The 144,179-nt window shown below is 38.3% G+C and overlaps 8 protein-coding genes, 2 long non-coding RNA genes, 1 other non-coding gene and 2 pseudogenes across 35 annotated transcripts; 8 read left to right on the forward strand and 5 right to left on the reverse strand.

Annotated features, from left to right (window-relative positions):
• Positions 1-1,135: 1,135 nt before the first annotated feature.
• LOC133710079 (uncharacterized) lies at positions 1,136-1,826 on the reverse strand. Its single transcript, XR_009846513.1, has 2 exons — positions 1,689-1,826; positions 1,136-1,457 (listed from the first exon to the last, which is right to left on the reverse strand). It is a non-coding gene; the product is annotated as an uncharacterized LOC133710079 (long non-coding RNA).
• A 14,436-nt stretch (positions 1,827-16,262) lies between these two features.
• Positions 16,263-16,943, forward strand: LOC133711811 (uncharacterized). The gene has a single exon (XM_062137903.1). The coding sequence runs from the start codon at positions 16,263-16,265 to the stop codon at positions 16,941-16,943; it is 681 nt and encodes a 226-aa protein (XP_061993887.1).
• A 2,945-nt stretch (positions 16,944-19,888) lies between these two features.
• LOC133711812 (uncharacterized) lies at positions 19,889-25,604 on the forward strand (annotated as a pseudogene).
• A 32,348-nt stretch (positions 25,605-57,952) lies between these two features.
• On the forward strand, positions 57,953-64,267 carry LOC133707968 (casein kinase 1-like protein 10). 2 transcript variants are annotated; one of them, XM_062133423.1, is made up of 14 exons: positions 57,953-58,703; positions 58,834-58,874; positions 59,658-59,727; positions 59,815-59,963; positions 60,056-60,151; positions 60,771-60,841; positions 61,941-62,002; positions 62,089-62,152; positions 62,252-62,336; positions 62,693-62,819; positions 62,913-62,986; positions 63,096-63,159; positions 63,308-63,429; positions 63,650-64,267. In XM_062133423.1, exons 1-14 carry the CDS (start codon positions 58,628-58,630, stop codon positions 63,923-63,925), a joined length of 1,377 nt encoding a protein of 458 aa, XP_061989407.1. In that variant the 5' UTR covers positions 57,953-58,627; the 3' UTR covers positions 63,926-64,267. The 2 variants fall into 2 exon arrangements, with proteins under 2 accessions (XP_061989407.1, XP_061989408.1); XM_062133424.1 differs by having other exon boundaries at positions 57,954-58,703; positions 63,099-63,159.
• Positions 64,268-64,554: 287 nt separating this feature from the next.
• LOC133707967 (putative pentatricopeptide repeat-containing protein At3g23330) lies at positions 64,555-67,102 on the reverse strand. The gene has a single exon (XM_062133422.1). It carries the CDS (start codon positions 66,916-66,918, stop codon positions 64,726-64,728), a length of 2,193 nt encoding a protein of 730 aa, XP_061989406.1. The 5' UTR covers positions 66,919-67,102; the 3' UTR covers positions 64,555-64,725.
• Positions 67,103-69,873: 2,771 nt separating this feature from the next.
• LOC133708993 (uncharacterized) lies at positions 69,874-73,077 on the forward strand. Its single transcript, XM_062134589.1, has one exon. It carries the CDS (start codon positions 69,998-70,000, stop codon positions 72,854-72,856), a length of 2,859 nt encoding a protein of 952 aa, XP_061990573.1. The 5' UTR covers positions 69,874-69,997; the 3' UTR covers positions 72,857-73,077.
• A 4,465-nt stretch (positions 73,078-77,542) lies between these two features.
• On the reverse strand, positions 77,543-84,268 carry LOC133709726 (uncharacterized). Of its 5 annotated transcripts, none has more exons than XM_062135562.1 (14): positions 83,999-84,268; positions 82,664-83,048; positions 82,306-82,495; positions 81,514-81,597; positions 81,189-81,430; positions 80,884-81,103; positions 80,214-80,293; positions 80,044-80,128; positions 79,315-79,446; positions 79,108-79,221; positions 78,949-78,999; positions 78,363-78,447; positions 78,228-78,284; positions 77,543-77,998 (listed from the first exon to the last, which is right to left on the reverse strand). In XM_062135562.1, exons 2-14 carry the CDS (start codon positions 82,885-82,887, stop codon positions 77,901-77,903), a joined length of 1,662 nt encoding a protein of 553 aa, XP_061991546.1. In that variant the 5' UTR covers positions 82,888-83,048; positions 83,999-84,268; the 3' UTR covers positions 77,543-77,900. The 5 variants fall into 5 exon arrangements, with proteins under 5 accessions (XP_061991546.1, XP_061991549.1, XP_061991548.1 ...); XM_062135565.1 differs by having other exon boundaries at positions 82,306-82,480; positions 83,999-84,267; XM_062135564.1 differs by having other exon boundaries at positions 78,949-78,996; positions 83,999-84,267.
• A 10,059-nt stretch (positions 84,269-94,327) lies between these two features.
• On the forward strand, positions 94,328-95,420 carry LOC133708448 (uncharacterized). The gene is made up of 4 exons (XR_009845840.1): positions 94,328-94,643; positions 94,723-94,774; positions 94,876-94,978; positions 95,237-95,420. It is a non-coding gene; the product is annotated as an uncharacterized LOC133708448 (long non-coding RNA).
• Positions 95,421-95,608: 188 nt separating this feature from the next.
• LOC133710584 (uncharacterized) lies at positions 95,609-97,595 on the forward strand. 18 transcript variants are annotated; one of them, XR_009846757.1, is made up of 5 exons: positions 95,609-95,742; positions 95,822-95,872; positions 95,975-96,022; positions 96,631-96,682; positions 97,353-97,591. XR_009846757.1 is itself a non-coding variant. In XM_062136693.1 (4 exons), the coding sequence occupies exons 1-4, from the start codon at positions 95,664-95,666 to the stop codon at positions 96,821-96,823; spliced, it is 234 nt and encodes a 77-aa protein (XP_061992677.1). In that variant the 5' UTR covers positions 95,615-95,663; the 3' UTR covers positions 96,824-97,184. The 18 variants fall into 18 exon arrangements, 3 of the variants coding, with proteins under 3 accessions (XP_061992677.1, XP_061992674.1, XP_061992675.1); XR_009846751.1 differs by having other exon boundaries at positions 97,188-97,580; XR_009846756.1 differs by lacking the exon at positions 97,353-97,591 and adding an exon at positions 96,772-97,184.
• A 3,229-nt stretch (positions 97,596-100,824) lies between these two features.
• LOC133708415 (probable methyltransferase PMT3) lies at positions 100,825-106,426 on the reverse strand. 3 transcript variants are annotated; one of them, XM_062133874.1, is made up of 8 exons: positions 106,190-106,426; positions 104,874-105,308; positions 104,570-104,734; positions 104,273-104,455; positions 103,147-103,741; positions 101,974-102,086; positions 101,633-101,853; positions 100,825-101,353 (listed from the first exon to the last, which is right to left on the reverse strand). In XM_062133874.1, exons 2-8 carry the CDS (start codon positions 105,150-105,152, stop codon positions 101,032-101,034), a joined length of 1,878 nt encoding a protein of 625 aa, XP_061989858.1. In that variant the 5' UTR covers positions 105,153-105,308; positions 106,190-106,426; the 3' UTR covers positions 100,825-101,031. The 3 variants fall into 3 exon arrangements, with proteins under 3 accessions (XP_061989858.1, XP_061989859.1, XP_061989860.1); XM_062133875.1 differs by lacking the exon at positions 106,190-106,426 and adding an exon at positions 105,555-105,701; XM_062133876.1 differs by lacking the exon at positions 106,190-106,426 and adding an exon at positions 105,440-105,578.
• An 8,463-nt stretch (positions 106,427-114,889) lies between these two features.
• Positions 114,890-120,334, forward strand: LOC133711813 (uncharacterized; annotated as a pseudogene).
• A 13,867-nt stretch (positions 120,335-134,201) lies between these two features.
• LOC133711815 (uncharacterized) lies at positions 134,202-135,202 on the forward strand. Its single transcript, XM_062137904.1, has 2 exons — positions 134,202-135,108; positions 135,159-135,202. Exons 1-2 carry the CDS (start codon positions 134,202-134,204, stop codon positions 135,200-135,202), a joined length of 951 nt encoding a protein of 316 aa, XP_061993888.1.
• LOC133713251 (small nucleolar RNA R71) lies at positions 134,577-134,683 on the reverse strand. Its single transcript, XR_009847918.1, has one exon. It is a non-coding gene; the product is annotated as a small nucleolar RNA R71 (small nucleolar RNA).
• Positions 135,203-144,179: the final 8,977 nt, after the last annotated feature.

A 144,179-nucleotide genomic window follows, 5' to 3' on the forward strand; every position in this document is an offset into this window, starting at 1 on the left:
CTTTAAAATTTTAATGTATTCAATTAAGATTTAGAATTATCCATTCAAATCTGCAGATATTCAAAAGTATATGAATTTTTAAGGATTTCATTAAACGCTAGATTTTAGAAGATTTTATAGTGCTTTTTATACATATCAAAATTAAAAAACAATCCAATCACTTCCCAAGAGATTTTGATGGATTATTGGATTATTTCTCACTCAAAAAATGAAGAAGCTCTTCACCCAAAAAAAAAAAAAAAACAGCTCTCAATAGGCGACACTCATCAATTTTGTTTTAGACCTATCTTCCCACTATCCTCCTCTGCCTCTGCTTTCATCTAATAGTTTTTTTTTTATCACTATATCTGGAAGCCTTAATCCTTCTAGCTAATTAAGCTCACTTTCAATAGATATGAAATAAATTATGTCATTAGTTTACTACTTTATTTTTTGTGTAACATTTTGGCTGATTAGTTTTCTTTTATTATTCATATATCATTACACACAACATAAAGAATGGTAGAATGCTACACACACACACACACACTTTTTTGTCATTGATATAGCATTATAGTTGGATCCATACACCCATTGCTTTTAAAGAAGAAGAAAAATTAACCTACCAAAAATATCATAAGAACTTGTAAAATCAAAACAAATACCAGTAAATCAATCCATTTGAATCAATCAGAGTCCATATAGAATTTAAATAAGAGGTAATGACCATTAACTACAAATTCTCATATTTCTTTCCCGTGCGCAAAGGCTAGAGATCTGGTTCCCATGCGGTCACTGTTCATTTGCATTAAAGACATAAAGGATAGTTAAAGTTTTATGGAATTACGAAAATTGCCACGCACTATCACGATACATCAGCTCTCTCTCTCTCTCTCTCTCTCTCTCTCTCTCACGATACAACAAAATTTGTTTAAATCCGTTGTTTGTTAAACTTGTCAGACAACGGAGTTCTAGTGTTTTCTGTTGTGTGAGAGTCAATTAGAAAACTTATTTTTTGAACAAACCATTGTCTGATATATATGAGAGATCTGTTGTATGATCATTTAAACATCCATTTTACCTAATGAACAGTAGTGATCAAATGGAAATAAAATTTGATGCAAACAATCAAATGAACTAATAGTACTCCAACCCATATTTTAAACTTCAAAATACATTAGACCCACCAAGATACAATTCGTATTAGTCATTGTTCCACAAAATCATGAATCAGTGACAATTATTTGTTTAACATTGCATCAGGGGACAAAAACATTAGTGTGCTAGAATATGGGATGCTATGTTTAACATTGCATCAGAGCATATTCCTTAGCTTTCCATTCCAAGTGTCGATGCATTATTTCCTATGTTGTCATCAACAAATTTTGCTCCACCTCCAAGATCTGTATCATCTTCGAATTTGATGTCTCCAACGGTGGCTGCTCTCACACCACAGTTTATATGCAATGAGTACTAAACTGTTTGGTAACAGCAAATAAACAAAAAATCAGTTACGAGAAAATATAGGAGTAGATAAATGAAATCAAAATATAGTACTAGGCCATTTACTTTGAGGTTAGATGCAAATTTAAGTTATCAACTGAATTCTCTTTATAAAATTTTTACAAAGTTATATAAGTGAACAAGTTTGAAAACTAAAGCGTATATATGTAAATCATAGAAATGATTTCTAAGAGATACATAGTTACCTTCTGTACATGGAAATTTGTCCAGGCACGCTCTGGCTAATCTAGATTATGTGAAAATCAGCTTATTTATTAAGTGCATAAAGTGGAAAGAAAACAAATGACTACATCATTGAAGACTATTTAGTAGAAGCTTATGTGTTGTTTTTTTTTTTTGAATGAAGGCATAGCCATTAGAATATATAGTCGTCACAAGCCAGAATAGGCCGTTACATACCCTGTCGCTGCCATATACAGACAGACAAGAAGTTAGTGGTAGTACCCACAGTGGTACGTACATATAGTCCTACTCATTGTACAATCAAATACGTAGACATAGCAAATAACCTCCTTCGGTACTACTCCAGAGACGCTAAAGAGACATAGGGTGCACAAGAGTGCCTAGGTTCCTAAAACAAAGGAAATTATTGTAATTAGACACCTAATTAACATAGGGATGGGCCTAGGGCAAAAACCCTAGCCCAACTTATTCAGTTCAAGGCAGATCCAAAGAGGCCCATGCAAAAAGCCCTGCAAGCCTGACCGGGTCCAGGCCCAACCTTCATCTCCACACCCACCTGGCCATCGAAACAGTATCGGCGCCGCGCCTGCTCCGCCAAGATCCTGCTGCGACAAATCATCGCCACAACCCAGATCCCCCGGAAACACGCCGCCACACTTAGCATCACCACGACGCGCCCCAATCCAACCGCTTGCAATCCACGCCGCCACAGAAAGTGAACCCTTCCCGGTAGGTCGTTGATCCAGCAGCAAATCGAGGTCCTGATTCTGCCTACATAGCCACCGCATATAGAGATTTCAAGCCCAGCCCAAGCCAACCTGCAAAAAACCTCAAGCAAAACACCTCGAAAGGAGCTCCTCGAAACGATTCATGTCATCCCCGTCCGGCAGCAGACTGCGCGGCGTCGGCGAGGCCAAAGGCCGGCCAAGATGCCGGGGTCGCCACCGGACGAGAGCAATCTATTCGGACTAAGACTGCCGCCGCCCCTGGGGTTTTCTCTCTCGCTCCCGAAGAGAGAAAATTTTGTGAAATATTCGATAAACCATATCTTATGTGTTGTTTGGTATAGCAGAGCTTTTAAATACATCCCACTACATTAACAATTTAATCTAACATATAATTCTAATAGAATGATCTACTAAACACCACAAAATTACATATCTGGTACTCATTCCAGCAATTCATTACAGATGAATAAATTAATATTGTAAAAGAAATTTACTTTAACTGACAAATTCTTGATACATGTCTTCATGAGTGTAAAACAGTAAGTTGATATAGATTATAGAATGATATACTTCTGCAAGATTCAGTAAAAATAAAAACAAAAATCGAAACCAAATCTGATGAAGGATAGAAAACATACTAGCGGTTATCTCTGTTCTTAATCCATTCTAGAATAGAGCCATTGAGCAAGTTGCTTGTCAAATACCTATTCCGAAAGAAATCACAGCCATATTTTGTTGGTAATTATTACTTAACTAGTTAACTACAAAAGGTTGGTTACATGGGATAAAATTCCATGACAACAACAGAGAGAGAGAGAGAGAACAGGGGCATACCTCTATTGACACTACGACAAAGGTGGTTGTTCTCTTTTAGTGGATCAATTATAAGGAACAAACTCGTAAGTTTGTCTCACACCCCTTTGATGGTACACAGTTTCTAATAAACTCTTCACCTAGCAGTACATCATCCCCTCCATTATCTGGTACTTCAGCTTCAGAGAGAGAAGAAACTCAGAGACCAGGACAATACAAAAGAGCCATCCAACATTACAGGCACAAGAGATATCTCTTACCCACAATATCAGGTAGGGAGGATTTGTAAACTGGTCCATTTAAACTTACACAGTATTTCTCCCAATCAAATTTGCTGAAGTAATCCAAAAATCTGTAGAGGACCTACAAAACAGTGACACATATTAAGTAATGTGCTTAAACTAGGCGATCAAACTTAAATGCTTTACCATGAGAAAATGATCTGAATTCTCATAATGGAGAATAAAGCCCTTACCGGTACAATAGAACAATGAAAGTAGTCAGTTTCACTACTCACGGCAAGAGATAAACCAAATGTTTGCAATAGATCATTTATGGCGTATGTACTTCAGTGACTTGTCATGACACTCCAACTACAACACTTTTAACACTTTCAATTACATGACCCAATTTGATAATCTAAAACCCCTGCAAAAACATAAGGTAGGTTGACGAATGTCCTAATTAGTATAACTAGCAATGCAAAAACTATAAAACAATAAAATGATAGACATTAACCTCAAGCTGTGCAGCTAAAAAAGCCTTGACTCTCTAGGAAAGAATAAAATACTGCAAGTTGAGCATATAAAAAAGCCTCGATTCTCTGCAAAAGAAAAAAATGGGGGGAGTACCACCTTCAAAAGAAGGCAATTGCTTATCTACTCTTTGATTGGTTCCTCCACTAGTTGCAGCCAGCATAATGAACAAATTATTGCAACCACTGAACTCCAATATCCAAACGAGAAACATTTTATAATTGACAACCTGGGAAAACAAAGTTACTTTCAAGTTTGCCCTTATCTGCCCCACTTTAGATAATGCATATGCTGATGCTAGTGATATTCATGACATGGGGGTCAACAGAGTAAATTAGATAGCATGAAATATACAGAAGCATAGAATAATCAAACATGCATTAATCATTCCTAGATCTGCACACATACTTTTTTTTTTTTTTTTTTTGATCAGGTAGTTAGTTGTTAGTAACTCACACACCCATGCAGTAGTATCCCAGCGCCAGGACACCTGCACAGACATTGCGGCGAAAGGCAGGCAAAGCCAGACTACTACACCGCAGACGCACGAACCCAAAGGGTCCCTCAAATCTGCTGGCCACGGGATGGAGCTGGGATTCGAACGCTAGACCTGGGGGTTCCAGACTAGGCCGTTCGACCAACACACCACACCACGTGGTTATCTGCACACATACTTGAGCATTGATAAATGAGACTTGTGGAGAAATTCGAAGAAGCTACTGCTAGCTAGAAGAATAAAAAGAGAAAAGGTGGAATTCTTACATAGTCTTGAGATGAGAAATCGTTTAAGGCGGTGCGTGTGGGGCGTCCTGCGCAATCCAAAACTAGAAGTCAGAGAAGGGTGTTGAATCCACCGAATCGAAGCCCCAACAGCATCTGATGATCGATCGTTGTCGAAACCCCCAGTAGAGAGCATCGGATCCCGAATTCCTTGATCTTCTCCTTGAAGGCTAGATATAGATATAGAGGAGAAGATGAAGCGATCCAAGGTGAGCGAGGTTACAGAGGCAAAACATGGACAACGTCTCTGAGAAGATTCAGCCTTCAATCTCGTTTCAAGAGAGCTAGGTCATATTTTGGTAAAGTGATCCAGAGTGCGTATTGTGGATATGATTAATGTACCGGAGAGACCCCACCCCCCCTCCTCTTTCAAATCCCCAAATTGAAAACCCTGATTGACTTGGAGGATGGAGCTAATGAAAGCAATGCCGAAGTGAGCAAACGCGAGAAGGCCAGGCTAGTATACTACTAGGGGTCAGTATACTATTGGGGATCAGTACACTACTGAGGATCAGTATACTATTGGGGCTAGTATACTATTAGGGGTCAGTATACTACTGAGGGTCAATACTCCAGGCCTGCTGGAGAAACTTCTTCACCATGAGAAGAGGTGAAATTCAAAGCAACTTGTATGTGAAAGCAGCAAAGCCAGAGATAAATGATATATTGTTCAAGTTTCATATTGTAATATTTATGTACATACATGTACATTTGCAAGCATAATTAGCTCTAATGGGCTACGCTCATTCTACCACTAAAGGTACTAATTCCAACCAAAGGAATGGCATGCAGACACACCGCCAGGCGGGCTACAGCCCCAACGTCGGACCACCTCCAGATCGCCGCCAACGCGCCGCCACGCGCCGCGCCAAGATGGCATCAGAAGCTTCTGAAACTGGGAACTGAGGCATATCATTCCCACATCGAAAACAAAGAGAAGATCAACCTCTTCCTCACCCATAAAAGGTCCTCTCCTCTCTCCTCATTAATTACGCATTCAATACTTACCTACTGTTACTTTGTCAACATAAATACATTGACTAACTTAAGCATCGGAGAGTTGAAGACCGCCCAACGCGGTCTCCCTCTGACGCCCTTTGTATTTTACTTGACAGGTAGCGGAGGCTTTGAGAACGTCACAAGTATAGATCCGCCCACCGGATCAGCGTTAACAAAGGTTCAGTTACCGCCGAACTTTTAGACATTAACATTGGCGCCGTCTGTGGGAATCCTTGAACAAAAGGCCATCCCACCACAATTACCATGACTAACGGTAGCGGGGGAAACGCTGAAGAGCAGGCAGACCATCCCGCCGTCCCCCAACCTCCCGACCCAGCAGTAGGCGTTAACTATGCACTATTCACAACCCCGGCCAACCCCGGCGGTGAGGCAAATCCGAGCAGCAGCCGCCCGCCGGGCCAAGATCTCGTCACTATGTACGAGCTAGCACTGGCGGATCTTCACAAGGCAAACAAGGAACGTGAGGCGGAGCGCAAGGAAAAGGCTGAAGCCCAGCGGCAGGTGGCTACGCTCATGACACGTTTCGAGGAATTAAAGAAGACGCTGGAGACCACCGCCCGCCCAGCACAGAGCGAGCAGTCACATAGCACCAGGCGTAGCCGACCCGGCACCGGAACGTTGGGACCAGGGCCGGTCATACAGATGCAGGTACCGCTGAACCCACCCGAGTTATTGGGAATGGGACCACCGCCCATACCCCAACCAATGTTAGAACAAGAGGCGGAATCACTCCCGCACACTAACTGCTCGGAGGCTAGGGCACGGACCGAGAATAATCCGCCTGTGCCGGGGCGCAGGCTGTCCCAGCGGGTCGTTCAGGCTGATTCCACCAACGATGCAACCGCCCAGATATTGGAAAGGATGCACCAGCTGGAGCAGAGGTTGATCCGGGCAGAGTCGGGCGTCCCGGCGCCAACTCAGAATCCGCTCTTCGCTTCCAGACCCGGGCCTTTCACCGCTGCAATTCTGCAAGCTGTCAGACCGGCATATGCAAAAACCCCAAAGATGGCGCATTATGGCGGATTGTCTGATCCCTTCGTCCACATGGACACCTTCAAGAAGGTCACCAACAACAAGGGGTTCGACGACGCCACCTTGTGCCACTTGTTCAGCGAAACATTGGATGGCGAGGCAATGAACTGGTTCTTTGAGTGTCCGCCGGGGTCTGTCAGTTCATTCAATGCACTATCCCATGCTTTCCTTTCTCGGTTCATCTTATTATCCGCCGGTCATCACAACACAAGTCAACTGTTCAGCGTCAAGCAGGGAGAGGACGAGTCACTGAAGGCCTTCGTCACAAGGTGGCGGGCGGCAGCGTCTCAGTGCCGTGACCTTGACAAAACGATGGCATCAGCGGCCTTCAGGAAGGGACTGCTCAAGGGACCGTTCCTCTATCACCTCAACTACAATCATCCCAACGCGACGTATGACCACGTCATGAGTGAGGCGGTCATTCACGCCCAGGCGGAATTCATCACATATGAAGAAACCCCACCGCCACCACCAACACCAAAGTCAACACAGCCATCCTCCAGTCATCAGGAAACCGCTAACAAGACCCCCTCAGCACCATCAACTGACAAGAAAAGGGAGTGGCAACAGGGCCACCACCAGAATAAGCGGCAGAAGGACCAGCATTACCATAAGGGCAACCGCCCAACTCATGGGGATAACCGCAACAAGCAGGCGGAGTCCTCACAGCGGTATGCAGTTTTCACGGTCCTGACTGCCTCGTATGAAGACATTTACAATCAGTGCAAGGATCAGATCCCGCCGCCACCCCCTCCAAAATACCCAAAGACAGGCAAACCCAGGAACACCGGCAAGTGGTGCAAGCACCACGAGGACAGCGGCCACAATACCAACAGCTGCAATGCTCTCAAAATTGCCGTTGAGACCTTGTACCGTGACGGCAAGTTGGAGCAGTTCAAGGTGCGTCAACCACCACCAGTAATTGCCAACGTTGAGACCTTGGGCCGCATCAACACCATCGATGGCGGTGCTCCAATCACCAGCATGTCTCACAGGGCAAGAAAGCGCTATGCACGCGCTAATCACCCAAAGGAAGTCTGCAACATCCGCTATGAAAGATCCGCCAAACTCCCAAGATCAGGTTGGGAACCTATTACCTTTTCGGAGGAGGAAGAGCGCGGAGTGCATCTACCCTATGACGACCCATTTTTGGTCGATGCCATTCTTGGCAAATTCTCGGTGGGGAGAATTTTGGTGGATAGCGGGTCCGCTGTCAACGTCATCTTCAGTGGCTGCTACGACCATCTCAAGCGGAACAAAAAACTACTCCAGGATCACGAGCCACTGCTCAGCTTCTCCGGTGACGTCACACAACCGCTAGGGTCAGATTACATGCGGCTGGTTATTGGCACTAGCCCCTGCATGGCGGAGGTACATACAGAATTCATTATTGTCGACTGCTTCAGTTCGTACAACGCCATCATTGGTCGACCAGCGCTTAACAAGCTCAGGTACATCATTGTCGGGTACATGCTTCTCATGAAGTTCCCCACACCCAACGGCACGGGCTGTGTCAAGGGAAGCCAGCAGCTGGCACAAGAATGTTACTCAACGACTATAGCGCGGTCGACGCGCCGCCATTAAATTCTGACAGTGGGTAGTGAGGCACCGCCACCAAACATCTTTGAGGATCCTAGGGATGAGGAGGAGAAGTATGTAAGGAAGGAACCGGTCGACCCTGACACGTCGTTAAAGGTTGTCTGCCTCTCAGACGAACACCCCGAGTATTATTTCTTCATAATGCTACTAACATTCAGCAGTCTTAATTCACATTATCAAACCCACAAGGGCAGATTCGTAATTTACTTGCCAATAGAAATAATTCAAAAAGTGAAGAAATCTGACCGCATGGGCCTTGCACAGTACCACATGGGAATTCAAAAAAAACAGGCTTGCTAATGGTAATGTATGGGTTAAAAGTGTAAGTAGTAGTAATTTGCTATTTAAACAATCCGTGGATTAAGCAAATCCATAAATTATAAAAACTCAAACAAAATCTTTTAAAATCTGAATTGAATACACCCCCTAAGTGATTAGAAACTCAACCAAATGGACTGATGAAACTAAATTTGAAGTTTCTGAGTGGTCGAACGACGCAAAATGTATTCAATATCAACACCATTTCATCTTCTCGAATCAGCATCCAAGGAGCTTCACTAGACTTCAATGTTGAAGTTTCACAATATGTCTATGTCTCCCTATTCTTAAACCCATTGAATCATAGAATGTTTTAAGAGCCTTTTCACAGCCATCTAGTATGTACTAAAACATTCTACTATTCAATGGGTTTAAGAATAGGGAGACATAGACATATTGTGAAACTTCAACATTGAAGTCTAGTGAAGCTCCTTGGATGCTGATTCGAGAAGATGAAATGGTGTTGATATTGAATACATTTTGCGTCGTTCGACCACTCAGAAACTTCAAATTTAGTTTCATCAGTCCATTTGGTTGAGTTTCTAATCACTTAGGGGGTGTATTCAATTCAGATTTTAAAAGATTTTGTTTGAGTTTTTATAATTTATGGATTTGCTTAATCCACGGATTGTTTAAATAGCAAATTACTACTTCCTACACTTTTAACCCATAAATTACCCATTAAATAGAAACAGTGAGCGGGCGTTTTTGTCCCTGTATTCTTTCTTTGCCTGATTGCCCTTGACAGGCGTTGGGAATCTGTCGCGCCCAGTGGCTTTGATTTGGTCCTGCGTAGGCCTGGGCTCGGGTCGGGTCGGGCCCAAAATTTGGTGAGACCGAGACTGAGCCCGAAACAATCGGTCCGGGCCGGTTCGGGCTTTTTCAAAAATGGAAACCGACAGAAACCGACCCCAAACGGGCCGGTTCGGTCTTCGGGCTTTTCAGGCCCAAATCCAGTTTCCCAGCTTTATGCAAAATACACACAAAATTGGGTGAGAGGCGGGGTTTAAACCCCTGACCTCCTACACGAAAGTCTTGCTCCCAACCACTGGAGCACGAGACGCTCTTAGCATAATTTGTCCAAAGTTTATATTTATTTGATCCTAAGCGGGAGAAATGAAACAAAACAAAACCTAGAAGTGCAGAACCCTCTTTCACTTTCTTCTCTCTCTCTTTTCTAGCCGTATTCTTCTTCTTCTTCGTTTTTTTTTTGTCCCCCTTTTTTTCTTCCTCCCCAATCCCCATTAATCCATTATGCAGTTCTCTCTTTACCATATCTTCTTCTTCTTCTTCTTCTTCTTCTTCTTCTTTTTTTTTTTTTTTTTCTCTTTTCTTCCTCCCCAATCCCCATTATGCAGTTCTCTATTTACCATATCTTCTTCTTCTTCTTCTTCTTCTTCTTCTTCTTCTTCTTCTTCTTCTTCGGCGACTTCGATCTACTCTGCTCCGAGCTTCAAGCTCAGGAGGCCATCAAGAAAAGAGTTTTTGCAGGTGAAGGAGTTTCTCGGCTTCACTGGTTCCCAAGGTAAGATTACTCAAAGCAACAACTTTCTCTGTGTTCCCATGTCCTATGCTCAAATTTTAATAGTTTGTTTCATATAGCTAGGTTCTGGGTTCTTCTGAAATTCTGTACATTTGAGTATGGAGAAGGAGGAGGAGGAGCTGGCTTGGGAGGAGAATCTCGAGAGGCTGAGATGGAGGAGAAATCAGTTCGGGTCGGTCTTTCGGTCCCGAAAAATATCAAGCCCGACACCGACCCAATAAACTGTAATTCGGGTCGGGCTTTGCACCGAATCGACATTTTTCAACACAAAACCGAACCAAATCGGGCTTTTTTGCTCGGTTCGGGTCGGGTTCTCGGGTCCAGACGCCCAGCCCTAGTCTTGCGTGTTTGCTCCGGAGAAGGACAACGAGGGTGGATATAAACGCGGAGCTTGATTCACAGTCGTTGCATGCAGCTACCCAATTTCCGAAATCCTAGGCCCGCTTAACCCAATCAAATCAAAACCCTTCTCTTTCTGACTCTCCTCTACTCGTAAAGGTATCCTACAAATCAATGCTTTGCAGTGGCTCAAAAGAGCCAACCACTTTTGCACTGGTAATTCACAATTAAGGGTACTTCACTTGCCATATGAATTTTCAAATGTTTCAGGAGATTCTTTGAGTTACGAAAGAATTTCAATGTGTGCAACCTAAAATTCTTAAAATTTGATATACCACTGATGACATTAACTGCTACTACCACAATTCAAAATCGAAGCATGAAAGTTTCGGATACCCAAAACTTTTGAGATAAATTCTAACTTCTATTTTTGTTTATTTGTTGTTATATATTCTGTTTGTATTCAATATATATATATTGTTTATATTCGTGTGTGTGTGTGTGTGTATATATATATATATATTGTTTGTATTCGTATATATTGATTAGTTCTAACAATATTATGCTGTGTAATTTAGTTCTTGAGGTAAAGCTCAATTTGAGGAAGCTATAGATCTAATTTGTTTAACAAGTTTTGATTGTTTGACATCGATTTGAAATTCGTAGTTTCAAGAATTTTGAGTTTTGATTAGGGTCGATTCGACCGTTGGATATCGTGATTTTTCATTAGGGTGTTAGAAATATCAATTTTACAAAACCCTTGAAGTTTGAGCAAATTTCGATGCGAGATCGGATTTTCGGGATTTATGACGAATTTATTTAATGGGCTTTCAGAGCTTCGTCTTGAATTCGAATTTACGATTTATAGTTTATTTCCGACGGGAGTGTCGAACTTGAGCATTATTTATGATTTGAGATATAAGTATACTTTTTGGCGAGTATTTAAATTGAATTCCAACCTAACTTGCGAATTTGATTTCCATTATGAATTACGGTTTTTGATAAATATACTGAAATTGAGTTCTGAGAAATACTAAACATTTGATGTAGATTATAATCATATTTCTCCCCTTGAGACGTAAGAGATTAGTTTTGGGGAGTCGATAATTCAGGCTTATGGGTGAATGTAATTAAGGAGGTTAATTATATTATTAAGTGCATGCATGCCTTACATGGTCGACAGTACCCTTCAGACATTATTTTGGTCAGCAATAGCCTCCAGAATATATCCGGTCGGTAGTACCCTCTGATACGTCATCTAGTCAGCAATACCTCCAGATGGTATGAGATGGTTAGTCTGCAGTAACCTCTATCCATTGCCTCATAGTATTCCGAGCGGCAGTAACTTCCTATGCGTCATCTGGTCTGCAGTACTCTCCATATGGCATGAGATGGCGGTTAGTCGGCAGTACCATCTGATACGTCATTTGGTCAGCAGTGTTCTCCATATGGCATGAGATGACTAGTTTGCAGTACCCTATAGTCATCACCCATTTGTATGTGTTGATGAGCAGTAGTATTCAGGTACTCAAGCCAGAGTGAGAAGAGTATTATGGTCGACAATACCCTCCGATGCGTCATCTGATTGACAATACCCTCCAGATGGCATGAGATGTCAGTCAGCAGTAAATTATAGATATTCTAGCTAAAGTGACTAGTTGTATAGTATAATCAGTCCTGTCGGCATCTTCCATTTAGTAGCCGCCTAGTGAGTACTACTGGCGAATTGATCTTAGTTGCAGCTTAATGAGTGCTACTGGTGACATGATCCTAATGACCGTCTAATGAGTGCTACTGGTGACATGATCCTAGTGACCATCTAATGAGTGCTATTAGTGACATGATCCTAGCCACTTGGTGACAGCTACTGGTGTAGTGATAGATATTTATTTCGTATTATCTATTTTTGGTTGAAAATAGATTACTTAACCAGTATTACTTGTTTCATGTCAAAATTTGATCAATGATCGAGATTTAAAGGCAGTGACCCATATGTATTTTGGTTGGAGTTGGTAGTTATTATGGGAACAGGTAGGCTCCAGGAGTTAGAGCTTGGATTTTTATAATAGCAGTGTTGAGTTTGTTTTACAAGTTTGGGTAGTCCATTTTTAGGGAAGTTCTGCCAAATTGTTGGTAGAATTTCTCCTAAGGTGGGCCCCGCATGACCATTTTGGATTTCAGGGTGAAATTTAGAACGAGACATGTCAACAACAATTTTTAGTACTTTCAAAAGTGAGATTAAACAGGTAGCAACAGTTGTAGAAATCATAATGCATAGAATATATAGCTCTTCTCTCCAATGATTGTTTCCCTAGTTGGATGTGTTTTTTTTTTAAAGAAGAGAATTCATTGAATTAGCGATAGAAATCGCTCAAGAGGGCATCCCATATGAGATTGGGAGCATATAAAAGCCAAATTCGGCTTGACCATATAGCTAAATGAGAACAAATCAGAAGGTGTACTCCACCAACAATTTGTCCTTTTACAACAAAACATTGCTCTGAAGCACTAATAGAGAACTTAGCAAAAACTGAATATAAAATCCCAGCCTCCTCAAGATAATTACCAACAATAGCACCATTGTCATGACCTTGAGATTTGTAGAGCAAATCATCAGTATCTGCAATTTGGGTATGCAAGGAATTGGTAGACCAATCAAAACTACATTCATCCCAGCCTAAAACACACTGCTCGCTAAGGCACTCAATTGTGGTACTCACAATGTGATTGTACTGAGACTCTTCATAGAATGTAGCAATGATCAATTTACCCAAGAGTAAACGCAGCACACCCAACATATTACAAGTAGTAAAGCTGAACCAGCAACCAGATAGAAGGTCTCCTGGGTCCCAAATCCAGACCCATGGAGAGGTCTGGCCCAACAGAAAGTTGAACTGGGCCTAGAGGCAGCCCAAATTCATGGAAGCTCGATCTGATCTGGATACCCAAGATCGGGCACCCTTCATCTGTGCCCCAGCCGACCACCACTTCAGGCACCCTCTACCTCCCTACAACACCACCGTCAACATCACAAACCGGAGTTCGAACGGCGAAACCTAGATTTCGATCAACCAAAGGCAGATTCTCCAGACGCTGCTACGTAAGATCACCGCCAACCTAGGCCATACCAGCTTCTCTGACATCGACCGCATCAAAGCCACCCACCAGAGAAGAACCCAGCCGCCGCTCAACAACGTCGCCATCCATCTCGACCGGTCTATCCAAGATCCACCACATCGAAACCGAAGGCCACCCTTCAGCCGCCCTCTCTGTGGCCGCTCTCGCCATGCAAAAGAAAGGCAAAGGAGATCTGTCATGGCAGACCCGTACCCATCAGGAATCCAACAGAGAGGAGAGGTCAAGACACGTGATCGTTTTGGGTGATCGTGTGAGGTAGGAGTGCGACTGAGATCGTGCGCACCATGCTCGACACAGGAGACGGCGTCGCTAGGGTTCGTGAGACCGAGAGCAAGAGGCATTCTCGGCTCCCTAAGAATTAAAACTATGCTTAAGCACAAAAATTTCTTTCATCATACATGTTGAATGCCCTAGTTGGATGTGTTATGTTTGAAAGAGTTAGATCAATGACCAAAATATCGAGTTTCAAGGAAATATCGATGGTCTCGAAAATGGAAATTTCGACGGAAATATCACGGATATATCGATTTCAGTAAATAATCAAGAAAAATGATGGAAATTTGAAGAAAAATATGGAAATTTTAAGTAAAAACTTTTGGATATGTTTGTTTTATCAATTATCTACTATATAGGAAAAGAAAACTTTGAATAAACATTTTTGTATAGTGAGTTGTAATAATTTAAGATGAAACAGTAGTAAATGCTGAATCGTCATAACTTTTAAAAATTTTGAAAAAAACATCTAATTTTTTTTTTTAAGGCTGTAAACCCAATGGAAGGCTAGACCATCACGCCTTATATACATTCTTTGTACATATCATACATTGCACGTCTACTTCCGCCATTAGCCATTGTATTTTCTTATCAAAATTCATGCACGTAAATTAAGTAAAGTTAAACCCTAAATCCAAAATCCTAAAAACTATATTATTATAAATATAAAAATACCCTACATTTATTCATAAGTCGATCCTAAATTTGCGTTTGGAGATACCAGATCTGCAGAGACTTGGATTAACTTATTTTTGTTAATATCTCAATACTTTACTAATGTCCTATATAATGTAGGAGTGTATTGAGATAATGTAGGAGTGTATTAAGACACCAAATATTAAAAATAGTAAATGTCATAAATTAGAACAATAAAATAAACAATAAGAAACAAATGGTTAATAATATTAACTTATTACTTACCAAAATTTTAGAGTGAAGAAATAGTAGGAGAAAGAAGTGAAGAAAGAAACTTGTAGTTTCCTTTGTGCAATGAATGAATGAAATTTTGAACTATTTATAGAAGTTAAAATTTAAAATGTTGTTGTAAACATTTGGAACATTGGTAAACATAATTCAAAATGTAATTGATTGTTCTAAGTTAGTTATTGATTGGATATGTACCCAAGTTTTCAGATTCGTAGGCAAATGACATATACTAGAACGTCGCAATTATAACACAAATGAAGGTGCAGCGGAGTTAGCTAAATATTTCAAAAAGCAATGAAGTGACCAAGGTTCAAGCCTTGGTGACTTTGTTGGCTTTTTTATTGGAATTTTAAGCTTGTCAGCCACGTGGTGGCCACAATGTTTGACTTTGCACGTAAGAAAATGCGGTTGCCTTCAGAAGGTTCCGGAAAATTCGCGATATCTACTCAAAATCTTGATAAATTCTGAAATTATCTCCAAAATCTCGATATTTGCCGAAATTTCAGAAAATTCTTAAAATCTCGGCCAAAACTCATTTGGAAGGCCACGATAAAATCAACCCTTAAAAAAATGATTTTTTAGTCATTGAGATAGATACATCATGTGATTGGTTGATCAGGTCGCTATCACAATTTGACTATTATTGTAAGCTTTCAGTTGAAATTATATTTTGGAACATCATTATTTTTTTGGTAATGCAAAATTAAAGCTTCAAAATCAGCAAAATTCTTAAACCAAAACCAAGTAAATAAAAGACCAAAAAAATATAGTAAATATATTTGATAATGTATGTCAACAATAAATATATTTGATAATATAGTAAATATATTTGATAATTTTATTAACACACTACTTCAACAAAGTGCCTATTGGCAGATTGGGAATGGCGTCAATGTTAACATCTGGTCGGATTCTTGGATACCTAATTTACAAAATGGTAAGCTAGATATCAATGAAGCGACTTTGGAAGAGGTCTCAAGGGTCTGTGATCTTTTTTCGAGTCCAGGAACTTGGAATGTACCTCTTATTAACCTACTCTTTTCTATCGAAGAAGTTGCAGCGGTTTTGAGTATTCCACTAATCTCAAGAGATTTGGCAGACAGATTAGTTTGGAAGTTGGAAAAGAATGGTAAGTATTCTGTTAAAAGTGCATACCGTTTTTCTTTTTCTCATTCTCATGCCAGTAGTCCATTTGGGTTGTCTGTGAATAATGATTTTTGGAAGAAAATATGGAAGGTGATGGTACCTAGTTCAGCGAAGATTCATATATGGAGAGTATGTCATAATATTTTACCTTCAAGAGAGAGACTAATGTCTAGAAGAGTGCCATTAGAAACACAGGACTGTGTACTTTGTGCGAATGCAGTTGAGACTACCATTCATCTATGCAGAGATTGCCCTTTTACAAAGTTGGTATTACAGAATAATGGGGTGGTGGCTCAAACTTGCTTTAGCCCTGAAGCTTTGGGTAGTGACTTAGTAGGATGGTTGAAGATCTGTGTTCAGAGTTTGTCGCAGACTAATCTGGGGGAGTTGTTTTACTTGTTGTGGGGAGTTTGGAAAGAACGCAATAGCAGGGTTTGGGATGAGAAAAGTTGTCAGCTTTGGGATGTGTTTCTCAAGACTTCTACAAGGTTGCGGGACTTTCATTTTCACAATCAACCTTCTGTGAAACTAAATAGCAGATCACGATTAGAGCGATGGAAAGCCCCAGCTTTTGGGTTGTATAAGATTAATGTGGATGGTAGTTTTAACCATGTCACAAGAAAGGGTAGTTGTGGTTTTTTGGTAAGGGATAGCATTGGTACAATGATTGCAGCAGGAGGGAAGCCTTTGTTTGGGTTGCTATCGGCAGAACATGCTGAAGCAATGGCTTGTGGATTTGCTTTTGGTGTTGCGTTGGAACAAAATTTGGTGCCAGCAATAGTGGAAACTGATTCTCTTCTTGTACAGCAACAACTATGCAGGAGTGAAGATAGTAACTGGTGGTAGTAGCTGGGACGACTATATGAGGATTTGAGTGCTACTTTGAGTACTCATTCGACTTTGAAGGTTATTCATACTAGAAGAAGTGTAAATAGGGCAGCACATTTGATGACTGCTTTTGCTAGTTCTATGACTCAGGAATTTTTTTATTTCTCTCCTCCTCCTTTCCTGCTAGCTGTGATTACAGCTGAGCAATGTCATGTGTAATTTGATCATTGATTAATAAAGTTTGACCTATTTGATTCAAAAAAATCCTTCTTAATACACATCCATCAATTTTTTTTTGGACATTTTCCCCTCATTATGCCTCTTTTACCCTTTTTCTCTTTCTCTCTTTCCCTACCTGCAACTTTTCTTTCTTCTCCGGCCCCCTTTGCATATCATGTTCTATATAAATCTGGCATAAATGTATAATACATCAATTCAGTGGAATGTAAAATTATAGACTTTGAAACATATTCTTTTTCATTGCAGTGATTAACTTAAAACTTATAGCATCTCTACACTTTCATCAAACAATTATTATAAATCAAGATGATCATTGAGGTTTGATTAATTCATCTGCCCATAAAGATAAGATTGTTCTTTCAAAGAAAAAAGATCAGATTGATTGTTCAATTTGATAGACATTAAATTGAAGAATCATTCAAGGACGAATGAGGTTTTGAGCTCTACGGTGCAACCCAACACACCCCCCCCCACTCCCACCCCACACACACCCTATATAACTATGCAAGTCTGGCCACCTTCTCCATTCTACAACTGCTGGCCTTCGGTGACTTACTTTTATTTTCCTAAAGTTGGGGTAAAACAGGATTTTTAATTTTTACAAAAAAGTGGAGTGTGTATCTAACAAACAAAGATGTGTGAATAAAATTACCCATAAATATATTTGATAATGTATGTCAACTATAGGAATATAGAACAATTGAAATAAGGAAAGAAAAAAACTTTCAAAAGAGAAAGCAAAGAAAATTAACAAAAAGATTTATATACAAAACATGAGAGACTAAACATCAACTTAAAAAAACCCAGTATCATTTGGTCTAGTGACATGCTTCCATTCGTAAGTGGGAGGTTGTGAGTTCTATTCACAAAACACTAGATGTAGCATTTGAGTTATTTATCTGATAAAAAAAAAACATCAACTTAAAAAAAGGCCACTAAATGCCCATTTAGTTGAATTTGAATACTATAAAGACAAAGGTAACCAATTAAAGAGATATGAGCCACTTACCATTCCGAATAAAAACATCATGGCAAGAGCTGCTACTACAGATAATCATGCACCTGATAATGATGCTTCCATCAGATTTCTTGGAATTTTCCTGCACATAGGGCAAGCTGTAGCATAAATATATGATACATATTTTTTAAATTATCAATAATAAGTCATATTTTATAGACAAAAATTTATCCAAGGTTTATTTATAAATCTAGTTTTTTCTTCTCCTTTCACCTCAAGCAAAACTATGAGCAGCTATCACAGGAAACAGTAGACCACTTTAACATTGACCACTTATAATTGCATTGTACAAAAATTTATTGATGAATAAACTTAATGAAGTTAATAAAAGAGCTACTGAAAAAGCATATCTTAGAAATAAGATGATACTCACTTCATCTAGTAACTTATAACTCATCGTATGCGATTGCGGCGATTCATCCATTGAAAGAAAAAGACATCACTGCACTAAGTTCTTTATGAACAAATCTCATAACTGAGACAATAAGCTTATAAAATGTTCAGCCAAAGTTGCTATACTGCCAAAAAAAAAAACAATAATATCAAGACATGAAACTAACCTCATAAGCACAATGAAATTCCAATACTACTAAATCCTCCAAAAATTATTCTTCAAAATTTAAATTTGTTCTTTCTACCATGAATTGTTTCAATAGCAATTACCGTTCCAACTGTCAGAAAGATAAAACTTTATGATTCCCAACTCGAAGTGCATCAATGCATGTTGTACAACTCACAATTTACCGTTGAATGAATCCTATTAAGCCAACTCCCAAATCTCCAATTCTACATAGTCAACTTTTCATTTTGCAACTCATTGTCTCTTTCAGCTTCAAGGATTTGGGTTTGTAAGTGGGTTTAGGCAAAACGACATGCAACCACAAATAACCACAAATCCTGTAAAGCAAGCAATACCCAAATGAGAAAAGGCACAGCGCAAGAAGAAGCAATATCTTTCTTGGCCTTGATGACCTTCTCATTTCATCCTCTCTAATTTCTCATTTCTCTCCCCTCTCTTTCCCTGAGCAGGGCCGGACCTGACGCAAGGCCCAAGAGTCTGCTGACTCAGGCCCAGAAATCCAAGAGGCCCAATTTTTTTTTTTTATAGTCTTTTATTATGTAGTGCCGTATGTGTCTGTGATCTAAAGACATTAAGACAATAGCAGTTGTGTGTCAGTGTGTGTGAACATATTAATTGAGTGCAGTCATTTCCTCAATTAAAGGGAAAAAAACATAAGTTTAAGGGGCCCATGGACAGATTTATATATAATGCTTGACATATATTATTTTTTTGAGAAAGCTTGACATATATAATATAATATTTAATGTTAAAGTCTATATACACCCAGACGTAAAAGAAACAAAATGGGGTACACCCATTAATTAATGCTGGAAAGTTGTACAAAAAAAGAAGAAGAAAGGTTTTAATTCAAGAAAAAAAAACACACACGGGGTAGAAGCCTAACTGGCTAAGTAAGAGATTTATTGTATAAATGGGATTCATAATGTAAATAGGATTACTAGAATATTTATTAGAAATAGGATTACTACAACATCAAGGTTTGGTAATCCTATTTCTATAATAAGTCTTTTGGTGATCCTATATAGAGAGAATTACATAAGAGAAATTCACTATTCTCAATAATCAATTTCTAGTCTTGTGTCTTGGGTTGCATTCAACTTTGTTATCATGCCTCCTAAATATATGTCTGGAGCTCAAAAAAGAAAGAAGAAACAAAGAGAAGAAGCATTAATTCAAAGTCAAGCTGGAGATATTGATAAGTACTTTACTAGCAATAAAAAAGCAAAGAGGGAAGATAATCAGAATGACCATGCCAATGAACAACATGATCAATCTATGAATGAGAATGAGAATGAAGAAGTGGTTCAACCTGCCAATGTGAATGAATTAAATGATACTGAGGTTGAAGACCCGAAGCAGCCTGAGAATGAGGAAGATGATGTCAATATGATTGAAGATGTTCAACATGAAGATTTATATCAAGAGAGCTACTTTCCTTCGAATATTGATGATCCAGGAAATTGGGATAAAATTGATCAAAATATTAGGGACTTCTTAGTTGAAAGGGGTCCAAAAAGAGATCATGGTGTCGAGTTGTTTCCCAAAGATAGTTCCGGTAGACATTTTGATTCATCGCATTATAAGCGGTTGTTGCCAAATGGAGAGAAAAGTGATAGAAGATGGCTAGTATATTCTATTTCTTTAGACAAGATTTTTTGCTTTTGTTGCAAATTGTTCAAGACGCAAAGAACTATGACTCTAATTGGCCAATTGGCTAATGAAGGATACAAAGATTGGCATAATTTGTCTAGGAGTCTTAGAAATCATGAAGCTAGTAAGGAGCACATAAGTTGTATGACAAGTTGGATTGAATTGGAAAGAAGGCTGCAAAAAAATAAGACAATTGATGAAAGCTTGCAAGTAGAAATCAACAAAGAAAGAGAACATTGGAGACAAGTGTTAAAGAGGATAATTGCTGTGGTGCAAAGACTAGCCAAAAATAACTTGGCATTTCGAGGAGATTGTGAGAAGCTTTATGTTGAAAACAATGGTCACTTTTTGCAAATGATTGAAATGATTGCTGAGTTTGATCCAATAATGGAAGAGCACATTCGGCGTAGACAAGCACGTCAGATTCATTATACATATCTTGGTCCCAAAATTCAAAATGAATTGATACAGATGTTGGCAAATGACGTGAGAAGTTCAATTGTTACAAAAGTTAAACAAGCAAAATATTTTTCAGTTATACTAGATTGTACTCCAGATGCGAGTCACGAGGAGCAAATGTCTCTTGTGATAAGATGTGTAGATGATTCAGCAAACTCTGCAGTGGTAGAAGAATATTAGATACAATTTTTGAAGGTAGATGACACATCAGGGCATAGACTTTTTACCGAGCTTAAAAATGTGTTAAGCAATCTTGAACTTGATATTGATGATATAAGAGGTCAAGGGTATGACAACGGATCTAATATGAGAGGGAGACATAAAGGTGTACAGAGCAGGTTACTTGAAATAAATCCTAGAGCTTTTTATACTCCATGTGGTTGTCATAGTCTTAATCTGGCATTATGTGATATGGCGAATTGTTGTCCTAAAGCTATGTCATTTTTTGGAGTGATACAACTCATCTATACATTGTTCTCTTCTTCTACCAAGCGTTGGAAGATTTTCAAAGATCATGTGGAAGGTTTGACAGTTAAGCCATTGTCACAAACATGCTGGGAAAGTCATGTCGAAAGTGTCAAACCTATAAAAGAGATCACTACTAGAATTTTGGCCTTAGACATCGGCCAGAAACCGATGTTAAAAAAAAATGTACCGATGTCTTAGTGGGTGATGTTAAAGATCACGAAATCCCAGACATCGGTTTTTAGCCGATGTTAAAACTGACTCTGGACATCAGTTTCTTGTAAGGTCCTGATGTATAAAATAGCTGTAGACATCGTTTGATTTATAAAAAACTGATTTCGTATCCTACTATGACATCATTTTACATAAGAAATTGATTTATATATCAGTATTAGACAAATGTTCTATAGATAGAACTGATGTCCTGAGTCTTTTATAACATCAGTTTGTTATTTCAAATTGTTGTGTCTTCATTCTTTTTGCTTCAATTTCTAGTTTAGAAGTGATTACTAAATCAGTCTCTTCACTAGAAAAGTATCACAATGCGAATACCAGTGGTAAGCAAAAGAAAATTCTCATTAATATTATTGATAAAAACAGTACAAAGAGTAGGGAGAATGGGACATATGGCCTAAACTTCTCCATATACAATAGCAAAAGAAAAGAACAAGATTGGAGTCTCCTAAATAAACCATATGAAGACAAAAACGGTTTGTAGATACAGTAAAAAGAAAAAGAGGAAAAAAATAGCAGTTTGTTATAAGATAAAAATACTTGTAACTTGAATTTCCAGTCCTTGGTGTAGCTGCGAATGAACCTAGCAAAAACATGTGCCAATGAGTTAAGAACTAGTTTCACAAATATCCACTTAAATTGCAACTTCAAATCACAAAAAGTAGTTAAAGTAGTGGGCAATGACTTAACAGTATCATTGATCTATAGCTAAAATATAAAGTACACAAGGAAAGAGCAAAATGAATATGAAATCGATTCCATCCTCACAATACCAAAGCAGCTAAGACATCAGACCTATTTCAATTAATAGTTTAAGTAGAGCTAGAAATCTCAATTCATACCCACACAACAACATAAAGCTACGAATGACAAGTACCTTGAAGATCATCTGTGAGATTCCCTGGATATATATCTTTAAGAGGTGGCAAAATTGCAGATGTAAATGTCTGAAAAAGAAAATGAAAAGATTGGTAACTAAATCAGGAAGGCAGGAACATATGCTACATTGAATCATATTTTTTGCTAGTTCAGGTAAGTAAGAACATGTCATTAATTGAAACAACTCAAGAAGATCAAACGCATAACAAAATGCTTGGAAAATGGTAGGATTCAGCCTGGCATGAACATGACACCACAGAAAGCCCAGAAAGTTGCACAAAACAAAATGAAAACGACATTATAACTCTGGTAACAGAATGAAATATGACAGTTCATAACTATAGCATACAATTGGAAAGCCCAAAAAGGTTACAGATTCACAGAAACTATGATTACTCTACTTCTGGCAAACCATGTCCTTATTGATTATCTTAGATGTCATGAAAATGATGCCGAACAGTCAAAGTACTTTCTCATCAACACCATATGACCAGAAGTAAGAATTGAAATCACCTGAAAGTGGAAGACCACAAGCAAAGTGAGGGCGTATGAGTTGAAAGACCCGAGTCTTGGATTATTCATATTTTGTGCTTTTGCCCATTCCTTTACCTACAACAGCAAGAGTATTATATCATATATGAACTTTTTTTTTAATGAAAAGTAAATTCTAACCTGCAATAATACTGTCATACCAGTAAAACCATATCTCGGAAGCGCCCATCAATCTCACCAATGCAAAACAAGAGTTTGGATTTCATTTGTCCCTTCAGATTATTGATTGATATATCGCAAGAGATGTTTTGGAGATAACTTTCGACCTTTAATATGGGAACCATATCTGTCAAATACAATGAGCTTAACTAGTATAATAAGTTCATACCTAGAATAAAAGCTATGCAGGGCATCAGAAACATTCAAATTCAAATCCAAGTTTTAAAGTTGCAACCCTAATTATACACCAGTTCAATGAGGAATATTCAATCTTGCTTATAACATAAAAACTGCAACACCATACATCATATATGTTATCAAATAGTCTTCCAAGTAATCCTAATCCTCACCCACAATAAATGGATCAGAAACATTCCAATATAATCTCAAAGTTCTGAACTTGCAACACTAATTAGACACTAGCTAGTTCAATGAAAAAGATTGAATCTTGCTTATTAATTCACCCATGAGAATGTCAATGACCCTTTTCACCTCAGCTTTTGATCTGCCCTTAAGAGCCTTCCTCACATCTTTCTCATCAACTCCACCCAACAACAATACTTTTCATCAAACACCAATAGCAGTACTTTTCTGAGTACCATTTTTGGCGATAGTTCAATTTTCTGTTCCATCCCCAATCAAAACAAAACTAGAGGATCTATATCTTCATATGAGTATCATGCCAGTAATCCAATCCGTTCAATAAATTAAAGAAGGAATCACACAAAAGTGAAGAAACTTAAGAAACCCACTCACAAATACTTCAGAGACACAGAACCAAATCCATAAACTGAAAAGATTCAAATTACCTCGGAAACCCGTAGTGCACTTCTTTCGGAGTTGCTCCAATTCGTCTCCGAAACGGGTCCTTGAACTCTGGAACATCCACCATCTTTGAGCCCTAACCCCTCGCACCCGACCTCTCTCTCTCTTCGTTCTTAGCCGGGTGCTGGTCAGAGGCGGAGAAGGGTTGGGTTCTGGTCGGAGGCGGATAACGAAGAAGAGGACGGTTCGGTGCCGTTCAGAGATGGAGGAGGAGGTTGGGTGCTGAACAGAAAGGAAACAAGAACTCAAATTCGTGGAGGAGAGAGAAAGTGGATCTGGAGGACTCTCTCCTCCGATGAGTCAACGCTAGGCTGCACCTCCGAGATGAGAGAGAGAGAGAGAGAGAGAGAGAGAGAGAGGAGGAGGAGGAGGAAAGTGATAGGGTTTCGGGGAAGGGCGAGAGAGAGTGAGTGGGAAGGGCGAGAGAGAGAAAGTGAGTGAAGTAAAGTGCGAAAATTTTGTTCCCCGCGTGTATGAAATTTTTTAACTTAGTCTTTCCGCGTTTTCAAAAATTTTGAAATCAAAATATAGACATCAGTCAACAGTAAAAAATGATGTCAGTTATATGCATACAAATCGGAATTTGAGGAATCGATGTTAATGACATTTTTTTACATCGCGTGAATTCCTCACAGATGTAATTGTCGTGATGTCTAAGACCAAAATTCTAGTAGTGGATGCTTTAGTTGACTTGGCAAATACTAGTGAAGATCCGAAAACAAAGAGTGAAGCTGAGTCCTTAGTTACACATGAACTTGAGAACTTTGAATTCTTGCTTGGCATGGTAATTTGGTATCAATTGCTATATGCGATCAACACTGTGAGTAAATTTCTTCAAGCTGAAAACATGGATATTGATGCTGCTCTTAAAGAATTAAAAGGACTTATTTTGTTTCTTGAAGAGTATAGAGAATCCGGGCTTGATATGGCCATGGATGAAGCTAAACAAATGGCAAGTGAATTGGGAATTGAAGCTGTATTCCGAGAAAAACACATCATTCGAAGAAAGAAGCAGTTTGATGACAATGGCAGTGATGAGGTAATGCAATCATCTGAAGAATCTTTTAGAGTTAATTACTTCCTCTTTATAATTGATCAAGCCCGTTCTTCACTTCAAACTCGGTTCGAACAATTTCAAAAATACGAAGAAATCTTTGGGTTTTTGTTTAGTTTGGAGAGGTTAAAGTCTGCTGATGATCATAGCTTGATGATGTCCTGTGACAATCTTGAAAATTCCTTGACACATAATAGCCATTCAGATATTGATGGATATGATTTATTTTTGGAGTTAAAAATCTTGAAGTGCTCTTTACCAAGAGACACAAGAAGAGCAATTGATGTGCTGAATTATTTGAAGAAGATGGATGGTTGTTTTCCGAATGCTTATGTTGCTTACAGAATCTTGCTGACTATACCAGTTACAGTTGCATCTGCAGAAAGAAGCTTCTCCAAGTTGAAGTTGATCAAGACTTATCTTCGATCAACTATGTCACAAGAAAGATTGAACGGATTGGCTATGTTATCAATTGAGAAAAAAGTGGTTGAAAAACTTGATTATGCAAACATAATTACTACGTTTGCCTCCAAAACTGCAAGGCGAGTGGTATTTAAGTAATCATTTGATGTCTTCAAGAGAGCGTGTGATGTATGATGATCTCCAAAGATAGCTTCTTGTCGACCTTTTTAGCTTTAATTTTATTTTGTTTAGTTCATCTTTAGTTTATTTCTTGTAGTTTTAATTTGGAATATTTATAGCTTAATCTTTTACATATTGTTTTAAAACATCTTCGGATTTATTATTCACTTATAATCTAAATACTTTTGGATATTCCATGTTGTTTGTTGTTTAATTTATTATTAGATTTTGAGTTTATAGCTTTAGTTCCGTTTTTTTTTTTTAATGCACACTACGATTTAAGGGCCCAACTCCTACAGTTCGCCTCAGGTCTGAAAATCTCAGGTCCGGGCCTGTCCCTGAGCAAAGAAGCAGGCCCTCACTCTCTCTATCTCTCTCTCTACCACTCGCAACGGCACGTCAAAACCATCGCAGAAGCTAGATGTCGCCTCCTATCTTTTGCACACTCTCTATATTTTACAATGCTAACCATCCTTGCCATCTCCCACATCAGTCAAACCATGGGTAGTTTCAAAAGTCTGAAAAAGATACCATAAATGATCAGTAAACAACGCCTCGCTTTATTAATAGAGATGTTATGCGATTTCAAAGTATAATATATCATATATAAGCCTTTTCTAGATGCGAAGTATGCAATAATCACTCAATAGTTTTCAATAGTTTGAACCGTTGATTTTTTAAATTTCTCTTTGATAAGTAAGTTGGTAAATTTCTCTTCATTGGATTTCTCAAATGCACTTTCTTTCTTCACACATTTATAGAGAGGGTAATTGATAGGAGCATTTTAATGCGACGTTTTAACTGCATTTCCCTACATTTTTCTGCGTTATTTCCTTAATAAAACTCTGTTTAGGAAAGTTTCCATTCTTCGATTGGGAAAGTTCCTATTTGTAGAAAGTTTCTATTTTGTAGTTTCTATTTTTCATTTTCGGAAAGTTTCCATTTTCAGTTTAGGAAAGTTGCCATTTTTCATTTTAGGAAAGTTTCTATTTTTCATTAACGGTTTCTATTTTCAGGACCTCAGAGCTAAAAAGTGGAAATGAACTCACGAATAGAAGGAGGAGCTTGCAAACGTTAAGGGGAGCAAAAATGAGACACAATGGGTCACAGAAATGAGCAGAAATGAAGAAAAGAAGCTTTCCTGTTTCAACCAGGAAACTCCACTCAGAAGAGGAAACCCTGCCAAAACAAGACTCTTGAGCCAACCAAGAAAGGAAATCGGCAAAATGATGTGTCATGGCATGAGAGAAGCTTCTTGAAGACATTTGATGATGACATGGCATGAAGGTGGCGCATGGAGGCCCAAGAACTCTCAAGAATGACTTGGATTTTCGGCAAATGGATAAAATCCCAAGGGATTAGGGTTTTGTGATGCATGTGAGATATTTTTGGAGACCTAAGCCATGTTGCCGTGAAAACCTAAGAGGTAGAGAGGAAGTTGGCGTCAAAATCAATCAAGATAAAGGTGATTGACGCCATACAAGGAAGGATATGTCTTGGAGATATTCTTGGAGGATTTAATTGGGAAATTGCCGTGTAAATGGAGAGAGAAAAAGGGGAATCAACGTGAAAATCAAAGAAACCCTAAGAAGATGACGCCAAGAGAGATTCAAGGGAGAAATAAAAGGAAAGAGAAAAAGGTGGAGACCAAGAAAAGCTAAAAAGGTGTCTAGGTTCATTCCTACATTCCCTAAAGGAAGTTTGGCCGAAATAAAAGAGAAAAATTAGAATATTTACAAGGAATTTCGGCAACCATATATTAGGGAATTAATTTGGAATTTTGTGATTGGTTGAACAACAAAGAAGGGCTTACTTGGCATCATACCATTGGTTGAAGTGATGTGGAATTTTCTGATTGCTTTGTGAACCCTAGCCGTGCTCCTATATATACATCTCATTCTAGACGTTGGGGGGTTCCTCTCCATACAATTTACAATTTAGAAAATCAGAAAATCTCTTTGTTGCCGTGAGCATCTCTCTCCTCTCTCCATCCTCTAGAGCAAACCACGAAGTTCAAGCAAGGCCAAGGAAGAGAAGAAGGAGCCGTGATCTATTCCTCCACCATCCACCTTTGAAGCTTGCTTTCGAGATTCAAGGATCCCTACGTTATTCATCCATCATCATTCTCCATCCACGGTGTAATTCGACCTCTACCTTGTAACCTTTGCTTTGTATTTTGTTGGTTTTGCCTTAGTTGACATATATGTTTGAACAAATATTAATTTCTGGAATTTTATAATTGAATGAGAAATTTTCAGATTCTATTATTGTGATTCTTGGTTGCTTATGTGAGTTTGTTTAATTAAATTTGCTTTATAGATATCCTTTGTGTATTAATCTTGTGTGGTTCGAAACATATAGGGTTTATACATAATTGTTGCTAGGTTTAAGAACATAATTCAACTTTTTGTTTTGTGTAAACTTGAATCAAAGTAGTAAATGTTTTGGACAAAGATCGAATTTAATTAAAGAGAATTGCAATTAGGTGGACTTTTCCATAACTAAGTTGTACACTTGAGTTGATAGCCTTTCTCTATGTGTAATGCGTTAAACATGTTATGATTAACTAGCTTTCTAGTGCTTGAATGCATGTTTGATAGGATTGATCTAGGTGCTTTCGCTTAGGTTAATTAGCATTGAAAAGTAAAATATGGGAAATCATTTGCTTTCGAATATTTCACATGATCAACTCCTTTCTCATGACTTAGATGAACAATGTTAGAATTGAATCGAATTTGATTATAAGTTTCGGTTTTGATCTTTGTTTCTCTCATTCCATCTTTATATTTATGTTTTTGCATTTTAATTGTTTTATTTACTTAGTTTATTTTCGAAAATCAAAATCCAAAATCCCCCCTTTTTCGTAAATATGTTTATACTTGTGAATATCTTTGTGAATATTATACTTTGTTTTAATTTTAATTGTTTAATTGTTTGACAATGTCAGGTGTACCCTCAATCCCCGGAATAGAACGATCCCTATTTGCTTATACTACTAACGATATTTTCAGGGTTAAATTATGCGCTTGCTCAAAGCGTATCAGTAATCAAGTTGCTGATGCTTTAGCTAATTTTGGTGATTCATTGTCTGATATGATTTGGTGGGATTCGATTCCACAATTTGCAATTTCTTTTTGTACTTGAGACTGTTTAGGTCTTCCTAATTTTCGTTTTAGCTAGTTTGTAGTTCTTTAGTTGTTCTTGAAGCTAGAGGCATGTCTCTTCAATCTTTCGAGGGGTAAGGTTGTACGTTATCTTCCCATTGCTTGTCTTGATGTACTCGTTTTTCTTTTTCTTTCAATAAATTTCCCTCGTTCTGTCGTGGTTTGCCAAAAAAAAAAATAATAAGTCGGTAAATTTCAACACTGGAAACTATATGGTCATCCAAAATGGTGAAATATTACAAACATTACAAAACGTTAGAATATAATTGATATGATAAACAACAATTTCCAATTTGACTCAAATTTTGTAGGAATCATATTTGAATTGGATTTATCATAGCTGGCTCTGAGGGTTATGAAGTGAGGCAGCTGCCTCAGGCCACCGTCCTTTGGAGGCCTCCGAGGAGGACATGATGTTTGTCTGTATATGTTTTTCATTTTTCTAATATATACAGTTTTTGTGCAATTTAGTAATAAGTTGCTCTCCACACTAGCGGTACAGTAGCGCTCTTTTTTTGTCATCCACAAAGGATTGATTGCTGATGGCTTTACTTAAGTCCTAATTTTTTTTTTCTCTTTTATTCTGGAAGTTTTTATTTTTTATTTTTAATCAAACCCATAGGGGTGGCAATATATTTATCTCAAGTCAGAATGGCTATTACATACCCTTCCGCTGCCATCTATAGACAGACATGAATATGTGTTAGTACCCACAGTGGTACATAGAACTAGGTCCACCCATTAGTCATTAGATACATTGAAAAGCGGGTCTTTTCCTTTGGTACTACTCCAGAAGATCTGCTAAAAGCAAATAAAAGTGCATAGCTCTCTAAAACAATAGAAAATTATTAAAAATAGACTAAGATACTAACATGGAGTTCCTTAAAAAGGAGAATTATTAGAAAGAAAACAATCTATCTAATTTGAAGCCCAAAAGGCCCAATGAAAGTCAAAAACCCTGGGCCCAACAACCGACCTTGCCTAGTTTTCCTTCACTACCCATGAGCAGAAAAACGCCACCCCACCTTGAGCCTGTATGCCGTCGCCGATTCGCAATTGAAAGTCGTCGCCTGCTCAAGTGAATCCGAAGCCACAAGAGATTGTTGCCAACACGAAGCCCCGTGAAGATGCCACCAACAAGCCAGAGTCGACCACAAACGAACTCAAATCCCCTCGTGCCAAGCCGCCGACAAAACTCAATGCTATTCGTGCCACCCAGCGCAGTTAGCACGTCTCTTAAATCGAAATCGATGGTCGTCCCACCATAGGGTATGATCCGGAAAAACAACACCAAAACCAACCTGTTAACATAAAGAGGCCAAACAATCCACCGGTCAATGGGCTCAATTGCATCACCCGTTTAGTAGCAGCCCCTTATCAGCGAAGGCTACCTAACACCAACCTCGAGCGCCGCCGGACGAGAAAATTTCTTCAAACCCTAAAACTCAAGCAGTTTGAGTTTTAGAGAGGTTTGAGGCAGACAGGCTAGAGAGAATATTTTGGAAGTTTTTGCTTGCCTCATTCCATCTTTATCAGTCATTTATTTCACTTTTTACTAATTTCATTTTTCTTTTTTTAAATATTAGATGCAACCCTACAAATACAACTATATAGGAACTAGTTTACAATTCTAAAAAAAAAAAAGAAAAAAAAAAGTCAAGAGAATAAGAATACGCTATAAACATATCTTTCATGGAAATTTGCATCGTTATTACAAAAAAAATTGGTCACAATTTCATGTGAAGCCACATTTTGATTATTTTCCTTAGGCCTCTAAGATCTCAAAGCCCAGCCTAGGATTTATAAGATGGGTGGTATTATCAAGGCTTAATATATAAGTGAGGGTGTCCGACTGTCCGCACTTTTAAAGCGAGAAGCCCTTAGCAGAAAAGCCAAGTATGAATATATATTGAAAGAGTCATGTTCACCTATTCATTTAATATTTTACTCAGTTGTGCTAAATTGTTATTGGATTTAAGTCCGACAGTAGAGTTTGATTAAGCCAGTTGAAATTAATTTAGTTGCCTCATTATTTTTACACCGTTAGATTTAAATCCAATGACAGTTTAGCACAAATGTGTTACTGAACAGTATTGTATATTAAAAAAAAAAAAAAACCCTCCCCATTTGTGATGGGGCTCAAACACATGACCTCTCAAATAGACGTCATTGTCTTACCACCCCACCAAACACGAGCACTAAAACAATATTATATATTTGAAAATTGAAATGGTAAAAAAAAAAATTGAAATAAAAAATATTTAAGGAAAAAAAAAAGGACAAATCATGATCTAGATATGTTTTCTCCATCTATCTCTCTCATTTAAGAGAGAATTAATATTTTACCAAATGGACGTTGTAATCATTTATTATCTCACTCCTTTATATCTTATTGTTACAATTATACTGTTGAAAACTGTCTAGATGCAAAAAAGAAAGATAATAATAATAAAAAAAGGTTCAATTACTAGGCTCGGCCATATATGGCCTTTCGCTGCGAGAGATTAGTGATATGTCGATACTACGATATATAGATGCATGCATATACGGCTGTGAGATCTATAAGAGAGAAGTGCTTATTAGGTATGAAATTACAGCTTTTATATATGGAATATAATAAGATGATACACACCTCTGTGCCAGTACTGCTCAATGTTAGTTTCCTTTTGATATGGCCAAAGGCTAAGTTAGCTGATTGAAGGGTGTAGTCTAGTTTTCACTTTTCACTTATGAGAAAATTGAATTTGGATGGATTAAAACTTAAAACTTATAAGGGAGTCGTATCTGAAAATTATTTTACCTAATTAAATTCTCAAACGGTTAACAATTCTAAAACTCAATAAAACACCATATGTTCACACAAAACGAAGTGAATAGAGTGCAGGGTTGGTCGTTGTAACGGTTAGTAGTATTTACTTCTATGGCTCAAGTCCCGATTTAATTATTTGAATCTCATCTCTAATATTATTAATATCAAAGGCTAAGTTATTTTCCTTTTATATGGCCAAAGGCTAAGTTAGCTGATTGCAGGGTGTAGTCTAGTTTTCACTTTTCACTTGTGAGAAAATTGGATTTGGATGGGTTCAAACTCAAAATAGAGTCGTATCTGAAAATTATTCTACCTAATTAAATTCTCAAACAGCTAATAACACCCAGTAAAATGTCGTATGTTCACACTAAACGAAGTGAATAGAGTGCAGGGTTGGTCGTTGTAACGGTTAGTAACATTTACTTCAACCGCTAAGTCGCGATTTAATTAATTATTTGAATCTCATCTCTAATAATATTAGAGCATCTTTAGCAGACTCTCTATTTTGGCTCCTTAGCTATTTTGGAGAGCATCTTTAGCTTTTTATATATTTTAACAGCTGTACCAGACTCCTAAATGGCTCTCTATTATAACTTTTAGCTATGTCGCTCCTAAATATAGAGAGCGAGATGAGGCTCTCTATAATTTATAACATTCATTTTGAGTTATTTTATGTAAATTTTAAATACATTTAAACTATTTAACCTTCCTTTAAAAAATAATATGATTCAAAACTAGTTATAATAGAGAGCACTGATGTAGACGTATTTCTAAAGTGGCTAGCCAAAATGACTTTTTAGCTACTTTGGCTAAAATTTGACTAAAAATGACTAGCATTGCTAAAGATGCTCTTAGTACATCAAAAAAAAAAAAAAAAAAAACACCCCTATCTAATACATATTGCTTCTAAAAATTTAGAAGAAAAATCAATTCTCAATCCACACTCATAAAAGTGCACACAACGGAAAACACTATGAAAAAAACAACTACAATCTGAAACCCTACATATCTCTTGGTTGGTACTAATTCAACAACACGACTCCATTGATAATTTTTCATTTACGGTTCTAAAGTTTCAAGGTCAAATCCAACTCATCTGAGTTTCCGTTACAATTGATATTCATTTGCGGAATAGGATAATCCAAGAGACTCAGAAACGGCCTTAAATCACGAGAATCCTCCGTTGCCGCCATAAGCTGTGACGTTTGCTGGGAAGGTAACAAAGAGTGTGCCCCAAATCCAGATCCAAATCCGGCGTGCAAATCTCTTGCCGGTGGAGAATAAACCTGTGGATTAGGGTATGAATTTGGATTTGGATATGGGTTTGGATTTGGATTTGGTGGAACATCAAATGGGTTTCTCTGTAAATATGGCACTGGAGGCGCTTGAACTGGTGAGTAGAACTGCCTGCTGTGGTCGAAATATGGCTGGATTTGTGGTGAGGGGTGGAAAGGAAGAGCAGTAGTAGCTGGACCAGGTTGGATCGGAGGGTTTGAAAATAGATTAGAACTTTGAAAAGACATGAGGTGACTAATCTGAAGATGTTTCCTGATTCTTGCGGCATCTTCCTCATGCAGCAGGTGAGTATCTAAGTGGTTTATGAGGGCTTTGGTGCTCAGGAACACACTGTCACACACTCTACACGCAATATAGTTTTTTTCAGAGCTAGACATGGTTGACGGAAGAACAAATTAAGCAGATAGGGTTTTTGAGCGGTTTTGTACTCTAAAGGGCTTCGGGCATGAGCAATTTATAGGTAAAAGTGGATTAGAAGGATATTACTTGTCATTGTATGTAACATATTATTGCCTGAACAGAAATTTATTGCGTTCTTTCAACAGATTAATAAACTTCTTGACTCATTCATGCTAATCAATTTCTTTCCAAAACAGAACAAACTGCATGACTATTAGTGAATGAATTTTTTTTTTTTTTAATCAATAACTCTGGCGCCATTGGGTTGCTAGATACCGAATTATATGTATAATAATCGAAATTACCTGTCTGCACAAAAATTAGGCAAATTAACCATCAAATTCTAGAGCTGTCGTATTTAAGGATATTAATTATCCTCTTTGCCACTGGCAAAAAAATCTACTTTGTTTGCAAAAAATATCAAGAACCTTCCATATCTTATGCCACTAAATCTACAATTAAATCCTTTTAAGGTAAGTGAAATTAAATATAGCATGATCACGTATTTGCCTGTACGCTAATATAAATGTAATTTATTTTTGCATTCATGTATTAATGTTATTGTATCGGGGACATGGATCTCATTCCATGTAATAAGAAAACAAAGATGGGTTTCTCAAAATATTAAACATTTATTAAGGAGCTAAACTTCCAGGATGGTGGCTCATCAACATTAACTAGTAATGCTGGTTTAATTAGGCAATTAATTATATACAGATAATTATCATCATACTTAATTATAATGATTAGGATACCTAAGGCAAGGTAATCACAGCACCTAACAAAGTAAAAAGGCATGATAATGTAACTTTTTAGATCCCAACTGTTGATATGTTTTTACTAAAATTCGGTGGAATACATTTATTTCTAACATGTAAGCGGCTATAATTTCGTGGGGATAAGATCGAGTTGGTTAATTTGATTGCTTCCAAAAAGATGAACCTACGGTCAAGTGAATCTGTACGTGAATGTACGTGACCATCTCATTATGTTAGCAGCTACGTAAGGAAGATGCATAAATTGCAACTAAAATCTGAGGATGATCACAAAATGTGCGTTTTATCCTTTCAAAAACAAAAAAAAAATGTTCATTTTATATGTATGAGGAATTGATGTTTAATTTGGGGGAAAAACCACGTTTTCGTAGCGTGTTGATTCTTAATTAAAGTATAGCAAATTACCAATAGATACAACCTCAGCCCATTTATTACCACTAGCAGACCTGTTTTTTTTTAATTCCCTTGCGGTACTATAGTTGAACCCTGCGCAAGGTCCAGACCCATGCGGCCATTTTTTGAATTGATTCTGTTAACTAGTAAATTACCAAAATAACCTCTATAGACTTAATGTACTGAGCTTCAGTATCATTATGAGGCATTGCAGATTTAATGTACTGAGCTTCAGTATCATTCTGACATGCACGAATTACAGTTCTTTCCAGTTTCTAGAGGCAATTCTAAATGATTAATCCAGTTCCTATTGGATTGTTTGTATACACATAAGAGAAATCTCTCCACTATGGTTCTTCTCATGTTCTTCAATCGGTACATCTTCTTTGTCTATTGCAGCAGCCTTCCTCCTTGCCATTTGCGATTAATCTGTATATGATAAATGCAAATATATGAGTACTGACCCTCAGTAGTTTACTGACCCTCAATAGTGTATTGACCCTCAATTTGATTAAAAAACCATTATAGCTTATAAGAATGCAAAGGACCTAATCAAAAGATACTCACAGTTGCAGCAAATCAATGACCAGAATTTCAAGCAGAAAATAAAGACTAACAGCAATAATAAGATCAAGGGCTAAATACTGGTTACTACCCTGTGGTTTAGGTCCAAAATCAATTCAGTCTCTGGACTTCTAATTTTATCAAAAACACCCCTACAGTTTCAATTTTGATCTAATAGGTCCAATATGTTAGTCTTCAGATAATTGATTCATTTAACTTGTTGACGTGACTCATGTATGGCCTATGTTTTATGATGTGGTGTTGAGGTGACATGCATAGTCAATTTAGGAATGGGTCTCACTATTAGAAATCTATCAAATCAAAAGTTTTTCATCAAATAATCCAACTATAAGTTGAACCCATAGTAGAATATTAACGAATTGGACCTATTAGATCAAAATTGAAAGTATATGGGTGTTTTTGATGAAATTAGAAGTCCAGGGACTGAATTGATTTAGGACCTAAACCACAGGGTAGTAACCAGTATTTAGCCCTTTATATATCCACAGAGCCTAATAAAATCAGCTAAAGCTACTGACCCTTAGAAATAAACATAAAAATGAGCTTACAATAAACATAGGGTTAGTGAAATCATGAAGCTAAGGTTACTGACTCTTAGAAACTGAAGCTCGTACATTTTGTACTATTGTTGGTCACAGAACTCATCATTTTCCATCAGAACAAAGAAATCTCAGAAACTAAAGGTACTGACCCTCATAAACTAAAGCTAATGATCTTTAGAGGGTCCATATAATCATAGATTGCACATATTGCAGAATTTTAATGCTACTAACGCTCAATCATCATAGATTGCACATATTGCAGCATTTTAATGCTACTGACTGTCAATAAGCTCAGACAATTCATTTTGTACTATTATTAGCCACATAACATCAATTTTCATCGCCTAGCTACACATAAAAATGAGATTGCAATACACATAGATTTACTGACCCTCAATAGCCTAAATGTTAATTTCTTAATTTGTTAAAGCTACTAACCCTCAGAATTTCTCAACCATTGAGAATAATTAAAATTTCTCAACCAAAATCATTTACCTAAGGGAGAGACTATGACAACACGAGGCTGAAGGTATTGACCCTCAGAATTTCTCAACCAAAATTTCTCAGGTAAAGCTGCTAAACATAATCAAATTTCGACAGTGTTGAATGCATTGCACAAAAATCAGACCATAGCTATTGACCTTCAGTAACTACAAATTTCTCTACTAACCTTCAAGACTATAGCTACTGACCCACCGGTGTCTCGCCCTCACTTCGCCGCTGGGGTCGCGCCTTTGGTTCGCCGCCGGGGTTGCGTGCTTGGTTCGCCGTCTAGGTCGCGCCCTTGCTTCTCTGCCAGGTCGCGCGCTTGCTTCGCCGCTGGGTAGAGCGCTTGCTTCTCCGCCAAGGTTTCGAGCTTGCTTCGCCACCGGATCGGGTCCTTGCTTCGCCGCCGGATCGGGTCCTTACTTCGCCGCCGAGTCGCGCCCTTGCTTCGCCTCAGGGTCACACGCTTGGTTCGCCGCCCGGGTCGCACGCTTGCTTCACCTCTAGGGTCGCGCTAGCGCCCTTGCTTCGTCGCCTAGATTCACAAGAGCCCTAGATGTCGATTTAGTTCAGACGGTTTAGATTTTGGGATCGCTTTGATTTTGGGAGAAATGGTTTATATTAGTCAATGGCATGTTTCGTAATTTTTTTAATATTTGAGAGTTATTTCTTTAAGATGGGCTAATGGTTGTTGGCCGCACGGATTCCGTATTTTGGAGTCTGCTATTGATAATTAATAGTGTCATTTTGTAGTATATAAATATAAATACTATGAATCCTTCAATTAAAAAAAAAAAAAATTAATCTCCATGTCATATATGAACTAATACTTTAATGAGATAATGACCAATATATATATATATATATATATATACAGATCCTATCCAGAGCGAGGTTAGGGTTTAGGGTCACTTTTCGGTCGCATATCCACATCTCAACCGTTCAGTTTTTAGATACTAATGTATAGATCATCTCTGCAAAATTTCAACGAAATTGATGGTCTTTAAGGTATCTAACTCGCTTAAACCAATGGACGAACTGAACCTGTCTAACCTGAACCGTACTAGCTTTAAGGCAGTTATCAATGCCTTAACGACCATCAATTTGGCTGAAATTTTGCAGAGATGATCTATACATTAGTACGTAGAAACTAAACGGTTGAGATGTGGATATGCGACCGAAAAGTGACCCTAAACCCTAACCTCACTCCGAAATTTCAGAGTGAGGCCTCGCTCTGGATAGGATATGTATATATATATATATATATATATATATATATATATATATATATATATATATATATATATATATACAGCCCTTCTTGGCTGCGGACGTCCGCACTTTTTGCTTAGGTGCAGATTTCCTGTTTTGACCCACTTTCCGATCACATTTTCACATCTTAGCCGTTCAGTTTTCAGGTCCTAATATATAGATCACCTCTGCAAAATTCCAGCCAATTTGGTGATCATTAAGGTATTCAAAACTGCAAATTACAACAATATATACGAACGGTTCCGGTTCGACAGATTCGGTTCGTTCGTGTAAATTGCAGTTTTGGATGCCTTAACGATCACCAAATTGGCTGAAATTTTGCAGAGGTGATCTATACATTAGGTCCTAAAAACTGAACGGTTAAGATGTGAATGTGTGATCGAAAAGTGGGGAAAAACACAAAATCCGTACGTTTTTGCTTAGGTGGGGATTCCTTTTTTTGGTCTTTTCTAGGGATATGGCATTAGACCAACTTTTCAATCATATTTTAACATCTTAACCGTTCAAATTTTAGGCCCAAATGTGTAGATCACTTCTGCAAATTTTCAGCCAAATTGATTATTATTAAGGCATTCAAAACGGCGACTTAAGATTATAAATATGAACGGTTCACGTTTGACAGATTTGGTTCGTTCATTGATTTATTCTAGTTTGATACCTTAACGATCACCGATTTAGTTGAAAATTTGCAGAAGTGATCTACACATTAGGACCTAAAAATTGAACGGTTGAGATGCCAAAATGTGATCGAAAAATTGGTCTAATGCCCTATCCCTTTTAAAGGGATAGGGCCCTTCCACTCTATATATATATATATATATATATATATATATATATATGTTAATTACACATAAGTGCATCTTTGAATGTTTTTTTAGCCATAAGGCCACCAACTAGTTTTTTTCCCTCATAAGGCCACTAGATTAAAAATGGTGTTATATTTTGGATATAAAAACTAACATATTTACATAAATGCCACTAGAGTAAAAAGTCAACAATCATTCTCTCTCTCCTCTCCGTCGAGGTCTCTGGTCAACTCCGGTGGGTCTCTAACCGACCGCCGGCCAACTCCGGCCGACCTTCGGTGAACTTTCGGCGGGTCTCCGGCAAACTTCCGGTGGGTCTCTGACTGACTTCCGGCGACCACAAAAGCTACTCTGATGAGATTTCCGGCAACCTCTGGTGAGGTCACAAAATTTCCGGCAACCTCCGGTGAGGTCACAAAAGCTGCTGTCACCAGCAACAAAAGCTACTGTCACCAACAAAAACTACGTTCCCCAAAACCAAAAGCTACTATGCCCACCAACAAAAGTTATTGTCACCAATACCAAAATCTACTCTCACAAGCAACAAACGCTACTGCACAAATACCAGAAAGTTACTTTCATCAGTAACAAAAGCTACTCTCACTATTACCAAAAGTTACTCTCATCAATGCCAAAAGCAATAACTAAGTAGAAAAAAACTACTACCAAGCAGAACAAAAGCTACTCCCAGAGACTGAAAAAGATATTCTCATAGACTAACAAAGCTATGGAAATGTAAATGATACAACCAAAATAAATATGCTACTACAATCGAGAAAAGAAATCATATTCAATGATACAAAAAGTATCCACGGTTCAACAATGATATAACTATGTAAGAAGCTACTTCCATAGTTGTAAAAAGCTACTAATATAGTTGTGAAAATCTATTACAATAGTTGTATAAAGCAACTGTCAATGTTGTAATGCTATTGTGATTTTTCAATGGTGACGCCCTAATCCCATAGGCATAATTTTGCCACCTTTAGCACGAGACTTCATTTCCACATTTCTTGGTTAGCCAAATGATCTCTTGGCCAATGAAGACTTCAATATCCAAATTCACATGAGTTTCAAAATCTACCGCTACAAATGCAAAGGGGAAGAATTCTACTAGAACAAAGATACAACAAAATATTAGTATTTGAAATAAAAACTAAAAACAACAATGTATTGCTAAAGTCGCAAACGTGGCACTCTTTATCAACTTGATAATAAAAAATAAGCAATCTAAAAAGCTACTGACATAAGAACAGAAAGCTACTATAAGTCTATAACACACGTACAAAGCTATTGGACCAGTAATAAAAAGCTACTGACATACAGGTCGCACAAAACCTGCTGATTATCCATGTTGATAGTGTAACACAAATCTCAAACAAGAAATGTTAAGAGAAGCGAAATCATAACAAAAAGAAAATTGAATTTTATTCATAATTATGCTTTTCCAATTTGATAAGTTATTAACAAATGACCACATAGAATCAATCAAAATGAAAACAAAAAAGTTACTGACATCAGATTGAAAAGATACTAACATAGGGATAGAAAGCTACTATCACTGTATTGAAAACCCACTATAATAGTTATATAGTGCTACTGACTTCAATTAATCAAAATAAAAACAAAAAAAGCTACTGACATCAGTTTAAAATGATACTAATGTATGAATAGAAAGCTACTATCACTGTATTAAAAAGCCACTGTAACATTTATGGAGAGTTACAGATTTGAAATCAATCAAAATGAAAACCAAAAAGCTACCAGCTTGAAAAGATACTAAAATAGACGGAGAGCTACTATCAATGTATTGAAAAGTCACTATAACAATTATAGAGAGCTGACTTGAAATCAAATAAAATGAAAACAAAAAAACCTACTAACATCACGTCGAAAAGATATTAACATAGTAATAAAAAAGTACTATCACTGTGTTGAAAACCCACATAAAAAACCAAATCATTGGCGACACAGCAAAGAAAAATTATTGATGATTCACACTTCACCCTCCTATTTCTGTCACATTTACCTATCAATCAAACAAGATAATCAATATGTTTTGATAGTGGTTGACTGGTTGCACACCATCATAAGTGCTAGTACCCAAAAATAGCAAAACCTATCTTTCATAGATCACAATAGTTACCTGCAAATTCAATGCTCACTATCAAACGCTGGTAATTAACCATTCATTGAACTTTTTTTCTAGGGGTCTGGAAGACAACAGAACTTCCTGTGACATCCAACACAATGTATACCACATCAAACTAATAAATAAAGTGTAATTAATGAATTTACCTTTCTGGAGCAGTAGCAAATTAAGCACTAACACAACGGGGTTGCAGAGACTGTTTCTTAATCAAACAAAGGCAATGTTGGATGAAGAATTGCCTTTTGAGCATAATAGAATGCATCAGGAACCTAAACACAAGCAAATTGATGTTTAGTCTTCAAGTTCTTGCACAAAATCTGAATACAAAATCTAAAAGTAGCAGCAGAACACTCGATGCAAGTCTTAATTTCCCTATACCACTGCATGATTGGTGTCATCACCTGCTCCATGCTCATCGAATCATGCATGCTCGTCTCTCAAATCCAACTTGCATCCAACCAAAATTACTAGTACATTCACCTAAACCATTTCTAATCATATTACCTACGAACCTAACCACCAAATTAGGTATCACCTAAGCAAACCACTTGAATTTACAAAGCAATACCTCCAACCGACGAAGCTCAGGGAGCCAGAAGCTAGAGATACGAGTAAGCATCATTGGCTGATCATAGGCGTACATTAGCATCACTGCATCAGCTCGCTTAAGTTCTTCACTGCGCTTAATACTAGTCTCCATGATAATAATTCACACATCCACAAAATCAAAATCAAACGGAGCTCCGTTTACAGTTGCATAGGGATTTACATCAGAAATCGATAAGTACAACTAACATGGATGAGGTGTCGATGACGGTGGGAATACAATCGGAGGAGGTGATCAACGAGCACATGCCTATCTGATCTCCGAGCGACTCTGATTTGCGCCAAGTCGGCGACAGCAAAATCTCGCAAATCGAGTACAAAGCACAACTCAAACATTCTCCGATTCAGATGCCTTCCGGACATTGAGACTACGAAATATTGGAGTACGGCTCGAGGAGAGCGACTCGGCTTCGATTTTGAGCTCCTGGCCGCCGGGCTCGATGATCGGAAGCTCGAGGTTCTTTATCTTCTTGTGCGGCTGCCATTCATTTTCGTCGGAGCGATGATCGGAGCTTTGCGCCGTTTTAGCTGTGGCTAGCGTCGTCCAAGTTCTTCAGACCAGAATGGCGCCATTAGACAGAGGAGGTCGATTCCGTGTCTAGGTTTTGGAATTGAACTCTGTGTGTGTGTGTGTGTGTGAGAGAGAGAGAGAGAGAGAGTGATTGATCTGTAATTGGCTTCGGTGGTGCGGTTAGTTTTTTGAGGTAGAAGGGTAAAATCGTCAGGGAGGGAAAAATTTGAGTTCTCAAGTGGCCTTATGATGACAAAAAATGTTAGGTGACCTCATGACTAATTTAAGTTTCAAAATGACATTTGTGTGTAATTATATATATATATACCCTTCCACTAAGGGATCCATTTTTTGGTATTTTATAGGGATAGGACATTGGACCAACTTTTCGATCACATTTTGGCATCTCAACCGTTCAGTTTTTAGTTCTTAATGTGTAGATTACTTCTGCAAATTTTCAGCCAAATTGATTATCATCAAGGCATTCAAAATGACGATTTAAGATTATAAGTATGAACGGTTTAAGTTTGACAGATTTCGTTCGTCCATTGATTTAATTTAGTTTGATACCTTAACGATCACCGATTCAGCTGAAAATTTGCAAAAATAATCTAAACATTAGGGCCTAAAAACTGAACGGTTGAGATGCCGAAATGTGATCGAAAACTTGGTCTAATGCCCTATCCCTAAAAAAGACAAAAAAAAGGGATCTCTTAGTAGAAGGGCTCTCTCTCTCTCTCTCTCTCTCTCTCTATATATATATATATATATATATATATATATATATATATAGGGCCCTTCCACTAAGAGATCTCTTGTGGGACCCACTTTTCGATCGTATTTCGGTATCTCGAGAGTTCAGTTTGTCATAATGTATAGATCATTTCTGCAAATTTTCAGCCAAATTGATGATCGTTAAGGTATCAAACTAGTTTAAATCAATAGACGGACCGAATCTGTCCAACATGCACCGTTCATGTTTATAATTGTAAATCACCGTTATGAATGTCTTAACGATTATCAATTTGGTTGAAAATTTGCAGATGTGATCTACTCATATAGACCTAAAATTTAAACGGTGGAGATGTGGATATGTGATCGAAAAGTATGTCTAATAAGCTATCCCTTAAAATGGCCAAAAAAATGGGATCCTCACTAGAAGCTATCCTCACCTCTGCAAAATTTTCAGCCAAATTTACAATTATAAACATGAAATATTCAAGTTGAACATATTTGGTTCATCCGCAAAAGGCCCGGCCCTCATAAAAGCCCGCAAAAGGCCCAGCCCTGTGGGTAGAGGGCCGAACTTGGTTTAGGGGTTTGAAGCCCGGCCCGTCCCGCCAAAGGCCCGTAAAAGCCCGCCAAGCCCGGCCAGTAAATACCCAGCCCGTAAGCTCGCAAATTAAATACTATACTATGTGTAGTTAATTAAATATATACACACACACACACACACACACATATATGCGCATGTTCTTCACCGAAATTTAATACTGCAAGTTATACTTCAAGAACCCTAATTAACTTACTTAGGTAAAAAGTTAAATGTAGATTAAATTATTTATTATTTGAAACTAGAGAATATAGGCCTGGCCCAAAAAAACCTGCAAGACCTGGTTTATATAGACGGGCTTGACTCTTGAAATTTATAATGAAGCCCGGCTCGGCTCGACCTGTCATTATGTTAAAATATTATAAGGCCCGCCCTGTTCACGATCCCTACTCTAATCTTTCCAAACCCAAACAAATAGGGACATCCATTTGAGGAACACCATCCCCTCCACCAGTAGCACCTTCGTCTCCGCCAGTAGCACTGCCCTACCAAATTCGATGAGGCCCATGTTGCTAAATCCGTAACCATACCTAATCCATCGTAACCGAATCTATGACCATCGCCAAGCCGATATTAGAGCTTTACTCCATTCTAAAACAAAGCAAATCACTGAACCCTTATCATCAAAATTGACAATCGATCTGGACTTCACCATGGCAACCTTCAGATGCACAACAACCACCAACAAATGCATGAATCATCAGACGCCCTTCGCTCGGACGTAGTTTGAAATCTCAACCAAGGCTTGCCGCTGCTTGAAACAATATGGTTCTGAAACACCAGGCAATACCACCCATAAGCAAAAGGGAAATAAGATTGATCCACTACAACGTCTTGACCCACCAGAAGGGCAACGGAAGCAAATTAAGGACTCATTGACTATGGTCGACGTTGGGCTACAGATATGGTAGACATGTGACTTTGGAGCGTCTCTTATATTTATTGAAACCTAGTAAGCTGTATCTCAAGTTGGGCTCCAACTGTGAGTTCAAGGCTTATAGCCCATTTTTAACTTCCGCTTATGAAATCATGTTTTTGGGTCGCTTGAAGGATTTTCTTTATTCAATGTTTTACAAGTCAAGAACTTAAACCAAAAAGGCCTTGTGGTTTTGAGCTAATAGGTTATCCAGATGTCTATTGTGATGTGTCGGATTCTCGTTGGCTCGAACTTACGCCGCTGAGGGCCCCCTTTTCAGGATGCCACAGTATTACACGGTGTCAGGCATAGATCTTCATGAGCATGTGTCATTGACCATTGGTATCACAGTGTTATCTCTTGTGGAAAGCCGAGCCAGTTAATTGGTTATCTATTTGATTAAATCGGTAATGTATCCATTGCTCATCATCAGACTTTTGAGTATGATAAGATGTAGAGTTTGTGGTTTGCATTGCATTCTTTTGTGCATGGTGCTACAGGTTACACCACATCTACTCCAGCATGTGCGCCATTATTGTTTAATGCTTCTACAATTGATGGCTAAGCAGTGCTTCGACTTTCACTGGCGCCATCCAAACCTCGACTTCTATATATGTTCCACAATTTTCCTTTGCTTCGCTGATTAGATTTGCTCACGACCATGGGTATGTATTTCAAGGTTGAAGTCAGAGTGAAATGAGTTTTGCCTCACCTCATGCGGTTGCCTCCCTGTCACTGGTGGGCCCTAGCTCCTTTGGCACCCTCCAAAAGCCGGTTCTCCTTGAGTTATTTGGTTTTTATTATACTGAGGGTCTCTTGGACTTTAACTTAGAGAAACAACAATTATCTAACAAGGGGTTGTTCTATGGGAAGTGGGGTTGATTGAATGTTGATATTTTTGTCAAGCAGGAATGATGAGATTACTCCTTCCATTCTTGTGGTATTACTTGATCTGCAAGGAGTGATGACATGGTTGATTACTCTTGTTATTGAGCTCTTTGCCCTAATGCTGCTTCGACCTCTAAGAATGCTAGGGGCGAACCAATGGGTGCTAAGAATAAGCTAAAAGAGCCATCTATTGTAAAGTTTCTTCCGACTTCCTCAACACAAAGTTCAAAGGCTTCCCAAAAGAGTAGATGTCCTCTCCTAAGAAGAAGAAACTTTTAACACTGAAGTTTAAAGATATTAACACCTCAAGTTTGTTAATTACCCAGGGGTTGGCATAGTTTCAGTATTCACACAATTTTACTTCTTTTTTTTTTGGAAATCACACAAATTTACTTTGAGTGTAGGGGTTGTTCCGAGTCCTATTTCTTAGTATTCTTTCTTGGTGAGTGAAATTCACACTCCTCATTTTACAATCTACACTCATTCCTTCCTTTTTTAAGACTTAAATTTTTGTCTTTAATAATTTAGTTTTGTCTTTTAATAAGAATTATTTCAATCAAAAATAAAAAGGAGTGTGGACTTCACTCCCTTTGTTAAATTATTTAAGAGTGCTATATCTATTGTTCGGTCACCTATAATGTCTTATTTTGTTAAGTTACCGTATTTAATTTATGAAATATCATTTTGTTTTATTTTCTTCTATAACAAAAAAATAAAGGTACATGTACAACTAGCTAGTTTCTTACACTAGTGGAGTTGTGTCTTCTTGCTCAATTGGACTTGGGAAGCTAGCGGAGAGCTCAAAGAGGAGACTAGTTTGGACAAATAGACGAATACCCTCCTCATCAATCATCATCCTTAACATTTTCTCTTTTGAATTGTCTCACTGATTAAACATATATAATAAAGAAAAAAAATTTCAAAAATTAAAATTAACAAAATAATAAACCCAATAATAAAATATCCACCTTTTCCTTTAGATAATCGGTAGATTCGGTATTTATCAAAACTAAACCAATTTTTTTGGTAATTTTCAATTTTTGTTTTATTGATCTCGGTTACCAAAAAGTCAATTTATCAAACCTAAAACATCGGTTGGTATTCGATCGGTTTGGTAATTACCAAACCAAGTGGCAGCCATAGTCAAGACTCTCGGACCAGGCCAGCCCAAAGCACTAAGTAATGAATGAGGATGTCAAGGCACCCTCCAACCTCACCCAATTTTGAAATGAATAAGACTTACTCAAATGGGCCCAGAAGAAATTAAGCCTATATGGTCCAGGCCCAGGCCCAAAAGCCCAAACTCAGACAAAAATGCTGGCTAGAGCACCCACCCCTCTACCAGCCTGCCGCCGCCACCTAGTACGGGGGACGTCCAACCCAAGCAGCCATCCCTGCATCCATTCCTTCGAAGAAGCTACACCCCACTGTTTGGACCCAAAATGAGCATTTTGGCCTGACAAGGCACGTCTTGGAGAAATTGAACCAATGTCAGTGGCTCAAGCTATATATTGTCGACAAGTTCGAAATATATATATTTAGAGGCTAAATAAAGCCTACTATGGAAGCATGAAAAGTCAACTATAGCACATTTTCCTACTTCGGTTAGGAGAAACCGAGCTAAACAAGGAAGGAGGGGTGGCAGACTGACCAAATGAACTCTAAATGAGCTGAAACTCTGCAGATCCATTCTAGACATCCAAAGAATCATTTACTATGAAGAGTGCCAGAGCTAGCTTTGAGTGGAAGGCCTTCAAATAATCAGTCCAATTTTCTGCAGAAGCAAAACTGGAAAACTGGACCTGTAAGAGGTCCAGCAGCATTTCCGGCCCAACCACATGGAAATAAATTCTGAAATTTTACCACAACAATCTACATTCATGGTGGATCATTTCATATGAAGAAATCGAAGGTTGAATCTGAGTTCTTAGTGGAGATAAAAATGGAAGGATAAGGGAGCAGAAAATGACTTAAACCTAACAAATTCCATTAAGTGTTTAAGTATTCAAACCTAACATTCCATTAATGTTTAAGTGCTAAAACCTAACCCATTATGAGTTGTTTAAGGCCAAATAGTATTGCTTGGAAGCCTATATATAGAGGCTACAACAAGTATCATCTCACTCATTCATACATCAAAACATCTCTAAGATGATCTAAGTTCTCTCTAGAGCAAACCTCTCTAAGAGCAACTCCTTTCCTTCTCTTTCTCTTATAGGTGATCACACTCCTAGTCCTAGTCTTCTCAGAAGCCGACTTTCAGTGCCACCAAACCCTCTGTCAACGTGCTTCGGTCCTAGTCTCCTCGGGATCCGATGGTAGTGCCGTGACCACAACGGTTACAGAACCAGCCAAGCAAGGGTAACGCCCTAGCAACCCAGCCAAGCTAAAGTCACGCTTTAGCAAGTTCTCTCTACTTCCCAGTGGTTCTCGCTCTGCTCGATCTACAACATCGAGTATCGATTGTGATTTTCAAGAAGCTCAACAAAAGTCCTCGCCACGAGGCATAAAGAATCCCACGACGAGGGTGGTGCTCTCCTCGTCTACAATCGCTTGATAGAAGTCAGGTCAAGGGACACCCCCGACGACCGCACCCAAACGGTGCTGGCACGCCCGCGCAGAAAAGAGACTGTTGACCAGCTGCAGCAAAATTGGAGCCAAACATTTTGGCACGCCCAGTGGGACAACATCAGAAGAGTCTTTTCTCTTGAAGCACATTCAACCACCGGGCTTCAAAACAAACATTTTGGCATGCCCAGTGGGACCACATAAGAAGTTTTTTTTCTCTTGAAGACATTCAACCACCGGGCTTCAAAACAAACATTTTGGCACACCCGGTGGGACCTACATCAGAAGTTTTTCGCTTGAAGCACATTCAACCACCGGGCTTCAAAACAAACATTTTGGCACGCCCAGTGGGACTACACTAGAGTCTTTTTGCATTTGTTCGCCATCATTGAGATGCTAGGGGAAAATCTTTACCAAAAGAAATTCCTAAAGTAAATAGATGGTCAATGTTGCCACCACTGGCGATAGTGCCATTAATGATGAGTTTATGCCTATTCCCATCCCAGAGGGGGCAAGCGTTGAGGAACAGCTGGCGATCATCATGGCCAACGTCGAGAGGCATAAAGAAAAGCGAGCCAGGGACATGGCCAGTTTGATCGCAAAAACAAAGCAGAGGTTTCGCGATTGGGACCAACAAATTGAGCAGAACGCTCGAGAAGTTAGAGAACAATTCCGTAAGCCTTTCTTGAGCAGCGACAAACAGACCACTCAACATGCCGCGAACATCACATCTAAGTTCACGACCTTACGCGAGGAAGGTTCTACCTTGGCTAATTCGCATCAAGGCGAATTCGAACGTCAAAAACCTGCTCGCGAAGAGGTCATTTCTGAGACTAACTTGCCTATAGGTGGCAATCAACCTAATGGTCTCACTGGTGAGTCACAGCCTTACACAGAGGCTGTGCATGGAAAAGGTCATCAACAAGATTGTTCTTCTAACAATACAATTGTCTCTGAACAAATATTTGATTTCTCCACTGATCAAGCCAAATACGTGGCTACTGATCAGATGCATGGGGGGCAAGATATGACCCATGATCATCCCTTTGATCAAGAGAAGTTGGCAACAGTTGGCGACAAAGCCGATCTTGGGACATCGTCATCTCCCAAATTGCAATTAAAGATCATGCCTCGTCAACCAACAAAGATACTTCGGGGGCAAGATTACCCCTCTCACGAGCCAAATTCCTCCAAATTCTTCAACGAGAAGTATCTTTGTTCTTTTCCTACAAGCTCTCACAGGAGGGATTTTTACCCTACAAATTTTGATACATCGGAGCTTGGAATGAAGCATAGATGGCCTCCCCCGTGGTCTTCTAGAGGTTAGCCAAACATGGTGATGCTAACTTCTTTCTTTGTTTTTAATTTCCTGTCAATTTTCAGTTTTCACTTTTATTTTCGTCATTTGTGAATCATAACGGAATAGGTGAAGTCTCTTTTGTTAATATTGGCCTAAACTCCTTATTGGTGCCTAGTTCAGGTCCCTTAAGGTTAAGGGAGGCTTTTATTAACACTTGTTGAACTGTCTTCACACTTATGACATTTCTCATCTTAGTAAGTACAGCCTATGTGAAATGGTGTCTAGAAAGGGGACAACGTTCATGACAGGTTCTTAAATCCAGAAGTGCGTGCAAATGGGCCTAAACCACTATGTGGGAGTAGCTCTTGCCAAAATGGATTCTGCCTCTCTTGTTCGCCCTCCCCCACCTGACCATTTCAGTAAGGTTGCCCAAAGGATTTGAAAGAAAATTTGTGTCTAGGCGACTATACTTGGGCCACATGTCTAAACCTTGATTCACAATGACTTATTTTAAAAAAAAAATATATATATATATATATATATATATATATATATATATATATATATATATATATATATATATACAAAAAGAGTTTCAAATTTGTGCGTCGCGGAGGATGCAAAAATTGTGTTCTTACCTAAACAGTGGCTTGAACTTTTTGATATATTTAGAGGCCATTAGTTTTGGCCTGGGCACATATACAAGAGGCCTTTAATATGCCTAGTATGGTATCAGCAGTAATTTCAGTCAAGCTAATAAAAGTGGCTTTGGAGCAACGACATTGTAAGAGCAGTGCTGATTCAAGACCTCTTCAGTCAAGACGAAGACCTTTGACTTCGAGGTCTGGGGGGCAATGTTTGGACCCAAAATGAGCATTTTTGGCTTGACAAGGCACGTCTTGGAGAAATTGAGCCAATGTCAGTGGCTCAAGCTATATATTGTCGACAAGTTAGAAATATATATTTAGAGGCTAAATAAAGCCTACTATGGAAGCATGAAAAGTCAACTATAGCACATTTTCCTACTTCGGTTAGGAGAAACCGAGCTAAACAAGGAAGGAGGGGTGGCAGATTGACCAAATGAACTCGAAATGAGCTGAAACTCTGCAGATCCATTCTAGACAGCCCAAGAATCATTTCTTATGAAGAGTGCCAGAGCTAGATTTGAGTGGAAGGCCTTCAAATAATCAGTCCAATTTTCTGCAGAAGCAAAACTGGAAAACTGGACCTGTAAGAGGTCCAGCAGCATTTCCGGCCCAACCACATGGAAATAAATTCTGAAATTTTACCACAATAATCTACATTCATGGTGGATCATTTCATATGAAGAAATCGAAGGTTGAATCTGAGTCCTTAGTGGAGATAAAAATTGAAGGATAAGGGAGCAGAAAATGACTTAAACCTAACAAATTCCATTAAGTGTTTAAGTATTCAAACCTAACATTCCATTAATGTTTAGTGCTAAAACCTAACCCATTATGAGTTGTTTAAGGCCAAATAGTGTTGCTTGGAAGCCTATATATAGAGGCTACAACAAGTATCAACACACCAATTCATACATCAAAACATCTCTAAGATGATCTAAGTTCTCTCTAGAGCAAACCTCTCTAAGAGCAACTCCTTTCCTTCTCTTTCTCTTATCGGTGATCACACTCCTAGTTCTAGTCTTCTCAGAAGCCGACTTTCAGTGCCACCAAACCCTCTGTCAACGTGCTTCGGTCCTAGTCTCCTCGGGAGCCGACGGTAGTGCCGCGACCACAACGGTTACAGAACCAGCCAAGCAAGGGTAACGCCCTAGCAACCCAGCCAAGCTAAAGTCACGCTTTAGCAAGTACCAAACCCTCTGTCAACGTGCTTCGGTCCTAGTCTCCTCGGGAGCCGACGGTAGTGCCGCGACCACAACGGTTACAGAACCAGCCAAGCAAGGGTAACGCCCTCGCAAACCAGCTAAGCTAAAGTCACGCTTTAGCAAGTTCTCCCCACTTCCCGGTGATTTTCGCTCTGCTCGATCTACAACATCGAGTATCGATTGTGATCTTCAAGAAGCTCAACAGAAGTCCTCGCCACGAGGCACAAAGAATCCCGCGACGAGGTTGGTGCTCTCCTCGTCTACAATCGCTTGATAGAAGTCAGGTCCAGGGACACCCCCGGCGACCGCACCCGAACGGTGCTGGCACGCCCGCGCAGAAAAGAGACTGTTGACCAGCTCAAGAAAAACTGGAGCCAAACATTTTGGCACGCCCAGTGGGACATATTGTGAGCTGTAAATCACACCACTATTAAGAAGTTGAGGTTAGTAAGGGGTTGTGAATCATAACGGAATAGGTGAAGTCTCTTTTGTTAATATTAACCTAAACTCCTTATTGGTGCCTAGTTCAGGTCCCTTAAGGTTAAGGGCGGTTTTTATTAACACTTGTTGAACTGTCTTCATACTTATGATCTTTCTCATCTTAGTAAGTATAGCCTATGTGAAATGGTGTCTAGAAATGGGACAACGTTCATAACAGGTTATTGAATCCAGAAGTGCGTACAAATGGGCCTAAACCACTATGTGGGAGTAGTTCATGCCAAAATGGATTCTGCCTCTTTTGTTCGCCCTCCCCCACCTGGCCATTTCAGTAAGGTTGCCCAAAGGATTTGAAAGAAAGTTTGTGTCTAGGCGACTATACTTGGGCCGCACGTCTAAACCTTCATTCACAGTGTCTTATTGAATTCAGCTACTTTCAATTCAGACATCCAGAAGCCATTGGGAAGTCAAGCGCAAACCCTTATCAAAAGGTTTACGTTAATTGCCCGAAACACAAGACCTCCAGTTACAGACCGCACTCGCGTGCAGACTGTCGTGGTCTTTCGGAAGAACAAGTAATTCAAAGATTTTCTCTCCACACGCCATCAACAGAGATGACGACCGAACGAGGAGAAGGTCAACAGCCCACTACTGAGGGCGAGGCAGTTCTCACCGCCCAGCCTAATGAGGCTGGAAAAGCGTCTGATACCACCAGGGTGGCTGAGGACGAGGTGAGAGCGGATGTTTTTGTACCCATCCCTATCCCAGAAAACGCCAGCCTGGAAGCGCAACTTAACATCATGCGAAAAAACAATAGTACATTCTGGGCAAAGACGACTAAAAGATTCGAGGAGCAGCGACAGATGTCCAACAATCTGATAATGAAAGTCAGGCTGGAGATGGAGCGCAATACGGAGCTGTTGCAAGGGCATATAGACCACACGTCACGACAAGCGCAGGAGCAACATGAACAGCTCGTGACCTTGATAAATGCCCAAGCTACACAGACTAAGGTCGTTCTCACAGAAGTCGCGGCTATTCGCAGTGAGGGATCCAATCTCGCGACCCAAGTTGCCATGCAGCAAGGCGAATTGGGACATGCCAAGGAGGTTCTGAATAAAGCATTGGGAGATCCCAACGCCATCCTCGGTTCCCTTGACCAACTCTCTGCATCCGGTAAGTACATTCCGCCTAATGCCCGCGAGAAGGCTATCAGCAGTATTGCCACACCCTCTGCAGCTGCCACCTCAATGTCTACCAAAACCAAGGACAAAGCGTTGTTGATTGGTGGCAAAGACAAAGCAACACTATCGATTGGGCAAAAGAGCAAAACTCTGAAGTTCGGTGACGGTACCCTGGCTGATCCTGTTGTTTTTGCTCAGTATGATAGCGATGGGGCAGAGAATGTCTACCAAGAGCTCCCAGGGAATTACTATGGGATTGATCAGACGGACACTCCAATCAAAATCACTGCTTTGGCCAAGGATGTGTCCGCACCAGCGATTACTCTTCAACAACCCAGTATTCCTCGGGTCGTTCGCCTGGAAGATGGAACAGCAACTACTAGCCACGCGGTGCCTCCTGTGCAAACGGCCCATCAGACGGTGGCTGCACCTCCTCCTCCTGGCCCAGGTTATGTGCGACGAGAAGAGGTAGAAGAGATGATTAGGGCCGCGAACCAGAGGCCTAATTTGGAGGAGGCCTATCACGGGCCTTTCCCACCGCACATTATGCAATCACCTTATCCTAGGGGATATAAGAACATCACGTTCTCTACTTTCTCGGGAGAGGAAGTCGAAAGTGCCGCGGCCCATTTGGTCAGGTTTCGAGTACAGTGTGGCCAGTACCAGAACGATGACAACCTAAAGTGTAATATCTTCGCCACTTCTTTGTCAGGGTCTGCCTTCACCTGGTTCACTAAGCTGCAACCAGGATCTGTCGCGAGTTGGCCCGCGATGGAAAAGTTGTTTAAAGAAACCTTCGGGACTATCGAGCCGGAAGTAGATCTGGCTTCACTCACTCAGATGGCTCAGCAGCCAACTGAATCCGCTGTCATGTACCTTCAGCGCTTTCAGATCCAGAAAGGAAAGTTGAACGTGATTCTGCCGGAGAAAGAACTGGTGAAGTTGGCAATCAAAGGCTTAGAGCCCCGCCAACGCAAAAAACAGCATAGAAGCATGTTCAATTCCATGGGGGAACTTATCACAGAAGTAGGAAGTTTCGAGCACTTGCTCAGGGAGATGGACGCTATGAAAAACGCCTCGAAGGGAACATACATGCCTGGGAAGCATAGAACAGTGGCTGCGCTCAGCCATCAATCAAGTTCCTATGATCCTTACTATAAGTGTGAGGAATCCGGCCTAGCAGAGGCTGAAGAGTCCAAAGAGGACGAGGTAGCAGCGCTCGAGCTCACTGGGAAGAAGGCGTCAACACTAAAGCAGCTGAAGCTGTGTAAAGAGCCAATGAAACTCAAGTCGGTGGTCTTCACCAAACCTGAATTCGTAAGTTACACTTATAATGCGAATAAAGCTCATGAGATCCTGGATGAGATGATCGCTGCGAAGATGGTGAAGACCGACTTCGGACAATTCCCCAAACCGGAGCAATTAAGGGGGAAAAAATATTGTAAGCTCCACAATTTGTGGAATCACAACACAGCCGACTGTGTCAAGTTGAAGGATCAGATTCAGATCTGGTTGAATAATGGTAGCTTACAGGTTGAAGCACCAACAACAGCTGCGACGCTGGTAGATTTGGATCCTTTCCCAGACACTGGAGTCAACATGGTTGACGTAGTTTGGGACACAAAGGATCAACAGAGGCTGAGCCCAAATCGTACCACTGGGGGCTTAGAAAAGGTGATGGAGCAGTCCGTGAAGCGGAGATCAAAGCCGGCCCCACCTGTCGTGCTATGTTCAAAGTGCAAGGAGGAATGTGATATCCAGGCGTTGCACGAAGAGGAAGAACAGACAGTTCGCTTTGGTACTTTACCACCAATAAAGTTACCAGCACATTCTAGAAGCTTCCAACCAGGTAGTCTGAGAATGCACGCTGGGTCAGGAACTTCTTATCCAAGGGACTCTAATTTGTTCAAGAAATTGAAGGTTGCGAGGGAAGAAGAAAGAGCAAATGAGCGGTCAGACGTTATGACCAGACCGTATATTCCTCCGGTGCCGGCGTCCACTATCAAGGAAGGGAGATGGTATACCCAGAAGAAGGGCAAGGCAGTGGAAATGAGCTCTTCAAGGAAGAGAAAACTCCAGCGGAGGTTTGGAGAAGCAAAGCGAACCTTAGAAGCGCTGGATCAGGGGTTGATTAAACCATCGCAGTTGGTGAGATCTCCAGAAGAATACCAGAGACAGGTGGAGGCACTGACCTCCAAAAGATTCATCGCCCCGCGGGTTCTCCAGCAGCTTCCTAAGATGTCGCAACGGGCTTCAAAAACCAGCGCTCGCCAAAAGGAAAGTCAGGAGAAGTCCCTAGCTCCCGCGAAGCGAGAATCGCCACCAACCCGCAAACCTAGCGTTTGGCGGAGAATATCTCTCGAAGGAAGAGATAGCGAGCCTTCAATATTTGACAGGCTGGGGGGCAAAGACAATAGGTCCGCGACTGTGCAGTGGAGGAGTAAGAAAGTTCAAAGCTTGGTGGTCGCTCTCCCAGAGGAAGTGCCAGCGGCAAAACAAATTTCAGAGTCGCTGAACCAGGTTCCCATGGTACAGGAGCACGAACAAGCCAAGGCGGTAAACCCCTCAGAGGAATAATTGGTTGCTTTCATGGTTAAAAGGTTCAACGCCGATATCCCAGCAGATGAACCCAAGCTCAATCTTGATGATGACATGGACGAAACAGAAATGGTGGATACCTCTTGCAATATGGTTTATGTGCTCCCTGCTAAGTATGCCTTACCAGTCGCTGCGTAGGAATGCATAGAAACTAACGCGATTGAAGAACAGCAGTTGCAGATCACTTCAGCCGCAACAACACCGGTGGAAAAAGCAGTGTTCCTTGAGACTGAAGATGCTAACAGCAAGGGTTTCTTCATGAGCTTCACAAGACTCACGCCCGCCATGGTGCAACACATGCGACCTTTGTATATTACAGTGGAAATTAATGGGACTAAGGTCAGCAAGATAACGGTTGATACCGGCGCGGCTGTGAATGTCATTACTACAAGGACCATGCAGCTTTTGGGAATCAAGAAGGAGAAGATCTAGTCTACCTCTCTCACATTGAAGAACTTCGCGGGCACAGTAACCAAGACGTTAGGTTTACTGTTCCTAAAAATCAAGGTGGGTCCCGCGGAAGGCGTTTATGCGTTCTTCGTTACGGATTGTTACGCGGCCTACAGTGCCATCCTGGGAAGAGATTGGATTCATCGGAGCTATTGTGTTCCGTCAACACTCCACCAAGAGTTGATCATGTGGAACAGGGTGACAGATAAGGCTGAGATAATTAAAGCAGACCCTCGCCCTTTCCCTGTTTCCGCGAATTACGTAGATGCCAGGTACTATTTTGAGCCAATTACTCCATTGCAAGTCAGTAACATCGACAACAAGGGCCGCCCCACAGGGGTGACGGCTTCTGAGTTGGCACAGTGGGGGCTCACGCTTGCAAAAGAAGACCTAGCGAGGCCCGGCCATGCTGTGCCCCATGCAATGGATAATTAATGGATTACGACCTTCCAGAGGAAGGGGTAGAGGCCTTCCACTCCTTGTACGATAGGTTATCTTCGTACTTAGTGGAGAAAGAGGCCTATGATCGAGTCGCAACATTAGAAGTGGTTAGCGAAGAAATATCTGGAGCTTTTCATTTATAAAATCTTAGAGAAATGAGCTTTTCATCTCAAGGACCTGGATGGAGTTGTCCATCATAACCCTATCAATGGCAGATACTTGAAGAAATACTTTCCCAATGTCTGGGACTCGGAGGAGTCGTAGACAGTTTCTTCGCATAAGACATGGGGGGCACGCTAAAGTTCTGATCTACTACAACCTACCCAAGTTTCGCCAGATCCATGGGGGGCAATAAAGTTGGCAAAGGAAGCGTCAGTTCATGATAAAGGCAATCCAGATTGTGGCATTCAAGCTTTATGGCCTATTTAGAGGCCTATATGGAATCAGTCAAGCCAATACCAGTGGCTTTTGGAGCAACAACATTCTAAGAGCAGTGCTGATTCAAGACCTCTTCAGTCAAGACGAAGACCTTTGACTTCGAGGTCTGGGGGGCAATGTTTGGACCCAAAATGAGCATTTTGGCCTGACAAGGCACGTCTTGGAGAAATTGAACCAATGTCAGTGGCTCAAGCTATATATTGTCGACAAGTTCGAAATATATATATTTAGAGGCTAAATAAAGCCTACTATGGAAGCATGAAAAGTCAACTATAGCACATTTTCCTACTTCGGTTAGGAGAAACCGAGCTAAACAAGGAAGGAGGGGTGGCAGACTGACCAAATGAACTCGAAATGAGCTGAAACTCTGCAGATCCATTCTAGACAGCCCAAGAATCATTTCTTATGAAGAGTGCCAGAGCTAGCTTTGAGTGGAAGGCCTTCAAATAATCAGTCCAATTTTCTGCAGAAGCAAAACTGGAAAACTGGACCTGTAAGAGGTCCAGCAGCATTTCCGGCCCAACCACATGGAAATAAATTCTGAAATTTTACCACAACAATCTACATTCATGGTGGATCATTTCATATGAAGAAATCGAAGGTTGAATCTGAGTTCTTAGTGGAGATAAAAATGGAAGGATAAGGGAGCAGAAAATGACTTAAACCTAACAAATTCCATTAAGTGTTTAAGTATTCAAACCTAACATTCCATTAATGTTTAAGTGCTAAAACCTAACCCATTATGAGTTGTTTAAGGCCAAATAGTGTTGCTTGGAAGCCTATATATAGAGGCTACAACAAGTATCATCTCACTCATTCATACATCAAAACATCTCTAAGATGATCTAAGTTCTCTCTAGAGCAAACCTCTCTAAGAGCAACTCCTTTCCTTCTCTTTCTCTTATAGGTGATCACACTCCTAGTCCTAGTCTTCTCAGAAGCCGACTTTCAGTGCCACCAAACCCTCTGTCAACGTGCTTCGGTCCTAGTCTCCTCGGGAGCCGATGGTAGTGCCGCGACCACAACGGTTACAGAACCAGCCAAGCAAGGGTAACGCCCTAGCAACCCAGCCAAGCTAAAGTCACGCTTTAGCAAGTTCTCTCTACTTCCCAGTGGTTCTCGCTCTGCTCGATCTACAACATCGAGTATCGATTGTGATTTTCAAGAAGCTCAACAAAAGTCCTCGCCACGAGGCATAAAGAATCCCACGACGAGGTTGGTGCTCTCCTCGTCTACAATCGCTTGATAGAAGTCAGGTCAAGGGACACCCCCGACGACCGCACCCAAACGGTGCTGGCACGCCCGCGCAGAAAAGAGACTGTTGACCAGCTGCAGCAAAATTGGAGCCAAACACCCACAACCCCACCAGCAGCAAGCACAGATCCTGACGCCGCTCCTGATGTTGAACGATCAAGCACCAAAGGAGCAATCTCCACCTCCTCGAACCTCTGCAATCTGCTTCCCCGACGTCGGCAGACGGGACATAAGTTTCCGCTGCCGAACAATCACGCAAGCCGACTACAATCTGCTCTGCCCTCAAATCAGAACCGATCCGATCTTCTGGCACCACCAATCGACGTTGAACAAGGCACCCAAAGTTTCCCAGCCACGACGAGGCACCTTGCAGGTGCTAACAACAGACGACAACCAAAAATTTTCCGCCATTGCACTCTTCTCAAAACCCTAGGGCTATGCTAGTCTTATGACATACAACATTAACGGTTAAATTGCTTAACTGTGTAGTTTAATTATACAAATAAATTTATTGTTCGGTCACCTGTAGTGTCTTATTCTGTATAATTACCGTATTTAATTAATGAAATGTCATTTTGTATATCTTTTCCATAACAAAAATAAAGGTACACGTACGACTAGCTAGTTTCTTACTTTCTTACACACTACTAGTGTAGTGGAGTTGTCTTGTTGCTCAATTGGACTTGGGAGCAAACGGAGGGCTCAAAGAGGAGACCAGTTTGGACAAATGGACGAACACCCTCCTCATCAATCATCATCCTTAACATTTTCTCTTTTGTATTGTCTCACTGATTAAACATATACAATAAAAACAAAAAATCTCAAAAATTAAAATTAAAACCCAATAATAAAATATCCACCTTTTCCTTTTCATCATTCAATCATCCACTTTCTCTCATATCCATTTCTCTCTCTCTCTCTCTCTCATTATTCCCAACAATATTCCTTTTTCCTCAGTCCGTCCATTTTTACCGACGAAAACCAAAACACAAAGATCAAATCTTTCACCGGAAAACCAACCCAAACCCTTCATCTTCTTCAACCCAGATCCAAAGATCCCTCCTTGCTTCAGTTCCCGTCGATATCTCGCAAGCGATAGATTTCTTATCCGACTTTAAATGTTGCCATTCATTCTTTTTCCCACCCAGAAATCTTTCCCTTTTCTTTTTTTTGAAAATTAAATCTTCACATTCATGATTTCACCCCCAAATTTTTGTTCTTTGGGCTCCACTTATTAGTTGGTATCTTTCAGATGTTGCAATCTTGCATCAATTTTGTATCTTTGAGGGTGTTCGTTTGAGCATTGTTCTTGGGTTTCAATAAGGATTTTGGGTTTTTTTTTTTGGGTGAGATTTGATGAGATCTAAAGATTGCCTGGCGAAAGTGGAGTCTTTAGTGGAATAGGGGGCTTGGGTTGGATCGGCGATGAGGTATTTGAGTTACCCAGAAGAGGTTTGGATCATAGTGTAGGGAGGATTGGGTTGTAGTTTCAAGGAGTGAAGTGGGTTTCTGGGTTTGTTGTGTAGTGTTTGATTGGGGATTTAGATCATGGAGCATGTTATTGGAGGCAAGTTTAAGCTGGGGAGAAAGATCGGCAGTGGATCGTTTGGGGAGCTTTATTTGGGTATGGAGTGTGTTTGATTTGAAGTAATAGTTGATTGTTTTAGTAGCATTGCTTGCTTGGTTAAGTTTTTTTTGAGCTGCTGGCTTTGTTTTTGGGTCTTTGAGAGTAATGTTGGGTTGGTTTGTTTCAGGGATTAATGTACAAACTGGAGAGGAGGTGGCTGTGAAGCTGGTATGTCAAGAACCTTCATTGTTTCTTGTTTTATTTGACAAGTTTTGGGGAGAATTTGATTACTTTCTTGGATGGGATCGGGGCTTTTGGCTCTTGTGTGTTGAATGATTTGAAACTTTGTTACTTAGTTTTCTTGATTTAGTAGGTTGATTGTGACTATTGTTTGAGGTTGTGAATATCAGAAGTCACTGATTATAGAAGAAAAAGTGGATGTGGCAATAATATTCATACTCTTGGCTAGAATATTGCTTTACTTATTTCTGCACTAAAATCTTTTAGGTAATGCGATATATAATAATTTAAGTGTTATTGTTGGGAGTGGTTTGTGATGACATTTATAAGTTTGAAGCACAGTGATTGTGATACAGCATATGTTTGTGTATTACAACACCATAGGTTATTCGTGCTGGTAGAAGTAGACAGATATTCAGGATGGTGATAAGATGTGTGGTTTATTTGCTTTTAGACTTTTAGTTTACTGGTATGTTGTGTGTGCGCGCGCGCGCATATAGTTTTAAGATGTGTGGTTTTAGTTTTTCAGGTTTAGAAACAAACTAGGTCTCACTGGCTGATTGCTGTGGGTGCATTAATCCAGACTAATTGATTCTTGAAAGAAAAATGTGAATTCATCAGTTAGCTGCTCTATGGTTTTCTTGTATGCTTTCTTATGATCTAGATGTGTGGATATCTTAGTAGTTAACATTCACCTGGCATGTGAGGTGGTATTTGCACAGTACTGAGTATTTCGTCTGAGCCTTTATATGAATTTATTTTTGTTCTCAGGAACCCGTGAAGACAAAACACCCACAGCTTCACTATGAGTCAAAGTTGTACATGCTTCTTCAAGGAGGAAGTGAGTTTACTCTATAGTTTCTTTTCTTTTTTCCTGAGTTCACTGTTAGAAGCCAAAATAAATTTATATATTTGCTTATGTATTTAGCGGGTGTACCCCATCTTAAATGGTTCGGAGTTGAGGGTGAATATAATGTCATGGTTATTGACCTTCTTGGCCCAAGCCTAGAAGACTTGTTCAACTATTGCAATCGGAAGTTCACTTTGAAGACAGTTTTAATGCTTGCAGATCAATTAGTAAGTTATTATATTAAAGGATGGTTGATGTTTTCATATGAGAAAAATGGACATGGCTCCCATGCTTATGCTTCCCCCCCTTATTTCTGTAGATAAACCGAGTGGAGTACATGCACTCACGGGGATTTCTTCACCGTGACATAAAGCCTGACAACTTCTTAATGGGTCTGGGGCGTAAAGCTAATCAGGTACTTGAGCCTTTAGGGTGCTTGTCTCAAATCATGTTCATAACTTTGTGTTTTCATGCTTGATTGGAATCTTTTCAATTGCTGCTTAAGACTCTTTGTGGTTGCTTCCATTGTGATTTTGGATGTCGACGTGTTGAATTTCTTGGGAAAGTAATTTAATTCTAATAAAGGCAAATGTAAGCCATATATGATTACTTCATGGGGATTGATGTGGGATGTAAAAACAGAGCTAAACAACATGTTTGGTTAATTTACAAGAAAGAAGTTTGACCTTTATATGCTTCCAGGACGTTGAAATCATGCCCTGGACTAGTCTTATTTTAGTATTTCTCAAAAGCAAGCTACTAACTGAGCTGTTTGTCTGAACCTTATTAATCAAGGATATGATTTGAGGGAACCATTGCTTTGTAACTGTGGCTAAAACAAGAACTTAAATACCTGTATCTTCGTATTAGTTCTATAGTGCTTTAATCATCTTGTCTATCACACTATATATAGCTTAATCATCTTGTCTATCACACTATCACATGAAAGTGGGTGCAGCATTAAATTAACTACTCTATTTTCTTGAATCATGCATTGCCTGACGTTTCTTTTCTGGGTTTTGTTTTTGCTGCAGGTGTATATCATTGATTATGGCCTTGCAAAAAAGTATAGAGATCTTCAAACGCATAAGCACATACCATATAGGTATCCGATATAACGTTTTCTGTAATATTTTGATTTCTTTTGACTTCCCTTGTATTCACTGCTTTTTGTTCCATTGATGTTGAACTCTGTCTTGCCGTTTGGTGGCTGGTGAACAGCCCACTTGCATCTAGTGTTCAAAATTCGAGCTAAGTATCCCAACAAACCATGTTACTGACATCTCAGTGAGATGTTGGTATATCTCAGAAACAATGTTGCTGATTATAATGGGTTAATAACAAATTGGAACAAGTTGTAACCTTGTTATTAGCTTTTACATCTTATTATTGTTATTATTATTATTTTCAAGCAAGAGTGATCGAAGATAGCATATGCTTCTTTTTGAGATGAAATCTCTATAAGAAGTGGAAAAGAGTATAATCAGGTTACGAGACAGCAAGAGTAGAAACTGTAAACTAAGTCTTTGTCTTCTTTTATTGGTTTGGACCACTTGGCTGGTTTTTTGCACAGGCATTTCTGTTTCTATACAGTATGCTTCTTTTCAATTTTATAAAATGGAGAAACAGAGGATTGTGGGATCCCCCCCCCCCCCCCCCCCCTCCCCTCCTCCTCTTCTTTTTGAATAGTTCATCAATATATCACATGGGATGGGCATTGTTTAGTTTGTTTCTGGTAATTTGGAAGACTTGTAATCTTGGTATATGTCTTTTTGTGTGAATCAAAACTTTGGTTCGCTTGGTGCAAACTGTGCTTTCTACTGAACAGTGTTATTTGGTTGGAAACAAGAAAATAGCCAAAGTGGATAATCTTCCAAATTGTGTGATGTCCTCAGTACACCCTCACCGATCCTCAAAACTAATTAAACGCCTGATTAGTCTACCAGTTTTACTGAACCCAAATATGGTTATACAATTCTCTTAACAAGTTTAAATTCTTACACATGTTTTTCACTCTGGGCATCTTAGTGCTATGCTGTTGTTTTTGCTGTGTTATCATTCCTTTTGATCAAATCATTGTGGTCGGCATTTTATTACCTCTTCAGATCATCAGAAATATAAGTATTTTGGTGTGGCATTTGCTTTTACTTATTTACCTTTTCTTCTTTTCATTCTCTAGAATCTCAGTGTGGCCTTTCTGACAGGGAAAATAAGAATCTGACAGGAACGGCTCGCTATGCAAGTGTTAACACTCACCTTGGTGTTGGTTAGTATGAAAACTTATTGGAGTTGGTGTTTTTAGATGATTTGCAATATTTAAAAATCTAATTGTAATTATGATTTTATTTGCAGAGCAAAGCAGGAGAGATGATCTGGAATCTCTTGGTTATGTGCTTATGTATTTTCTGAGGGGAAGGTTGTATTTTTGTCTGAGATGGTTAAATTACGAGTATCTTTTCTGTATTTTGGTTTCTAAGTTCATATTCTAACTTTGCTGTATAATTTTCTGTTTCAGCCTTCCCTGGCAGGGCTTGAAAGCAGGAACCAAAAAGCAGAAATATGACAAGATCAGTGAAAAGAAGATGCTTACTCCAATTGAGGTATTGTCAAATTTTCTCGTTAGTTTATGCCTAATTTCTCTGATGACATTTTATACCATGGCTGGTATGGATGAATGAAAATAGGAAAATAGATTGCGTAGGAAGGATAACAGTACTGTAATACTACAAGTCTGCAGCTTAAGGCAAACATTTCTATCCTTTAATCCTCCAACTTGGGAAGAGTTGAAATGTTGGGCCCGGTACTCCCTCCATCTATTCTCTACCAGAAAAGAGACCACTTTGAATCATCCTTTTTAACAGTTTTATGCTATATGCATCTGTGCTGTCAACAGTTATGTAAATGCCCCTTACTGCGGTACTGTATGCATACTAAATACTGATATTTCACTCTGCAGGTTCTGTGTAAATCATATCCATCAGAATTCACATCTTACTTCCATTATTGTCGCTCATTACGCTTTGAAGATAAACCAGATTATTCATACCTGAAGAGACTTTTCAGGGACCTTTTCATTCGGGAAGGTTAGCATAATGCATTCGATATTATCTCTAATGATGAATCTTCTAAAAAAGATGTACAAACATGATTGGGCTACTAATTTGTAATTGCTGCAGGTTATCAATTTGACTATGTATTTGATTGGACAATACTGAAGTATCCACAAATTGGCTCCAGTTCCAGAACACGAGTAAGTACTTAATTTGTTGGGGTTTTCTCTGAAGGAAAATAATATCCTTTATGTTTGTGTGTATATCTGCATCGGTAATGATCGTTATTTCATTTGAATGTCTTTCTAGCAGGCAAGTGCAAAACCAGCTTTGAACCCTGGACCGTCTGCAGAAAGAACAGAAAGGCCTTCAGGTTTGTAAGTTTAAGTTTTCAAGCAAGGCTTGAAATGCATGAGTCTTTACTTATGTAAATAGGTGTTTACAATATCTTCGATATTTGGTCTTGGATCTGTGGTTTAGTCTTTGATTGAATTACACTTTTATTTATATGAATCTTTCAGTGGGACAAGATTTTCGAGATAGATTCTCAGGTGCAGTTGAAGCATTTTCTAGAAGGAATGGTTCACATGGTGATAACTCCAGACATAGATCAACTGATGATGCGCCATCATCCAAAGATGTGGTGAGTGGTGCCAACATCTTATACACTTTTTATGTTTTGGATAGAGTCTTGAAATGATTTCAATGTTCATAATTCCTTTAGAAGCCCAAGGATTTATTTATTTATTTTTTTATAATTTTGATTTGTATTTTGTCCAAGATTGCCTTAAATTGATTTAGTGCTCGGTATATTCTATATAAGCCTAATGCAGTTGCACATTTCCACTGCATGTTTCTTGCAGCAACCTGATTCAGAAAGAATCCGGAGTTCATCTAGAAATGGCAGCACCTCAAAGAGGCCTGTCATATCAAGCAGTAGGCCAAGCTCCTCTGGTGAGCCTAGCGAGAGCCGGTCAAGCCGGCTGGTCTCAAGCAGTGGTCGCCTGTCAACCACCCAAAGGACACCTGGGTATGAATCAAAAGTGTCTTATACTCGTACTTCAGCTTCTAGAGGCGGTCGTGATGATGCACTTAGGAGCTTTGAGCTTCTTTCTATCGGTACGGGGAAGAGGAAATAAAGTCTGATCTATCTACTGATAAAATTCCCGCCTCAAGGTTCCTTTTGTAGTATCTATCCAAGATGTCAGCACTATAATGGTTTTACTACAGTTGCTCTGTATATGTGTATCCATTGTTGGGTTCTTTCATAGTTGAAAAGCTCAGTGAAGTTTCTGCTTAGAACGACCCATCATTTACCACCTCCATGGATTCTTGCCATTATAACGCCTCGGTGACTCACCCAAGAAAGAGATTAACCATCTCACTTCAGGGAGTTGTTTATATATTTGAGATACTGGTAGCTGTAATAAGTACGGCTTCGTGATATTTTTCCAGGGAAATAAAAACTTCTATTAATCTTATGTTCTGGGTTTGTAATATGTAGTTATCTAGCAGAAAGTGGTTACATACAGTCATTCATGTTTCCCTTGTGCCTAGTACCAACTCCTTTTTCTTTTACTAAATCAAATCTTTTTCTCGCCAGTGGTGATTGCTTTTAAGATTTCTGTTAATGGGTTCTATAAAGCTGATATTTAAAGGGGTGAGAGGCTCAGAAGCCTTGTATGTAAACAAACTCTATACGGTAGTTATGAACATAGTGGAACTGATTTGGTATGATTGCCATGTCTTCATACGAAATGTGATGAGACTATAGAGAAGTAGAAAGCTGGTCAGGTCTATAAACTTCAAGACTTGAAGTCGTATGAGAACATCAATTGGCTTTATAGTATTAACAGCACATTTTGTCAATGATTACAGCACACGATGAATTATGATGCTGGGCTTAAATAGGTTGGTATGATCATCTTATTAGGTTCTCTCACCAATAGTCTCGACATGAACACTCCCCACCCCTGAAATGGTGAAACCGGCTATTATCTCTGACAATTATCTCTCTTCCGACTATCTTGGATATAAGTTTCGTTGCTGTGTGGCAATCCACACATACCCGAAGGTTCTTTGTTACTCGAATTGTTGTCCCAGCAGGAGTGCTAATGATGCCAAATGCTATGGCAAGCCTCTCACTGTGGTGACACAACAGGTACTTCTTTTGCTCCTCTTCAACATCTTGGAGCACCTCATTTGTGTTCGGCACATACCCTTCTCGCTCCATCTGCTCCAAGAGAACTTCCAGAGCCTTGGTTATCTCATCATAATATGGGTGGGATTCATCTCCCGCTACAAAAGCATGAACCTTGTTTTTAACTTCAATCCAGCTGCAGGCTGGCTTTTTTTTCATGCCCTTATCCCTCATCAAGACTCTCATTTCTGCCGCTTCTTTCCATTTCTTAGCAGCACAGTATATGTTTGACAATAGCACATAAGCTCCAATGTTCTCGGGATCAACAGCAAATATTTTTTCAGCAACCTTTTCAGCCAATTCAACATTCTTGTGAACTCTACAAGCAGCCAACAATGTTGACCATACACTTCCTGTTGGTTCTATATGCATGCTAGAGATAACGCGATAAGCTTCGTCCAACCTTCCAGCTCGACCAAGAAGGTCTGCAACAGCAGCATAGTGCTCTATACCTGGAGCAATCCTATATTTTTTGGTCATACTATTATAATACTTCCAAGCTTCGTCTACCAATCCAGCATGGCTACACGCAGTCAATACAGCCATGAAAGCAACATAAGTAGGCTTTACTGCCTCTCCTTTCATCTGCTCAAACAAGGAAATGGCGTCATGGGCATGACCGTGCAATGCATATCCCATAGTCATGGCTGTCCATGACACCATATCATGTTGCTCCATTTTGTCAAAAATCCACCTCGCCATCTTAATGTTACCACATTTTGCATACATGTCCACTAGTGAGCTTGCTATGTAGACATTATCCTCAAATCCGCCCCGTATTATGTATCCATGGAGCTGCTTCCCCAGATGTAGTGTTGTCAAGTGGGCACAAGCTGGAATGATACTTGAAAAGGAGACATCTGTTGGCTTAGTTTTAGCTGTCAACATACACCGAAAGAACACAAGTCCTTCATCAAACATACCATTCTGCACACACCCTCCAATAATCGAGTTCCATGAAATGGAATCGCGCCGACGTAGCAGGTTGAACACCCTTAGCGAGTCCTCCATACGAGTACAGTTTGCATACATGTCGATCAAGCTACTGCCAATGAACACATCTGCATCAAATCCATGTCTTGTAGCATACGCATGAATCTCCTTTCCCTTAACAACATCTACATATTCTGCAAAAACCGGAAGCACGCTAGACAAAGTAAAAGAATCAGGCTTCAAGTTGGCATTCCCCATCTCCCTGACCCTCGCCAAAGCCTGTTCATACATCCCATTCTGCGCATCCCCTGCAATCACTGTATTCCAGGACACAATATCTCGTTCTGGCATCATGTCAAAGACCTTCCTCACACTGTCCATTTCAATAACCCTTTCGCCTTCCTTTTGCTTAAATACTCTATCAATGCTCTCACCACCACAGTTAAGTCCCACAGAACCAACCAAATGTCTCCCGAAAGTACCCTCTAGATTTCGGTCGCGACTTTCATCAAACACTTGGTGTGCACCCAAAATCTCCAACTTGGCGTACATATTCATGAGCGCATTACATGTATACAAATCAAACTCCATACCGCTCCGAACAATGCACCCATGAACCGACTCACCTAACCTCAAGTCCCTAACCAATGTGCACGATTTGAGCACAGAAGGGAAAACATGGCGATCTGGGCACACGCCAGAAGTCTTCATTTCTACAAATGAGGCCAAGGAATGGTGCCAGAGACCATGGGAAGCGTAGCATCTGATGATGGACTTCCAGGCAATGGTGGAGGGAGGGAAGTGGAGAGTGTTGAAGAGAGTGAGGGTGTGGTGTAGGAGGTTGAGGTTGGAGTAAAGAGAGACGAGGAAGGAGAGGTCGGGAGGTGAAGGGGGTTTGGTTTTGAGGATTTGGGCGTGGAGCTGTTTGGCCTGGGATGGGGTTTTGATGGTGCTGGGGTTTTTGAAGAGGGTTTTGAGTAGGGTTTGGATGGAGCTCATGGGTTGTTGATGATGAAGGTGCAAGCATTGTTTACTTTGAAGGTGGGTTTTGTTTGTGAAGTGATTTGAGGGGAAGGAGATCAAGATTGAAGCTTTTGTTGTTAGGAATTGTGGGTTGAAGTGCGGTTTGTGGCAGGAGAAGAGCTCTAGTGACTAGTTTTGAAGGTGAAGGAGAGGCACTGTGGGTTAGAATTTTCTTTTAGGGATCTTGACCAAAAGCCCCAAAATGAGCCAAAGTTATCCCACTTACCCCAGCAACAGATTTTTATTCCCACATACACAATTTAATAGAAAATGACCATTTTGCCCTCAGCCCAATTAAACAATTACAACCATTGCCACTCAACACCAATCTCTCACACATCCCGATCTCTCTCTCCTCTCTCTATGCCCCTCCCTCTCTCCCTACTGACCTCCGGCTCCGGCGCACGACCCAGGCCGTCTCCCTTTCCTCCAGACTCGGGCCGCCCACCACGGCTTCGTCACCGGAGGAATCGACCTCGACGACTCTGTCCAGATTGGAGTCGACCTCGACGACTGGCTGGTCCTAGTCCAGCACCACTTCACCGTCGATCATAGTAACGACCACAACGCCGAATTCAAAGTCGACAATTTCTCCGTCGACGACGACGGCGGTTCCACTCCCAAGTCCTCCTCTGCCGTGGCGATTCGTCGAACACCTCGAGCTACAGGTCCACCAGTAGCATCCGGAAACTCGATCTCATCCCACTCCAAAGCGGTGACTGACCTCGGTGGATCGGCTGGTCCAGGTGACGTAGAAGAGGTGAGTGAGTGAGTGACGTCGGTCAACGACGAGAGCTTGGCCTTGGAGTCCTCGGCGTTGGAAACGTCGCACTGGATGTACTCAACGGAGGAGAAGAAGAGGAGCGAAGGAGGAAGATAAGGAGTGGAGAGAGTGAGGGGCTGAGAAAGGCCGGTAGATGAGATGAGGGGAATAGTAGGTGTTTTGAATCTTTTGATTTCTGAGCAGCCATCTTTTTTTTCTCCTTTTCTTTTTATTTTTCCTCAATTATCTATTGTATGGACTTGCAACAACTAGTATTAGAGAATCTTTGAAGATTGGAGCCTACTCATCCTGCATATAGTCCATACCTTGACTTGTTTTTTTATGATTGAGCTGCAACCCTCTTGCTTTTTTTATTTTTTTACTTTTTTGGTAAAATAGGGGGCAGAAGGTCGAAAAGGAAAGAAAAAAAAAGGAAAAAACAAGTTTTATTGAGGGACAATAGACGTCTATTGGGGGGCAATAGACGTCTATTGCGGGGCAATAGATATTTTAAATTAATGTAATCTCCTCTTTTTTTTCTTTAATTAAAGTTATATTTGTGTAATTTTAGAAAAATTAGTTCTCATTTCAGTAATCGAAACGTCTATTGGGGGGCAATAGACGTCTATTGGGAGGCAATAGACGTTTTAAAATTGATATAATTTCTTCGTTTTTTTCTTTAATCAAAGTTTTATCTGTCAAATTTTAGGAAGATTAGTTCCTATTTCGGCTACCGAAAGTTCTATTGGGGGGCAATAGACGTCTATTGGGGGGCAATACATGGCTGATAGTCGTCTATTGGGGGGCAATAGACGTCTATTAGGGGGCAATAGACGTCTATTGGGGGGCAATAGGAGGCAATAGAGGTCTATTGGGGGGCAATAGATGTCTATTGGGGGCCAAAAAACCTTTCCGGTGAGATTTTCAACAAATTCCGGTGACCGGAATCCGGCGAAAGTTGGCCGGAATCCGGTGACCGGATTCCGGCGACCGGTGACGGGCTCCGGCGAAGTCTCCTATGGTTTCTCTCTCTTCTATTTTCTCTCTCTCTCTAAGTAAATAAGGGGTGAGGGGTAAAATGGTATTAAAAAAAATTAAAAACAAAAAAAAAATCTTAATGGAGTATTAGGGAAGACTCCCTTAGAGTGTATTGGGTAAGAGGGAATTAAAAAAACTCAATGGGGTTAGTGGGAAAAAAATTCCTAGAAATGGGGTAAATGGACAAAAACCCTTTCTTTTAATCTTCCAGCAAATTTTTTGTTTCTTTTATTCTGATAATAATAGTAAAAAAAAAAAAAAAAGGACTAGTTAATTTGATCTTCCATTTTTTGATTCAAACTTATTTCCATAGATGTTATGCAACTGCTCATCGTGAAGAACTTGAGAATCCGTTGATTTGATATTTTGACTTAATATGCATGTATTTGCATTTTGTCAGAGAAAATTTTCATAATGTGAACGTGTGAAAATTTAGAAAGAGATTTGAACATTTCTCGACCTTTTGATTAAGATTAAGTATAGAAAGAGATTTTAAAAAGTTGTCAATTTTTACTTTTGAATTTTTTTATTTTTTTAACCTCACTCTACTCCTCTCATGATGCTAGTGAGATTTAAACTTGTGACCTCCACGATGTCAGTTATTCTTGATGACCAACATGCCACAACTCACTAGCAAAAAACTATGACCATGGCGGTCAATATTATCAATGACAAGTATACTATGACATTATTTGGTTGACCAATTCTTTTATAAGATATTTTCAATAGTAAATTAAACTTTACAATATATTATTTACCCAAAAATGACTCAAGATTATATGAATCCTACCCAGGATAAGTATCCTCATTCCTTTCCCCCTACCTCCCTCCCAATTGATCATTTCAGTCCCGTATATACTCCTCTCCGGACTTTTTTCACCGTCATCGCTCTTCTCTCTTTCCTTAGATGCTCTAATTGTCATACATTTAATCTAATCGACATTTTAATACGTTAGTTTAGAGTTGTTCTATAACTTTCTTGTCTATTTCTGTATCAAAAATAAATTGACGCAAAGTAAGCGGCGAGTCATTTTTATTATTTATTTTTGAGAAAAGACCAAAAGAGGTAATTAACCAAAAGTATTTTAGAGGTAAAATTTTATTTCTATAATATTAGGGGTAAAATCATTTCCAAAACCTGAAAGGGTGGACATCATTTCCAGAACCCGAAGACTCTCTTCACTCTCCCCAACTGTAAATCTCTCAGTTGACTCTCACTGTGTCACCAGTTAGCCGTAATTCGATAACTCCGAGATGGATCGCCGTCCCCTTCCTCGCCGTCGCCGGCAGTTCTTCGTCGCCGCCGTCATCATTTCCAGTCTTCTGCTCGTCTTCCTACCTCAATCGGCGTCCGGATCTCCCTCCAGAACTCGCAAACCCACCACCAAGCCCTCATCGGTCTTCTCTCTCTTCAACCTCAAGCAGAAGTCCCGCTTCTGGAGCGAGTCCGTCATCCGCAACGACTTCGACGACCTGGAGTCTCCGGCCGCCGCGAAAACCACCTTCGCCAACTTCACCGCCGCAGGTAACGTCGCAAATTACCTAAAACTCCTTCCGATTGAGTCTATGTACCTCCCGGTCCCCGTGAATTTCATCTTCGTTGGATTCGACGGGAACGGGAACCAGGAGTTCAAGCTTCACCCTGAGGAGCTTGAGCGGTGGTTCACGAAAATTGACCATGTATTTGCGCACGCTAGGGTTCCCCAAATTGGGGAAACCCTAACCCCTTTTTACAAGATTAGTGTAGATAAGGAGCAGAGGCATCATCTTCCTCTGGTGAGTCACGTGAATTACAATCTTTCTGTTCATGCGATTCAAATGGGGGAGAAGGTGACCTCGATTTTCGAGAAGGCTGTGAGTGTTTTGGCTCGAAAAGATGAGGTGAGTGGTGATGGAGATGTTGCTTTGTGGCAGGTAGATGTGGATATGATGGATGTGCTTTTCAGTAGCCTTGTTGGGTATCTTGAGATTGGCAATGCATATAACATTTTCGTGTTGAATCCTAAGCGTGACTCGAAAAGGGTTAAGTATGGTTACCGGAGAGGGCTGTCGGATTCGGAAATGAGGTATCTGAAGGCGAATGCGAGTGTGATGCAGAGTAAGATTGTTGAGTCGGCGGGGAGGGTTCCGGATACTGTGGTTGCGCTTGATAAGATTAAGGGTAAGAGGCCTTTGTATGAGAAGCATCCGATGGCAAAGTTTGCGTGGTCTGTGTCGGAAGATACTGATACGGTGGAGTGGTACAATGCGTGTGAACAAGCGCTGGACAATGTGGAGAAGTTGTATCAAGGGAAGGAAACTGCGGATGTAATTCAGAACAAAGTCGTACAGTTATTGAATGGGAAGCATGAGGATATGAAGCTTCTTTACAATAAGGGATTGAAATCTGGAGACTTTAGTGATCTTCATGCTGAATGTCTTACAGATACATGGATTGGAAAGGAGAGGTGGGCATTTATTGACTTGAGTGCAGGCCCTTTCTCATGGGGACCAGCTGTTGGTGGGGAAGGTGTGCGGACAGAACTAAGTATTCCCAATGTACAAAAAACAATTGGTGCAGTTTCAGAAATTACAGAGGATGAAGCTGAAGATCGCTTGCAAGATGCTATTCAGGAAAAGTTTGCAGTATTTGGTGATAAAGATCATCAGGCTATTGATATTCTTCTAGCAGAGATTGATATATATGAGCTTTTTGCTTTCAAACATTGCAAAGGAAGGAAAGTAAAGCTTGCGCTTTGTGAAGAACTTGATGAGAGAATGAGGGATTTGAAGAATGAGCTCCAATCATTTGAAGGTGAAGAATATGATGATAGTCATAAGAAAAAGGCTGTAGATGCATTAAAGCGAATGGAGAATTGGAATTTGTTTAGTGATACTCAGGAGGAATTTCAGAATTACACAGTTGCACGTGATACTTTTCTTTCGCATTTAGGTGCAACATTGTGGGGGTCTATGAGACACATTATATCACCTTCCGTAGCAGATGGTGCATTCCATCATTATGATACAATATCGTTTCAGTTGTTTTTCATCACACAGGAGAAAGTTAGACATATTAAACAATTGCCTGTTGATCTCAAGGCTCTCCAGCACGGACTCTCCTCATTGTTGTTACCATCTCAGACACCCGCTTTCAGTCAGCATATGCTACCACTTTCTGAGGATCCTGCTTTGGCAATGGCCTTTTCGGTGGCACGAAGAGCAGCAGCTGTCCCACTATTGCTTGTTAATGGAACTTACAGGAAAACTGTTCGTGCCTATCTTGATTCCTCCATTGTCCAGTATCAGTTGCAGAGACTGAATGATCAAGGCTCTTTAAAAGGGAAGCTTGCCCACAGCCGATCTACACTGGAAGTTCCAATCTTTTGGTTCATCCATGGTGAACCGTTGTTAGTTGACAAGCATTATCAGGCAAAGGCTCTTTCTGATATGGTTATTGTTGTTCAGTCAGATTCTTCATCATGGGAAAGCCACTTGCAGTGTAATGGGCAGCCACTTTTCTGGGATTTGAGGAGGCCCATAAAAGCTGCATTGGCTGCTGCTTCTGAACATCTTGCTGGTTTGCTACCCCTTCATTTAGCTTACAGTCATGCCCGTGAAACTGCAATTGAGGACTGGATGTGGTCAGTTGGGTTTAACCCTCATTCCATTACTTCTCAAGGCTGGACCCTTTCACAATTTCAGTCTGATACAATTGCTCGGAGCTATATCATCACAACTCTAGACGAGTCAATACAGATTGTCAATTCAGCCATTCATCTTCTAGGCTTGGAGCGTTCAACTGAAAAAACCTTTCAACTTGTTCTGTCCGAAGAGCGGGATCTACTTAACAAGTACAACTATGTTGTCAGTCTGTGGAAAAGGATTTCCACTACTACTGGAGAATTGCGATATGCAGATGCCATGAGAATGCTACATACCCTAGAGGATGCATCAAAACAGTTTGTTGATCAAGTAAATGCAACTATAGCCAATCTCCACCCAATCCACTGTACAAAAGAGAGGAGAGTACATGTGGAGTATAATTTGTCTACAATTCCAGCTTTCTTGGTTGTCCTGGGTGTTCTCTATCTTGTGTTAAGGCCGAGACGACCAAAGCCAAAAGTTAACTGAAAATCCTGCAAAGGGTATTTTATGGTTCTTTAGGTGAAGTGGTTAGAAGATATACACCGTTAAGCTTGTGGTTGTAGCTGTGTTCAAGGCAGTGAATCTATACACTTAACAGCAGAGTTTTCTGAAATGGCCACCAGGAATACTGGATAACTTGTTGAGTTGTTAGCCCCTCCGCCCTCTTGTAACTTTTACCAAATATGCACTTTTCTTCTCTTGTTTTAGCCTATATTTGGTCATTGAGCTCTGATCTGAATTTGTATGTCTAAAGGTTGTGCAATGCAGCAAATTTTGTTTGGTATACAATGTTTTAGTCAGAAATCAGGTTGCTTAAACACCTGTGATACTGTCATCTTCATTTTCACTTTCTTTTTTTTTGTCGTGAGTGTGGCCTTGATTGTAGTCATACCGCTTGTAACTTCTCCCTTATGAATGCAATTATTTGATCAAAAGAAATACTCATTGCCCATATTGCCACTTCCGCATTTTGTTGTAAATGAAAGGAGAATCCATATCTCTTTCGAAGTGTTTAACATTTGTATATAGCATGCTTGATTTTCAAGTATTCCCTTAGGCATTGATCATTCCATCTTTTTACAATACTACATCAGCCAAAATATTACACGAAAAATAAAGTAGTGAACTAATGACATAATTTATTTCATATCTAATTTACAAAAGAAACATATGTGTATGTATCATCTTAACAATATCATTAAAAGTGAGCTTAATGATAGAAATATTAAGGTTTCTAGAGCTACTACAGTGATAAAAGTATAAAAATTATTAGATGGGAGCAGAGGCAGAGGAGGATAGTGGGAAAATTGGTCTAAGAAAAAATGAATGAGTAGTGCCTTTTCATTTTTTGAGTGAGAAAGAATCAATGAAGATCTCTAGGGGAGTGGCTGGATTGTTTTTGAGTTTTGATATGTATAAAAAACACTTTAAGATCTTCCAAAATCCAGCATTTAATAAAATTTTGAAAAGTCCGTATACTTTTAAATATCTCCAGATTTAAAAAGATAATCTTAAACTTTAATTGAATATACCAAGATTTTAAAGCAAATATCCAAAAATACAAAAAGATAATCTTAAAATCTCAATTGAATACCCATAGACTTTTGAAATACAAAAATATCTTGTAGATATTGAAATGAATACACTCCTCTCAATAATAGTATTGATACACTCCAAAAATCAAATATCATCACATCCAACGGCTATAATTTGAAAATGACAAAAAGTTATTTTTCTAATCAATGATATAAGGGAGCTTCTATTCATACCTCCAAAATTAGCATTTGGACCTCTTTCTTTTTTCAAGTGATAGTTGAATTTGTCAACTCATGTCAAATTACCAATAAAGACACAAAAGAGAAAGAAAAAAAAATTAAATAAAGTCTTTTCCCTTTTAGAGGTATAAAATCAACAAATGTCATCCTCATGCCATTTTTTCCCTTTTGTTTTTGTTATGGTCTTCATCCTTACCAAGCAGCGGAGAAATCAACAGACCAGTTCCTTATTTTGCAGTTCCTCAAGTCAATTTCGGATATGCAATATTCTCTAACCAAAACACCAACAAACCACTTTCTCTTAAAATCATACTCATCATTGAAGCATACTGTTCCCATCGAGCAAATATATGAAACGAGGGAATCTTAGGATGTTGAAGAAATGAACTGCTCTTGGCCTCTAAAGATGCATATGCCTACAAAATACAACAATAAGAAAAGGGGGGGCTATCAATTGAAAGTTTATTTTTATTTTTTTTTAGCTTAGTTGTATCAAGAGTAAAATAATATTGTGAAATGTTCAAAAATTGATGGAGGTCTAACTACCGATTTTGGAGGTATATGAATAGAACACTCTAAAAAAAAAGTTTTTATTGATATTATTGGATGATGGGTATTATGGGAAAATTAGGGAGGTGTAGATAGCATATTAATTATTTGTAAAAGTAAGTTTGAGGTCTATTAAGTGGGGAGGTCTAAATACCAATTTTGGAGGTATGAATAGAATCTCCCATGATATAATGATAGTTGTAAATAACGGCAATAAACGGCTATAATTTGAAAACGACAAAAAAAAAAAAAAACGGCTAGGGCCTCATCCTAGCCCTAGAAAAGAGGTTTAGCTATTCATGTTTGAAGAAAACATAGTAGAAATTCTTTAAAACATAAAAGAACTTATTAAATGGAGATGGAAGGTGAACAGGGCGATGGCAGCAGCTTTCTTTGATGAAAATCTGATATTGAATGGTACTTCTCCATCTTGACACATTCTCCTTTTATAAGATGCAACTTTTCCTTCTTGCTTTAGGCCTCTGGAACTCCTTAATAACTTAGCACAAAAGAAAGGTGATGTGGTCATGTGGCACTCCTAGAATTCTAAGGAAACATATGTTGGGCTCTCAAACGGTCCATAATGCTATATCAATTTTCCCAGAATTTTGCTAAGTCATTCAGGCCTTGAAAACTCGAGCTCTTAGAAACACATCACAGATTTGCGTATCGACTGGACTGTCTGTACTTAAACTGCCATATCTCCCTCTAGAGATATCGAAATCACGAACCGTAAAATTATCCAGAAACTAGACATTCGGGGCTTTCCTTGCATATAAGGCTCGTTGTCTGGTTGTCTCTGGATCAGTACAGTTTAATCCTCAAAGTTAGCTGTTCTGCAGATGCTGCTTCAGTTGTTAGGATTCCAAAGCACCTTCAATCCTTTTCCTCTCGTTTTGCTTCTTTTTCTCATTCTTGCTCTTCATACCTATAAAAATACTAACATAAGTAAATGAACCATAAACAAGGAGAACTAGACATAAATATCAAGATTAAGAAGCACAAAAATATTGGAAAATATAAGCACATCAATGGTGAATTTTGATTGGGGAAGCCATTTTGGCTTTTGACTCCATGGTTGGAGTTGCTCTTAGTCATTCAATATTGTTTTCAATAATTTTATGTATATATTACCACGGCAACTTTGGAACAGAGTATACCATATATTCAATGTTTATTGGATTTCTTCACCTCGTGTCCGTATACTGCAGAAGATCTATAAATAGTTAGCAAATCAAAACATATGCAGACAGGTAATTTAATCACCATACATGGCAACTTTAAGGTTTTGTTATATTTCTGTATTGTCCTTCTATGCTAGCATTGTTATTCCAAGTAATTGCCTTGGTCACTTCTCTCTTGAAAAGGGGCACAAGCCTTTGTTTCTGTTTGGGGATTCATTTTTTGATGCCGGAAACAATAACTACCAAGATTGCTCAGGCCAACTACTGGCCATATGGAGAAACCTATTTCAGGTACCCCACCGGGAGATTCAGCGATGGGCGTCAAATTCCAGACTTCATCGGTAACATATGCCGTAACTGAAATGTACTGTTTTTCATAACATGTCTATTATTGTAAGGTGACCACCAGTTAAAATTTATTACTGCAGCTGAGTATGCGAATTTGCCATTGATTACACCATATCTACAACCCGGTTTTAATAACTTTGTTTATGGAGTGAACTTTGCATCTGGGGGAACTTTACACCATATCTGCAACCCGGTGTCATCAGCACCTCAGAAACTTTGATGGAGAAAATATGCTAACCACATATCAGATTGATGACTATTTTAATTCAACCAACGAGGTCAAATGTACGTTGTGATCTGCTAGGAGCAGTAATTTATAGTGGTTTCTTCTTCCATAACTTAAACTTACAGACCTTTTTATATATAATTCGAAATAGAGGACCAGATTATCCACAGTAAATCATAACTAAAAATGGCAATTGCTTTGAAGTTTCAAATACTTGTCCTGGCTTTTTGTGTAAGCCTCTTCATTCCAACCAGCTCTTATGGCCATCCTAGTCTTCATAAATAGCATGCAGCTTTGTTCATCTCTGGTGATTCACTTTTCGATGTTGGAAATAACGACTACATATATACTTCAACTGAGTTTCAGGCAAATTTCTCGCCATACGGGGACACTTTCTTCGGGTACTCCACTGGTAGATTTTCAAATGGACGTCTAATCCCGGGTATCATTGGTTAAGATTATCTCCATTTTATTCGATACTAGAGATTGTTACACAACTAGCTAGTTGAATATCAACTACTACCACTTCTACATCTGTTTGTATGTGAAAGGGGCCTTCATGGTGGATAGGAATGAATGGTTCTTGGAGATATGCAAATTTTGTATCATACATTTGAGCACCTGCTGGGGATTGTGCACTGCTTGGTATGTTGAGTATCATCTTTAGCCAGATCCAGCGCATTTCTTGTTATAGGAGAAACTCCAGAAAGTGGGAATGTTGGGTTCTTCTAAGCATAGTGGGTTTCAAGGTCTTGGCTGTGATTGTACTCCAGGCTCTGGGATTATTTCTACAACTAGCATTTCTTTCTATTCGAAACTGGTGTAGAATAGATGATACTCTTAACATACACCATCTATTGCATTCCAAGTTCCATTTCCAGTTTACAGCGAGTAATTTGACATTACTGGTTTATGCAATTGATGACTGGAGTTTACAATAAGTTTGGTAAACGCATCACCAAACCTGTCTTCAAATTTTACCATTCCAGTCCCAAATTGCATGTCGATTTTTCAAACTTGAACCCCAAAATGAGCAAGCAAAGATCCAGAATTCCCAAGACTTCTCCCACACGAGAGGGGGTCACACTGGTGACGATTTACAAACATTTTCTCTATAAAGCATTGGTAGGATTATCACCAACACAAGTTAAATACATGAACAAATTTTGACAATTGTACACTGATTTTTGCATCTTGACAATGGAAGGAAAAAAAATAAAGAATACACAACAATTTTCAAAAGAAAAGGCCGATATTTACTTTGCAGAATATATATGACAAAAAACAATTTAGCAGACCCAAAAGCTAACTAAAATGCCAAACCACTTGTTCTGAATGTTAGGGCCTTTGCCTTCCATCTTTCGCACAAATGATAAATTAATCACCAAATCGTTCTCTTTAGTTGGGATCTCTACTGACACTGGGAGTTATGCGAATTCCAGTGCACTTCACTGGGATCCACTGTGTTTCTCAGGAACTTCTAGTTGGGGAGGGAGGAGTTTCAAAAAGCTGCCTTGAATAGGTTGATTGGTTGCTGACTCATCATCTGACATAGACAAACCAAATTAATAAGAACAAATGAACACTTTCTTTAAATGAATCACTTGGATTTCTTCTAAATCCAGGATAAAAAGTACCAATTTCTCTTTCTGTGAGTTTTTAACATTTGATACAAACAATTGAACTAGAATGTCAAACCCAACTCTTGTGTTAATCCACATATCCTACCCCTTAGTTTCACAGCAGAAAATAACCAGCTATTTAGAAGATCTTACCAAAAAGGGACTTGATGGACGGCCTCTTAGGTTTTGTGCTCTTCTTCTTCAAATCAGCTGCATTATTGCATACATTTAAGAAAATTTGAACACAGAATAAGTGAGTAAGCATATATAAAGGATGAAAAATAATACCTATCCCCGGCAATTGATTATCATTTACAATTTCGAAGTTCTTGTATGTGTAACCCACAAAGTTGACATCCTTAGAGGACAGCATCTATAATAAATATAGCAATTAGTCAAAGCCATTGTTAGAATATTTATACCTCATAATTAACACATTAGAGAAAGTACACAGCTTCTAGTTTATTGTTATAGAACATTTTCATGCAAAATTACTTGTTCTCCTGTAAACCTGGGTCTATATAGAAGTGATACTGGCAAAGTGCATACTTGATGTAGAAGAGCAGCTACTATTCTCTCTAAAGAAAGCATTCAAGTAATTTTCTCATATACATATACATCTTTTGACTTTTAAGAAAATGAGATCAAAGAGAAGCTATCTTGAGAAAAGTTGAAACAGGCTTCAGTTTTGATAAAGCGATTTCAGCTAACCAACCAACATCATATGGAACCCCATATTCAGTTGAAACAGAGCTAAGATTAGTTGACAAGATGCTCAAACAGCAGAAGTAATATGAGAAAGTGACATAAATATACCAGAGCAGAGCTCTAGCCTTACAAATGGGTACAATTGAATTTGAAACTATGGACGAACCTTTCTCCATGGACCAGCTCTTGCTGACGTTTCAATTTGGTTGTCAGTCTGCTACAAGCAAATCACAAAAGAGTTAGAAACGGTTAGCAAAAACATGCCTGACTGCCTAAGAATGGAAATTCTATCTGTGTACATGTGCGCAATGAAGTTAGACATTACCTCTTCAAACTTCTCAAAGTTCTGAGTATCCAATTCATCATTGACCTCAGGGATAAATGCAGCCTTTATTTGATACAATTTGTCCCATTCAATGCCTTTAAACCAGGGATGAGCCTGAATATAACAGGGCCAACTAGTTAACACCAATTACGAGTCCAATACTAACATTAGATTAGAGAATCTAGAACAGAACACACCACACAACACCTTAATTTCATCTGCCCCTTTAGTTCCAAGCCTCTGATCTACATTACATAAGAGTTTACCAATGAGATCCTTTGCTTCTGGAGAGAGCTTAGCTTCTTCAGGAAATTTCAAATGAGTCCTCCAATTAACTATCTGCACAAATTGAGAAAAGAGGTACTTTTTGGTCATTAATGACGGCGTGGGAAAAAGAAAAGAAATAGAATGGGTCAGTAAAACTATTCGAAGTTGGGACCATTAATGTTAGGGTAGTTCATCTTCATCACTCTAGAGCTACAAGCCTGACAACTTAATTTTAAATAAAAATGTGTGAATAACTGAAAAATGCTTTCAAAGAAGGATTCAGCACTAAACCCTGAATAAGATATATATATAGTATGACATGTTCGTAGCTTGAAATATATCCTGACCAAGAACCCCCATTGAACAAAGAACTTTAAAATACTACCAGTTATAAGGATTTCTTTTCTGAGAGAAAAGAATCTATGACTATGCTATCCATGCAATGAAGTCTGAAGTTTGTTGATGCTCTGTTTGTTTCTTGCTATCTAAGGGACTTGGTGAGAATCAAAAATCTCTAATCACTAGAAAGCAAGCTCGATATATACACCGATCACAAACATGACCACAGAAACTACATTCTACCAGTGTCATCCACAGTCAATGTTCCTAAAGTCATACCATGGTAGATGTTGACATAAGAATCAAATAGACAAGTGTTCTTCAAATTACCTTCCTACAAGTTGACATGGGTTCATCTGAATAAAAGGGTGGATATCCCACAAGCATTTCATACATGATAGCCCCGAGAGACCACCTGTGACAGCATAACAAATATCTCATTGGGGTGTATCAAAAGAAAAAATATATTTGGAAAGGCAAAGAGATTATTTTACACTGACCAATCACATTCCATTCCATATCCTTTCTTCAGCAAAACTTCCGGGGCAATATAGTCTGGGGTTCCAACCGTAGAATAAGCCTGCAACAATGGTTAAAGAACTGTAAATAACCGCATCGTCACAAAGGGTGTACTTACAATATCTCTAGGTTCAGTCCAGAAAAGGAGATATCTATAGGTATATGATATTAGTAAATACTCTTTTGATATTGAGAAGAAAATGGGGTAATGCTATTTAAAATACATCTAGTCATAAGCAACAAAGAATAATGATTGGTAATCGGATGTTTGAATAGTCAAGTTAGAAATGAGGTGAAGGGAGATGAAAATAGAAATGTGAAGTAGTATGAAAGTTAAAATCATATGGTTACTGAAGATGCATGAGTCAGTATTATTTTCAACGAATCAGGCAACATGAATGATTTCACGGAAAGGGCCCCAACTAGCACATAGAAGTAGGACTTGTGTTCTGAACCACATAGATTTGTATTTTTATCAATAAATTCTTTGTTGAGTTTAGGAGCATGCTGAAGATGGTAGGATACTAATGATAGCTATGTAAAAATGATGGTATGTAAAAATTCCTTCAGAGTAAGGACTCAAAGAAAAGTATGCTGAAGATGGTAGGATACTAATGATAGCTATATCAGGAACATGATAATAGAACTTACAAGCATCCTCCGATTTCTCTGCCAATGCTGCAGTTGCTCCTGTTGTGTACGTTTTGGTGCTACAGGGCGTCCATCACTTTGAAGCGCCCCACTAAGGTTTTTTCCCATAGAAAAATCCTTTTCTTGGAGAATGCTGCAGTCCAATGGCTTACACAATCCAAAATCTGATAATTTCATGTGACCATGTCTATCGAGCAGCAAGTTGTCAGGCTTAATATCTCTGAAATGTATTAGCACAAACAAGACATAAGATAAAGATTATAAGCATATATATGTCTTCCAGGCATACTCAGATAAATTGTTACCTATGAATGTAATTATGTTTATGAATGGATTCAATAGCTAGGACTGTTTCCCCAACATAAAACCTAGCCTCATCTTCTGTCAGTGTATCTTTGCGCATCAGTAGAGTCATCATATCTCCACCAGGGAGATATTCCATAATGAGGTATAAGTACTCGTCATCCTGGAAGGAGCAGTAGAGCTTGACAATACAATTACTGTCAACCTCTGCAAGTAGATTCCTCTCAGCTTTCACATGTTCGACCTAAAGAAAAAGATATGTGTGAGCACTAAACTAAGGAAAAATCGAGTTAGATGGAAGGAGAAGGCCTGAAAAAACAGGTATACCTGGCCTCTCCGAAGCATTTCTGATTTCTTAAGCTTCTTCATTGCATAGACCTGACCAGTTGCTTTCTCCTTACAGATTCTAACCTACACCAGAGAAAGAAAATAGGTAAAAAAAATATCTTGGTAACTTGAATGCAATGTTTTTTTTTCTATTTATTCTTTTTTATTTATTTATTTACAGCAGAAAAGTTTAATAGAAAAAGGCAATAAAGTGCAATACATTACAATATTGTAAGGCATAATGCATGAAAACAAGGCCACCTTATCAAGAATAATTATGTATGCCACAAACAGTCGAACTGTTTGTGTATTATGAACTAGGAACTCCATGCAATTTAAGCACTAACATGCAATGATGGTACTTTTTATCTATTTTGTTTATTTAACAGATGCTACTAGAGCACATTTGACAGAAAAAATAAATAAATCCAGACACGGTAATGTGGTTTTCCAGGCACATCAGATCTAACATAGGACATATGTCAAAACTCCCAAATCATAATCATTGTGAATATACAGCTACATGTACTTGTTCTCATGAACTCTCCTAGAATGGACTCTGCAATATTTAAAGTTAAACAACAAAAGAAAAATGGATGAGGGAGAGGGAGAGGGAGAGGGAGAGGGAGAGGAAAAGTAAGAAAAATGTAGGTTTATAAAGAAACTCATTTGCAGTCACACGGCCTTTGCTTTCTCAAAACCCATTCAGAGACTCAATACAAAATGAATACACAAATTAGAACGTGGTATGTGGTATAACAGGAAAACACATTTACTAAAAGAAGGCCATACCTCACCAAATGCACCCTTTCCTATCATTGTCAGCGGCTCAAAATCATCAGCACCCATCTTATGCCTCTGAATACGCATATATTCTGTTTCCTTCTTCTCTAAATACTTTAGCAAGTTGTTTTGCTCTTCCTCAGAGACTTCAGCATCAGCCAACTTCTTTTCGAGTATATCACGTCTGTATAAAAAGTATCTACCATCACTCCAAGTAAAAGAAATAGATAAAAGTCAAAACATAGATTGATCTCATTACTTTCATACTCAAGCACTGTAAACAATAGCATTGAGTACTTTAGCAAGATGCCTCACAAAATTACTCTGTCTAACAACACATATATAAAGAGAATTAGCAAATTCATACCGCTCCTTCCTCTCCTGCAAACTTTTCATTTGCTTCTTGTAATGATTCTCTATATACTGCTTTGCAGCTGCAACCTTCTGCTTGGTTACATTTGAAGGTACTTCTTCCGTTGCTGTTGGTCCTTTTGACGCCTCTTTCCCATTGCCTCTTGTATCCCTGCTCTTTGAAGACTTCACCTTCTCTTTGGACTTGAATTTTTTCAACAAGGACCTTACAAACTCCATTTTTTTTCACTAAACTAATTCAAAAACACAAAACCCAGTCTTTTAAATGTACATTTTATCTCCCCGATACTGAAGTGAACAGAAGTCATCAGATAAAGAGTCTCATAGAAACTTCTCTAAGCCCATTCATCATCAACTACACATTGAGCAATGCATGCTTCCTGCATTGACAAACAAACCAAACACCCGTTAATTAACCAATTATAATTCAAATCACATCCCCAATAACCATCTCTATCCGATTATAAACAAAAACAGATGGAAAACAATTGACTGCACTGTCTGTTGTAGTCAATGCAAGTAACATTCACAAGACAATACAAGATCACAAACACATCTAGTCAAGAAAACAAGAAATACCGGAAACCAGGTCAGTCAGCCAAAAGTTTCTCATTTGGATTCCTAGCATGTAGTCAATGTGGTACTCAATTCACAGTCAATACCACTCAATAACTACTCAATACAAAATACAAAACCCATTACAAGTATACCATAAACAAACCCACAAAGTCATCACCTTTGTTGATTTTTGTTTTTTTGAAAGAAAAGAGTACAAATTGACAGTAGTCAAATGTCATGAAAATTTTCAAATCTGGAAGCACAACTTCCATCCATTTACATTTTCGGCTATAACAAGAACCAAGAAAAGCCCTTAAATTAGCCGAAACCCACACAAACAACCACATTACTAAAAAAAACAGCAAATCTAGCATCCCAATCTTACTACTTTCTCACATTTTCACAGACAACTCAACATACCCAATTCCGAAAACTGGAAAAAGAATCCTTCTTGACGATCCGAACAACCCAACTGAGATTACCCAATGACATACACTACAGATGAATCACTTCCCACTCAAGAACTTGTTACCAACCTAACCCACAATTCGATCAAACCCACAAAATTAAAAAAAAAAAAAAATTTAAAAAAAAAAAAAGAATAAAACAAACCAAACCCAACAAAATCAGACAACAAGAGACAGCGACAGTGGGGATAAAAATCCCAACTTGACATACAGCAGTGAATTGAAAGCAAATCAGAGTTTCGATTCAAGAGAGAGAAAGACAGAAGAGAGAGAAAGAGAGAGAGAGTGTGGGTTAGAGTACAAACCCCATAGGAAAAGTGAAGTGGGAATGGGAAAGTGAAACCCTAGAGAGATGTTGTTGTTGTTGGGTGTTGAAGAAGAACAAGAAGAAAGTAGTGGAGAAGTGAAGAAGAGAAGCACTTGGTGTTGTTGTTGTTGTTCATGAGTTATGATGATGATGATTCTGATGCCTCTCCATTGCCATTCCCTCTCTCTCTCTCTCTCCTCTCTCTTTATTTTTCCTTTTTTCCTCTTTCTTTTTCAAAAGTTGCCAACTCCCCTTTGACTCTTTTCATAGCTAGCATTACTCTATTAGCTTATATATGTATGTGAGTTTTCACTCATTTTAGTCCATTTTTTATATTTTATTTCCTACTGTGATTGTCTCCCTGTCTCTGCATTTCTCCTCTTTTTTTATATATGATTTTGTCTACAAGATTTTCATGTATGATTCATTTCAATGGTTGCATCTATAGTTTCCCTATATCAATTATTCTCATTGAAATGACAGAAACTATCTATAGTTTCCCTATATCAATTATTCTCATTGAAATGACAGAAACTATATGCTCTAATACACATGAAGAAGAAAAATATCTCCGTACATTACGTGAGTGTGAGATGATCAGAAACATTTAGCGTACGTATCACGGTCTATGTTACAACTAATGAAAAGTAAAGTAAACAATGACATGAGTAATAGCACAAACACATTGGAAAACATATTATTCATGCTGAAGTTTGATTAGGTTTAAAGAGTGGCGAAGAATGTATTATGTTAGTTGCTACTATTTCTCAACATAAGAACAATTGTGCATTTCTATTGAAATTTTGGTTGGCCGAACAACGAATAAGGAGTCCACATCAATGTGTATTTAGGTAACCCTAAATTAGTTTAGTTTGTATCCCGCCATGCAACATGAAAAAAAAAATAACATTGAGATAACATATGATCTCAAAGAAAATCAAAATTTTCCATATTTATGTAGTACATGACGGATCATATCCATTTCCGCGCAAAATGACGTAAATGAGATGTACGTAAAAGGTAATAAATACTCTATCAGTAACCAAAAATTGATGTGCTATAATCATTCCGATCAAGACCCGGACATCGATCACTGGAAAAGGTCGCATGTCTGCATGTGAAACCAAAGAACATAGGTAGCGAAGGATTTCATCAAGCTATGAGTTGTGGAGAGATGGCCTCTGTCTACAAGATAGTATAGTGACAATTTTTTAGCCAAAAAAAGTTACAAACGGTCTGCTTCTAACTCAAAGTACGACCAACGGACCTGGACATTTCTTCTAAGACTAACAATACAAATAAACAGAGCTAAAAATCTCTTATACACCATGAGGTAGCAAGATAGCTACTAAACCGGAAACAGGCCATAAAATAGTTGGATCTAAACGCCGGATACTAACTAAGCCATGACTTAAACACATGAAGGAAATGAATATTATGCTCTAACCACCTCCACCTCTCGAGTCTCGATCAGTGAATGCTCATGATAAGATGCAGATTAACATCACCATCACAAATAGTCGTTGATGTGATATTGCAAGAGATGCAGCACGACCACGGCAAGTCACTGATCGGATCCCAATACTCATCAATAATACCCAGGCTTGACCAGGAAAAAAAGAAATAAGAGCCACACAACTTGTTAGAGAAAAAGAAGATGGAATTATTTGTCTCACAGGGCCGGAGATGGAGGGTCCGATGGAAGGAAGAGCCATTATGAAGAAGGGAGGCTTGGTGACCACATGCAAGAAGCAAAGAAGGAAGAAGCATTCTAGGTTTTGTAATAACCCAAAGTTAATTGGTATTTTTCACACCGCATCTTATTTTAAAAAAAAAAAACTCGATTTATTCTGAAAAACATTTATTAAAAAGTTATATTTTAAACTACTTAATTATTAATAGTAATAAACAAATAAATGTATCGCTAGCCGCCTAGCCACAACGAAATGCCTCATAATCAAGCTACGATAAACATTTGATTTAAACTACTAAATATATAGTCTCAGTTATTTTTTTTATCACTTCTTTGCAAACCAAGCACTATAAAAATGGAGCAACTCCAATAGCTTCTCTATAATTTTTGTATTGTAGGGAGTCAAAGTCAAAGTTTTAACTTTTTGTTTCTTCTCCAACTCCAACAGATTCTCTATTTTACAGCAATCTCTAAAATCTTCATAATTTTTCCTTAAAATTTTAGAGATTGATCTAAATTTAGGGAATTTGATTTTCTCTTTCCTTACTATCTCTAAAATGGAGATAGTTATAGGAAATCTGTTGGAACAAAATAAAGAAAAATCAAAATATGAGGAAGCTGTTGGAGTTTCTCAAATATTAAGACCCCAGGTGTAACTAGTCTTATAAAACAATTAGAAAACAGTGATGGTTAGCTGGACCACTTTAGATACATTATTTTCTTATTCAATTCCAACAACCACTCAGATACATATATCCATTAGGAAACTGTCCAGAATAATTCCCAGACAAAACTACAAGGACTTCACTCAACACATTCAAAAGCCTTGACTTGCGCCTCAAATCCAGCAACTCCAAAACAAACATTTCTTTGCAATCACTCTCTTTTGAACTCAATTCTTCTAATCTTTCTTCCTTAGTCATTACAAAAGGGATCTGTATGGCTAAAGCAACATCCCCTCTCTCTAATTGAGGTCACATGTCTTTGTATATCCAAACTATGCTTTTATCATTTGGGAAAATTACCCTGCACTCCATTTCATACGTGGATGTTTAACCCATCCTTCACTGTAATGCATCATAAGGTTTGTGGCACCACTTGAAACTTTGATGTGCTATGACTACTTAATTTGCCTTAATTGGGTTGTCAAAGTTAAGGGGGTGATGATGACCAAGTTTGAAGGAATTATGGTTCTTTGTTGAAGGTATAGGGTGTACTTTTTGATGGGGTAAGCACTCACCCTTTAGTTAATTCTTACGTACCAAGCTAGTTGAATCTTTTTTGAAGGGAAGATAAAAACACTAATTAATTAGATAAATGATTACAATCCCAAACAATAAGAGTAAGAATTAATCAACTATGGTCAATGTAGTAAGACAAACGCCAAATTTTTTTTTTTTTTTTTTGAGAGAATGTAGGTGTCAATCCATTGATGAATACAAAAAATATTACATATAATAGCTCACCCAAGAGAGGGCTAAGACAAGATTGAGCCATATATCCTTAGGGAGCCCTTAAAGGGCTAAACCCGAACTAGAATAGTAGAACATGTCTACCTAAAATGTAAAATTATCCAACATCACCAAAAGTAACTAGTAACCTGTCACTAGGGAAAGTTCTGGAATGAAACCAAGAACTAACCCTAGTATTATTCACTGAACCCTAAGATCACCCTACGCAAAGGAGGATCCTAGAGGACAATGCTAAAGGAAAAAATCTAAACAAAACTAGATTTAAAACCCTAAACAGACTGGACCCAAAACCATTCAAGTGTAGCCCCTAGACAGCCCAACAAGAAGAAAGCCCAAGCAAGGCTAGCACTCCACCCTTTGACCCCGACCCATGTCGAGAGCAACCAGGACACCAGCCGCCTCCTACCATCGCCACCTGCACCTCCTGGACACCCGCCTCCGCCTTCACTTGCATACCCAGTGCACGATCCAGATTAGATGACCACCAGACGATCGATGAGCAGCTGCCCTCCGCTAGCCAACCGAACCATATCCATGAGCAGTGGCGTAGCTACAGTAGGGCGAGAAGGGTCAAATGACCCTTCTCAGTTTTTGAAATTAGCGCATGATTGGCTGATATATACACAACTGCATACATATATTATATTTAATACCATGTTTGACCCCTATGAGTTCTGACATGAAGAAAAAAATTGCTTTTAAATGCTTTGGCCCAACTCTGACGGATTCCATATTTCCATGATAGTCTAGGTTTTTAATATATTTAATTAGTCTTATATATACACACATACTTTATTCATACCACAATTGTTTAGGTACTTCATTAATGTGATTTAGTTCTATATCTATATAAATTTAGGTATATACACTTTGATTTTGTCTCCTCGTTCTCTTTTCACCGTTTTCTCTGGAAGTCTTTTTTTTTTTTTTTTTTTTCCTTCACTCTTTTCCTTCTTCTTCTTAGTGTTATCGTCTTTAAATTTATAAAAGCATTTTTAGAGAAATATCATAAGAGAAAAGCGTGTTTGTTTAGTATTATTATTTAAATTATGACCCTCCTAATTAAGATTTCTGGCTACGCCACTGTCCATGAGGACCACGACGACCAACCACTCCTGACTAAACCACCTCCTCCACCTGCGCCCCCCCCCCCCCAAGTGCCCAACCTCGCTTGTGCCACCAACTCATGAGCCTCAATCTAGGCTAGAATCGATCCAACCGACATGTCGATGCGTCGAGACGCTTATTTCTCTCCCAACCCCGATCTCCCACCCCAGCAGGGATAGCATATCAGTGCTGAGACTAGGAAGACCTGTTTGACGACGTCGCCGTGGAGAATCACTGTCGGACGGAGCACGAAAAAGAGTGGAGGCTGCTTCTCGAGAGAGAGACGAGAAAGCAACCCTAGACCTTCCTACAAACGCCAAATTCTTAACTTCTCGAAGATAATTACCATCAAAATGGAAATTCAAGATAATAATGTGATGTGGCTCCTACGAGCTAGCGGACTTTGTTTATGACATGGCATGAGTAGAGCCAAAAGAGCCACATGATTATTTAACGTGTTAGCTAATAAATTGATTAAATTTGAAGTGTGTGATGAAATTAAAGTGAGGGGCCATAAATAATATAGAGCATAAATGTTAGAGACGTAAAATAAAATAAAAATACAAATAAAGTTGGTTGAAAATGCTCTAAAACAACAAAAAATTATGATTTTAAAATCACTTACTCATTAACGGTTCCTCCACAAAATCTTTTTGCATCCTCGATGCAACTCTAATCGTCTCCCTTCTTCTGATGCAAAACCAAAAACATACATCTACATGTAAGTTAGCTCTGTTTACTTTTTTTATTAATCTGCACCTTTCAATACCTCCGATTCGAGTCTTGAGTTTCTAGTTCAAATATCTCATAAAACCTTAAACCCTTATGACAACTAACACAAATACAATGAAAAAACTAAGGCCCCGTTTGGATGGCTTGACGGTAGCATACAAAAATTTCTCATAGGGTTTAGGAATACAAGATATAGGGCAAAACATTTGGATCTAGGTTGTGTTCATGAACAGATGTGAAGATGTAGAGGTGGCTGTCAGGTTGGGAAGAAGAAGATGGCTGCTAGTTTGGTTAATTTTGAGGTGTAATCTCATTTTCAATAAATATTACCACGTGTCAATATTTTATTAACTCGTCAAACCATGTCAGCATGTTGACATGGCTTGACCGTAGCACAGAAAAATTTCTTGGTATTTTATTTCCATTTCCCACTATCAAAGACAAAATTACATTAATTATCCCTCTAAAAAATTTATATTCCCCCACCAATATTCCTTATAAGTTGATGTTATACCTGTACTTTAATTAGTAAAAGGGTGTTATTGAAAATTATAATTTTATAGGGAAAATTTCACAAATGGTCACTCAATTATGACTCATTCGACACTTTGGTCACTCAACTATTACATTCTCAATCACTTTAGTCACTTTGTTAATTTTTTTCATTAAAAAAAAAAATACTCCTTGGGTGACTAAAGTGATTGAGAGTGTAATAGTTGAGTGACCAAAGTGATATATTTGAAACTTCAGTGACCAAAGTGTCGAATGAGTCATAGTTGAGTGACCATTTGTGGAATTTTCCCAATTTTATATTTCATTCTTATGACTTACCGAACACTACAATAGGATTAGAAAATTAATTCTAGAATTTAATTTCCAGTAATGTTCCAAACACTCATATGAAATACTAAAACATATTCCATTCCATATCGGTCTGGAAAGAAAAAATAAATCCTTTTCCTATTTTGACATTCCTGCTAACCAAATTGAGCTTAAAAGCTTCTAGACTATATACCTCAGATCCCATTGGAAAAAGTGCGTTTACAAGTAGATAACCCAACGACGTTTACACAATAATTAAGTATTATCGCACTAGATGAAGGAACTAGTAAGTACATTAGTTCACAAAAGTGTGCAATTAGTGAAGTGATCCAAAACAGCTGTAAGCAGAGAATCGATTGACTTTGGTGGCAACTTCGTGAAAGAAGTCTTTTCCTGTTAATTTTGTTTCTAAATCCTTCTTCAACGTGAAAAGAAAAAAAGGCAAAAAAGATGGGGATAGATTACTAACTTTGTTCGTCACAATCATGTACTACAGCCATGGAATGGGGAACAGATAAGCCCCCACAACATGGTTTGTCCCACAACATTTGTAACTTGAGTGGAGTGGAAGTTCATTTGGAACTAGGGTGCTCATGATGGATCATATCAAGGTTTTTATTTGGTTAGTTCGAATCGGTCACAAGCATTGCCGACTTTAAGTGTTAATAAAATTAAGTAAGTTGTGAGTATACCATTTTCCAACTACATTAATAGCAAGATAGCAACCTAGCATCCTTTTTTTTTTTGAGAAAGCAACCTACCACCATCCTATATTTATGTCTACAACGGAAAACCTAATTGGATATCTAGTGAATACTATTAAATAGTAACCTACCTAATTTTGATTAATTGGAACGGTTTTATTTATAACACAATGGCAAATTCAAGGATTTGGCAAAAAAAAAAACTTTTATAAGAATATTTACTAGCCCCATTGCCTCATTTGAGTCATAAGAGCAACATACTTCTTTTCTTTTGAGAATAATGTGAAAGGAAAAATGATTTTTAAAGAATACAAAAACATTGTGATGTGACATGATCCAAATCATGTCGTTGGATTTATTTTTGGTTATTGAGAAAGATGGTTTAGTAGTTTTATGACATTGCTTTAAATATTTTTCAATATGTCACCATCATTGTAAAGTAGGTGAAGTAGTCGATATCAATGTTTTAAATTTCTCCGAAACTGCCGAAATTTCCGTAATTTGGAAGTACCGAAATGAAATTCATATGCTATATCATTTCCGTAAGAAGTTTCCCAAAATTTTCCGAAATTTTCCGTACATTTCCACGAAATTCTTAATTTCTGAAATATCTACACACACAATATATATTTAAAAATTCACACTGAAATTTCTCTAAAATTTCTGTTAAATTTTTTTGTCACCTACAATGAATTTTTACTTCACACTTTTATAGAGAAAATATGAAATTTTGATTTTTTTTTTTTTTTTTTTTGCAATCAAGTTGAATACAACAAAAAACCTTTTTGTTTTTATTTGCTACAAAGTTGAATGCTCCAACCATAACATTTTTTTTTTTTTTTTATAAAAAAAAAAAAAAAAAACCCCACCCCATTCCCACCCTTGATGGGGCTCGAACTCCTGACCTCTTATATATGAGACCAAAGTCTTACCACCCCACCAAACACACACACCCTTGCTCCAACCATAACATGATTTCCTTTTTGCTTCGTCTCAAATATTGTATGTTTTCATACACTGTAACATCATATTAGGTAATTCCACAATATCCGATATATGGATTGCATGTGGAAAGGGAACAACACGTACACATACAATAACCATGTGATGAAGTACGAAAATCATTTCCAAAATTCATGTACTTGGGAGCAGTATTGTATGATACTGAATGAAAGCAGTTCAACCAGCTAGATCGAACCACATCGTAGTAGCTTTTATATTCCTTTTGTTGTACTCATTCATTTTCATTCACGAGGTTTTGGTTTTATGTGCCCCGCCCCACCCCCTTGTAATTTTCTAATTATTAAAAAAAGTAAATCATATATATTTACATTATCAATATACAACACATTATCAATACACATAGATAAAAACACTAGTTTAACAATCTCGTCCATATAAAATATCATAATTCTATTATAAATGTATAATTTTAGAGATGTTACATTGTAAATAGGTTTATTATAGGTTAGTTTAGTCTATGTAAAAGTTTCATTCAAAAATATCATTTTATAAATGCAATTAATTTGATTTCTTTATTTTTAACTGAAATTTCCGCCGAAATCGAAACTTTCTCCGAAATTTCCTTAAATTTGAAGTACCGAAACCGAAATTTGAAACCTTGGTCGATATAACATTTTTTGCTAATTGATGCATATATAAATACATAGATGAAGTGAAGACTTCTACTATTATTCAATATTGTCTCAACACTCATTTAAATCTAGAATTCAGGCACCATATGACGTATTATGTTCAACATGCACCAAACCTCATCAAAACCCCATATTAAGGACAATCCGTTGAATTCCCAAGATAGAGGACACTCAAACTAACCATATTGCTTTGTGACTTGCCAAACGGCAAGACAAATCTAGACATTGTAATTTCAAATTCCACATGTCATTGACAACAACGATCACATGGTGTCTTGAGAGAATTCAATTGAAAGGACATAAGAGAACAAAAAGGAAGGACAAAAAGAAACGAGAATGTGAGTAGCCCCTAAATGGAAGGGTCATGAAATCAAAATTGGGGTCCTGTATGTCCTATAGAATGGGGAAATTCAAGTCAACAACATGATAGATGTCCACATAAATGAAATGGTTGTCAATACAACATACATTAGACATTACACATGCAACACCCAGATCAATTGTTGCAGGAAGATAAATGACCGGGCAGAGACCATTATTGAACATAAAAGCATGCATATTTACAAGTTTTCCCATCGATTTTTGTAATTTTTTTAGTAAGGGTGATTGCACAGTTACCTTTATTTATTTAAAAAATTGAAATCATTCATCATCCTTCTTAATATATAAATTTATAAAGTTTTAACTAAATTGAAAAACCGTTTATTTATTTGATTTATAAATTTAAAATTTTAGCATTTCACTTTTAGGGAAATTATATGTGAGTAATCTGACTATATGTATTTGTCTATAACGTTTTATCAGTTTGGACTTTGGATAACCAATGAGTTTCTAATTGTTTGAACCTATGAATTTTGAGCGAACACTAATATGACTGAAATTTTGTAAATGAGAGGAATCGCATAGAGACAATGAACAATTTCAGTTATTGAAATTCATCGCGTGGAGACAATTACTTGCATTGGCCCTCCATATAGATTGTTTTGACTAATAAAAGTAAAAGTAGAGCATATATACACTTCTCTTTTGGTAAATGAAATTCAGTCTAATATCGAATTTTGCATTATATTTCATTTTCATGGATGATTGGATTTGGATCTGTTTTATGCTATTAGCTACTTTGTTGATTGTTCACCATACAGCAACCAGCTCTCAAAGGCATCTGGCTGGTTGTGAGCTGGCCCCATTATCGATTTATACACATGACAATCGACATGGATGTGTGTCAAGGATTCGAGCGGATAGGTTCGAGAATCCAACCAAATAAAGAAGAGAATGCAATAAGAAATACAATTCAAAATATTTGACAGGACTGGAATGAGTGATTCAAGAAATTTGTGTGACTTAACTTGCTGCATGTAAATCTAGGGTCCATCTGTTTGTAAGTAGATTAATTTCATGCTCGGCCTGATCTCGATCTAGTCTATAGCTTAATTTCATGCTCGGCCTGATATCGACCTAGTCTATAACTGTTGGGAGCTGGTCGACTATACCGATACATAATTAAACCCAACCTCACTTCCTCTGCCGCGACACATCCAACTCTCAATCAGGGAAAAACCTTGTTTTTCTGAGGGATCTGCTTAGCCACCACGTTTCCTCAGTGTGGATTAATATGAATGGCAAGTTCACAGTTCCACTTTCTGCAATCCATTTCTAGTTCGTTATATGACTTATATCATGGTAGAGAGAATTTCGAAACAAAGAGCAATCATCTTGTTTATGCTTCCACCAACAACTTTAACACTGACCTTCATCTTCAATCAAAGGTGCATATTTAAGTACATCGTAATCCTATAATTTTAATGATTGTCATTTTGGTCAGGTGTATCCCTTCCTTTTGGTATGGTAGGGACTGTATCATTTGAATTGTCGAACCTAGCACGATTCTACTTTCTATAGTGAGTGTTAATCATTGTAAACCAAGACCTGAATGTTCACTATACAACCCAAGAACCTTTACATGAAATTACATGCATGAATCATTAATCATCACATTATATTTCTTCTTCTTTATCAATGAGACTCCCACACTTCAACTAGTGATAGTCTCTAGTCTCTAGTCTCTAGTGGTTTACCAAAGCCTGATTTGCGTGTGGTAAGAGACTGTTAGATTGTCTGGAATAGAGATCGAAGGAAATCTAATATTATATGACACGGCCCTTTCAGGTCGAAACAGTGTTGGACAGTGTAAAATGAGATGACAATGGTTTAGCGTTGCAATAACTCCAGATGTTGACACAGGAGCCATCTTGATGCAAAGGCTTTGCAAATAGGGAAGCAGTGGCTACAACAATCTCCTTCCTGAAGGTGACATTCTACAGTCGGTCTCGATCAACCCAGCGTGGAGTGTGGACAAAGGAAGACAGCTCCAATAATTTTATTGATGTCCATGACATCTTCCTTGACTCTGATTGAGACTCTGCGTTTTTGGCCTAGTTTAGCCGGAACATATATGGTAATCTTTACTTTTTGTGCTCGGATTTATTACCTAAATTGGTACTTTTTCTTAGATAATATACCTACTTGCCACACAGAAGAAGAGATCGACTTGCTGTTACACTGATTGATTTGTCAGAAGATCAACAGGTTCTATTATATATTCTTCATTACTTGGGGTCAGTTTACACTGTTTTTTCAAGTAATTCAGGTTATTTGTAACCCGTTGACCACTCTGAACTCCTTATTAGAATCTACAATTGCAAAACGAAAAGGAGAACTAGCTAGTGGAAACCGGAAAGCCCTCGTGGACTAGACGACTACTAGATGAGAAATTGTTGTGTTAAAAATCAGGTACAACGTTATGTGATTTGTAATGGTTATATATTCTTTCTACTTTGTAAAGATAGTACTCAAAACGTACTCATATCAAGAAATCAACAAGTTATTAAAGGAAAGTATGCTTGCTGCCAATGTATGCATATTATCCTCAACTTGGAACACAATATATGTTAATAAATAATCTATACCAGTTAATGGTTTTCTTTCTATGCTAATAAAGAATGTATCTTATGTAATTTCACCAGTTGATGGTTTTCTTTTCTCACTTAGGGAAGAGGCAGATGATCTATGTTGAGCACTAGAGCAGAACGAGGACAAGTCATATGTTAATAAATAATCTATACCAGTTGATGGCATGGTTTCTCATTCCATGGTTGCCCTTAAAGATGGAAAAATGGAAAATCCTACGACGTAAATTTTCTCAGTCGGGTATCGAGGAAAATAGAAGATGTTCTAGACATGGATTTTTTTTGTAAGTGTTCTAGACATGGATTATATTCTGTCTAGTTTTGAGACATGTACTACGTACCTTTCAAAGAATTATACTATATACTAAAGTTGGTGGGATGGCCCTCCTTTTTTTCCTATTTTTACAGTCATGCCATTAGCCCTAGGTATAAAAGCCTATGATCAGCCTGTCCTTTTTTTTTTTTTTTTTCTCTTTTCTCTCGCTCCTCCTCCGCTTCTACCTCCGACCATGATTGAAGCAGAGCGTATATTGCTCAACCATGCATTAGAGGATCCTGTTAATCAACCTTTACTTTTGTTTCTGATGGGTGAGGATTGGCTTGAGAATTTTTTTCTGCTGGTCCCTTTTTCAGTTTATCATATTTCAGTTACTTGATTTGTTTTCAGCTGCATCCCTCTGTCGATTTCAACTGCCCATGTTCCACTTCCCAAGTCGAGGTGCCCTTTTCTTTTATCTGGGTAGATCTAGGATTCAAAGATTGTGAATTTGGAATACCCAGTTGGGTTTTGGTTTTGGTGTTGTTCCTTTTGTTTGATTAGGTGCTAAAAATCAATTGGTTTCAGAAGCAATCAAATGGGAACGATGACGTAAATTTCGCGTCTTTTTTTGTTGGTTTTTGTTTTGGTGGTGTGGAATTTAGTTCGAATGTGATTTCAGTTTGGTGTTGGGTTAATTGGGTTTTCGATTTTGATTGCTTTAGTCTCATCAAGTATTACTGGTGTGTTCCGAATTTAGTTTAAAAGTTGAGAACTTGAGGTTATTGTATTTATGGAATTTTATTCCATTTTGTTCAAGCTAACCAACTATAATACCCCCAAATCTTCATTAGCATAGTAACACCAAAAGATTAAGACTTTGTGATCCCAATACTTCAATGTCAGAAGCAGAGACTGACTTAATTCTCAACAAACTAATGTTATCTATGACTTAAACAGTTTTTTTTTTTTTTTGTCTAATTGGGTGTAGGTAGACTCGAGTCCTGCTTAATTTTTTTGATGAAAAAATTCTTTCTGGGTTTTGGTATTTGTGGGAATCGGATTTGGATTGCTTTTATCATTATTTGATCTCCGTTTTGTTAGGACAAGAGTTTTCGTTCCGATAAACCTGATAAATTTGGATGCAGGAATAATTAGTTTTCAGTACTTGAGGCTGTTTGCAGATTCACTAACTCCTCTCTTCCTTTTTCTTTGTGCAGTGCGTTTCAAAAAATTCATACAAGAGACTCTTTTTTCTACGATGCCTGGCAGGTACTTATACTTGCATTCTCTCTGAGTTTTCATCAGCTTTGATCGATGAATGAAGTTTGTCAAAGTTCAGTAATTGATTTTCATTTCAGCAAATCATCAATTGGAATTAGATCAGGCTTACGTTTAGGTTCAATAATCTGAATCGAGTGATGTGTTTATATGAGAAGGAATTGATTCAGGTGCATTTTTGTGAGAAACTTCATGATTTTTCAAGAGTGAATGCATGCAGGAGAGAAGACTACCTTGCACAACACAGAGATGTAATTGATTATGGAGAGGCTTTTGTCATGCGTGGTTTGATTAATGTAAAAGATATGTTAAATTCTCTATCTAGCCTATTTACACATAGATTTAGAGATTAATCACAGTTTTAGTAAGTTGAATTTAACTTTCGTTATAAGGATGCAAATGTGTATGGATATACTACATTACCACAACATGGGATTCTATATTTACCCCTGATTGATATAAAATATGCTGAGTTTTGGTTTTTTCTTAAAAACAGTATATATACCAAAAGTACTTCAAGAAAAGCCGGATAACCCCAAGATTCAAAAAAGCTAGGACAATCAGGACATCCCTTATTTTCTGTAATTAGTTTGAATGTACTACTATGTTTTGTAAAGAATTATATTTGCAAGTTTGTAACCCTTTAATTTTTTAACTATAGATGCGGGCCTCCTTTCTAGTATATACTTATATAGATGGTCTGTTTGCTATGACTAAATAAGTTGGGTGGTATATCTGCAGCGTGTTTGCGACAAATTTTGTACTGATACTTGTACTCTCTGTTAATGTTTGGAAAGAAAACATCAAATTCTTTTTTGATCAAAGGTATTGTAATAAACCTCTCTTCACTCTTCAGCTTTAATTAGGGATCACATGAGAAGAAAATATACTGATCCCGAAATATAAATTTAATTGTCACACATTTTGCAAATCATGATGATTCTCTCTCGAGATTATGACCACTACTGATCCTAGGGCTGGTACAAATGACTGAATCTGAGACTAGTGAATCATTAGGTGACTGCTACCTATTCTAAAATTTGCACTGAAATCAAGGGCAAGAAATTAAGGGGGGTGTATTCAATTCAGATTTTAAAAGATTTTGTTTGAGTTTTTATAATCCATGGATTTACTTAATCCATAGATTGTTTAAATTCTATATGGACTTTGATTGATTCTAATGGATTGATTTATTGGTATTTGTTTAGATTTTACAAGTCCTTGTGATGTTTTTGATAGGTTAATTTTTTTTTTCTTCTTCTTTAAAAGTAATAGATGTATGGATCCAACTATAATGCTATTTCAGTGACAAAAAAGTGTGTGTGTGTGTGTGTGTGTGTGTGTATGACAATCTACCATTCTTTATGTTGTGTATAATGATATATGAATAATAAGAGAAAACTAATCAACCAAAATGTTACACAAAAAATAAAGTAGTAAACTAATGACATAATTTATTTCATATCTAATTTACAAAAGAAACATATGTGTATGTAACGACCTATTCTGGCTTTAAATGAATATATATATATCGGCACCCGGCTTCTGGTTTGATTAAAAAAAAAAGTGTATGTATCATCTTAACAATACCATTGAAAGTGAGCTTAATTAGCTAGAAGGATTAAGGCTTCCAGAGCTATAGTGATAAAAATTTTAAAAAAATATTAGATGAGAGCAGAGGCAGAGGAGGATAGTGGGAAGATAGGTCTAAGACAAAATGGATGAGTGTCACCTATTAAGAGCTGCTTCTTCTTCTTCTTTTTGGTGAAAAGCTTCTTCATTTTTTGAGTGAGAAAGAATCCATCAAAATCTCTTAGGAAGTGGTTGGATTGTTTTTATGTTTTGATATGTATAAAAAGCACTATAAAATCCTCCAAAATCCAGCATTTAATGAAATCCTTAAAAAACCGTATACTTTTGAATATCTGCAGATTTGAATGGATAATTTTAAATCTTAATTGAATACATAAAGATTTTAAAGGATTGTTTAAAATCTCAATTGAATACCCATAGACTTTCAAAATACAAAAAAATCTTGTAGACTCTTAAATGAATACACCCCCCTAAGAATCAATGCAATGTAAACCCAGAATAAATAACGATGAGCACAAGTGTTCACAACTCTTTCGCTTGATATTTGAACCAACTAAAACAAGATTTTTGCAGTAGGTTAGGGCAAAGAAAAATTATAAAAGAATTGAGGTACTGTACAGAGAACATAAACTGTTTGACAATTGCCAATTGGTGAAACAAAATCATGCCTGGTGAATATCGTAGATAGCTGCATTTTTGCTTCTAATTAAAATCAAATTCCACGCTCTTCATCCAGTTCTCAAAGTCTCCAGTTTCCTATGCATACTATAAAAAGCCATAAAAGAGTTCAAATATAAGCGCTGGCCAGTATTAAGAACAACAGAAGCAAATTATAAAAACCTATAAATTTGACAAGAACTTTTGGTACAGCTATTGGCCAAAAGCTAGGCATGTTTGGACCTGGTCACCAGTAGTTTAACATTTTTCAAAAGCTACTTATTAGTTAACTAGTAAAAAATGACTCTTCTTAATGCATGGCAGTATTTATAGAATCGATGATTGACAGCCACCGGATCAGTCTGTTTGATGAAGAACGAAATGGTGGCAGCCAATGCTCAGATTTTAAGCTCAATTCGCTTCTCATTTTAAATTTTTAACAACTCTTTCAGTCCACCATTCACTGCTTTCACAAGAGCTGTGCAGATTTGTTAACAGTACTGTTTGAGCTGAGCCTGGAAAGGATATTTAACCAAATGACCACCCTTTTTGTGATCGTCGAACTCAATGAAATGATGCATTGATTGGCTAAATTCATCCATACAAAAAGTGTATAATATTTAGAATTCTGCAAACTATTGACTATAGATCACTCCAAGGTAGCATGCTTCCCTCTAAAATCCTGCATTCCTAATAAAAAAAAGGTTCAAACAAGTAGAGACTCGACCAGTTCCAAGAGGTCAACATTTATTTGGTAAGTGAAAAACTTCCATTCGTACACTTTGTTCATCAATCTTATAGGCAAGTAGGCTATAGTTGTGGCTTATAATCCAACAAATAAATTCATACTATTGATCATCCTATCCAAATTGGCAAATCCACTGACAACAACCAAAGCAGAAGACTTGAAGATATATAGTCAGCAATTTGATGGCCATAATTGGAGATGATTACATTCATTGGCACTTCATATAATTTTTTTTTCACTAATACAAGTAAAAGTAGAGCATAAAACTTCTGTCTTTGGTGAATGAAATTCATAATAAAGGTCGAATATCGAATTCTGCTTTATATTTCATGGATGACTGTATCTGTCTTTATGTTACTGGCTGGTAGCTACTTTGTTCATTGTTCTCCATACAGGAACAAGCTCTCATGGGAATCTGGCTGGTTGTGAGTTGGCCCCAATGTCTTACACATGACAATCGACATGGATGTGTCAAGGACTCAAGTGGATATAGATTCGACAATCCAACCAAATGAAAAAGAGAATCCAATAAGAAATGCAATTCAAAACATTCGACAGGATTGGAATGAATGATTGCCAGCAAAATTGAATGAAATGGTTCAAAAAAATTGTGCGACTTGCTGAGTATGTAGATCTTAGATTCGTTTACGGCAAATTAATGTCTGATACATCAAGTAAACTTGTTCTTGAAAAGTATCCTAGAACTTTCAGTAAATCTTATGGTAAACCTATCAATGCGATTTGCCAAGCAGAATTACATAGTAACATGGAAGAAAGAAGGAACAAGAAATGGGATGAGATTTTCGGTCAGGTTATCATTTGGGTTGACCAAGGAATAACCAGCAAACCAATTATGGGAGTTTAATTAGTGTTCGTGATGTTCTAGAAATTTACAGGAGTACATACTATTGTCAAAACTAATCATATGAACCAGACTAGGGGCATATAAACTGCAATACAAATAGTCAGATACAAAGGCTAGAAATGGATTTAGCAATTCAGATTAATAATTCTGAAGCCACAAATATACGTACTTCAGCAGTACATCTTCTATGATTTAATTAATGAATAGAAAAGCAGGCTAAGTAGCTTACACAACATCCCATACAGAGGGGGGCAATGGAAGAGCAAACTATAGATGTAATTACTTCAATGCTTTAATAATTAAATGATATAACAACAGAAAATCGAGGATATATAGAACTCAAAAAATAAATAAAAAAGCATGTAATCACTTGATGCTACAAAATTTACTGTTACTAGATCACTGCTCTGGGACATGCTTCTAATCCCTTGAGGCAGCAGATAAATGATGAGATATAGGGACAGAAGAGGCAGTTTCCTATTCTGAATCCCTGAGGCTGTCACTTGTCAGCCATATTTTCTTTTGGATTATAAGTACAACGTCATCTCCGTCCTGGTCGGAATCTGAACTGGAGTCGGTTTGTGCCACTACTTCCCAGTGCAGTGCTGGTAGATATTTCTTAACTAAATCAACCACTGACTGTTTGTCACGGATAATTATAAATCCAGTTGGCCTGAGTATGCGATCCATCTCAAGCAACAGATCCTCAGCACTGCATTCTTTCTTTTCCAAGTCAGAGAAGACAATCCAAGCATGGAGTAAATCATAAGTACGGGGGTATGTTGAATAGGCTTCACACCTGTCACAGTAGAGATCCAGTCAATCACAGTATAAACAATCTCAATGTCCCTTTATCCTACAATCTCGAAGCCATGGTATTGAACAAAAGCATAGATGATAACAGACATTGTTAGCCAAAGCTTTCAATCATCATTTGCTGCTTCTGCATTACCAGATTATGATTATTTCTCTAACTGGATTTATATTGATTGTTAAGTTTATAAAGAAATAATATCAAATCACTTGTTTCAGTACAAAATGAAATGCTTTATGTATACCAGTCACTTGAGTTACGTACCAGCTGTGAATACTGCCTATAAGGCCTCTGTCGTATATCAGCTTTAGTGTGTTTGGTCCATCTTCAGGGACGACATTCATCACCCAAACATCCTTGTCCTTCAGAGCAGCTGCAAATGATCCCATGTGTGCTTTCATATCCATCACATTCCTCAAAGTGTTTGATTCAATCTTTGGACTCAAGAGATTCCAATAATTCTCAACTCGATGGCGCCAAAGTTCCTGCACATAAAGAGCAATACCAAAACAATGAATTCAATTGTTACTGAATGATCCATGCAAGAAGCAAAGACCGCCAAATAATAATTTGAAACATGCAAGTACATGCTGCAACTTAATTACCATATCCTTTTCAAACATTTCATTTGAATAGCCAAAATCAGCAAGTCGAGGAGGAGGAGTTGTCAATCTAGCTGGCCAGGGAGCCAATCCACTCCCCTTTTCTCTATGGTCATCTGATTATGCCAAACAAACATTAGTTAGCAGAGAGATTCATGGCCAGGTTAGAATTACTCAACCGAGGCATTGCTATGAACTTTGAATGATTTTCTTTAAATAGTTGACAAGCAATTCACTAATAGTCAGCAATCACACCCTGAAAATATCTTGATGGGAAGGGATAATTTTCATATACATCTACGAATAACCTGGAAAGCAGAACATGTTGTCACAGTCAAAAGTAGGTCATGCAGAGATATGACCATGACATGTCACACTGAACTGATCTAACCAGATATTTATTGGCACATGTTGTTCGGCAACTGAGATGCAGAGCCATAGAAGACTCATGTTGTCACAGTCAAAAGTAGGTCATGCAGAGATATGACCATGACATGTCACACTGAACTGATCTAACCAGATATTTATTGGCACATGTTGTTCGGCAACTGAGATGCAGAGCCATAGAAGACTCAAGTATTAGCAGAATATTTGAGATCAAAATTCACAACAATCATCTCTTGGAAACAAAGACCAATCTCAACAAATAACAATAGAAAAGATGCAAATATTAGAATAAAATAGTAGAACATAAAACACAAAAACTTATATAGTGCCAGTGAAAAACTAACAAATAAACTTGCTTCCCATCTTCTGTTGTCGAGACTCTGGATATCTAACACAAGGGAATTAACATGCATTCCATTCCTAATTTCTTCTTAAGAAACTTCGATGTTGGTATTGTCTAGTTTGGCATATAATTCTTTCATTTTGAAACTAAACAGATTTTATGATTAAAATAATAATAATGCAAAAAATTATGGACAAGAGGTCCACATCAGAGAAAAGCAGCAGAAGAATAAAAAACTTATATCAACTAGGATTGATAGAGTCCACCATAAGAAAGAATGCAAGAAAGACTATAGTCTTTGAAGGCTGCCGGAACAATCAAACTAATAGCAATATTTTTAAATCTCCTTAAATTGCCAAATGATATTGCTTTATCTAATAATACCAGTTCAATTCAAATGAATGTCTAATGATGATAAAAACAACACATGGGAAGGAATCACTTACGATCAGAGTACGGTGAGATGCAAGCTTCCATTGGCACACCCCAGATTGCATCTGGATCATCATCAGATCGGCAGAGAGGAGGTTGAGTGCCAGGTTCTCTTTGCATATAACAGTCATTTGTTAGTGGTTTCTGCCAAATGACAGTTTGGTTCCTTTTTGCAGCTATTCTCCAACACATGCGTTCCACAAGGGCACTCATCTCTTTCCATATTTTGAGATCTTCCTCATCCTGTGCATATGCTTCTGGAGATGAGTACGCAAAGTAGCCTCCTGGCCTGAGCAACCTATCTAGCTCAAGAAGAAGGATCCCATCTCTTTGGAGCCAATCAATTCTACAACGGGAACAGTGAGCAAGTTCAAAAGATCTGCTTGGGTAAGGAAGCCTTTTGGTCCCTAGAACACCAAGATATGCTGGAATTCCTCTTTCCAAAGCAAATTGGATTTGATTTTGATGCACATCATTGGGTGCTAAGGACATTGTTATAATATCAGATGACAGAAGATAGCCTCCAAAACTTGCAACTCCACAGCCAACGTCAAAAACTGTACGTAACCTGCCTTCATTGTTTAGATTGTTCTTTGTAAAGTTGAGCATCTGCCAATTGAAGACAACATTTAGATTGATTCATTTAACAATATGGTGATAAATGTAAAGTAACTGTATTCCCAAAATAGAGATACAAGCACTGTAGTCTCAACCCATAAGAAATGGTTATGTAGAAGAATGCAAAATCCTATAAAATACTGCAAAAGCATAAAAATCTTTGAAGACAATGTCATTCAAGGATAAGTGATGCAGAATACAGTTTTTTCATTTATGCTTTGTACACTTCAAGCTCAGTGTACTAAGGTATTGCTATTTTACTTGTCTAAGGTATGGAAAATACTTGATGAATGAATAAACAGTTATAATTGAATCTTGGTCACCCCTAGTGCTATGCTTGCTGCCTCCCCAGTATATCACTCCCCCATCCCTAATTTCTTCTATTTATTCTCTCTGAAACACTAATCCCCTTTCTAAGTTCCCCTTCTCTTCTAAATCCCTCCAAAACTATATTCTGTCAATTAGTGCTATACGCCTACACCATCCTTTTTGGCAAAGACAGTTTCGAGGAAGCAATCTTACATTTGCAATTGAAGCAATATACTTATCAGCTCCATAGTGAAAATGTGTGCCTCCCCCAGGAAAACTAATCTTGTCACCTTTTTCAACCATCCAGTTCTGGTCGGATTTCTCATGTGCAAGGTGAGTATGAGGTATGTTTGCTTTCCATACTTCATCTCTGCTCTGGGGCCATTTGATTGGGACCTGCAATATCAAGATAACAAAAGGAGTGTTTACTATATCAACTGGGGAATAAGAGATAACCGCAACAACAAGAAGGCATTTACACCAGTGTTACCACTCAGCTTTAGTACATACCTTGTACCCTATTGGAGGAGGAATCAAGCAATTGTATCGCCTTTCTGGAGAAGGACAATGCCTCTCATAGTGCTCCATCAAAGACAGGTCCAACTTCAGTCTCATTTGATATATGAGATTTCTGTCCAAGCAAGGGATAAGTTCCGAATGGCGATCATCACAAACCTTGAAAAAAAAAAATTCATCAGCAGACAAATTTAGAAGGATACCTTCAGGTACATTTTTACTTTTTCTTAATAAGATGGCTTGGAGTAAAAAGAGGGAAGAAGGTGCTGGAATCCAAGTTAAGCATTATAGAACTCACCGGGAAGCTCTTCACTGTAACATCATCATCTCCATCTTCCTGCCCATACTTTGTTGAAGATTCATCCAGCTTGCCATCGGTATCATCATCCCCACCCAAATAAGATGACCCAAGCTTTCTCAAAGATCTACTGCCATATTCTAAAGCTGATGCACCACGACTTTGAGAGCCAAAGAGGGAACCATAATACCCATACAGGAAAACAAGAAAGAGTGCCAAAACACACAGAATGGTGATCACGCGCTTCCTTTGGGCTGGATCAGATCTTCCCCTCATCATTTATGTAGTCTTCAAGTACTTCAAAAGATAATAAAAATTATACTTTGTGAAGTACTTAAAGATTGCAATGCCCAGTGTTGCCTTTCCAAAGTCCTAATATGAAGACAATGCTACAAATTCCCTTGAAGAATCATCAGATTAGATACAGTGAACAACCTGTGAAGTATTACAAAAGAACACCATCAAACTCACGGCACAAATGGGCAGAATATGAGGTGTTAGCTTTTCTATAGAAAGCGAACTCAGAGTGGAATCCTAAAGATATAATATGAAATATATTGATGTACCAATTAAGAACAACCAAAAGTAAAATTCTGCTCATTCTTGGCAATCAAAACGTTCAGAGTGGAATCATACTTGAGCAGTCAAGTGACTATATGCATAAAAATATTTGGATCCTACCGGTCAACCACTAAGATACCTCTCCCCAGTCCCAACCAATTCCACTTCTGACCAATTCAGAAAGGCAAAGACAGTATGGATATAAAAAGATCAACCAGCGGTACACGAAAAACAAAAGTTTCTTAGTTAACAGCTCTGTGTAATTGCTCTAGTAAACAAGCACCTATGCAACACCAGCTGGCAGAATATAGCACTGTGAAACTGAATCGCAAGCTACTTGATGCTAGTCAGGTACAATAGTATACAGTAAATCAGCAACCAAGCAATGAAAGTGATTGATCCAAATAAGGAATGGAATCAAATTGCAAATGGGAATGAATGTTCATACTTTGAATTGAAACGGAAACAGTGACAGCTCTGTAACCCACTAAGTAAAGTTGAACTCACAGATCTGTGACAAAGACCCAGTGAACAAGATCACCTTTTTTTTTTGCATGATAGAAAAGAAAGCATCAAGAACCACTAACCCATTCACCACACAAAAACAAAGTAGCAAACTTTAAACTCACTAAGCAATCAAACCCACATCACTAAAGCATCAAAGCCACCAAATGAACCAAACCCAGTATGCAAGTTAAGTCAGATCCAGCAAAAGTTGAAAACTTTGGGCAAAAGAAGTAGAGGAGGGAGCTTACTGATGAAGTTGTGGATCGAATAAGGAGGTGGGTATGACTGTGGTCCATAAAAAAGCCCGGGTTTTGTGTGAGAGGATCCAAGCGAGGCTATGGGACTTCTATAAAAGGAAAGGGAAGGACCCAAAGAGACAGGCAGAGAGGTCAGATCTCAAGAGTGTTTCTATATTTGATTCGAGTCTGAAGAGTTTCTTGTGCCTCTGTACTGTTACATCGAGGTTGATATGGTCCTTATGCACATCCCATTGTTTTTTGTCACCATTACATTATTATATGCATAGCTAACTTTGAGGTGGATCATAGGTTAAAAAAATATTGTGGACTATGAACTAACATTTTAGGGGTAATGTTGAAACGTAGAATCTTCATTACAAAACAGGTATTCCAAGGAAATGATATTCATATTTTTTCAACATCTATTCTCGTGTTTACCTCCTCCTTTGTTTTTTTCATTTCAAAAAAAGAAAATGGAGATTCTATTCATACCTCCAAAATAGTATTTGGACCTCTTTCTTTTTCTAAATAATAGTTGATTCATGTTAAATTACCAATAAAGACATTAATAAGAAGAAAAAAATCTTTTCTCATCTCTACGAACAGTAATAGTCTTCAATTTGGAGAAAACTTTCTCCTCCAATGTAAATCTTAAAATATATATCGCCAAACGTTATTTAACGTTGCAGTCAAAATTTTCAGAATTTGACTTCCCTCGTAAAATGAAGGATGAACTTCCAAAAAAAAAAATTGCTTTATCCAAGAACCCGTAACTCCACCAAAGTCGTCCATCACGTACCCATAATCCCCAGGATTCATGAGAAGTTATACCATGATCTAGGCCAAAAATAGCTACAGATTCATTCCACGCCATAAGACGCAAAACATAACTCCACATATAGGTCTCATATACAAAATCTAGAAGCAACATATTACAAAATACCTCATCACCCATATCAAACGAAATGATCACTGGCCTAATATGATGCTCTTCTATGATGTTCTTTGGTATTCCTTCAGTTGCTCAAGCCCATTCCTCTGTTACTCGTATATGGAGGATGAACTTCCAAAAAAAAAAAAAAATTGCTGCAATTCTAAATCTTCAAAAACTGAAGAAAGTCTAACTACTGATTTTTGAAAGTATAAATAGAATCTAAAAAAAAAAAAAAGGGTTTTATTGATTTTATTGGACGATGGGCATTATAGGAAAATTAGAGAGGTGTAGATAGCAAATTGGTTATTTATAAAAGTAAGTTGGAGGTTTATTAAGTGGGGAGGTCCAAATGCCAAATTTAGAGGTTTATTAAGAAAATTGTCAATCATGTTCAACATAATCAATAGTAAGTCTTTTTTTCTTCTTTTTCTTTTTTTAAATAAAGCTCAGTCTTGATAGAGTTCAAACATACGACATCTCAAATAGAAAGTCATTATCTTACCACCCCACTAAACACACACACACAAGTAAGTCCTTAAATATATAATTAAGTTTGTTTTTTTCTATTAGAACGAGCCTCACGCTCGAGCAAAAAGAAAGAAAACTGATAGAGTGAGTTCCTCTCTCGGCCAAAAGATGTCAGCCCTTCTGCCGCGGCGTCTCGGTCCAAGAGAGATGGTTTTGAGGTGCTCGTTTCCAATCTTGGGCTCCTTATCCACTGTTTAGCCTCGGGTTAGAGAGAAGATGTTGTGAGGTTTAGGTGAGACGTTGGTGCTACTCAGATCTGGGTTGTCGAAGTGAGACTAGATCCATCCACAAACTTGGGTTTGTTAACAGTTTGGAGTGTTTTGAGATTGTTTGTTTGGGCAACCATGCAAGCACTCAGATCGGTGTGGGGTCTTCAACGACAGCGGATCTGATGTGTAGCTCTCAATGGCGTCTCTTCTCAGCCGGCAGTTGGTTGTTGATCGGTGGAGGGCTGGGTGAAGATTAGGATGGTTTGGCTTCAGTTGGTTTGCGAGTTGACTTTGGGCCATTCGGTTTCAAATGCCTAGTTTGCAGACTAAATTATTTGAGGTCGAGGCATAGTCACCATCATAGTTTCCGCATATTGGCCCTACTTTTATATCCTTGTGTACCTTATGAAATAGACTGCTCTAATAATCAAACTCCTGTTTAAATTGTAAATTTGAGATGCTTCAGGTTTATATTGTGTTGATGCTCAAGATTCAGGGGTAGCTTGATCTTGTTAACAAGGACGCAGGTCCTGGGTCTCAGCTAATTTAGTGAGCGTCACCTATCAAATAAAATATACTAACGTCAAGAGGAAGACAGCCAACTGCGGTCTTCACTCCTTCGATGCCTAAGTCCGTCAATATATGTATTTATGTTATCTGGGTAATGTTAGTTAAGTAATAAATGCGTAATCAATGAGGAGAGAAGAAGAGATTTTTTATAAGTGAAGCGAGGAGTGACTTTCACTTTGTTTCTGATGTGGCACTGATATGCTTCATTTCTATGCTTTCGAACATCTTTGAGAGACCATGTTCACATGACGTGTGGAGGCTCGTCAAGGTGTCTTTCGGCCTGAGGCTTGGCTCAGGCGAAAGCTTGTCTTCTCAGAGGTCACACTCGTGACTTCGTGAGTTTATCCAACGATAGGAGGTAACTCCAAGTCGTTGCTAATTATACCCAGCAGTGCCCTGTATGTACATAATGTTTTATATTTGGATACAGAGTTTGGTTGTGAACTATGGGGAGCATGCAGGCTCCAGGCATTGAGGTTGGTATTGTGTATTAGAAGTGTTGAATTTGTTTTTACATGATTTAGGTAGTCCATTATTAGAAGTGATTCTCCCAAATTTTTTGTAGAGTTTCTCTTAAGATGAGCCCCGCAGAGTCACTTCGTATTTCAAGGTGAAATCCTTATGGCTCTGGATTGTAATGCTTCCTTACTTGTAGCTTTACTTTCTGATTAAATGAAATGCTATTTCACAATTGTGATATACACAAAAAAAAAAAAAAAAACTTTTTATTTATTTTTTTATTTATGAGTGAGTTAAGTGAAAAAAAAATATTCCTAACTCGAAAGTTTATTGAATCGAAAATAAACATTTTTTTAATCAAAAGAGGTTAGTCACATTTATAATTAAGCAAGCAGTACCAGAAATGACACACCTCAAATGGGCCGACAGAAAGAGCCGTCCTTTAGGACATACAAAAGACCTATATTAACAAGACAGGGCCTCACACTCCCGGGTGTACCCATCTTTTAAGGACAATCAAAACCTAGGAACTCAGAAGTAAAAATAATAAAAGTGGCAACCGAGCAACTAGATCTTGCGACCCAAAGGAAGATTGAACTATGCTAGTTGAGGAAGCAGCCTCTACCTCCCCTCCATTTCCATTCTCTGTATGCACTTCCTCCATAAGTTCAGGTGTAGGAGTCTTACCTGCATCATTTTCCACAGAAGTTTGCACCTTACGATCACTGTCACGAAGTTTCCACTTCTTGGATTTCCTTCCCTGTAATTCTTTCTCTAGAATTTTAGCACACTTAGGCCTATTCTTACTTCCCTTAGGCCATCCCAATTTCTTCTTTCAAGGTGAAACAATCAACTATCCATTCTTATGTTGCAAGATTAGCTGCATGCCATCATCAACCTGGAGCAAAGGTTCCGGGTTTGAAACATACCGCTTGCCTACTCGATCCAAAGCCTCCCTAGCCTTATGCATCACCCCCAGCAACACGGTTGGCTCCTTCAACTAATCCAACACCATTGTGTCACAACCACCATCTGATTTCTAGTTCAGAATAACATCCAAAGGAAGGCCACTCCCCATATTCACCGATCCCAACGGTTTAGTCTTGACTTTCCAACTCTCTAAAAAAGCCGATAAATCCAAACCTAGCCTGCAAACACAGATGCGGCTTGCATGTTCTCCCCTATCAACAAGGCTGGACTCTAGGGAACCTCCAACCCCCCTAAAAACCCTCCAGAACTCGTCGATCCCAGATCCATCAGCGTCAACATACCCTAAGTAGCCGGATGGTCATCCATCATCGCTGTAGGGTTTGTCTGTTTGTCCTTCAGGGATAGACTGGCCAATGCCGAAGCCTGCATCTGAGCAAGGATGTCATCCTTCTTCCTTGTCAAAAGTGCATCACAACCTGCCTCACCATGTTCAAAGAAAGTAGAAACCATAGCTGAGACAGAACCCTTTCACCTTTTCATAGGTGAAAAACAGCTCTGGCACCACCACCGGTGAAAATTCAAACAGTTTCCAAACCCTAACCCGACGCCTGACACCAAGTACCAATTTGATCCTCTGTTCTTCTTCCTTCCTATGTAAGGCAGTTTGGTCGAGCTGGATCACCCTACCCAGAGTTGAACCCACCAGATACAAAGCTGCCTTGTTTCGAAGTCCCACCGGAAGGCCCTGGATGGCTGCCCTGGATGGCTACCCAAGTCTCCACGGAATTCAAAGGAATTTCAGCCACCGGTCCTATGCCATCATAACTTCCAAGCACTAGCATAGTATTTCTGTAGAACCAAGACCTCCATGCAAGATCTTGTTACATTTATTCTCACGATCAAACTGAAACACAAAACGATTTCCAATATCTTGAATTGACAAACCAGATTTCATGCGCCAAATCGTAGAAATGGTACCCTTGAAGCCAAGAAATTTATTCTTTGGCCCTAGAAGTCTCCCCACCATGTACCTTCGATCGGCTTGCAGTGCTGCACGCCCTGCCTATCCCAATGAAACCTTTGCAGAGTCTCAGAGTTGAAGATCTACCGAATTGTTCTCCTCCATATTTACGAGAAAAGGTAGTAAAATTTTATCGACGAGAGACGACGAGAAAACCCTAGCAAAGGAGGCTAGGTCAATTATTTATCCAAGTTCAAATTGAAAATAAACATTACAACTAAACAATTGACGATTGAGTTAAGTGAAATTAATTAAAGCATTGGGAAAATGCTCATTTACCCAATTTTAGCTTAAAATGTGCCCACTTGCCCGACTAAGAGTTTTTAAACCCCATTTACCCAAAACACTCTAAGGGATTATTTCCCCTTTACCCAATTAATTCTTTTTATTAATTTTTGGGACTTTTTTGCCCTCTCCTTCAATCTCTCTACTCTCAGTTTCTCTCTCTCTCTCTCTCTCTCCAGAAGACGTCGGATCTCTCTCTCCCTCCCTCCATCCCTCCGGCAGGTCGCCCACGACGCCTGCTCTAGCCATCGCCGCGCCGAAACTCGTCGTCGTGCTCTCCGCTGCCAGGCTCGACGCCAAGCTGACGGTCCTCGTCGCTGAGAAGCTCGGCGAGGCCGGGGTTGACCTTCTGAAGGAATCGACGACGGACTGAAAATGGCTATCTGCTATTGTGCAGTCATAACCATAAAAGTTGTAACATTAGTGCCCCCCAGTAGACTTTGTATTGGGGGCCAATGATGACTGCTTTATTTATTGACGGACTGAAAACTGCTATTCCAAAGTAAATGTAGTGTTAAATTGCAGTAGTTGATAAATGAAAAAAATTGTGTTGTTTGTGTCAGTCTAGTGGGGGGCAGTAGACAGAATATTGACCCTCATAATGTGGGTTTTTAGACATTATCTGTTGTTTTGAGTGTGAATAACTTGTATAATCTGCGAAACATAGGAAGCGGTGTAATGTTTGATGGTCTATTGGGGGGCAGTAGACACATTAGTGCCACCCAATAATGTCTTTCTTAGGAGACAGTAATCATCTCTTGTTGATTTGTTTGTGATAAAGTGCAATACACTGTGAATCCTTGAAACTGGTGCAAGTTTTAATGGTTTAGTGGGGGGCAGTAGACACATTACTGCCCCCAAATAATGTCTTCATACGAAGTCAGAACCCTTCACTTAACTGGTGCAAGTTTTAATGGTTTAGTGGGGGGCAGTAGACACATTACTGCCCCCAAATAATGTCTTCATACGAAGTCAGAACCCTTCACAAAACTGGGGCAAGTTTTAATGGTTTAGTGGGGGGCAGTAATAATGGTTTAGTGGGGGGCAGTAGACACATTACTGCCCCCAAATAATGTCTTCGTGTTAAGTTTAGGGTTTAGGGGCAGCGTTAGGGGCAGTAGACACATTGCCGATGAACTGCGACGAGGACGTTGGAGTGGCTGGATCGCCGATCAATCGAACGGCGACGAGAACGTTGGATCGCCGACTGGAGCTTCATCGTCGTGTTCAGATTTGGACTGCATCTCCGGCGCGGCGATCAGAGAGAGAGAGACAGACCGGAGGTGGAGATCATGGGGAGGAGAGAGAGAGAGAGAGAGAGAGAGAGAGAGAGAGAGAGAGAGAGAGAGTGGAGGTGGAGATCGGGGGGAGAGAGAGAGAGTTTGGGAAGGAGAGAGAGACTGATAAGAGATGGATGGGTTTTAATTTAATTAACAGGGGCTAAAATGTCAATAGATGTAAGATTGGGTAAATGAGGTTAAAAAACTCTTGGTGGAGTAAGTGGGCATTTTTTGGGCTAAAAATGGGTAACTGGTCACAGCCCCTAAAGCATTTTACACTTATTTTGACACAATTTTATAGCATTTCTTCATATCAAAAAGACAAAAATGCATTTCTCGATTGTAGAAATGAAATATGTTTTTAACTCGTTGCGAGCTTGTCGAACAGGTTCTCCAATTTCACAACTGAGGCATTGAACTCATGAGAAGAATAAGTGGAAATCTACTCAGTAAAGTATGATTGCTCCTTGCAAATTCGTTTAATTTTCAAACTATGTACCTATATATATACCCTTATATAAGGTATAATTGAAGCCGAAAATAGCTCATAACCCTTTTGAAAGCAATGTAATTAGATGCAGCTTCACTAGATCCATCTGAATGAGAATCAGTCATTCTCCATCCCTGTTAGCAAAAACAATATCAATATTAGTTGTTATTTCCAATTTTATTCAATTATACATTGAAACATAGTTATGATTAAGTGTATGAAGAAATACATACGCTAACTTCAAAAAATCATCCGTAAAAATAAGACTTTCTTGTGAGGATTACTCAACAAAAAAGAACTACAACATATAATTTACCTAAAAGATTATCCTTGTTGCCAAGAGTTCTAGAGTCAACACTAAGCATTACATCGTCTTTATATTTAATTGAAAGCAAAATTGGTTGTTCCATGGTGGAGACTCTGAAGCACTTTATAGCCATTAACTGTTGAGGCAAGTCATAGCAAAGCAAGTTACCATTCTGGTGTGGTCTTAGTTATGCATGAGTTTTATCAAAATAAACCTATCCCATGCCGAGATGGTCACAGATTACGACAGGAGAAATGGAGAAATTTTTCTGTCCTCCTGTAGAACCATGTCAGAATGACACATGGTCTGACGGCCCAATAGAATAATGCCATGTGGATCTTTTTTCCACCTCATATCATGATAACTTTACCTTTACTGCAGTAAAACTTCTAAACTCCTAAGGGTCCTTGACCCAAAGCACCAAAATTGGCTATAACTATCCCACTTACCCCAGCCAGAGATTTTTATTCTCACTAACCCAGTTTAAAAGGAAATGACAACTTTGCCCTTAAACTAATTAAAAAACTACATCATGCCACTCTCTCATCTCTCTCCTCCCTCGATCCGGTTTCTCTCTCTCCCCCCAATCTCCAGTTTCTCTCTGTCTCTCTCCCCCCAATCTCCGATCCGGTTTCTCTCTCTCCCCCCCCCCACCTCTGCAGAGAACAGAGAACAGAGATAGAGATGGTTCGCGTCATCAGAGCTCAGCGTAAGGGTGCCGGGTCCGTCTTCAAGTCCCACACCGACCACTGCAAGGGTCCGGCCCGATCTCCGATCTCCGATCTCCACCGGTTTCTCTCTCCACCGGGAGCAACGTCATGCAGGAGGAACTTCGTGTCAGGGCTCGAGTTCTTCTCTGTTGTATTGGAGTCGCTGGACGCGGCGGTGCCGGGCAGCGACATGGTGAGGAAGAGCGAAGAAATTTCTGTTGAGGCCGAAGATCAAGGCTCGGCGGTGTTTTTTTTTTTTTTTTTTGTCTATTTGGATGGAGCTTTATCGATGCAAATCGAAATGGTGCTAGTGTGCAACTTCTGTTTTTTTTTTTTTTTTTTGGAATTGTGTGCAAAACAAAAGTCCCATAAGGAAAGAAAAAAGAAAAAAAATGCTCTATTGCCCCTCAATAGTAGTCTATTGGGGGGCAATACATGGCTGATAGTCTTCTATTGGGGGGCAATACATGGCTGATAGTCGTCTATTGGGGGGCAATATGGGGCAATAGAGGTCTATTGGGGGGCAATACATGACTGATAGTCTTCTATTGGGGGGCAATACATGGCTGATGGTCGTCTATTGGGGGGCAATACATGGCTGATAGTCGTCTATTGGGGGGCAATACATGGTTGATAGTCGTCTATTGGGGGGCAATAGATGTCTATTGGGGGCAAAAAAACTTTCCCGTGAGATTTTCAGCAAATTCCGGTGGGAGGCAGCCGGTGACCGGATTCCGGCGAAAGTTGGCCGGATTCCGGCGGCCGGTGACCGGGCTCCGGCGAAGTCTCCTATGGTTTCTCTCTCTTGCATTTTCTCTATCTCTCTCTCTAAGTAACAAAGGGGTGAGGGGTAAAATGGTATTAAAAAAAAATTAAAAACAAAAAAAAAATCTTAATGGGGTATTAGGGAAGACTCCCTTAGAGTGTATTGGGTAAGAGAGAATTAAAAAAACTTAATGGGGTAAGTGGGAAAAAAATCTCTAAAAATGGTGTAAATGGATAAAAACCCAACTCCTAAACCTTCTGTTACCCAAGTAAGGAGTATATATGCTGTAGTGGAGTAGTCGGAGGCATCCCAATCACCTCAGGTATCATCTTCTCTTTAGCAAATGCGATTTTTAGCTTTTTATATGAATCTGTGATTTGATTTTTCAATTCATGAAATTGAAATTAATGGTAATTGCATCTCATTTCAGTTTGGGTATTGAAATTTGATGTTTGTTCATGCTCTGGGTTTCTGGTTTTAATTAATACTTTTACTATTGGAAGGTTCAATCTTTGCTCGCTGTCTTCAGATTATGAAGGGTTTTATATCTGCTGTAGAGTAAAAGAATGTTTTACTGAGCTATGAGTGGATAGGTTTTTGTTATACCATATGTGTCAAATAACCCTTTCTTCAATGAAAGGGAAAGTGTAACGACGTTGCGGCAGATTGGCTTCCAATGCTAGCTAAAATGGGGGTGGATTTGGGGCTTTGGATTAATCAACCTCCACTTTCACTGATGAAGGTTTTCAAAACTGATGGTTAGGAGGAGCAATGTTGGATTAGATTCTAGCATTAGTTAGTTGTTTGTAGTTTTTTCTTTCCTGCTATTTCTTTTGCTTTTGTAACTTCTTTTGTTTTCTTTGCTGCTGCATTTGCAGCTTTAATGAAGTATTCATTGATCAAATAAATAAATAAAGCGTATTTAACAAATTATACGCCAACCCCAAAACTACTATTATTGGCTGTCTTCTCCTTTGGTAGCATATCAAAAGTCTTCCCCCCTGAAGTATCATAGCATATTTATATCACCAAAACCATAGAACAGCTGCAAAAATTTCATTTTTGAAACAAGTTAAAATTATTGCACTATAAAATACACTAAAAGAAAGCAAGGAAAAAAAAAGAAACATGTTTTACTTTTGTACGCATTACCTTACAATGATGTATATTAGATGATAACTATAATTTGAGAATCAAATCGATCCTATTCTTATACACACATAATGGCTGTTATTATTTTAGGCATTGTATATTTCACCCTGTGGGGGTGATGGGTGATGACTCAAAAGAACACAACTACTGCCCATATCGAAAACTGATAGCTATCCCTGTCATATCAGTTCCACCCCCCCTCTCTCTCTCTCTCTCTCTCACGTGTGTTTGCTGGGAGTTGATAAAAGTGGGACATTGTGACTGAATGGCTCCACTATATTGATTGAGTTCTTTTGAATGGACTGGGAAGTCTTGTTGTTTAGGTTTCTCATTTCATGTACTTATTGCTTATCTGGGTTGACATTATGTAATGAAATGTTGTTGACAACATAAATTTATAGCTATTTTGTTATTCAATTTTGCAGATCTAAACATTGAGGATTTTGTGATGTGTAGTGTGCTTACGTTTATTGGATCAATAGATGTAAGGTACATCCTCAAGTACTCACTTATGCCCTATTATTCATATTGTTCCCACTGTTTTCCTAATTATATTTTTTCCTTGTTTGACGTCCTGATACATACCTCCTTCATTTGGAACTGCTTAACTTCATGCTGATTGCAATGTCAACTCAGCTTCTTTCTGGGCCATCCCCAGGACCAGAAGATGTGAACCCATTTCTTGATGCAGCAATGTCTCAGGTTACTGGACAAAAATGTGCTTTTGAAAGGGAGTAGATATCTTTCTGACAACCCTTACTGTAAGGCCTTGGAACATGCAACAGATGTTGAATGTAAGATGCTTTAGTTATCTCCTTATGTATTCTTATTATGAGGTTTCATTCAGATAACTGGAGTACATATTTTTCTGGCTTGCAGTTGATCGTGTAGATACTGAGGGTAATGGGCGTAGTGGTCCAGTTTTGAGGTTACCTTTTGCTTCCCTGTTCGATACCCTTGGAATGTTAAGTATCTGTTTTTCCTTTTATTCTTGTGTTTGTAGATGATATTACTTTTTGGTGTTGTCATAGGCTGATTCTTTGTATGTGTTGTCATCTAAGTGGCTGTAGGCTTCCTAAGGTGGACTGCAATTGTGTATTATGTATATGGAAGTAAAATGACAGACAATCAGGGTTTGGACATTTTAGGTGTCTTTCGTGTGCAAAAATAACAATTATATATAAAAAAAGTGTTTAGAACGAACAAATTAATTTATATTTTCTTTATTTTTGATTCCTAGGCTGTATGGTAGAGGCTTGTGGTAGCTCTAATGCTTAACAGTGTTTACTCCTCAAGTCCTATACTTGAAATCCCAAGTTCGTACGTCACCTAAATATTGTTTGATAAATAAAGAGATTGCTCAGGCCAAGGATTTTCATACCTGTTTGTTAACAATATATGTATATCAATATACCGTTCAAAAGTGAAAATTTGTGGTCCTTTATGGTTTGGTGGTGATTTCCATGGGCATGCTACTCAATAGCCCTGCTCAATATCTAATGGTCTATGCAAACTGAAAGTACTAGTTTCGTTTTGAATTTCTCATTTTTTGCCTCTGCAGGTACTTGACTGATGAGGCTGCTGCACTTTTGCTTTACTCTTTATTGCAAGGAAATGCTGACTATCTGGAGTGTGTCTTGGTGCGAACTGATTTGGATACACTGGTATGTTAACAGCAGCTGATCACTGTCATTGGAAAAAATAGAAACGGACCAGTATTTTGTGGCAAAAGTTATGTTAATATACATACTGTATTTCTTGCATTTAATGTCTTTGGAAATAGGTCATAGCCTTGAGTTGATGATTTAACAATATCTTGGTACATTCTTTGGTACTAAATTGAAATCAACACTTGATACTGACCTGTATTTATATGATGAAATGGACAGTTGATGCCCATCCTGGAAGCGTTATATGATGCTCCAAAAAGGACATCTAATCAAATCTACATGTTGCTGATCATACTTCTCATACTTAGGATTCATCTTTTAATGCAAGCATTCACAAATTGGTAAGGATTGCCTCCTGTAGCCAGCAGGTTATAATTTTAGATATGGGTCATATTAATCTAACTTTCACATGAACAGATACTTCCTTCTGTTCCCTGGTACAAAGAACGTCTCCTTACCAGACATCTCTTGGTTCATTACTCTGATAAGGACAGTGCAGTATAACCTATCTGAGTTGCAGGTATCTATCTGCCTCTTTTACTATGAACTTTCTTGAAGTGCTTTATTGCTGTTATTATTAGATTGCTTATATCTCGATATCTATGTCAATTACATGTAAGACCTTGCAATTTTTGTATTTCATGGGCTGTAATTTGGTTAAGGTATATGTTAAATTTGCAGAACTGGAATATGATTTAACAAGTTGGTTTTCTTAGTAGTCACAGAAACAGTGATTGTGCTCACCCTTTATTTGGAGATTTTGGGTACTTCCCTGATTAACATGTTTACTTTGTTTAATTGTAACAGGATGTTTATCTCCATACAACTTGTCTAGCAACTTTGGCAAACATGGCACCTCATGTCCACCGTTTGAGTGCGTATGCATCCTAGAGATTGGTCAGCCTATTTGATATGCTCTTTTGGAAGTATGTCCTTTTCTGTCTGCCTCGTTGTTTCTTTCTTTATTTTTTTCTCTTTTCCATTAACTTTACTCTGTTCTTTTCTATTTGTTCGGGAATTCATATTTTTATTCTGCCTTTCTTACACTTACTAGTGAATTAGTTAACATATTGCTCTTGTCGTAATCTTTGGTTTAGGTATAACAAACTAGCAGAGGTGCGTGATAATCAGATGACATTAGCCAAAGGCAACTCAATAGAAGACGATACTGTAATATGCCACGTACCTTGCATATATTCACCTTATATTATTCTATTGTCTGCTAAGCTATAACCTTTTTCGTTGCAGTCAACGGAGATGCATATATATACCGACTTCTTGAGACTTGTCCTTGAAATATTAAATGCAATTTTGACATATGCTCTGCCACGGAATCCTGAGGTATGGTGACTTATTAGTCATCCATGTGAGATATTGTTGTATGTCTATGAGGGATTGAGTACATTGTCCGGTTTCCATATTTCTTAAATCAATGCAATGGTGCAGGTTATATATGCGATAAATGCACAGGCAGGAAGTATTTCAGCCTTTCAGGAATCATCCACATTTCAGTGAGCTGCTTGAAAACATTTATACACTATGCTCCATATAAGCCCCCTCCTCCTCCTCCTCTCTCCCTGTCTTATTCTCATCAGCGGGCAACCTTTGGTGGCACTTGGCTTCCGTTTACCTTTTTTAGTAACTTGAAAACAATTCATGTCTTACAGAAGAAATCACCTCTTGGTGCATTTGACCAGAGTTATATTGTTTGTCTGGTGTTGTAGGTGTTAGATTTTTTCAATAGTCGTGTGGATGCACAAAGAACAGATGGAGAATGGTCAGTGGAAAGAGTACTTCAAGTCATAATCATTAATTGTAGATCATGGCATGGTGAAGGGATGAAGGTAAAAAGGGAAAAGAGAATTACATTGTTGAATAAGTCGATTTGAAGTTGTACCCGGGAGATTGTTGTTTATAATATCTTCAAAATCTTGTATTATCAGATGGTCACCCAGTTGCGCTTCACATATGATCAAGAGAGTCATCCAGAGTTCTTTATTCCATACTTGTGGCAGCTAGTACTATCCCGCTGGTAACGCTCATCTCCTTATAGTGGAAAAGGATAAGAAAGAAGGGTGCTTATTTTATTGTCCTCTGGCCATATTTGAAGTCTTTTATACATCCCTCATTTTTTCCCGGTATAGTAATTATCCAGTAAATATGTTGGATGAACGTCCATTTAATGATGAATCTTGTTATTGATTTTGCAATTCTTACTGGTTGAATACAGTTCCATGTTTAACTAATTTCACTTTTCATTCATGCTTCTCATTACAGTGGAATCAGTTTCAATCCTTGAGCCATAGATTTGTTTCCAATTGATCAACCTTTCGAGGTATGACCTAATAACATAGGGCAGGGACATTTGAACTTCGGTTTGATTTATTTCCTGATTTAAAGTGCTTCACTAGCATGTAAATTGAAATGCATATTCTTTTGTGCAGAAACAGAGTGATTATGAATTGGTGTCCGACAATCATGTAAATGGAGAGGTGGCAAAGCATGCAGTCTTTCTTGATCCATAGATGGAATATATGGGTAATGCCACAAGAGATGTTGAGGTTTCTTGGTGGATTTGTAAATATACATGAAATAGTAGAAAGAAAAATGTATTCTTCTCATTCTTTTCTGTTTATATGTGTGCAACACTAGAGGCCTTCTATATATGTAGATGTATCCCAAAATCTTTGATGTAATGAATAAGAGAAGATGCTCATTTCCATCTTCAATCCTCATAATGTACTAATGTAGTTCAAAAATAATTCAGATTTGTCTCTACTGGTTGTCCTTCAACATTAGAATCTAGAGTGGATTTTCTAGTTTTAGATTAGACATAGCTGCAATTCTGTTCTGTATTACGTGAGGAGGGCTTTTGCTTGAAATTTATTTGTTCATTGCCTATTGTATCTAGGCCGATGTTTTGATCTTAATGTTGCATAGGTTAATATGCAAGCAGTTTTCTATGCTAGATGACCTTCAAGTACGAAGATTGTTTTCCCTTGTAAGAACACCTTATCCCACTCATCAGCTTATCACAGATACCTCTTTTCTTGTTTGTTTTTTCTTTTGAGAACGCTTTTGCCGCTGCTAATCGTATGTAAGTTTCATTAGGGCCTTGTCTCTATTGTGACGGTGAAAAAAATAAAGAGATTGCGCAAACTCGCAAAGGAGTATATGAACACACTTGGCAACGTATCCCAAGCACCTGTTCCCATAATTTATTTTCTTAAACAACAAGCTCCTCTAACAGATTTCCTATGTACCAAATGCAGAATATCGTAAACAGAATGTATATATTTAATTCCAAAATAGTGTCAATCCAGTTTCCAATCACGAAATTCATTCCAGTACCAATGTTCTTGAAACATGTTAAAGGACAGAACATTTAACACTTGTCCGGTAACGTTTTTTAAAATGATTTTTCAAAAACTAATTTTGAAAATAAAAAAGAGAAAACGAGATTGGATTTTTGAGATCCGAAAATGTGTCCGGTAGCTTATTCCAAAAACAATTTTCAAAAACGAGAGAAGATGGCGACTAGAGATGAGAGACAGACCTGAGAAGAAGAGAGCGACGTGAGAATATGGAAGGAAGAGAACACGTTCTTTTTTTTCTTTGTTTTGGAAAATATATCTCCGTGTTTTCTAAAATATGAGAATGAAAAGGTGAAAACGTCTATTTGTCGTTTTCCTGTTTTACGAGTAAAATAAAAAAATATTTTCAAAAAATATTTTCTGCATTTTTGAAAACAGACCAACGAACGCATTTTCAAGCCATTTTCATTTTATAAAATGAAAAAGATGACTTGAAAACGTTACCGAACGCCACCTTAAAATATTCACAATCAAGAAAACTCACACCTACTTGAAAACTCAGATTGAGTTCCACAACGGAGAAGGAAGATTCAGAATGAGTTCCCAATGGAAATCAAGGATCAATTGCAAATGGAATCATACAAGTCTTCAAGGAATCCACCCTTTAGCAGTATTAACCCATAATACAATAGTACTTCAATCACACGATTAACAAGCTTATCTATCCCAAATCCACGGTCAACAGACAACACAAAAACAAAAAAGTTGCAAGAAATGACTCACTAAGACCCTACTCAAAAAACATATTAAGAAAAACAACCAAACCAAAAAACCAACCATTTAGGGCTCGGTGGGGGGCTCTCTGGGTGGCTCGGTGGTGGCTTCAGTGGTTGGGGTCTCGGTGGTGGCAGGATTCACCTTTGCTTGAGTGCAAGAAGGCAGCATTTTCATCTTCAAAAACCCAGAACGGGCACACGCACAGCTGAGCAAGAGACAACATGCTGTCAAAGACAAGGACCGAAGCAGTGTGCCCGTTCTGGGTTTTTGAAGATGAAGATGCTGCCTGTGTGGATTCCTCATATCTCAACACGTCAAGTTTCACTGTGGTTCTCTGGTTTGACAAAGACTCGCCACCGATCAAGACAGCAGCAAGGCTCGAAAGGGCAGTAACCGCTGCCCAATAACGAGATCCAGTGTCTCCTTCACCCTGCAGTGGTGGGAAAAGGACCTGAAGCGGAGCTGGTGGGGACGGGGGCGGCGGTGGAGGGGGCGGAGATGCAACCACAACAATAGGTGGCAACTGAATCACTGTGATCCGCGGCTGCACAACTAGCTTGAGGGTTTTGCCTAGGCGGGCTTTTCCGAAGCGAGGAGGCATTTTGGGACAGTGTTTCTGTTTTTCGGCGGAGAGGGAGAGGGAGAGGGAGAGGGACTCTAGGGTTGCCAAGAATATCCATTATATATAGTTGTTTTTTCTTTTTCTTTTTTCTTTTTATTTTTGGTTGGAGTATTTTTATTTCTAACGGTTTTTAACTAAATTTTCCTGGATTAGCGAGTACCCCCCATCTCATCTTGCTTGGCACCCTCTTACTGTTGTGTTTTTGGCTCCCTCTCATTGTTGTGTTTTTGGCTCATTGATACAGTCTGGAAAATTAGGATGTAGAATTCAAATCCAAGTCTAGAAAGGAAAGAGGTTTGCGCGCAGCTTTTCTAAAAGTTCTAGGAAAGTTAGGTGGCGTTCGGTAACGTTTTCAAGTCATCTTTTTCATTTTATAAAATGAAAATGGCTTGAAAATGCGTTCGTCGGTCTGTTTTCAAAAATGCAGAAAATAATTTTTGAAAATAATTTTTTATTTTACTCGTAAAATAGGAAAACGACAAATAGACGTTTTCACCTTTTCATTCTCATATTTTAGAAAACACGGAGATATATTTTCCAAAACAAAGAAAAAAAAGAACGTGTTCTCTTCTTCCATATTCTCACGTCGCTCTCTTCTTCTCAGGTCTCTCTCTCATCTCTAGTCGCCATCTTCTCTCGTTTTTGAAAATTGTTTTTGGAATAAGCTACCGGACACATTTTCGGATCTCAAAAATCCAATCTCGTTTTCTCTTTTTTATTTTCAAAATTAGTTTTTGAAAAATCATTTTAAAAAACGTTACCGGACAAGTTCTATTAGGATTTGTATTATAAGCTTAGAAAGGCTTAGTCTATTAGGATTAGGAATCCTAATCCTATGTTGTATCAGCAGCCTCTATGTCCTATAAATAGGAGTTGCAGTGGGTTTTCTGAAATTAAGACAGATAGTGCAGAAAACTTAGAGTCAAGGTGATAGAGAGATAAGAACTAGTCTGAAGAGTTTGAGGGATCTACAATAAGTACTTGTAAACACCTAAATTCTTCATAGTGCTAGCGAATCTCTCAAGAGATATCACGAAGTGGATGTAGGCTAAAGTTTTTGCTGAACCACTATAAAACTGCTGTGTTTTGTTTATGTTTTCAGTTCATCTATTATTCTGATTTTGTTTAAGTAGTAAAACACAACGATCCTAAGGGGGCTTACACTATACTCACTTAGCATAATCTTCATGTTGCATTGCCTCATCATGATTCATGGGTTCATCAAAATCAGTTAACAGAAAATAGTTAGTACAAGGCAAGTATCTATCAGCTGATATTCCTTTTGTACTTTTTGACGATGCTCTTGGCTCTAAAGGAGGTGTCACTTGCCATCACTAGGAACTTGTTCTCCAGGTTGTTATCGTTCCTCCTCATGATTTGCCTTAGACACATCTTCATTGAACAATTCTTCCAATCTTGCAAACTGCTGATCTTTTCTTATAGGATTTTTAGGTTCTCCCGCTTGCCTATTTTTGTACATCATCTCTTCATTAAAGATGACATTCCTGCTCCTTACAACTTTCTTATTCTGCATATCCCAAAACCTATAGCCTTGAATATGGACTTTTGAGACTTAGGATCCAACTTGCTTCTCGCACCGGACTCAATGTGAACCAAGATTCAGAAAAACGTTAAGCGCTAATCGAGCGATGAGCGCCAATCGAGCGATGGATAGGAAACTAGCTCCTAGATCAGACGTCTAAGCGGTTTCTTTTTAATTATTTTAATATTTATAGCATTTAAGTAAATATTTATTCGTCAACTAATTCTTTTAGTTAAGGAGAGATAGCAAGTATTCAATTATGCTTCTTATTGGCCTTGACACTCTTGTGCTTATCCTATCTTTTTTGTCTCTCTCCCGACTAACTGCAATTTTTTATTCTATTCTACTCTCTGTTTGAAACAATAAACTATCCTATTCATTTTCATTCCCTTCTTTTCCTGTCTTGCGCAAAACTAGTAGGCAGTAGCCATCACCTCCACATTCTCTCTCATCTCTCTCTCCATTGATTTTTCTTAAATTTCTTCAATAACCACACAAAAGACGTGAAACCAATAACAAAGACGATGATCAATATTCTAACTGTGGTTTTTAGGAACTCTATCTCTGTCGTCAAATCCCATGAAACAACTTGAAAATCCACCTAGAAAGGCCGCCTAGCGCCCAACCACCATCGTCCAGGCACCTAATTGCCTGCCTAGGCCACCGCCCAACTCCAGTCTGCCCAACAGCGTCGATTTGGCATTAGTCGAGTCGAAAGGCCGCCATCCAGTGCCTAGGTGGCCTGGGCAACCGAGTTTTAGAACACTGATGTGAACATATGACCCAACCAAACACTTAAATGTGATAGGCCTCTCTCTTTTTCAGTCCATTTTTCTTCAAGTAAGAGATGATTCAATGGTATTGACGGTCCACAGTTAATTAAGCAGCACTGATAATAGAATAAGCCCAAACATGTCTGGCAACCTTATGTGTATCATTATGCTCCTTACGCTTATTCAGAGTCCTGTTCATGTATTCAGCCACTCCATTCTACTGTGGTGTTCTTGTGAATTGTCTTCTCCATCCTAATCCCATTTTTCGCACAATACTCTTTGAAAATCATTGCCACAGTATTCACCTCCTTTATAAGACTTCAAGACATTTGACCTTCAACCCAGTCTCATTCTCTACGATCGTCCTCCATTTCATGAAAGTATCAAACACTTCCCATTTATTTTTCAAGAAATAAACCCATACTTTCCTTGCGGCGTCATCAATGAAACTCAAATAGTACTTTGAGCCACCCAACGAAAGCTCCTGAGCAGGCTCCCACAAGTCAGTATGAACCAACTCCAGCTTTGTACCTTTTGGCGCCTTGCCACCTTTTGAGAAACAAACAACTTTTGGCTTGCCAAAAATACAGTCTTCAAAGGCCCAATTGTCATTGAGTTTACACCGTTTACACCATGTAGCTTACCCTTCGACTGAAGCATGCCTATACCTTTCTCGCTGATGCGCCCAAGTCTACGATGCCATAAGTATGCATCTTCATTTTTCTCAACGATTTCAGCGCCTTCATTATTCTCAACAATGGCAACAATATTCAAGGTCGTACAAGTGTTGTTGTCTTGATTACACAAGCTAAGACCATAGCTCCCTTACACACCTTCCACGTAACTTTCTCGAAGATAGTGCGATATCCTTCATCATCCAACGGACCTAGATAAATCAAATTCCTCTTCAACTGCAGCATGTGTCTAACATTGGTCAAGGTCCATTTTCAACTATTTGTCAGCTAAATCTTCACATCACCCTTTCCCACAATCTTCAAGGCTCCCCCATCAGCAAGAAACACTGCCAAAATTACCACGTCAGTAATTCACCATGAGCTCTTGTATGAAATTGAGTGAAAAGATGCTCCAGAGTCTACTATCCATGACTCTAATAGTGCTTCAGTAGCGCTTAGTACAAGTGCATCCGAATCAAACTCAGTTGTGTTTGCCATCTTCATTGCATCCTTCCACTAGTTACAATCTCTCTGGATATGTCTAGATTTCCTACAATGCCTACACCTTATTTTGTAAGCCTCATTAGGATTCTTTGTGTTTTACTACTTGACCAAAATCAGAAAATAGATGAACTTGAAAACAGATACAACACAGCAGATTTTAGAGTGGTTCAGCAGAAACTTTAACCTACGCCCACTATGTGATCTCTCTTGAGAGATTCACTAACACTATGAAGAATTTAGGTTTTTACAAGTACTTATTACAAATCCCTCAAACCCCTCAAACTAGTTCTTATCTCTCTATCACTCTCGACTCCAAAGGTTTTTGAAGGCGATTGGCGACATAACAACATCTTAAAGACACGATGTTCTTCTCATGGTAGGCTTTGCAATGTCATTATTGATGGGAGCAGCAGCGAGAATTTAGTTTCCAAGGAAATGGTGGCGAAATTGCTCGACATCCAACCACATCCAAGACCATACTGTATAGCTTGGTTCAAGAAGGGAGGAGAAGTGAAGGTAACGGAACAATGCCTTGTTCCTCTCTATTGGAAAAGGTTATTCCGATAAGTGTTCTGCACTCTATCTTGATTTCAGAAAACCTCCCGCGACTCTTATTTATAGAACATAGAAGCTACTGATACAACATGGGATTAGGATTCGTACTCCTAATAGACTGAGGCATAATTGACCTTTTTAAGCCTATACTACAAATGCTAATAGAACTTGAAAGACTAACTTTCCTAGAACTTATAGAAAAACTGTGCACACACTTATTTCCTTTCTAAACTTGGATTTGACTTCAAATCCTACCTATTTTAGATTGTATCAATGAGCCAAAAACACAACACCCCCATATGACCACTTTGCTAACTTGACACACTTCGGCCTTTTCTCAATGCCCTAGACTTAGACCTTCCACGATTGATGTTTGAATTCTTGTTGAACGTTCTACCACTATTTTCCATAGAAAGTACAAGACTTGAAGAATATTTAAGGTTATTCTGTCTTTGCATCTCCTCATTCAAAAGAGTGTCAAGCACCTCATTCAACTTTTTTGTAGTCCTAGCTCCACTACAAATCAAGGTCGCAGTCACATCCCAACTCGAAGGCATGGAAGTCAACAATACCAACGGTTTGATGTGTTTGTCGAATTTAACATCCACCGACGTTAGTTGCTCAATAATGTCACGTACTATCCCAACATGATATATTGTTGCCCATCTTCAGAGTGAACAACCATCTCATCAAGAACAACTGTTAAATGACATTTGGCTTCTCATACATGTTGGACAAACTAATCCATCATCAACTTCAATGTTGTCTCCTTGATAACAAATCGCCGTACTTCTTTTGAAAGTGATAGTCAAACAGCTCCAAGGGCCATCATATCCATCTCAACAACTTCCTCATCCTTCATATCTTTTGGGATCTTGCTGATTACACTAATTTTTATGCATGTAATTATATCTAAAACACTAAAAATAAGTTAATTCTCAAGTCAATTATTATGTAATTATTCTATTTTTATTTATTTTATAAAAAATAAGCGGAGTTACGAAAACGAGATAGACTGACGCGAAAATGGTGAAGATTTGAGTTTTTGACAAAGGACGAAATTAGATTTGTTAATTACTTAATTAAGTTTAGTTGCGCAATTAAGCTTAATTGGTTAATTAATGCAGGCATGCACGTGCAGTTTGTTTAATTGGTTGGAAACCAATTCCAATTGAACACGTGGCATGACATAGTTTAATTAACCATATTCTCAACGTTAGCAGAGAACAACAACTGACATATATTCCTCTCTCCACTCTCTTAGAAGAAAGATCAGCCACAGTGCCGTACCACCAAAACAGGGGCCTCGCCATCCTCCTCCTCCATTTTTCATATTTTCTTTAGTTTTATTTTAAGAATCTGAAGGATTACTCACCCAAAAGCTTCAAGAATTCATCAAAAGTTTCAATTTCTACAAGATTCAAGACTTGGGTAATTGTATGAGTTGTAATTCAAGACTTGTTATGCTAGCTATTTTAGCAATTTGTGACTAATCTTGTTTTCTCCTACAGTTCTCTTTTGTATTTGAATTTTATAATTTTGATGTCTATGATTATAGGTTGTCAGTGATCTCCTTGTTGGGGATATTAGGGTTGCGTGTCCTAATCCAAGTCTTGTGTAAACAATGCCTATTTTAATGTAATGATGCAATTTTCAGATGATGGGTCCTCATATCTATTTTAGTTGGGTTAAAATGCATGTCTAGGAACCTAGTCAACTCTAAGATGTGTATTTTGAGTATGTCTAGGATGGAGGTAGAGGTTTGACCCCTCTAATTCCTAAGCTAGAAACCATCAATTTCGTATTCAAGAGGTTATAAGCATGGTGATTTACATCCGTTGCGTGATTGCGCGGATGGGTCGTTTAGTAGTCTAATTCCTCGATTTCTAGGCCTCTTGATGTGCCTTAGTGACCTTGAACCGACTCTTATTCATGTCAAAGTGAGTTCCTACGACCCTGAACCGGAGTAAGAATATAATGAAAGAGAATTTCGATCCTTGAGCCTTGAACTGAAAACTCTAAAGGCGAATTTGGAAGAGGCGAAATCCCCTCAAGATGAATCTAAGTGAGGAGAAATCCCCTCAAGGCCAATCTAGGTGGGAAATAATTCTTTAAAGACAAATTTGTGTGAGGAGAAATCCATTCAAGGTGAATAAGGATGAGGAGTAATCCCCTTAAGGCGAATCTGGGTGGTAATTGAAAATTTTATTTATTTTATTTTATTTATTTATTATTTTTTATGATCAAAAGCATTTTGCAGGCCTTGTGTTTTAACAAAACTATAACTGTACGTGGTCCAGTTTTAATATTGCAATTTTGGTCATGTGTTTGCATATTTTCAAAGTCCAAAATATCAAATTAGTAATTAATTAAATAGGTTTAATGATAAATTCATTTTTGTTCCAACAAAACGTTGTATTTTCTACTTTCGCATTTTTATTTATTTTATTTTCCTTCATTTGCTTAGTGACTTTAGTTCCGACTACCTAAGGATTGTGAGTTAACCACTAATTTCCGTGGTACGATAATTTTGGGCACAATACTTCTGTATTTTGACACGATTAATATGCTTGCGAGAGTATATACGTACATCAAGTCACTTGCCCTCTAATGCCTTAGCAAGTTTTTTCATATTCAGGTAGTTCTTGATCTACAACCTCTATAGGCTAAAGTCGTTATAGTAGAATTTATCGACTCTTTGCTCAACGTCTTCTATGCTCATTGTTTCCAGTCTAGATGCTAGAGCTTAAGCTTTGATACCACTCTGTTAGGAATTTGACCTAGAATCCCTCTTGCGGAAGCAGACAAGTGCAAAACAATATAGATAAACAAATGAGAAAACAAACAAGAACACATGAACTTGTTAACGAGGTTCAATAAAGAACTTTGCCTACGTCACCGAGCTGCTTGGGTTTCACAATAACAAAAGGAAAATATACGAACAAGAATACAAGAATCTCTCATAAGAAGTTTTCTCACCTCCTAAGATCTCACTTGCTCTCTCTGTTTAATGATTCAAAGACTTGATCTACTACTACAATCTATGCCCCTATCTATAGGAATCTAACATGAACCTACAAGATCTTAGAAACCTATTCCCAATAGACATAGACACCATTACCAAGTAGGATTGTGTAAGTAGACATGAAACAATCAAATCTCTCTTTGATCAAGGATTAACAAATCCTTGTCGTAGGTGGAATCAGACCCACACGTCCAACATGCATCTCCCTAGGCCCTGACAAGTTTCATCATCAACCATTCTAAAATATGTTTTTGATCAGCTTTCTTTACTTACAGTCCTCTTTATTTACACATTTTATTCCCATATCAAACATACTCCAAACTTCACCAAATTTTGTGTGCTGGACATTACATCTCGGTAAATTTTCATATTTTTCTGAGTTATTTTGGTTAGATTTTTATTTTATTTTTCCATTTCTGTTCGGTAGCAACAGTAGTCACTCTTGTGACATTTTGTTGAAGCTTTTAGTTTAGGTTAATCCACTATGAGAGACCCTTATTTCCCTTCGCTATAATGGATATTCTTGCAGAAATCAAGGAAAATTTGTGGTTATTTAATTAATGACTATACACCAACTATCTAATTTTTCAATCTAATATTTTACTAGACAAGAAAAGCTATCCATATTACCCTCCGATCTTCCGCAGCAATCATGTTTTCTCTTTATTAATCTATTACTAGTATGATTAAGTACTAATACCAGTTATAAATTAGGGAAGAAACTTCATATGGTACTAGAACTATCGTCTATTTCATTTTTTGGTACCTTAACTTTTAAAACTACTCTGATGATACTTGAACTAAAGCACTGTTTCCCCATATGGTACTTCCATCCATTCTGCCGTTAAGTTTGCTTACGTGGTGCCAACGTGTCCATATTGCCGTTAGGGAAAAATCCTCATATGGACTATCGTCTATTGCATTTTTTGGTACCTTAACTTTTAAAACTACCGTAATGGTACCTGAACTAAAGCACAGTTTCTCTATTTTTCAAAAACGATATATTTTCTCCTATATCCCTGATATATCCCCGATATTTCCAATATCTCACTTTTTTCAAAGTTCCAATAGATATGTAGATATAGATATTTTAATCCTTGGTTGTGAATTATCAATTATATTTCAGCTACATGAAACTATTTTTGAATTTTTTTAATAGGGAGGACATTCATCTCAAAAAAAAAAAAAAAAGGACGTAGAAAAATGGCAGTATAGAATTGATTGTCTTCCCCTATCAATTAGAACATAGCAAGGTCAGATTTTTAGGCTTACTAAAATTTAGAGAGAAAATGTATGTATTTTGACGGATGATATATTTTCTCCTATATCCCTGATATATCCCCGACATTTCCGATATCTCCCTTTTTTTAATGTTCCGATAGATATGTAGATACAGATATTTTAATCCTTGGTTGTGAATTATCAATTATATTTCAGCTACGTGAAATTATTTTTGAATTTGTTACGGCAGAATGGATGGAAGTATCATATAGGGAAACTGTGCTTTAGTTCAGGTACCATCAGAGTGGTTTTAAAAGTTAAGGTACCAAAAAATGCAATAGACGATAGTTAATGTACCATATGAGGATTTTCCCTAACTTGTAATATGGACACGTTGGCACCACGTAAGCAAACTTAACGGCAGAATGGATGGAAGTACCATATTGTGAAACGGTGCTTTAGTTCAGGTACCATCAGGGTAGTTTTAAAAGTTAAAGTACCAAAAAATGCAATAGACGATAGTCCAGGTACCATATGAGGATTTTTCCCTATAAATTATTACTAATTTGGTTGCCCAATAATCAACCAAATTAAAAGTTCACTTTAAATTGCAAATTCCTTTATATAGATTGTCAACCTTTTGCATACGAAGTGGAAATCAATACCACTAAATCAAATGATATTAGACTTATGCATTAATAATTTTCAGATAGATTAAATTTGATTCATTATAAGTTGCATAGTTTGAATTTATACATTTAACAAAAGCTTTTAAACGACACCTGTTTTATGAAATAGTCGTGTGAAAATGTAGAATCGAAGGTTTGCATGAGAGCATACAGGAGTAAAAGTCATCCGGCGGCCTTCCCATTCTTTTGACCAATATGAAACAACTATGTGTGACCCAGAGTTGATATACCGGCCCATATTTCTGCAACAACAGAGTGCATGTATCTAACAAGAATCAGATGTATAAAGACAAATAAAAAAATTAACAATAATAATTATAATTATAATAAAAATTTCTTTAAAATGATGAGCGCCCTCATTAACTCAAAGTGGAAAACCTGATCGGGGAAAATGATTTTCAAACCACTTGTTTGGGAAAATATGCAAAGTGCTAATCGTTGTGAAAGATATGTTTGTATTTTAACTTTAATTTTGTTTTTCTCATGATAACAACAAATGGATAACCAATATAAGAAGATAAGAACCAATTTGCCAACGAGGTTTGGCTCAGTTGGTAAGGGCGAACAAGTGCTGGAACTCCCACCCGAGCTCGATCCCAGTTGCCAACAGGCCTCGTTGGTTCACGATCTATAAGTCTCCTACGGAAATCCGTACATGTGGGCTGTGAGACAGGCATGTGTCACACGTAAGTCTTTCAAGGTTGAGGTTGTAGGCTTACCTTGACGATGGTGTAGCTAACCAAGCTCTCACCTAAACTTTTTGTAACAAAAAAAATGAAGAAGATAAGATCAAATTCAATCACACTGATAATATATGCTCTCCATTCTCTCCATACGGGACGAATCCTACCAATAAAATATGTGTGCATGTATAATAATTAAATGATACATCTGCTTTAGTTTACTCCTGTTAAAAGCATTTGCATTTTACTTGCTTCTAATGTATTGATTTTCTTACTCACCTAATTCACAGTTTTAAAAGACTCTGAGAAACAAATACATTTTAAAAATATGCATGAAATATTTAAAGGGTGAAATTATAAACAATACTAGGTATTTTTTTTATTACAAATTCGGACATAACACCCTTTTGCATTCACGTTAATGAACATTTACTACATACAAGTCCCTACACCGAAATCAATAACATACTAAGTAGTACCTGCTCAATGGTGTTTGATAGGTTCATAATTTCATACATTTTTATACCCTTAAATGTAGGATTCTAGGCTTAGTTCTTATCATTTTTGAGTCATTTACTTTGTGTTTGTGTTTTGTAGGTTAAATTGGAGAAAAGAAAGATTTGGAGCTTAAAGTCAAACGCAGGATTGAAAGGGTGCTTGCTATCCTGAGTGTCCAGAATTGTCTCTGCTGTGCGTCAACTTCGCGGATTAAACTGTACCTTCTCACAAGGAATTAGCAAGCGAGCCTTATACCATTGGAAAGATACGGATGTTAGCTTTCTGAGGAATTTTACGGAAGTGGATTCGCATTCTTTTGGAGCAAGTTATGATGATTTAAGTGAACCTAGTTCGGGTAGGCAGATTCTGACGGATTTTGCATATCTTTTGAGAATCTGGTTTGTGAAGCCCAAATCCATTGCTCTTAGTACTTGAATGGGATAAGACTGAACGTATCTGGTATACTTGGAGTAATTTCTTGCATTGACTTTAATAACCCTGCGTTTCTTTGGAGAGAAGAAAGCTATTCCAAGTTGGACTAGAAGACCTAAGAAGCCCAATTCAAGTAGGAATTGGGGGAGACATACAAGGCAGAAAACCTAGAACGTCTAGAGACACAAGAGGCAGCAGATTCCGCACAGAACGAGGAGAAGAGAAGCTCTCACCAACGCTGGTTCCAAGTTCCTCAATTCTTCCATTGTCTGTTTCATGATTTCTTTGATTCTAGTCATGCTTTTCATAGTTATGGATTGCTAAACTTCTAAGCTAGGGCTGAGATGAAGCCCCTAGTATGACTATTCTATTTCTTTAGTTGGTTTGCTATTGAATTTCTGGATTTCTATGTTAAACTCTTAATCACCGTTTCAATAGAACTTTTATTCAAAATCTTTGCTCGGGATCAATAAGACCTAGGTTTTGTTTATTGGTTATTTGGTTGGAGAACATGATGCTTGATCAATGAGTAGATGTTTTCTAGGGTTCCAAAAGATAATTCAATCTTGTGATTAAAGAGTTGTGAATTAAGAATACAAGTGCTTGATCATAGTCGATATTCTTGTTTGCATGATTTTCTAGTTCTTTTGTGCTTAAGGGAGTTGAACATGTTTGCTTGAACCTGATCATTAAGTGGAGTAAATTATAGTTTGGCTACTTGAGTTCTATACAGGATCAATAAGTTGGAATTCAAAGGTTAGAAGAACTTTGGCATATGTCTGGGATCAATACAGTTTATGTACGGAAATCTTTAGCATGAAATCTAGGGAATTCAATTGTTATCAACTAGAGAATTGGATAGAAGTATTAGGTGGTGGATTCAATGCTTTAGCATCTTTATAATCTGTTCTTAAACTTAAAGAAATCTCATTGCTCATTCTTGTCTTTAATTTTAGTTTTTCTTTCTTTAATTTTCTGTTTAAACCTCAATCACATCATAAAAATCAGTTTGTTTCACTTAAGTATAGCACATTTGTCATAACAAAATTGTCTCAATCAGTCCTTGAGGGAATGACCTCGTGCTTGCACCTCTATTCTACAATTGATTCGTGCACTTGCGAGTACTAAATTAAAATTGACAACAAGTTTTTGGCGCCGTTGCCGGGGACTGACTTAATTCAATTTGATCTGTCAGTTGTGCCATACTTAATTTTTGTATAGTTTTCTTTTCTTTTCTTTTACTTATTTTTTTTTGTTTATTTTTCGTGTAGGTTTGAATTTTGTTTATGCAAGGTCGTCGATCCCAGAATTTAGATATCATTGTATACGATCCGGAGATTGAACGAACTCGTAGAAGACTTTTAAGGCAAGCAAGAACTCAAGAACAAGTTGCGGTTCCAATGGCAGAAGATGAAACAAAAGCATTGAAGGAGTTCACGGCTCCTACTGCACTCACAACATCATCTTGTATTGTTGTAGCTCCTATTCCTGCAGGAATACGTTTTGAGATTAGACCAGCAACAATCCAGAGCTTGCCTAACTTTTATGGGAAGACGAATGAAGATCCTTATCTCCATGTGGAGGAATTCAAAGACATATGTGGAACTTTTCGGTATGAGATATCAGATGAGCAGATCCGTTTAAGGCTTTTTCCTTTTTCATTGAAAGACAAAGCAAGAAAGTGGCTAAGCTCTCTTCCCCCTGGTTCCATCAATACTTGGGATGATTTGGTTAAAAAGTTCTTGTTGAAATTCTTCCCAGCTAAGAAAACCAATGCTCTCCAAGCAGAAATTTTTGGCTTCTCCCAACCTGAGGGAGAACCTTTTTATGAGAGTTGGGAGCGTTATAAGGATTTGTTCTTGAAGTGTCCTCACCATGGATTTTCTAAACCCCAAAAGGCTCAATTTTTCTACAGAGGTTTGAACTCCCAAAGTAGAAGTATGGTGGATGCTACAGTTGGTGGAAGCTTGATGGGAAAGACGGCAGAAGAGGCAATTCAAGCTTTTGAGACTATATGTGAAAATTCACAGCAATATGATCCTTATACATCAGTGCCCAAAAGAGGAGGACTATATGAGGTTAGTGCAAGTACTAAGTTGGAAGAGCAAGTTGCAGCCTTGGCAAGACAAATGAAGAGCCTTACTCCTCTGTTAAATAAGGCTGCAAGGGAGACATGTGCTTTGTGTTCAAGTATTGCACATACCACCGAGGCGTGTTCTGAAAATTTCTTCCAAGATGAGCAAGTCAACATGGTGAATAATTATAGAAGGCCTGTGAATGATCCTTTTTCAAATACTTATAATCCAGGTTGGAGGCAACATCCAAATTTCTCCTATAGCAATAATAATCAAGTGCAGATGCCAAGGAATCCTCCCATGCAAAATTATCAAGGGCCAATTGAACAAAAGAAACCATCTCTTGAAGAAACCATGCAGCAACTTGCACAAAATCAGATGGAATTTCAAAAGGCCAATGCTCAGATGCTTCAAGCTATTCAAGAGACCAAGAAAGAGCAGCAAGTTCAATCTCAAGCTATTTCTAAGCTAGAAGTTCAAGTTGGTCAGATTGCCACTGCCTTGAATGAGAGAGAACAAGGGCGTTTACCTAGCCAAACTCTTGCTAATCCAAGGGGTCAATTTGAGAAACATGAGCCTATGAAAGCTGTGATCACGTTGAGGAGTGGAAAAGAAGTTGATATTAAAGTTCGTAGTCCAGGAGATATTCAAGAAGTCGAACAAAAAGAAGAAGTCGAACAGGGGATTGATGAGTCTGTTGCTATCCCAAAAATTAATGAGTCAGCAGAGAAAGATTCTGCAGGAGGATTGAAGCTGCAACAGCAATCCCGAAAACGAACTGATTCGAACCCAGCGACTTCTAGCACCCCAGAAACGACTTTAAGGCCTACTGCAGAGTCTCAATTTGTTCCTCAACCTCCATATCCACAGTTGCTTCAGAAGCCAAAGAAAGATAGGCACTTGACCGAGATTATGGAACTATTTCGCAAGGTGCAAATTAATATTCCTTTGCTTGATGCCATTAAACAAATCCCAGCTTATGCGAAGTTTTTGAAGGAGTTATGCACTAATAAGAGAAAATTTGAAGATCATGAGAAGGTGTTGTTGTCAGAAGAGGTCAGTGCCGTAATTCAAAGGAGACTCCCTCCAAAGTTGAAGGATCCAGGAAGCTTTACAATCCCCTGCACAATTGGTGATCATTATTTTGAGCGTGCTTTGATGGACTTGGGTGCCAGCGTTAACTTGATGCCATACTCTCTATATTTGAAATTAAAGCTTGGTGACCTGCAACCAACATCAATCACCTTGCAATTTGCAGACCGATCAGTCAAGAGGCCAAAGGGAATTGTTGAAGATGTGTTAGTGAAGGTTGATAAGTTCATATTGCCTGCAGATTTTGTCATTCTCGAAACTGAACCAGATGCTTATTCAAGTGAGGATGTACCAATCATTTTGGGTCGTGCATTTATGGCTACTGCTGATACCATAATTAAAGTAAAAGATGGACTTCTATCTATGACAGTTGGTGACATGTCAGTGGAGTACAAGATTTTTGAAGCGGGTCGACGTCCCTCTGATGATGGTAAATGCTTTATGGTTGATTCTATTTCTCCTATTACTCATGAATCTTTTGTTTTGAATTCATCTCAAGATCCCCTTGAAGTATGCTTGACACAATCTGGAATGGATTTTGATGCCAAGAAAGAGGTTGATGAGTTAGAGAAGCTTCTTAATGTTGCACCGGTTTTTGAATCAAGAAAGTGGAACCAATTTGAGTCTTTACCTTTGTCCACAAATAAAGTTGTGCCTTCCATTCAGCAAGCACCGAAGTTAGAGCTCAAGCCACTGCCACAACACTTGAAATATGTATTTTTGGGTGAAAGTGAGACACTTCCAGTGATTATTGCTTCGGACCTTTGTGAAGAAGATGAAAAGAAGTTGTTGCAAGTTCTTCAAGCTCACAAAACAGCGATTGGATGGACAATTGCAGATATTAAAGGTATAAGTCCTACAATGTGTATGCACCGAATCCATCTTGAAGACAATATGAAGCCAACACGTGATGCACAAAGGCGTTTGAATCCACCAATGAAAGAAGTTGTGCGGGCTGAAATTTTGAAGCTCCTCGATGTTGGAGTTATATATCCAATTTCAGATAGCCAATGGGTTAGCCCAGTTCAAGTGGTGCCTAAGAAGTCGGGAATAACCGTTGTGAAGAATGAAAAAGATGAATTAGTGCCTACAAGGATGACTACGGGTTGGAGAGTATGTATTGATTACCGAAAGCTCAACACTGCCACACGCAAAGACCACTTTCCATTACCTTTTATTGATCAGATGCTCGAGCGATTGGCGGGTCATAATTATTATTGTTTCCTTGACGGCTATTCAGGGTATAATCAAATTCCTATTGCACCGGAGGACCAAGAAAAGACTACATTTACTTGTCCTTTTGGTACTTTCGCTTACCGGAGAATGCCTTTTGGATTGTGTAATGCACCTGCTACCTTCCAACGGTGTATGATGAGTATTTTCTCTGACATGGTGGAGCGATTTATTGAGGTATTTATGGACGACTTCTCTGTTTTTGGTTCTTCTTTTGATGATTGTTTGCTTCATTTAACTCTAGTGCTCAAAAGATGTCAAGAAACCAATCTTGTGCTAAATTGGGAGAAGTGCCATTTTATGGTCAAGCAAGGTATTGTGTTGGGACATATTGTTTCAAGCAAAGGCATTGAAGTTGACAAGGCAAAAGTAGATTTAATTACCAATCTTCCTCCACCAACAACAGTAAAGGGAGTACGTTCTTTCCTTGGCCACGCCGGATTTTATCGCCGTTTCATGAAGGATTTTAGTAAGATTGCAGGACCATTGAGCAATTTATTAGCAAAAGATGCAGAATTTGTGTTTGATGAAGCATGTCTAGAGGCGTTTAACAAGCTCAAGGCCCTCCTAACTTCAGCTCCTATCATAAAGCCTCCGGATTGGAACTTACCATTTGAATTAATGTGTGATGCGTCGGATTATGCGGTGGGTGCAGTTTTGGGGCAGCGTATAGAGAGGCTTCCTCATGCTATTTATTATGCTTCAAAGACTCTAAATGATGCTCAACTTAACTATTCTACCACTGAGAAAGAGTTGCTTGCGGTTGTGTTTGCTCTAGACAAATTTCGGTCTTATTTGATTGGTTCCAAAGTAATTGTCTACACTGATCATGCTGCCCTTAAATATTTACTTGCCAAGAAAGATGCCAAGCCTCGGCTAATCCGTTGGGTTCTTTTACTTCAAGAATTTGATTTGGAGATAAAAGATAAAAAAGGAAGTGAGAATGTGGTTGCAGACCACTTGAGTAGATTGGTGCATGAAGATGATGAAGTGGACTGCCTTCCTTTGAATGAAAATTTCCCTGATGAACAATTGTTTATGGTACGTGATTCTCCTCCTTGGTTTGCTCATATTGTGAACTTTATTGTTACTAAAAAAATTCCAGATCATTGGAGCAAGCAAGAGAGGGAGAAATTTCTTTCTAAAGTGAAGCATTATATTTGGGATGAACCGTATTTATTCAAATATTGCTCAGATCAGTTGGTTAGAAGATGTGTACCAGAAAGTGAGTTTCAAAGCATTCTTCGTTTCTGTCATAGTTATGCTTGTGGCGGGCATTTTGGAGCCAAGAAAACAGCAGCTAAAGTTCTTCAAAGTGGCTTTTATTGGCCAACATTATTCAAGGATTCTTTTGAATTTTGTTCTTCATGTGATCGTTGCCAACGAATGGGTAATATCTCTAAACGTGACATGATGCCTTTGAGTAATATTTTGGTGGTTGAATTATTTGATGTTTGGGGAATAGACTTCATGGGACCTTTCCCTCAATCCTTTGGCAATCTCTACATATTGGTGGCAGTGGATTATGTATCAAAGTGGGTTGAAGCAATTGCTTGCAAGACTAATGATCACAAGGTGGTACTTTCTTTTCTCAAAGACAATATTTTTGCTCGTTTTGGCACTCCTAGAGCCATTATAAGCGATGGAGGACTACACTTTTGCAACAAGCCATTCGCATCACTTATGAAGAAATATTCCATCACTCACAAAGTGGCTACACCTTACCACCCTCAAACTAGTGGTCAAGTTGAGATTTCCAACCGGGAAATTAAAAATATTTTGGAGAAAACAGTTCGCCCGGATAGGAAAGATTGGTCTCAACGTTTGAATGATGCTCTATGGGCGTATAGGACAGCCTATAAAACTCCAATTGGCATGTCACCATATCGCTTAGTTTTTGGGAAGGCTTGTCATCTTCCGGTGGAGTTAGAGCACCGAGCATATTGGGCAATCAAGCACTACAATTTTGACATGAATGCAGCCGGTGAACAGAGAGCATTGCAGCTGAATGAGATGGAGGAAATTCGTAATGAGTCTTATGAGAATGCAAAAATTTACAAGGAGCGCACCAAGAGGTTTCATGATAAAGTCATTCGTCAAAAGACATTCGAACCAAACCAAAAGGTGCTGCTATATAACTCTCGACTGAGACTCTTTCCAGGGAAGTTGAAATCTCGGTGGATGGGTCCTTTTCTGGTCACAAAGGTGTTTCCCCATGGAGCAATTGAAATTAAAAACTTGAGGAACAACTCTATCTTCAAAGTGAATGGTCAACGTCTCAAACCGTACTTGGAGACATCTTTTGACACCAATGAGCAGCATGTTTCCTTCACTGATCCTCCAAATGAATGAGCTTAAACTTGGTCTGGCTGAAGACATAAAACTTAGCGCTTGTTGGGAGGCAACCCAATGATTCTTGGAAGAAAAGGAGTGCGTGTTCAGCAAGAATGAGGCTTCTAATCATGTCACATCTGCTACCTTCATACCAGGGACGTTTCCTAACTCTTTTCTTCTATTTTAGTTTATTTTCATCCGTTAGTTTTTTTTTTTTTTTTTTTGGTCGTTCTGTCCCCTTACTTTTATTGTTGTACTGCTGTTTTATATTCTGGGATTGCAGTATGCACTTCAATCCTGGTACTGATTTGTTCTTCACATTGCGGACAATGCTCAATTTAAGTTTGGGGGTGGGATTTCGTATTTTTATTTTATTTTAGGTCTGTGGTTGGTGTTTTGTTTTACCTTATTCAAAAAAAAAAAAAAAAAAAAAAAAACGAATAAAATTAAAATTAAAAAAAAAATTTCTTTTTGTGTTTTTCATTGGGTTTTTAGTTTTGTTTGTTAGTCTAAGTCTTAGGGTTCTTCCAAATACTATGATGAGCATGAACTTCTTACGGATTAATATTATGGTCTCAAGATGATTGCAAGCATGTATTGATTCATGATTTTAAGTAATTGTTAATAGATTTTTATGACTATTATGCTCAGCTTGTCTTGCATTGATGGTTAGATTGGTGCTATGATTGAAATTTGATTGATGCATGCTAGGATGAGTTAAACTTGATTTTAACCCTTGTGAGAATTTGAGCCTATATATGTGCTTTTCTTTTTTGAGTGAATTAGAATAGATCATCCTATTTTCTTGACGTGGATTTTGCATGATCTCATCTTTTATTCATCTTGGTTGAGACTCGGATTCGACTTGCATATTTTATACAAGGACAAATGCTAGAACTTTCCCCAAAGCCTCTCAAAGCGTATGGTTGAATTGCATGATGGATGGGAAAGGATAAAGGCACTAGGATTACCCACCATAGCCAAATAAAGCCTGTGTCCCTTTATGCACACAAGTTGTGCAACCCCCTAGATAAACCCCCTTGAGCCTACATTAGGCCTTTTCTTTTGTCAACCACAAATTCCTTACCCGTTAACCTAGTATAGCTATATCTTGACCCTATTCTAAGGAGTTAGTGGAGCAAAATTTTCAGAGATTCATTATTGTTCAAGTTATTTTTGTAAGCAAGTATGGGGGAATGTTATTGTAAATGTCGATCCAAGGAAGAAAAAATTATATATTGATGGCTAAAGAAAAAAAAAAAAAAAAAGAAAATAGCCGAGAAAAAAATCAAAAGTGCAAAAAGTAGAAAATTTTCCATGGATTCGATAAGTTGTGTTATTGTATTATGGGAGTTTAGAATGAAGCAAAGGCCCAAAAAGACGATATTCGGCCTCAAGAAAAAAAAATGTCTTGCTTCGCGTGTTTCATGTTTTATTGCCTTGAGGAAATTCATTGAAGTTCTTATCTCTTTACATTATCATCGTAGTGCTCTACTAATTTCCTTAGAATTTTTGTGATTTCCCGATTCTTTCTTTCTTGAAACTTACAACCATGGCCCCATTACAACCCTAAATAAAGACCTCTTTGATCTTTGAAGTTGTGCATTCGATTTGTGGAGACTTGTGCAGAGGGGTGAGCATATGGTGTCACTGGCCTTTCATCCGAGTTTTGGCATTCCAATCATGAGATCATAATAAAAAAAAAATATTATCAGAAAAAGCTTTTCTTTCTTGTTTTCATATGTGAGCTATTTGTTTGCCTTTATACATCATTCCTCTCACATATAAGTTGAGTGAAAATGGAAGCTTATGCCATAGTCAGAAAATCATGAGAGAAAAGAAATTGAGTGCATCCTTGTGAGGAATTGAGTTGACACTTGTTTGACACATGAGGAGGTTGGGTTTCTTTTGTCGCATTGGTTTGATTGTCCTTGCACTAAATTTTGAGCATGATGGTCATCAAAATAGATTAGCTTTTAAGTGAAGTTGTGAATTTGATATTATGCTTGCTTGAATCTTGACTGACCATACTTGTGGGCAATATAAGTTCTCTGAGTTGTTTGGAAGACATTAGGTCCGTGCTTTGAGTCATATTTATTTTTCTTTTCTTGTTTGCTCGAGGACAAGCAAAATCCAAGTTTGGGGGTATTTGATAGGTTCATAATTTCATACATTTTTATACCCTTAAATGTAGGATTCTAGGCTTAGTTCTTATCATTTTTGAGTCATTTACTTTGTGTTTGTGTTTTGTAGGTTAAATTGGAGAAAAGAAAGATTTGGAGCTTAAAGTCAAACGCAGGATTGAAAGGGTGCTTGCTATCCTGAGTGTCCAGAATTGTCTCTGCTGTGCGTCAACTTCGCGGATTAAACTGTACCTTCTCACAAGGAATTAGCAAGCGAGCCTTATACCATTGGAAAGATACGGATGTTAGCTTTCTGAGGAATTTTACGGAAGTGGATTCGCATTCTTTTGGAGCAAGTTATGATGATTTAAGTGAACCTAGTTCGGGTAGGCAGATTCTGACGGATTTTGCATATCTTTTGAGAATCTGGTTTGTGAAGCCCAAATCCATTGCTCTTAGTACTTGAATGGGATAAGACTGAACGTATCTGGTATACTTGGAGTAATTTCTTGCATTGACTTTAATAACCCTGCGTTTCTTTGGAGAGAAGAAAGCTATTCCAAGTTGGACTAGAAGACCTAAGAAGCCCAATTCAAGTAGGAATTGGGGGAGACATACAAGGCAGAAAACCTAGAACGTCTAGAGACACAAGAGGCAGCAGATTCCGCACAGAACGAGGAGAAGAGAAGCTCTCACCAACGCTGGTTCCAAGTTCCTCAATTCTTCCATTGTCTGTTTCATGATTTCTTTGATTCTAGTCATGCTTTTCATAGTTATGGATTGCTAAACTTCTAAGCTAGGGCTGAGATGAAGCCCCTAGTATGACTATTCTATTTCTTTAGTTGGTTTGCTATTGAATTTCTGGATTTCTATGTTAAACTCTTAATCACCGTTTCAATAGAACTTTTATTCAAAATCTTTGCTCGGGATCAATAAGACCTAGGTTTTGTTTATTGGTTATTTGGTTGGAGAACATGATGCTTGATCAATGAGTAGATGTTTTCTAGGGTTCCAAAAGATAATTCAATCTTGTGATTAAAGAGTTGTGAATTAAGAATACAAGTGCTTGATCATAGTCGATATTCTTGTTTGCATGATTTTCTAGTTCTTTTGTGCTTAAGGGAGTTGAACATGTTTGCTTGAACCTGATCATTAAGTGGAGTAAATTATAGTTTGGCTACTTGAGTTCTATACAGGATCAATAAGTTGGAATTCAAAGGTTAGAAGAACTTTGGCATATGTCTGGGATCAATACAGTTTATGTACGGAAATCTTTAGCATGAAATCTAGGGAATTCAATTGTTATCAACTAGAGAATTGGATAGAAGTATTAGGTGGTGGATTCAATGCTTTAGCATCTTTATAATCTGTTCTTAAACTTAAAGAAATCTCATTGCTCATTCTTGTCTTTAATTTTAGTTTTTCTTTCTTTAATTTTCTGTTTAAACCTCAATCACATCATAAAAATCAGTTTGTTTCACTTAAGTATAGCACATTTGTCATAACAAAATTGTCTCAATCAGTCCTTGAGGGAATGACCTCGTGCTTGCACCTCTATTCTACAATTGATTCGTGCACTTGCGAGTACTAAATTAAAATTGACAACAGTGTTTAACTAGCATACCGCTCCATATGAATAGTAGACAAGTTCCATGCAGTTGTAGACCGGTTTCCAATAGACTAAGAGCAACTCTAAGAGCAAGTTCACCCGTTGGGTCACCAGGTCACGGTCACCAGGTCACCAGGGCACCAGGGCAGGAAACTATTCACTGCCACTGGATCTTTGCTTCCACCCGTTGGGTCAGGGTCACCAGTCAGTTACTGTTCATCGAATATTTTATTAATTTTTTTTTGGAAAATGAGAAATGTATGATGTAAATAAATAGTATTGATAAACAATTTGAAAATGCAATCAAAGAAATTTTTATTGGTAGACAAATTATATGTCCACCGACACTCTTTTTTTTTTTTTTTTTTTTTTTTTTAACTCCACCGACACTTTTATCCCATATACACCACCGAATAAGTTTTTGAAAAGTGTGAAAATATTTAAAACTCCACCGACACTTTTATCATGTACACCACCGACAAAGTTTTTGAAAAGTGTGAAATTTTTTTTAACTCCACCGACAATTTTGTCCACCGACACCACCGACAAGTTTTTAGAAAAGTGTGAAAATATTTAAAACTCCACCGACACTTTTATCATGTACACCACCGTTGGGGTTTTTGAAAAGTGTGAAATTTTTTTTAACTCCACCGACAATTTTGTCCACCGACACCACCGACAAGTTTTTGAAAAGTGTGAAAATATTTAAAAATCCACCGACACTTTCATCACATGCACACCAACGACAAATTTTTTGAAATGAGTGAGTGATAACCCACCGACACTTTTATGTGTGAAAAATTTCAATAAATAGACATGATGTTTTCACTACATACACACACCATCCGAGCTTAACAAACCTTCACTCTTTTCATATCTCTAGCATTACATATTTCCTAAATTTCCCTCGTT

This window comes from Rosa rugosa, chromosome 5 (genome assembly GCF_958449725.1).
Source record: "Rosa rugosa chromosome 5, drRosRugo1.1, whole genome shotgun sequence".
Taxonomy (NCBI): Eukaryota; Viridiplantae; Streptophyta; class Magnoliopsida; order Rosales; family Rosaceae; genus Rosa; species Rosa rugosa.

Bases quoted from the DNA above. Each gene is read 5' to 3' on its own strand.
- LOC133711811 (XM_062137903.1), top strand. From the start codon at position 16,263: ATGTCTAGAAGAGTGCCATTAGAAACACAGGACTGTGTACTTTGTGCG.
- LOC133707968 (XM_062133423.1), top strand. From the start codon at position 58,628: ATGGAGCATGTTATTGGAGGCAAGTTTAAGCTGGGGAGAAAGATCGGC. The intron at 58,704-58,833 runs GTATGGAGTGTG...GGTTTGTTTCAG, and splicing joins GTTTGGGGAGCTTTATTTGG to GGATTAATGTACAAACTGGA. The intron at 63,430-63,649 runs GTGAGTGGTGCC...TGTTTCTTGCAG, and splicing joins CGCCATCATCCAAAGATGTG to CAACCTGATTCAGAAAGAAT.
- LOC133707967 (XM_062133422.1), bottom strand. From the start codon at position 66,918: ATGAGCTCCATCCAAACCCTACTCAAAACCCTCTTCAAAAACCCCAGC.
- LOC133708993 (XM_062134589.1), top strand. From the start codon at position 69,998: ATGGATCGCCGTCCCCTTCCTCGCCGTCGCCGGCAGTTCTTCGTCGCC.
- LOC133709726 (XM_062135562.1), bottom strand. From the start codon at position 82,887: ATGGAGTTTGTAAGGTCCTTGTTGAAAAAATTCAAGTCCAAAGAGAAG. The intron at 80,129-80,213 runs GTCAGTGTAAAA...ATGCTGTCACAG, and splicing joins TATGGAATGGAATGTGATTG to GTGGTCTCTCGGGGCTATCA. The intron at 79,000-79,107 runs GTAATGTCTAAC...ATTTGCTTGTAG, and splicing joins ACTTTGAGAAGTTTGAAGAG to CAGACTGACAACCAAATTGA.
- LOC133710584 (XM_062136690.1), top strand. From the start codon at position 95,664: ATGATTGAAGCAGAGCGTATATTGCTCAACCATGCATTAGAGGATCCT. The intron at 95,873-96,630 runs GTGCCCTTTTCT...TTCTTTGTGCAG, and splicing joins GTTCCACTTCCCAAGTCGAG to TGCGTTTCAAAAAATTCATA. The intron at 96,683-96,911 runs GTACTTATACTT...GAATGCATGCAG, and splicing joins TTTTCTACGATGCCTGGCAG to GAGAGAAGACTACCTTGCAC.
- LOC133708415 (XM_062133874.1), bottom strand. From the start codon at position 105,152: ATGATGAGGGGAAGATCTGATCCAGCCCAAAGGAAGCGCGTGATCACC. The intron at 103,742-104,272 runs GTAAGATTGCTT...TTCAATTGGCAG, and splicing joins ATATTGCTTCAATTGCAAAT to ATGCTCAACTTTACAAAGAA. The intron at 102,087-103,146 runs GTAAGTGATTCC...TGGCATAATCAG, and splicing joins CATCTCACCGTACTCTGATC to ATGACCATAGAGAAAAGGGG.
- LOC133711815 (XM_062137904.1), top strand. From the start codon at position 134,202: ATGGCAGAAGATGAAACAAAAGCATTGAAGGAGTTCACGGCTCCTACT. The intron at 135,109-135,158 runs GTTGGAGGCAAC...AATCAAGTGCAG, and splicing joins TTCAAATACTTATAATCCAG to ATGCCAAGGAATCCTCCCAT.